Raw genomic sequence first — 144,179 nt, 5'->3', positions numbered from 1 at the left:
AGGTTTGCAAAGAGTGATTCAAGTTTAGGGGGGCAGGTGTCTTGGAAGCTCACGCCCTGATGGCCAGGAACAGGAGAAGGGGCTTAAACAAAGGGCAGCACTCCAGGGCTGGTTTCCAACGTCAATAAGGTTATCTTTCCCCCCTAACCAGACCTTTAATTCCCTTCTGAAATCCCAAGCCTTCTGCCCCCGATGATCTCTTACACTACTTGGTTGACAAATTTGAAACCAAGATTTGTGAGTTCACCAGTCTCCCCATCTTCTCTCCAACTCCCTCCCTCCCTCAAAACCCCTCTCATCCTTCCTGGCCATCTCTCAAGAAGAGATCCTGCCTTAAAAATCTATCCCTTCTACCTGTCTCTGACACCGCCACCGTCTAATACACTTGTGCCCGCTCTTCTCTCCCTGACTGCCATCTTCTTTTGTTGTTTTTTTGTTTGGTTTTTAGTAGTATTTGTTAAATGCTTACAATGTGCCGGACACTATACTAAGCAGTGAAGTAGATACAAGATAATCAGGTTGGACACAGTCCCTGTCACATATGGGGCTCACACTCTCAGTCCCCATTTTACAGATCAGTTAACAGAGGCCCAGACAAGTGAAGTGACTTGCCCAAGGTCACACAGAAGACACGTGGCGGAGTCGGAACTAGAACCCAGGTCCTTCAGCCTCCTGGTCCCAGGTTCTATCCACCAGGCCACGCTGTCATCTTCAGCTGCTCTTACTCTTCCTTCCCCTCTGCCTTCAAACACAACCACATCAATAAGTACTATTGATTGACTGAATGAAATTTTCCCATCAGCAGCATCATCTTAGAACCACAGGACAACTCCAATGACAGTCCTTAGACATGAAGTACATTTGGTTCCTGAAAACTGACACGAGTCAAAACTCCAAGTCAGAACCAATTTTTTCATAAGAACTAATGTCATAAGTTGGGGATTTGTTCCTGAAGCCAGGCCGAGTACCCAATTTCAAAAATAAAATTAACGAGAACTGTGGACTCGATCCATTAAAGATGAGTGCTCCAGCTACATTCATTTCATATTTCCAGTAGCAGTTGTTACCATTGTTACAAATTGAAGCAGTGTGGCTTAACGGATGGAGGACCGGCCTGGGACTCAGGTGGTCATGGGTTCTAATCCCAGCTCCGCCACATGTCTGCTGTGTGACCTTGGGCAAGTCACTTCACCTCTCTGGGCCTGTTACCTCATCTGTAAAATGGGGATTTATGATGATGATAGAATTTGTTAAGCCTTTACTATGTGCCAAGCGCACTGTTCTAAGCGCTGGGGTAGATACAAGGTAATCAGTTTGTCCCACATGGGGCTCGCAGTTTTAATCCCTATTTTCCAGATGAGGTAACTGAGGCCCAGGGAAGTTAAGTGACTTGCCCAAGGTCACACAGCAGACAAGTGGCAGAGCCAGGATTAGAACCCATGTCCTCTGACTCCAGTGTGAGCCCTATATGAAACAGGGACTGTGCCCAACCTAACTTGTAACTACCTCAGCACTTAGAAAAGTACTTGGCACATAGTAAGCGCTTAATGAGTACCATAATTATTACTATGTTATAAAAGTCCAAAACAAAGTATATTGTTTGAAATTTGACCTGTGGAAAAAGTGCAGTAACTTGTTTGGCTCCCCATTGGCTTCTGGTCCTTTCCGTGCACCCTAAGCTTGGCTCTCTGTCTCCCAGCCTCCCCGCACCTGACCACCCCCGCCCCTCAAATACTTTCTTTTTCACTTTTTTAACAGCAGAGTATTTGGTCGCCCTCTCCCCACCGAGCTTATAAAGCACAGGTCTGGCAGTCAAAAGGACCTGAGTCCTAATTCTGACTCTTCCACTTGTCTGCTGTGTGACCACTTCTCCATGCTTCATTTTCCTCATCGATAAAGTGGGGAGTAAATCCCTTCCCCCTCACCCCTTCTATTTGGACTATGAGCCCCTGTAGGACAGGGACTGTTTCCAATATGATTTTCCTGAATCTACCCCAGCATTTAGCACAGTGCTTGGCACCTAATAAGCACGTAACAAAAACTACAATTATTATTCCCGTCGTACAGAGTATCTGCAGCTCTTGAGCTGATGATGTTGCCTTCACCAACCGAGGGAGGGGTCTATGCGTTTGGTGTCAGGGTGGGGAGGAAGAAGAGGACAGAAAGGGGCTTCAGGACCATCTGATCTACCTGTAGTTGTTATTATTAGGCCCTTCCCCCTCCCTGCCTAGTCCTGTCCTGGCCCATGGGAATCTGTGGCCCCGGGGGGCTTGGGGGGGGGGGGGTCATGGGCCAAAGATGGGGACTGGAAACAACATTGAGCTGAGGGAACAGGCTGCAGAGATCATGAAAGCAATCAGGTTCAGGCGATTACGGCACATGCACTTCACAAGCCTTCCGCCCTAAAGTCAAGTTCCAGATCGTATGCCTGAAAAGCAGCGGAAATTCAGAAATGCCGGAAGTGCTCACCTCCCGAATTCCCGAAGTGGAGGTCTGCCCATATTCTGGAAGGAAAGGTCACCTGGTTTGTGCCTTGGGCTCTGTTGCCAATGCCCTGACAATCTCCAGAATTGGATAGAGCTGGCCGGGGAGCCCATGATAGAAGTGTCAGGGTCAAAGGGAATTTAGTGAATGTCGGTATTTTGGCACAGTTCAAAGCATAATGTCCCTTTCCCTATAACCAGCAAGTCGTGGTCCAGGATGAAGTAGTCGGATGACTTCAGCTTCTTTTTGATTTATCTAGGTTTATGTTCTCCCCACAATTCCTTAGGTAATTCAGGGGTCATGTCGATTCAGAGAAGCGTCCAAAACCCAAATTAAAGGGCTGTTCTTGTCTCATCAATTGGATGATGAAAGCCGTCACTACTCTATTGTCTTTCCACCTTAAGTATCCCATATGTTTCTGCATTAAGCAGGGAAGGGTACGCAAGCAAATTCCTCATTCTCACCGTTGGGTCTTAGCAGTTCACGACTGCAGTAGCTAGGTGCTAAATACAAGAACTCCAAGTCCCGAATCTACCGGTTGGGTGCCTTTCCCCAGCGTGACTCCGCTTCCAAGTCTGTACCCCATTCTGTTTGACTCCAAGAATCTCTCTGCGCCACTTCTGTGCCTGAAGAATATCAGTTACAACTGTACACATAGCTTTGAGGATGTCTCACCACTCCTCAGAAATCCTCCAACCTTGCCCATTCCCCTCCAGATCAAGCAGAAAATCCTGATCATTGACTTTAAAGCATTCAGTCAGCTCTCTCCCACCTAGCTAGCCTCAATCCTCTCCCACTACAACAAAGCCCACACACTTCACTCTCCTACTCCCAACTTTGCTGTGCTTTGTTCTATTCTTTCTCAAGCTCTCACTCCTTCCTGGAAGTCTCTCCAATATCCTGGTCGTGATATAGCCCCAAATTTCCAGAAGTTGCAACACGTTGACAGATTGACAGAGAGCAGAGAGGTATTTTTTATAGTCATTATTATCATATTTGTTAAGTGCTTACTATGTGTCAAGCACTGTTCTAAGCCACGGAGTTGATACAAGTTAATCAGGTAGGACAAAGTTCTGTCCCACATGAGGCTCACAGTCTAAGTAAGGGGAAGACCAATTACTTCATTAAGCCACATTGCTTCCTTGCAGCATGGAATGGAAACAATATAAAAATGTTTCTTTTCTGCTCAGTCTCAGAGCTGAATATTTCACCGTTATTTTATCTGCTGACCATTAACTCCTGGTTAGGATGGGACTGTCTGCTCAAAGACTATCCTCTAGCAACTTTACTAAAGGGGAGGAAAACTGGCTTCCACCACAGCAAAAAGAGATTTTTTTTAACTCCACCCCCCCCCCCCGCCAATCACAATTTATCTCACCACCTCCTCCAGTATAAAAATCAGACTGGGGCAGGGGAAGAGAAGAACAAAGGGAGGATGGAAGAGAAAAGGAGAGGGGGGAATAGAGGGTGGGGGGGGAGAATAATTATTAATAATAATAATTATGGCTTTTTTTTATGTGTTAAGCACTGTTCCAAGAGCTGGGGTAGATACATGATAATCAGATTGGGCACAGTCCATGTTCCACAGGAGGCTCACAATCTAAGTAGGAGGGCAAATAGGTATTTAATGCCCGTTTTACAGATGAGGAAACGGAGGCACAGAGAAGCTAAGTGACTTGCCCAATGTCTCACAGCGGCAATTGGGGGATTCGGAATTTGAACCCAGGTCCTCTGGCTCCCAGACCCGAACTCTTCCCACTAAGCCACACTGATTCTCAAGGACGTAGAAACGAGCAAAAACTAATCACAATATACAAATGCTTCTTTGCTATTTCCAGAAGCCTAAAAAAATTAAACGGATGAATTGGAGTGCTTGGCAGCCAGCGCAAACCTCGATATAATTGGCCTCCCTGAGACTGAGTGGAAGAATTGAAAACCAATGATATGCAGTGCAGCCGGGCTATAAACTTGATGGGGAAGCCAGGATGGGAGGACCGGGGAGAGATTTTGTGACATGGTACATGAGGGACAACAGACACGGTAATAACCTAAAAATCTTACTAGACAAACGCAACCTGGGAGTCCCGCGGGTGGAGATTTCTCACTTGTATGATCAAATCGTGTAGTCAGGCTGGGCTCCTGAGGGTCTGAGCGGGCTGAGCCAAGAGCGCAGAAGTGTCAGGTGAGACTGGAGATGCTGGAAAATTAGGTCCAGCAGTCATGTGAGAGGTTTCAATTATCCTTGCGTGCACTGGCTGAATAACGCATCGGGATGAGAAGCCGAGATGAGATGTTTAGATGGGATACAGGACTATTTTTTCGAGAGACTAACACGAGAACCCCCAAGGAAAGTTAGCTCCTTCTGGGCAGGGAATATGTCTACCAGCTCTGTTTATATTACACTCTTGCAAGTGCTTAGTACACACAGTAAGTGCTCAATGAATACCATTGACTGATTGGATCAAAATCTGAATAGCTACAAGACCTGGTGCTGGAGAGATGGGTGGGGAGGGGGAGGTGGGGGGCTTTACAGAAGTGGTACAGTTAAGTTGTTTTCCTCAGTTCCTTCTAGACTGTGAGCCCGTTGTTGGGTAGGGACCTTCTCTATATATTGCTGACTTGTACTTCCCAAGCGCTTAGTAATAATAATAATAATAATGATGGCATTTGTTAAGTGCTATGTGCCAAGCACTGTTCTAAGCACTGGGGGGATACAAGGTAATCAGGTTGTCCCACATGGGGCTCACAGTCTTCATCCCCATTTTACAGATGAGTTAACTGAGGCCCAGAGAAGTGAAGTGACTTGCCCAAAGTAACACAGCTGACAAGTGGCAGAGCCGGGATTAGAACCCATGACCTCTAACTCCCAAGCCCAGGCTCTTTCCACTGAGCCATGCTGCTGCCATGCTAGTACAGTGCTCTGCACACAGTAAGTGCTCCAAAAATACGATTGATTGAATGAATGAATGAATTTGAGGGGAAGCTCTTTTTATGGTATTTGTTAAGCACGTACTATGTGTCAAACACTGTTCCAAGTTGAAGCAGCGTGGCTCAGTGGAAAGAGCATGGGCTTTGGAGTCAGGTCATGGGTTCAAACCCCAGCTCCGCCAATTGTCAGCTGTGTGACCTTGGGCAAGTCACTTCACTTCTCTGTGCCTCAGTTCCCTTATCTGTAAAATGGGAATGAAGGCTGTGAGCCCCCTGTGGGACAACCTGATCACCTTGTTACCTCCCCAGCACTTAGAACAGTGCTTTGCACATAGTAAGTGCTTAATAAATGCCATCATTATTCCCAGACTGAGCCCTCCTCTCAGGGCTCTCCCAAACACTTAGTACAGTGCACAAAGTTTGTACTCAAATACCATTGACCAATTGGTTGATTGGAGGAATTCCATGGAGGGAGAGAAGTCAGGTCAACCGTTCTGAGCATTTGCTGGGCATTGGGCATTTGCCAATTTGTACTTCCCAAGCGCTTAGTACAGTGCTCTGCACATAGTAAGCGCTCAATAAATACGATTGATGATGATGATGATGATGATTAGGATAGGCCACTGTAAAAGGCTGATGGGATGTTAGGGTCCTAAGAGAGCTGAGGTAAAACCGTTCTCTTCCTCTATGGGCCAGGCATTCCTGTTCTTAGGTTCCTTGGCCCGACCTAAGCCTGCCTATCATCCATTCCTCAGACCCCCTCCCTCTCTTCCCGGGTGTCCTGCTTTTAATTAGAGTTTCAGAAGAAATTTCCTAATAGAGCACGTGCCTGGGAGTCAGAAGTCCCTGGGTTCTAATCCCAGCTCTGTCACTTGTATGCTGTACGACCTTGGGCAAGATGCTTCACTTCTCTGTGCTTCAGTTACCTCATTTGTACAATGAGGATTAAGACCGTGATCCCCATATGGGCCAGGGACTGTGTCCAACCTGATTTTCTTGTATCCACTCCAGGGCTTAGTACAGTGCCTGGCACATAAGCACTTACCACCACAAAAAACTAGAATGAATTCAGAGGGCAGTACAGTGCTTCCTGATTCCTACCCCACATCCAGATTTTAATCTCAAAATGGTTGATTATTTGGTACTTGTAGAGTATAAAGATCCAATCTAAGAAACAAGAAATGGGAGAATAATGCCTTTTTCTGTTCTTCAGATCACCCGGCATTTCATGCTTCTCATTTAATTTAGTCTCAATAGCCTTGTGAAATGACAGGGCTGATCCTTTCCAAGCACAGAGGGAGAAACTGAGACCCAGAGAGGTAAAGTGGCTTGCCTAAAGTTAAGAGCATGGGTTTGGGAGTCAAAAGGATGTGAGTTCTAATCCCGACTCCACCACTTGTCACCTGTGTGACTTTGGGCTAGTCACTTAACTTCTCTGGGCCTCAGTTCCCTCATCTGTAAAATGGGGATTAAGACTGTAAACGTGGGGCAACCTGATCACTGTTGTATTCCCCCTTAGTGCTTAGAACAGTGCTTGGCACATAATAAGTGCTCAACAAATGCCATTATTATTATTATTATTATTATTATTATTATTATTATTATAACCTCAGACATGGGTGTCTACAAGCAGGACTTTCTCTGCTCAGACTCATTCTTTCCCAGAATGGCTTTTCCCCTCCAGCCATCGGAGACAGCCTTGCCTATTCTTATCCCAGGCCTGAAGATTAGATCGAGTGTAACCAGAGGGACTGGTGGCCCAGGAGGCCAATCAATCAATCAATCAATCGTATTTATTGAGCACTTACTGTGTGCAGAGCACTGTACTTGGGAAATACAAATTGGCAACATATAGAGACGGTCCCTACCCAACAGTGGGCTCACAGTCTAGAAGGGGGAGACAGAGAACAAAACAAAAACAAAAATGCCACCCCCCAAAAACCTCTCCCCAGAGGCAGAGCTTGGGGGAAACCATCTTTGTTGGCAATTTGGGGTGGCCAGAACAGCTAGGGAGGAGAGCACAAGCCTACCATTCTTCAGATGCTCATTCATCCATTTGTACTTGAGCGCTTACTGTGTGCACAGCGCTGTACTAAGTGCTTGGGTGAATACAATACAATAAACAGTTATATTCCCTGCCCGCATCGAGAGAACGGGAGACAGACATCAATACAAATAAATAAAATGACAGATATATACATAAGTGCTGTGGTACTGGAGGTGTGGAGGAAGATCAAAGGGAACAAGTCAAGGTGATGCAGAAGGAAGTGGGAGATGAGGAAAAGTGGGGCTTAGTCTGGGAAGGCCTCTTGGAGGAGATGGGCCTTCAACAGGGCTTTGAAGAGGGGGGAGAGTGTCAGATTTGTTTCTAGACTGTGAGCCCACTGTTGGGTAGGGACCATCTCTATATGTTGCCAACTTGTACTTCCCAAGCGCTTAGTACAGTGCTCTGCACACAGTAAGTGCTCAATAAATATGATTGATTGATTGATTGAGGATGCTCGTTGGAGATCGACTTTAATTATCCTAATTTCCCAGGTTGTGATCGGTGTACAGGAGAGGCTCACTGAGCTGCGTAAGATGGCAGCTCACACAAGAGGAAGAAGCAGATCTTCTTCCCCGTCATTAGCCACCCTGGGGGCAATTACAATTTTATACTCCAGGACTGCTGGCATCAGGGGGCACTCAGTAGACAGGGATCATATCTAGGCACTATCGTCCACCTGACCGAGAAATCGTGAGGCCCCGCTGGAGGGTCTGTTCGGCCAGAAGCAAGAAAATGAAATGAGGACATTAAAAGTCATTTAGAAAGGTAACCATAGTGATAAGGACAAGGGTCTGGGGTAATGAAGATTAACGAGGTTAAAAAAAACAACAACAACAACCAGGTACCCAACTCAGAATCTGACATTAGTGTAGGAAAACAAATCGCTCCTTAAAACCTTCCTCAACTGGCCTTGGGCTGGAACCAAGGAACAAGGGACCCAGAGAAGACACGTGGCCTAATGGATTGAGCATGGGCTTGGGAGTCAGAGGACATGGGTTCTAATCTTTGTCTGCTGTGTGACCTCAGGCAATCCACTTCACTTCTCTGTGCCTTAGTTACCTCATCTGTAAAATGGGGATTAAAACCGTGAGTCCCACGTGGGACAACCTGATTACCTTGAATCTACCCCAGTGCTTAAAACAGTTCTTGGGACAAAGTAGTCGCTTAACAAATACCATAATTATTATTATTGAACACGGGTCTGGGAGACAGAATAACCTGGATACTAACCCCAGCTCCTCTACTTGACCTTGGGCAAGTCACCTCACTTCTCTGAACTTCAGTTACCTCATCGGAAAATGGGGATTAAGATCGAGAGCCCCATGTGGGACACAGATGGTGTCCAACCTGATTTGCTTGTATCTACCCCAGCGCTTAGTTCAGTGCCTGGCAGATAATAGGCGAATAACAAATACCACAATTACTGTTATATCCTTTTACTCTGCCGTTTCCCCTATCGGTAATCTATCTAATATCTGTCTTTCCCTGTACACCATAAGTTCCTTGCCAGCAGGGACCATGTCTTCCAACTCTATTGTATTTTACTCTCCCAAGCGCGTAGGTACAGAGTTCTGCACACAGTCAGCACTCAAGAAATAGTGTTGATGGATGGAATGATCTCCACTAGGCGTTCAGCCCATCCCAGCCCCATCCTACCTCATCTCACTGATATCCTACTACAGCCCAGTTCGCACATTCCACTCCTCTAGTGCCAGGTTACTCGCTGGGCCCCGATCTCATCTATCTCACGGTCAATCCCTTTCCCGCATCCTCCCCCTCCATATTTGCCAGATCACCATTCTCTCCACCTTCAAAGCATTATTAAGGTCACATCTTCTCCAAGAGGCCTTCCCCAATTAAGCCCTCTTTTCCCCGGCTCGCTTCCCCTTCTGCGTCGTCTTTGCACTTTCGTCTGTGACCTTTGATATTCACCGCTGGACCCCACAGCACTTATATACATATTTTTAAATAATTTATTATAAATTATTCATATTAATGTCTGTATCTCCTTCTAGATTGTGAGCTCGTTATGGGCAGATAATGTGTCTCCTAATTCTGTTGTACTGTAATCTCCCACACGCTTAGTCCAATGCTCTGCACAGAGTAAGCACTCGGTAAAACCCACGGATTGATTGATTGATTGGGTGACATCTGCAGACTGGAAATTCTCCATGAGGCTTTGCTTCACTCTTCCTCCACTGAGGAGCCGTTTCCCTTCTCTCCATAAATTCGTTACGAATTTTTATTAGAGTTCCTCACAGATCCTTCCTTCCCCCAATATGTAATAATTCCCAGTGGACTGACCACCCTGGTGATATAACAGGGGCCCAGAGGACCAAACAGGACCTGAAGATCCCCAAAGGACATTTGGGCCTTAACAAGGTGGCCAACTTTCTCTAACTTTCAGCCACCCAGTTGGGAAGCAGCGTGGCCCAGTGAATACAGCATGGGCCTGGAACTCATAAAGTCATGGGTCCTAATCCAGGCTCTGCCACTTATCTGCTCTGCGATCTTGGGCAAGTCACTTAACTTCTCTGTGCCTCAGTTGCCTCATCTATCAAAAACAGATTCAATACCTGTTCTCCCAACTACTTACAATTTGATCCGTGATTGTCTTGCATTTATCCACTGCTTAATAGAGCACTTGGCACGTAGTAAGCACTTAAATACCACAATTATTATTACTACCATTCTCTACCCTACCCCTCCTTTCCCCTTGTGATATGCCAAAGTCCCATTTCAATAAAAGCCACAACTGAGTTTATTCTTTTATCTCTACTCCCTGTGCCTCAGTTTCCTCATCTGGAAAATGGGAAGTCAATCCTCCTCCCACCTACCTAACCATCAGCCCATGTGGGACAGGGACTGTGTCCAACCTTATAACCTTGTATCTTCCTCCAGCGCCTACAACAGTGCTTGGCACCTAGTAAGTGCTTCACAAATACCGTGATTATTATTATTACTCTCACTTGGTTTTCACTAGAGTAAATTTGCCCAGCTGCTTCTAACATTTGTCCCGTCTGCCTTTCCCTTTAGCCTAGAAATTTCTCTAGGGCAGGGATCCTGTTAAATCATAATAATAATTATGATATGCCTTAGACAATTACTATGTGTCTTTCCTGAACAGGTCTTCTTTTCCCTGATTCCCTCTCCCTCCTACATCACCTATGCATTTGGTAATTAATAATAATTGTGGTATTTATTAAGCACTTACTATGTGCCAAGCACTGTTCTAAATACCAGAGTAGATAGAAGATAATCAGGTTGGACTCAGCCCCTGTCCCACACGGGGCTCATAGTCTTAATCCCCATTTTACAGATGAGGTAACTGAGGAATAAAGAAGTTACATCAATCGTATTTATTGAGCGCTTACTGTGTGCAGAGCACTGTACTAAGCGCTTGGGAAGTACAAGTTGGCAACATATAGAGACAGTCCCTACCCAACAGTGGGCTCACAGTCTAAAAATGACTTGTCCAAGATCACAGAGCAGACATGAGGCAGAGTGGAGATTAGAACCCGGGTCCTCTGACTCCCACTGGGCCATGCTGCTTCTTATATTCACCTACCCTCAGCCCCACAGCATTTATGGACATATCTGTAATTTACTTCTTTATATCAATTTCTGACTCCTCTCATGATGGCATTTATTAAGCGCTTACTATGTGCAAAGCACTATTCTAAACGCTAGGGAGGTTACAAGGTGATCAGGTTGTCCCACAGGGGGCTCACAGTCTTCATCCCCATTTTACAGATGAGGTAACAGGCACAGAGAAGTGAAGTTACTTGCCCAGAGTCACACAGCTGACAATTGGCAGAGCCGGGATTTGAACCCAATCAATCAATCAATCGTATTTATTGAGCGCTTACTGTGTGCAGAGCACTGTACTAAGCACTTGGGAAGTACAAGTTGGCAACATAACCCAAGACCTCTGACTCCAAAGCCCATGCTCCTTCCACTGAGCCACGCTGCTTCCCTGGACTGTAAGCTCCTTGTGGGCAGGGACTGGGTCTACCAACTCTGTTGCATTGTACTCCCAAGCGCTTAGCACACAGTGAGTGTTCAAATACCATTGATGGATTGACTGATTGGCAAGCACTGTGCTAAGCACTGCGGTAGACGCAATACAGATGGGATTGGGTCTCAGTCCCGCCTGGGGCTCATTTCTGCACGGTGACGAAGCCTTAAGTTTCCTACACACTGTAAGCTCTCAGACAATGATCAGGATGATAATGAAGAAGAAATAATAGCTCAACATCATCTTATTACCCCAATCTGCTGGAATTGGGGGATCCGAAGGCAAGGATCCCGTTATATCAGCGCTGCAGCTGAGCGAATGGCTCAGAGGGCATCAGGTAGCGGAATGTGGAGGTGAAGAGAGATGCATTTCCATCTCAGTCTGATCCCATTTGTGCCAAAAGTCCCCAAAGGACAGAGACTTGTCTGGAAAGTTAAAACAGATGTCACTTCATCTGCCATATGCCTCGAAAGAGAAAGGACTTCTGCTGACAGAGGAAGCATCATCAAAATGAAATCCTCGCCGGTGCTATATAATGGAAGATGTCAGCTTCCCTAGATTACCATGTAGAGCTACCAGAAACAGGAAACCTCGCTCTCCAAATCGCTCAAGGCCAATCTTTGCAGAGACCTGAATTTCCACTCAAAGAGGAGGGGAAGTGGCTGTGGTGTTGGAAGTACTTTTCCCCCCTCTGTGTCTGGCTGGAAAGCCATCTCAACCAGGCTCTTCAATGAACCTGTCTGTTTGTTGTTATACTGTACTCTCCCAAGCGCTTTGTACAGTGTTCTATTCTATTTATTTTATTTTGTTAGTATGTTTGGTTTTGTTCTCTGTCTCCCCCTTTTAGACTGTGATTCCACTGTTGGGTAGGGACTGTCTCTATATGCTGCCAAATTGTACTTCCCAAGCGCTTAGTACAGTGCTCTGCACACAGTAAGCGCTCAATAAATACGATTGATGATGATGATGATGTCCTGCACACAGTAAGCTCTCAAAAAATGATTGAATGAAATACGATTTGAATGAAATGCTCTCTGACATCACAATAATTCATTCAATTGTATTTAATGAGCATTTACTGTGAGCAGAGCACTGTACTAAGGGCTCAGGGGAGAACAGTGGAAAGTGCACGGGCTTTGGAGTCAGAGGTCATGGGTTCAAATCCCACCTCTGCCACTTGTCAGCTGTGTGACTTTGGGCAAGTCACTTCACTTCTCTGGGCCTCAGTTCCCTCATCTGTAAAATGGGGATTAAGACTGTGAGCCCCCTGATCACCTTGTAACCTCCCCAGCACTTAGAACAGTGCTTTGCACATAGTAAGCACTTAATAAGTGCCATTAGTATTATTATTATTATTAATATAACAACCTAAAAGACACAGTTCCCTGCCCACAGCAAACTTACAGTCTAGAGGGGAGACAGACATTAACATAAAGAAATAAGTTACAAATATGGACATAAGTGCTATGGGGCTGAGAAGGGGGATGAATAAAGGGAGCAAGTCAAGGCAAAGCAGAAGGGAGTGGGAGAAGAGGAAAGGAGGGTTTAGTCAGGGAAGATCTCTTGAAGGAGAAGTGCCTTCAATAAGGCTTTGAAGGCAGGGAGAATAACTGTCTTTCAGATATGAGGAGGGAGGGAGTTTCTGACTGCCATGACATTTCCAAGTCAAAGTTTACAAAGTTCCCCAGCTTCACGGGAGGGGAACAGGGGCCCAGCGAAGACATTTATGCAGAGAGTCCTTAGGCAAGCACGACTCTCTAAGTGTGTGCATTGAATGCGAAGGCTGCGTTCTATCCCTCATCTCATTGTGGGCAGAGTATGTGCCTGTTGTTGTATTGTACTCTCCTAAAGTGCTCAGCACAGAGCACTGCATGCAGTAAGCACTCACTAAATATGATTGACTGACTGATTTTCTCTTGCCTCCGCAATATCCCGCCGGCACCTGAAACTCAACATGTCTGAAACAGAACGCCTCATCTTTCCCATCTCAGGGAATAAGACTCCTTTCCTCCCTGTCCCAGAAGCCTCCAATCTCAGTATCCTCCTCAACTCAACTCAAACTTCTTTGTTCCTCAGTTACATCATCTGTAAAATCGGGATTAAGACTATGAGCCCCGTGTGGGACAGGGACTGAGTCCAACCTGATTATCTTGTATCTACCCCAGTACTTAGAACAGTGTAAGCATGTAGTATTAAGTATTAAGCACATAGTACATGCTTAATAAATACCATCATTATTATTAATTATCAAGTGCTCAGTAGAGTGCCTGGCACATAGTAAGCGCTTAAATGCCATTTAAAAATAATCAGTTTATTCTCAAATGAAGGCAGACTGGGATGGCCCTCTCCAGAGAGGATTCAGAATTTCCTTCTATGGATGTCTGGCCTCCCAGGGATTGTGGATGTGCCACACGGAGATAAAATTCCATCCTCCACCCACCTCTATAGGCTAAAACAGGCTTTCTCTGGTATTCCAGGGTGTGCCAGGGCGGGTCCGCCCGCCATCACACCGCGAGACGCCCGGGACTCCGTTCCCGAGAGGCCCGCCCGCCATCACACCGCGAGGCCTTGCTGCTCCGGGAAGGATCCTCTCCTCAGAGCGCTGCCATAGACGCCCGGGACTCCGTTCCCGAGAGGCCCGCCCGCCTGCCCGCCATCACACCGCGAGGCCTTGCTGCTCCCGGAAGGATCCTCTCCTCAGAGTGCCGCCATAGACGCCCAGGACTCCGTTCCCGAGAGGCCCGCCCGCCATCACACCGCGAGGCCTTGCTGCTCCCGGAAGGATCCTCTCCTCAGAGCGCCGCCATAGACGCCCGGGACTCCGTTCCCGAGAGGCCCGCCCGCCATCACACCGCGAGGCCTTGCTGCTCCCGGAAGGATCCTCTCCTCAGAGCGCCGCCATAGACGCCCGGGACTCCGTTCCCGAGAGGCCCGCCCGCCCGCCATCACACCGCGAGACGCCCGGGACTCCGTTCCCGAGAGGCCCGCCCGCCATCATACCGCGCGGCCTTGCTGCTCCCGGAAGGCTCCTCTCCTCAGAGCGCCGCCATTGACGCCCGGGACTCCGTTCCCGAGAGGCCCGGCCGCCCACCCTCCCGCCATCTCAGCGCCCCCACGGACGCCCCCCCTGCTTCCACCCCCCCACTTAGGAGGCCTTCCGTAAAGTGCCCCTCATCCCCCCCCCCCTTCCCGGTCCGGTCCTGACTGACTCTCCCCCCGCCCGCCCCCAGGTAAAAAGCCCTTGTTAGCACCATGTTAGCACCATGTTACATGTTACATTAACGACAACCTCATTCACACCTCCTCAGCCCTCCCATGCTAGTTGACTGTTGGCTCCCCTCCCCAGGTATCTCTGCTCCCTGACCCCCCTTAACTGGCCCACCCTACTCCAGCTCTTAATAGTTTGTATCTGCTCTCTGTGGCATCATTGTCTGCCAATTCTATTATTGCCATAGCATATTGATTGCTCAACTACACCCTGTGATGCCATCGCCTACTTTTATCATTGCTACTGTTTTATTGCTTCTGCATCTCAATTGTTAACCCCCCGCGGTACTGTCACTCGCCCTGCTGTCCTCACCATGAACTTTCAGTTCCCTTGCTCCCAACTGCCATTCCCATTCCTCACCTTCCCCTTCCCCTCTCCCACCCAGCTGTTTCCCTCCCTCTCACCCACCAAGACCGCTCCCCCTCAACCCCTACCAAGGATTCCTCTGTACCAGCGCAGGTCCTCCGCTTCTCCCTCCCGGCCCCCCTCCTCCCCTTCTCCCCGCCCCCACCCCATCCCAGTTCTCCTTTCCCATCGCCACCCCCCTTCCCACTCTCCCCGCCCAGGCCCCCGCCAACTCATCCCAATCCAAACCCTCCCCACCCCTCGCACTCTTCCCCCTCCCTCCCCACCCTCGACAGCTGATGCCAAGTGTGGCCTCTGGAACCCCCGCTCCGTTTTAAGTAAGATCCCTTTCATCCTGGACCTTTTCCTTTCCAGTTCTCTACTCCTCCTCGCCCTAACTGAAACATGGCTGTCGCCGGACGACACGGTCTCTTCTGCTGCTCTCTGCAGTGCAGGCCTCTTCTTCTCCCACTCCCCCAGACTCACCGGAAAAGGAGGAGGTGTCGGTTTCCTTCTCGCCCCCCAATGTCGCTTTCACACTATCCCTCCTCCCCCCTCCCTTTCCTTCCCTTCCTTTGAAGCCCACATTATTCGCCTCTACCACCCCCTCCAGATTCTTGTAGCCGTCATCTACCGCCCTCCAGGCCCCACTTCCAACTTCTTTAACGACTTCGACCCCTTCCTCACATTCCTTCTCTCCTTCTCCATGCCCACTCTGATCCTCAGAGACTTCAATATCCACATAGATGTCCCTAACGACTCCTCTGCCGCCCGCCTTCTATCTCTCCTTGACGCTGCCAACCTCTTCCTCCACCCCACCTCACCCACTCACCAACTTGGTCATATCCTCGACCTCATCATCTCCTACCGCTGCACTGTGTCCACCCTCACCAACTCTGTGATCCCTCTCTCTGATCATAATCTTCTCACCTGCCTCCTCACTCACACTCCTTTCCCCTGTAAATCCGTATTACTCCCTCACAGAGATCTCCGCTCTCTGAACCCCACCCATCTTTCGGAGCGCCTCACACCCCACCTCGCCGCCCTCTCCTCTCTACCCAGTCTTGATGATCAGATTACTGCTCTCAACTCTACCCTTTCTACTCAGCTAGACTCGCTCGCTCCCCTTTCCCTTCGCCGCTCTCGCACCACTAACCCACAGCCCTGGATCACTGCCACTGTCCGCCTCCTTCGCTCTTATGCTCGAGCTGCCGAACGCTGCTGGCGAAAGTCTAAACACCATGCCAACCTCGTTCACTTCAAGTTTATCCTTTCCTGCCTTAACTCAGCCCTCTCTTCTGCCAGACAAAACTATTTCTCCTCCCTTATTGACACCCATGCCCATCACCCCCGCCAGCTCTTCCGTACATTCAACTCCCTTCTCAGGCCCCCGGTTCCTCCCCCTCCTCCTTCCCTCACCCCCAACGATCTGGCCTCCTACTTCATTAACAAAATTAAATCCATCAGGTCCGACCTCCCCAAAGTCTCTTCCCCCCTTTCTCCAACCCCCCGGCTCTCAACACTCTCTGCTACTCTCCCATCCTTCCCAGCGGTATCCTCAGAGGAACTCTCCTCCCTCTTCTCAAGTGCTACTCCGGCCACCTGTGCTTCTGACCCCATTCCCTCTCATCTTATGAAATCTCTCGCTCCATTCCTTCTCCCCTCCTTAACTTCCATCTTCAACCGCTCACTCTCCACTGGTTCCTTCCCCTCTGCCTTCAAACATGCCCGTGTCTCTCCCATCCTAAAAAAACCCTCTCTTGACCCCACCTCACCTTCTAGTTATCGTCCCATATCCCTCCTACCATTCCTTTCCAAACTCCTTGAACGAATTGTCTACACGCGCTGCCTAGAATTCCTCAACAACAACTCTCTCCTCGACCCCCTCCAGTCTGGCTTCCGTCCCCTTCATTCCACGGAAACTGCGCTCTCAAAGGTCACCAATGACCTCCTGCTTGCCAAATCCAACGGCTCATACTCTGTCCTAATCCTCCTCGACCTCTCAGCTGCCTTTGACACTGTGGACCACCCCCTTCTCCTCAACACGTTATCTGACCTTGGCTTCACAGACTCCGTCCTCTCCTGGTTCTCCTCTTATCTCTCCGGTTGTTCTTTCTCAGTCTCTTTTGCAGGCTCCTCCTCCCCCTCCCATCCTCTTACTGTGGGGGTTCCCCAAGGTTCAATGCTTGGTCCCCTTCTGTTCTCAATCTACACTCACTCCCTTGGTGACCTCATTCGCTCCCACGGCTTCAACTATCATCTCTACGCTGATGACACCCAGATCTACATCTCTGCCCCTGCTCTCTCCCCCTCCCTCCAGGCTCGCAGCTCCTCCTGCCTTCAGGACATCTCCATCTGGATGTCCGCCCGCCACCTAAAGCTCAACATGTCGAAGACTGAGCTCCTTGTCTTCCCTCCCAAACCTTGTCCTCTCCCTGACTTTCCCATCTCTGTTGACGGCACTACCATCCTTCCCGTCTCACAAGCCCGCAACCTTGGTGTCATCCTCGACTCTGCTCTCTCATTCACCCCTCACATCCAAGCCGTCACCAAAACCTGCCGGTCTCAGCTCTGCAACATTGCCAAGATCCGCCCTTTCCTCTCCATCCAAACCGCTACCCTGCTCATTCAAGCTCTCATCCTATCCCGTCTGGACTACTGCACTAGCCTTCTCTCTGATCTCCCATCCTCGTGTCTCTCTCCACTTCAATCCATACTTCATGCTGCTGCCCGGATTATCTTTGTCCAGAAACGCTCTGGACATATTACTCCCCTCCTCAAAAACCTCCAATGGCTACCGATCAATCTGCGCATCAGGCAGAAACTCCTCACCCTGGGCTTCAAGGCTGTCCATCACCTCGCCCCCTCCTACCTCACCTCCCTTCTCTCCTTCTACTGCCCAGCCCGGACCCTCCGCTCCTCCACCGCTAATCTCCTCACTGTACCTCGCTCTCGCCTGTCCCGCCATCGACCCCCGGCCCACGTCATCCCCCGGGCCTGGAATGCCCTCCCTCTGCCCATCCGCCAAGCTAGCTCTCTTCCTCCCTTCAAGGCCCTGCTGAGAGCTCACCTCCTCCAGGAGGCCTTCCCAGACTGAGCCCCTTCTTTCCTCTCCCCCTCGTCCCCCTCTCCATCCCCCCGTCTTACCTCCTTCCCTTCCCCACAGCACCTGTATATATGTATATATGGTTGTACATATTTATTACTCTATTTATTTATTTATTTATTTTACTTATACATTTCTATCCTACTTATTTTATTTTGTTGGTATGTTTGGTTCTGTTCTCTGTCTCCCCCTTTTAGACTGTGAGCCCACTGTTGGGTAGGGACTGTCTCTATGTGATGCCAATTTGTACTTCCCAAGCGCTTAGTACAGTGCTCTGCACATAGTAAGCGCTCAATAAATACGATTGATTGATTGATTATTGGTAAATCCGACCTGCACTGAGTATTGTACTCTCCCAACTGCTTAGTGCAGTGCTTGGCACACAGTCAACACTCAAAAAATATCATCGACTGATTAAACAAGTCAGCCAAGCATTTGAAAGAGGGGTATTTGGTCCCGTAGAGAAGAAGTGTGACTTAGTGGCTAGAGTCTGGGCCTGGGAGACAGGAGGACCTGACTGGGTTCTAATCCCAATTCTGTCACATGTCTGCTATGTGACCTTGGGTAAATCACAACTTCCCCAACACAACCAGGCCTCAGTTAACTCATCTGTAAAATGATTAAGACTGTGAGCTCCATTACCAGTGCTTGGCACTAGTAAGTCCTTAAATAATCCAATCATTATTATTACTTCCCTGGGGGAGTTCTCACCTTAACAGAACTATTTCAATTTGGAGGTCCTCTTTGCTCTAGCAAACTGTACTCTGATTTATCACTGATATTCTGAGTCAGGGAAAAGTTCATTACCTTTGCAAAAAGCTGCTTTGGAACAGAAAGGTGGTTCGCTAGGACGCTGGGAAGCTTGAAGATAAATCTTTCGGCTGCAGCAAAAATTGGGGCTGTATTTGATGATCTTTTTGGATCAGAGCCCAGGATGCCGACGTTAGGCTTGCATTGCTGTGATTAGGTCGCAACAGATCCTAAGCAAATCTGGGAATGATTTAATAAAGCTTCCGTTAGGCCACCTGAGAGAGCCACTGAAGGGAGTGGGAGAAGAGGAAAGAAGAGCTTAGTCAGGGAAGGTCTCTTGGAGGAGAAGTGCCTTCAGTAAGTCTTTGAAGGCAGGGAGAGTAACTGTCTACTGGTCTTTGTTAAGCGCTTACTATGTGTCAAGCACTGTTCTAAGCGCTGTGGTAGCTACAAGCTAATCAGGTTGGACACAGATCCTGTCCCATGTAGGACTCACAGTCTTAATCCCCATTTTACAGATGAGGGAACTGAGGCACAGAGAAGTGAAGTGACTTGCCGGAGCAGGGGAGGGTGGAGAGGAAGCAGAATGTGGAGGAAGCAGGGAAGGGATGGGGGAGCAGGGAAGGGATGGGGGAGCAGGGAAGGGATGGGGGAGCAGGGAAGGGATGGGGGAGCAGGGAAGGGATGGGGGAGCAGGGAAGGGATGGGGGAGCAGGGAAGGGATGGGGGAGCAGGCAGGACCACCTTCAGTGGATAAGCGGAGGCAGCTACCTCCAGGACACCAAAGACTGCCCAACCTGATTAGCGTGAATTACCCCAGTGCTTAGTACAGTGTCTGGCACATAGTAAGTGCTTAACAGATACCACAGTAATTATCAATATTATTATCATCATTATCACACTCCTACAGACTACCAGGAGACTGGTATTCTGAGAACTCACTCCAGAAGTCTGGAAGTATCTCCCCCACCTCTCAGCCAAGGGCCCGAAAGTGAATCATGCTATTTCATTCATTTAGGAAGTCAATAGGCATGTGACAGTTACAAGTCTCCTCATGAACTCAGGATTGTGTTGTCTGAAAGCAAAGGTGATTTGTTGCCGGGTTGTACGTGTGTATTTATAGAAATCAATGGAAGGGGTAGGCTAACCAGAGGATTTCTTGGCAGGTTCTCATCAATTTAATTGCCGCACAACCCAGGAGTGGGGAAAAATGGTTCTGGCCCAGGGTTTGGGGATAATTTTCCTTTGATTCCTCCCCATCTTAACAAAGCATGACCACCCCCAATAGGCTATAAGCTCTTTGAGGACAGGGGTCACTTCTACAATCCTACTGCATTGGGCTCTGCCAAACACCCATGACACTGATCTACACAATGTAAGCATTCAATAAATACCGTTAATTGACTGATTCCACCTCCATCATGTGCAATCTCTGCCTTATGTTAAGAGTAACAGAATTTGGGAAGGAAGTTTTGAAGCCAACCACAAACATTAAGATTGATAGCTGGGTCAGCAGGGGCCTAGTAGAAAGAGCACAGGCTTGGGGGTGAGAGGACCTAGGTTCTAATCCCAGCCCTGCCACTTGCCTGCTGGGTGACCTTGGGTAAGTTATTTCACTTCTCTGGGCCTCAATTTCCTCATTTGTAAAGTAGGGATTCAATTCCTGTTCTCTCATCCTCCTAGACTTTGAGTGCCTTATGAGGGCTTTATGTTGATCATTTACTACTCACCAAGCACTGTACTGAACAAATATTATTATTGTTACTATTATTATTATTATTAACAACACCTCTTAGAAGGGAGCCAGAGGTTAGAGAAGCAGCGTGGCTCAGTGGAAAGAGCACGAGCTTTGGAGTCAGAGGTCGTGGGTTCAAACCCCGGCTCCGCCAGTTGTCAGCTGTGTGACTTTGGGGAAGTCACTTCACTTCTCTGTGCCTCAGTCACCTCATCTGTAAAATGGAGATTAAGACTGTGAGACCCCTGTGGGACAACCTGATCACCTTGTAACCTCCCCAGCGCTTAGAACAGTGCTTTGCACATAGTAAGCGCTTAATAAATACCATCATTATTATTATTATTAACCTGAGACAAACTGGAGATGACAGGCAGACTGAGTGAAATGCAGACATTTTTGAGAGTTAGGAAATTTGGGCTCTGGTTTACCACTTCCTTGCCAGGTGAACTTGGGGTGGAGGAAAACGAACTCGGGATAGGTAGGGCCCCAAAGAAATCGGGCTGGAGCTAAAAGAAAGCAGTCGGTGGGCAGAAAGGGAATGATAAGGCCACATGTAATAACGGGACCACTCCGGGATCTGTTTGGCCCAAGATTCAGTCTGCAACAAGGGCACTAGGACTTTGAAACTGTCATGCTCTATTTATTTTATATCTATTCTATTCATTTTATTTTGTTAGTATGTTTGGTTTTGTTCTCTGTCTCCCCCTTTTAGACTGTGAGCCTACTGTTGGGTAGGGACTTTATATGTTGCCAACTTGTACTTCCCAAGCGCTTAGTACAGTGCTCTGCACACAGTAAGCGCTCAATAAATACGATTGATGATGATGATGATGGATGTACAAACTCTTGGGGAGAGATGGATCGTCCAGGCCTAGTGGCTACAGCCCAGGAGTCAAAAGGACCTGGGCTCTGATCCCGGCTCCGCCACTTGTCTGCTGTGTGGCCTTGGGCAAGTCACTTGACTTCTCTGTGCCTCAGTTCCCTTCTCTGTACAAGGGGGATTAAGACTGTTAGCCCCATGTGGGACAGGGACTGTGTCCAACCAGCTAAGTTTGTACCTACCCCAGCGCTTAGTACAGTGCCTGGCACATAGAAAGTGGTTAATACCATTAAAAACCAAAAAAAAAAAAAACCCCAAAAACTCCACAGCCAAATTTCTAACTCTCCCCTCTGCACCCCAATATTAAACTCTCATCTTCCCCTTCTCCTCTGTGTCACTTAGACACTTAATCTGTATCCCCTAAGCACTTTGATATTCACCCAACCCATGGCATTTACATACTTATCTTAATACTCTGGTGCATTGTTTACTTTTAGTTAATTTCAGTGTCCATCTCCATAGTTAGGTGGCAAACTCCTTGTGGTCAGAGATCATGCTGACCAACTGCACCGTACAGTGCTCCGCACAAAGTAAGTGCTCAAACCATATGCTGATGGAAGGATTGATGCCTAAATTTCTTTATTGTGTGACTCATTATCGACCCCGTTGTTATGAATTAATGCAAGCCCCTTTTGACCCTGCACATCAACCCTGCTGGGTGGAGTAGGTGTTTCCTTTTGTTGAATTTGAACCTGCCTCCCTCTGGCTTCAACAGGTGCTCCCTAGCTGTTGTGGACATTGAAACAACGCCCTGAGTGACCAAGACACCTGGGTTCTAATGCCAGCTTGCTGTGTGACCTTGGGCACGTTCCCAACTTCTCTATGACTCAGTTTCTTCACCTGTAAAATGGAAATTCTAAAAGCCCTTTGGGTTTTTTTTAAATGGTATTTGTTCAGCGCTTATAAAATTTCAGGCAATGTACGAAGCACTGGGGTATAATAATAATAATAGTGGCACTTGTTAAGCGCTTACTATGTGCAAAGCACTGTTCTAAGCGCTGGGGAGGGGAAACAAGGTAATGAGGTTGTCCCATGTGGGGCTCAAAGTCTTAATCCCCATTTTACAGATGAGGTAACTGAGGCTCAGAGAAGTTAAGTGACTTACCCAAGGTCACACAGCAGACATGTGGCAGAGCCGGGATTCGAACCTATGATCTCTGATCCAAAGCCCTTATCAGGTTGGAGACTATGTCCCACATGAGGTTCACAGTCTTAATCCCCATTTTAAAGATGAGGTAACAAAGGCCCAGAGAAGTGAAGTGACTAGCCCAAGGTTATTCATTCAATCGAATCTGAGTGCCTACTGTGTGGAAAGCACTGTATTAAGCGCTTGGAGAGTACAATTCAGCAACAACGAGAGACCATCCCTCACCACAACGGGCTCCTAACCTAGAAGGTGAGAGATAGGGTCGAAACAAGTAAACAGGCATCAATAGCATCAATAATTAGAATAAGAAATACACACACGTAAACATGCATTAATATAAATAAATAGAATTATAGATATGTACATATATACACACACAAGTGCTGTGGGACGGGGGTAGAGCAAAGGGAGCAAGTTGGGATGAGATGTGGAGGGGGGAGGGAGAGCTGAGGAAAAGTGGGGGGGCTTAGCCTGGGTCTCACAGCAGATGAGAAGCAGCGTGGTTCAGTGGAAAGAGCACAGGCTTTGGAGTCAGAGGTCACGGGTTCGAATTCCGGCTCTGCCACATGTCTTCTGTGTGACCTTGGGCAAGTCACTTAACTTCTCTGAGCCTCAGTTCCCTCATTTGTAAAATGGGGATGAAGACTGTGAGCCCCACGTGGGACAACCTGATCACCTTGTATCCCCCCAGTGCTTAGAACAGTGCTTTGCACATAGTACGCGCTTAATAAATGCCATGATTATTATTATTATTATTATCTACCTTAACAGTCTTTAGACAAACAGGAGTTGAAGCTCCATTTTCACCTTGTTAGTTACACCATGCTCTCTTGGGCCCTCTTTAAAAGTATTTCACGCAGAGAGGTTCTGTGAGAAACAGGGAGACTGGATTGACTAAAATAACCCTGCTCCCTTACACCCTTCAGCTCCCTCTGAGCCATGAGCGCTTAGAACAGTGCCTTGCACATAGTAAGCACTTAACAAATGCCATTATTATTATTATTATTATTAGGAGGAGGAGGAACAAATGCTCCCAGCATTCACCCATAGACTACAAGCTCCTTGAGGTCAGGGATTGTGTCTACCAACTCTCTCAACCACATAGTACAGTGCTCTGCACACAGGGAGTACTCAATAAATACCATTAATTGACTGAATGATACCCAGGCTTCTTTCAAGGCGGGCTTGCCTCTATCATACCAAAGTTTCTGGCCCAGAAATCTTCTCCAGGGTCTCTGAGAAGGTTTCATTATTTTTAAAGTATAATAATCTACAATGATATTAAAATACAATTGATTGTAAATTACCCACAATAATCTCTGTGCCTCAGTTCCCTCAGCTGTAAAATGGTGATTGAGACCATGAGCCCCATGTGGGATAGGGACTGTGACCAACCTGATTATCAATCGTATTTATTGAGCACTTACTGTGTGCAGAGCTCTGTACTAAGCACTTGGGAAGTACAAGTTGGCAACATAATTAGCTTGTATAATAATAATAATGGCACTTATTAAGCACTTACTATGTGCAAAGCACTGTTCTAAGTGCTGGGAGGTTACAAGGTGATCAGGTTGTCCCACAGGGAACTCACAGTCTTAATTTCCATTTTACAGAGGAGGTAACTGAGGCACAGAGAAGTGAAGTGACTTGCCCAGAGTCACACAGCTGACAATTGGCGGAACGGGGATTTGACTCCAAAGCCGGGGCTTTTTCCACTGAGCCACGCTGCTTCTCTTTGTATGTACCCCAGCATTCCTTATAGTGCCTAACACATAGTAAGCCACCCCAATGAAGAGCACCTGGCTTCCTTCACACCCATTATGCATTCATTCAATCGTATTTATTGAGTGTTTACTGTGTGCAGAGTATTGTACTAAGCGCTTTGGAAGTAGAAGTCGGCAACATATAGAGACGGTCCCTACCCAACAACGGGCTCACAGCCTAAAAGGGGGAGGCAGACAACAAAACATGTTGTCAGGTGTCAAAACCATTAGCATACACAGAATTATAGCTATATCCCATACATCATCAATCGTATTTATTGAGCGCTTACTGTGTGCAGAGCACTGTACTAAGCGCTTGTAGTATATATACACAATAGTATATATTGTACTAATAGTACAATACTGTACAATAGTACAATAGTACTAGTAATAGTAATAGTACAATTAGTACAATAGTACTATAGTACTAATAGTATATATTGTACTAATATATACCCATTATCCCTATCCCCCACTGCTTAATTGACCTGTAGACCCGGAATTCTCCACCTGGCTTTAAAAGAACGCTCCTTCCACCCGTCAGGGTGGTCAGAGTGAAGCAAATTCAAGAGATAATAATTTTGGTATTTGTTAAGCACTTACTATGTGCCAGGCACTGTACTAAGCACTGGGGGGGACAGAACAAAATCAGGTTGGTGTCGCAAGCCCCTCTTTCATACCAAGCAGGACCTCCATGGACAGGGGGAGCCTCAGTGACACTTAATAAAAGTCAGGGTTACTGGGGAAAGTTTCTTTGCTTAGTTTTACCGGCGTGCAAGGGAGTGACACAAACACACACAACTTACTCCACCAAGGGTCCAATACCAGTCTGTGGTCAAAGGGGCCCAGTCTGCTGATGCTTCTTCTCTCTGGTTCCCAGCGTGGCCCTCCTGCAGGCCTCCATGCTGCCTCCATATGCGCCCCTCACAATTAAAAAAAACCCACCTTTTATCAAACCCACCTTTTATCTGCCTCACACATGGCCGCTGAGGTTCAGGTGCAATCATTAATTGGTGCAGGCCTGTTTCCCGGTGGAACAGGGAGAGAAAGCCAAGCCTCCGCCCATGCCCCGCCCCTACAAGCCTGCAATCACCTGCCTCAAATAAAGCGCCTCAGGCCCTCTCCCCATTCTTCCTTCTTTTTTTTTTATCTTTTTATTTTAAATCGTATTTATTGAGCGCTTACTGTGTGCAGAGCACTGTACTAAGCGCTTGGGAAGCACAAGTTGGCAACATATAGAGGCAGTCCCTACCCAACAGTGGGCTCACGGTCCAAAAGACTGTTCACGGGCTTATAAACAGGCACTAAAAAGGCAGCTTGTTGCGGACTCGTTGGCAACATATAGAGACAGTCCCTACCCAACAGTGGGCTCACAGTCTAAAAGAGTGGGCTCACAGTCTAAAAAGACTGTTCACGGGCTCACAAACAGGCACTAAAAAGGCAGCTTGTTGTGGAATCAATCAATCAATTGTATTTATTGAGAGCTTACTGTGTGCAGAGCACTGTACTAAGCGCTTGGGAAGTACAAGTTGGCACCATATAGAGACAGTCCCTACCCAACAGTGGGCTCACAGTCTAAAAGACTCACCACAGTTTTTTTAAATGGCATTTATTAAGCACTTACTATGTGCAGAGCACTGTTCTAAGCACCAGGGAGGTTACAAGGTGATTAGGTTGTCCCACGGGGGGCTCACGGTCTTAATCCCCGTTTCACAGATGAGGTAACTGAGGCCCAGAGAAGTGAAGTGACTTGCCCAAAGTCACACACCTGACAAGCGGTGGAGTTGGCATTTGAACCCATGACCTCTGACTCTAAAGCCCAGGCTCTTTCCACTGAGTCACGCTGCTTCTCAGCGTTGGACACAACCCTTGTCTCACGTGGGGATCCCCGTCTTAATCCCCATTTTACAGATGAGGTAACTGAGGCACAGAGAAGCGAACCAAAGTCTGTATGACTTTGGGCAAACCACTTCACTTCTCTGTGCTTCAGTTACCTCATCTGTAAAATGGGGATTAAGACTGTGAGCCCCATGTGGGACAACCTAATTACCTTGTATTTACCCCAGCGCTTAGAACAGTGCTTGGCACATAGTAAGTGCTTAACAAATACCAGCATTATTATTATTAAGTGGCAGAGGCGGGATTAGAACCCACGACCTCTGACTCCCAAACCAGTGCTCTTTCCACTAAGCCACGCTACTTCTCAGGTAACTGAGGCCCAGAAAAGTAAAAGGACTCACCCAAGGTCCCACAGCACACAAGTGGCGGAGTGGACATTAGACCCCACGACCTTCTCACTGCACAAAGTAAGTGTTCAAAACAATCGATTATTTGATTGATTAGGACAAAGACTTCTCTGAGGGTCAGAACTGAGGGAGGATCAGTTTACCCTTTGCTCTGTTACTTTAGTCTGGCTGAGGAGATTTACCAAGGATCCGGTCGTTAGTAACCCTGTCACACTTCCTGGGTTCAATGGACCAACTCCCTCTTCATTAAGCGCTCAGTACAGTACACAGTAAGCACTCAATAAATACGACTGAATGAATGAATTAATAATAATAATGATGGTATTTGTTAAGCGCTTACTACGCACCAAGCACTATTTTACGCACTGGGGTAGATACAAGGTCACCAGGTTGTCCCATGTGGGGCTCGCAGTCTTAATCCCCATTTTACAGGTGAGGTAACTGAGGCACAGAGAAGTTAAGTGGCCTGCCCAAGGTCACACAGCTAAGTGGCAGAGGGGAGATTCGAACCCACGACCTCTGACTCCCACGCCCCTGCTCTTTATTACTACATGCAGAGCACTGTACTAAGCGCTTGGGAGAGTATAATCCAACGATAAGCGTGGCTAAGAGAAGCAGCATGGCTCAGTGGAAAGAACACGGGCTTTGGAGTCAGAGGTCATGGGTTCAAATCCCTGCTTCGCCAAATGTCAGCTGTGTGACCTTGGGCAAGTCACTTAACTTCTCTGTGCCTTAGTTACCTCATCTGTAAAATGGGGATTAAGACTGTGAGCCCCCCGTGGGACAACCTGATCACCTTGCAACCTCCCCATGCTTAGAACAGTGCTTTGCACATAGTAAGCACTTAACAAATGCCATCATTATTATTATTATAATAGACACATTCCCTGCCCATAGAAATAAATCAATGACAGATATAGACATAAGTGCTATCCTGACTACAGATATTTTTTATTACCAGCTTTGAGTATCCACTAATAATAATTATAGTATTTGTTAAGCATTTACTATGTGCTAGGCACTTTTCTAAGCACTGGGCTAGGGGGACGGATAGAAGGAGTTTGGAACACAATCCCTGCCCACAAGAAAATATACAACCTGTATATATGTATATACCTGTATATATGTTTGTACATATTTATTACTCTATTTATTTTACTTGTACATATCTATTCTATTTATTTTATTTTGTTAGTATGTTTGGTTTTGTTCTCTGTCTCCCCCTTTTAGACTGTGGGCCCACTATTGGGTAGGGACTGTCTCTATATGTTGCCAACTTGTACTTCCCAAGTGCTTAGTCCAGTGCTCTGCACACAGTAAGCACTCAATAAATACGATTGATGATAATAACCTAACAGGGAAAGCAAGCAACAGAAACTGATCAGCCCAAGCCGAGGAGAAATAATAAAAATACAAGTTGAAAAAAAAATCAATCACATGCCGCCCCGCACCCAAACCAGTGCTCCGCACACCAGCAGGGCTCGATGAATACTGAGAAATGAAAAACCATAAGAATTTAGAAAACGGATCAGTGAATGGGAGTAATGGAGTGGCTGATGGAAGAGTATGAGGAATGGAGGGGGAAATTCACCAGGGAAGGCTTCCTGAAAGTGGCGGCTATTTAGGAGGGATATGATTGGGCAAAGTTGTGGTGGACAGTGTTGTGGATGGAGCCTTGAAGTCAGAAGGTCATGGGTTCTAATCCCTGCTCTGCCACTTGTCCGCTGTGTGACCTTGGGCAAGTCACTTCACTTCTCTGGGCCTTCAGGTCCCTCATCTGTAAAATGGGGATGGAGGCTGTGAGCCCCACCTGGGACGGGGACTGTGTCCACCTCAGTGCTTAGTACAGCGCCTGCCGCATAGTAAGCGCTTAACAGATACCACATTTATTATTATTATAAGAGAAAAGTCACAAGCAACAAATTGGGAGTGGGGAAAATTGAAGAACAGGATTACCAACCCACCCACCCTGACCCTTTCGACGGTGCTTCTTTACTCACTACCTCTAGATAGAGGCCAAAGAGCAGCTGACCTGACTGTAAATGCACCCCGAATAAGAATCATAATCAACTCTGCTTGTCTAAAGCAATTTCATACTTCTTATTTCATTCTACTGTCACAGTGCCAGAGTAACAGCGTGGTCTAATGGAAAGAGCCCAGGCCTGGGAGCAGAGGACCTGGGTTCTACTTCTGGCTCCTCCACTTGTCCGTGTGACCTTGGCCTAGTCTGTGCCTCATCTGTAAATGGGGATTAAATCCTACTCCCTCATTCATTCATTCATTCAATCGCATTTATTGAGCGCTTACTGTGTGCAGAGCACTGTACTAAGCGCTTGGGAAGTACAAGTTGGCAACATATAGAGATGGTCCCTACCCAACAACAGGCTCACAGTCTAGAAGTCACAGTCTAAATTAATGTCTGTATGGGGTAAACCACATCAGATTGGAAAATATTTTTGCAGAACCCACGTTTTTTAAACAGTCCTTTGTGAGCCAACTAACAAAAAGGATATTTGTAACCACCTGGAGAATTTATTACATGGGATTGGCATTTTCAGGGCTTCAAAGGTATTAATATACCTGTATTACCTGTATATATGTATATATGTTTGTACATATTTATTACTCTATTTATTTATTTTACTTGTACATATCTATTCTATTTATTTTATTTTGTTAGTATGTTTGGTTTTGTTCTCTGTCTCCCCCTTTTAGACTGTGAGCCCACTGTTGGGTAGGGACTGTATCTATATATTGCCAATTTGTACTTCCCAAGCGCTTAGTACAGTGCTCTGCACATAGTAAGCGCTCAATAAATACGATTGATTGATTGATTGATTAGAAGGGGGAAACAGACAACAAAACAAAACATGTGGACAGGTGTCAAGTCATCAGAAGAAATAGAAATGAAGCTAGATGCATAGACTGTCCAATTTAGACTGTGGCAGAGGGTCTGTCCAACTTGGTTATCTTGCATCTACCCCAGCGCTTAGTTCAATGCCTGGCTTATAGTAAATGCTTAACAAGTACCATCAGAAAAAAAAAAAGTTCCCCGTGAGATAGGGAAAGGACGATAGCATTATTCCCATTTTACAGATGGTAAAACCGAGTTTGAGGGGAGTTGTTTAAAATCACACGGCGGGGTCAGTGGCGGAGCCGGGAATAGAAACCAGGTCGCCTGACGCCCCAGCCTGTGCCCTTTCCATCAGACCAAACGGACTCAAAATAGATTCTGAATTTGCATTTCTCTTCCCCCGGTCCCCTCACCCAAATGTGGCAAGCGCAAATAGGAGCCGGCACTTCATGTTTCGGCTCACGTAGCCGGCTGCCTGCATGAAAAACCTTCTTTACGACCTTCCGTGTCTGTCGGGAGCTTGAGCTGGCAATGCCACGCTCATTGTCCCATAATTCACTTATGTAAGAGTTAAAACAAAGCACCTGGAGGAGAAAAACCCATCGCCGCTGTGGGACCAACAGCAGCCGGGACTGAAACGCCTGCTGATGGAGAATACGGTCGGATCGAAAATAACCGGCAGATCCCAGAGGGACATCCCATCGCTTATTACATTGCTCCGCACACAGGAAGCCCTTAATAAATAGTACTGCTACCACTTCCTTCCCCTGACTTGCTTTCCCCGGGAGAATAATAATAATAATAATTGTGACATTTGTTAAGTGCTTACTGTGCCGGGGTGGATACAAGCATATCAGGTTGGACACAGTCCCTGTCCCACGGGGGGCTCAGAGTCTCAATCCCCATTTTACAGGTGAGGAAACTGAGGCACAGAGATGTTACAGGCACCGGCTGGATTAGAACCCAAGACCTTCTGACCGGTCTCCATCCATTAAGCTGTCCACGGCAAGTCCCCGGTTCCAAGTATAATCCCACCTTGACCGTTTGAATGTGAGAAGCAGTGGGGGCCTAGTGGCTTGTCAGTCAATCCATCAGTCAGTTGTATTTATTGAGCACTTTCTGTGTGTACAGCTGTATTAAATGCTTTGGAGAGTAAAATATAACAATATAATAGACATATTCCCTGCCCACAATGAATTTATAGATTATAGGGGACTTGAAGCGTGGGCCTGGGAATCAGAGGACCTGGGTTCTAATCCCAGCTCTGCCGCTGGTCTGCAGTGTGACCTTGGGCAAGTCACTTCACTTCTCTGGGCCTCATTCATTCATTCAGTCGTATTTATTGAGCGCTTATTGTGTGCAGAGCACTGTACTAAGCGCTTGTACTGAGCCTCATGTGGGACATGGACTGTGTATAACCTGATTAGCTTTTATCTACTCCAGCACTTAGTACAGTGCCTGGCACATACTGAGCCCTTAACAAATACCATAATAATAATGATAATAAAAAGGCTTGCTTGCTCAGAAGCAGAGTTGGTTGGAGCTCAGTGTGAGGACTGGATGGGACATCAATCCATCAATAGCATTTGCTGAGGGCTCACTTTAACCAGAGCACTATATTAAGTGGTTGGACAGTACGATAGAATTAGTAGATGAGATCCTTGTCTATTCGCACTCCAGAGCCTGGTGAGCCTGGCCCACCTCAGCGTGCCCCTGCTGACCATACTAGTGTTGGGAGAACCAATCAATTGGGGCAGAAATTCTAGCCTAAGCACAGTAGGGGTTTTTTTTAAATGGCATTTGTTAAGCATTTACTATGTTCTAGGCACTGTACTAAGCACTGGTGTAGATGATAATAATGGTATTTGTTAAGCGCTATGTGGCACTGTACTAAGCGCCGGGGTTAGACACAGCCCCTGTCCCACATGGGACTCAGTCTTAATCCCCATTTTACAGATGAGGTAACTGAGGCCCAGAGAAGTGAACTGACTTGCCCAAGCTCACACAGCAGACAAGAGTGGATCCTGAAGCCTCAGTTCCTTCGTTTGTAAAATGGGGATTAAGATTGTCAGCCCCGCTGGGGATAGGAACTGTGTCCAACCTGATCATCTTGTATCCATCTCAGTGCTTAGAGCAATGCTTGGCTCATAGTACGCACTTAAACAAATACTGTAATCATCATCATCATCTTCTAATCCCACCTCCACCACTTGTCTGCTGTGTGACCTTGGGCAAGTCATTTCACTTCTCTGTGCTTCAGTTACCTCATCTGCGACATGGGGATGTGGGACAGGGACTGTGTCCAACCTGACTAGCTTGTATCTACCCCAGCGCTTAGTACAGTGCCCGGCATATAGTAAAAGCTTAGCAAATAGTCTCTATATGTTGCCAAGCGCTTAGTACAGTGCTCTGCACACAGTAAGCACTAAATAAATACGACTGAATGAATGAATACCACACACAAAAAAATGGAAAAAAAAAAGAGCTGAGAATCTGATCTTCCCAAAGCAGCAGTGTGGCCTGGTGGGATTATTTTGGGAGGCAGGAGATCCAGCTTGGCCAGTGACCTGCTGGACAACCAGTCCCTCAACCTCTCTGGGCCTCAGTTTCCTCATCTGTAAAATGGGGATGATGCCTTCTCCGTACCTCATACAGTGAGGGCAAAATCAGGCTCCCCTGGAGGAAATGTGAGGATTTCCTCAGTGGCCTCTGGGCTAATCTGCACTTTTTCTCTAAACGGAAAAAGAGGGAGAAGGGGAAGAAGAGAAGGAAGAGAAGGGGAGAGCCTCAGAGGCCCTGTGTGAGGGCTATATCACTTCTCAGGCTAAGTTTCCTCATCTGTAAAATGGGGATGATGCCTTCTCTCTACAGTGAGCCCGTTGAGGGACAGGAGCTGTGACCAATCTGATGACCTTATACCTAGCTCAGGACTTGGCACAGGATAAGTGCTGAATTAATGCCCTAAATATTATATTTTTCACTTGGCTTCAGGATTGAAGAAAAGATGCATCAGGGGAGCGTCTGCTTGCGGAAGACAATTGGACGATTGCCCTCTAGACTGTAAGCTCGTCCTCTAGACTATAAGCTTGCTGTGGGCAGGGACTGTGTCTATTATTATATTGTACTCTTCCAATGCTCTGCACAGAGTAAGCATTCCATAAATATAACTAAGTGAATTGATTGAATTCTCTGTGCCTCAGTTACCTCATCTGTCAAATGGGGATTAAGACTGTGAGCCCCCCTGGGACAACCTGATCACCTTGTTACCTCCCCAGCACTTAGAACAGTGCTTTGCACATAGTAAGCGCTTAATCAATGCCATTTAAAAGAAAATGGGGCTTAATACAGCAAGCTCCATGTGGGACAGGGACTGTGTCCAACCTTATTAGCTCGCATCTATGCCAGCGCTTAGTACAGTGCCTGGCACATAGTAAGCACTTAGCAAATACCATTTTAAAAAAAGCTTTCACCTTTCTGTTCTCTCAGTGCTCTCTCGCTTTCTCTTTTTCTCGGGTCTCCCCCAAACACGAGCTTAAAGGTCCTGTGCTAGACGTTGGTTAGACCTGGCTATTTTCGACCCTGCCTCTCTCAGCAGTGAGAAACTCACACGAGCAATGCAGGATTCTGAAATGCTGAGGCAGCTGCTGCAGGTTTTGGATCCCGGTTCTCCCAGTCCCACAACAACAGCAGGAAACTAAATTAAGTATGTAGAAGGGAGACGGAGAGCTAGCCTTCGCTTTGGTCCCTGCAGACGCTACTTCCAGAAGCCGCCCCTTGTCCCGTGCCTCCTAATAATAATAATTGTGGTATTTGTTAAGTGCTTCCTGGGTGCCAGGCAGGCACTGTACTGAGACCTGGGGTGGATCCAAACAAATCGGGTTGGACACGGTCCCTGTCCCACATTAGGCTCACAGTCTCGATCCCCATTTTACAGAGGAGGGCACTGAGGCCCAGAGAAGTGAAGTGACTTGCTCATGCTTACAAAGCTGGCAAGTGGCAGAGGAGGAATTAGAACCCATGACCTTCTGACTCCGAGGCCTGTGCTCTATCCACTATGCCATGCTGCTCTCTCTCCCCACACCAAAACTCACTGTCTCCTCCTACCTCACCTCGCCGTTCTCCTACAACCACCCAGTCCACACACTTGACTCCCGTAATGCCAACCTTCTCCCTTTGCCTCCATCTCGCCTTTCTTGCCGCCAGCCCCTCGCCCACGTCCTGCCTTGGGCCTGGAGTGCCCTCCATTCATCCATATTTATCGAGCGCTTACTGTGTGCAAAACACCGTACTAAGTACTTGGGAGAGTACCATATAAAGTGCTTAGTACAGTGCTCTGCACATAGTAAGCGCTCAATAAATACGATTGATGATGATGATGATGAAAACAGACACATTCCCTGTCCAAAGCGAGCTCACATTTTAGAGACAAGCCCACATTCTAGTCTCCCTCCCCAAATCCATCAGACAATTATTCTCCCCCGACTTTAAAGCCTTACTAAAGGCCCATCTCCTCCGGGAGGCCTTCCCTGACTAAGCCCTCCTTTCCTCATTCAATCAATCAATCAATCGTATTTATTGAGCACTTACTGTGTGCAGAGCACTGTACTAAGCTCCTGGGAAGTACAAGTTGGTAACATTCCTCTTCTCCCACTCCTTTCTGCGTTGCCCTGACTTGCTCTCTTCGTTCATCCCCCCCTCCCAGCCCCACAGCACTTATGTCCATATGTGTTATTTATTTCTTTATATTAATGCTTGTCTCCCCTCCTCTAGACTGTAAGCTCATTGCGGGCAGGGAATGTGTCTGTTTGTTGTTGTATTGTGCTCTCCCAAGTGCTTTGTACGGTGTTCTTAACACAGTAAATATGACTGAACGAATGGAAACCTCCCAGATAAGGATAATTCTGCAGCTTTCCCAGTCTGGGGAACCAGGGCACGAGCACCTGATGGTCTATTTTTATTCCGTGATCATCAGCCGAGCTCCCCCCGAACCCCCCGGGAGCCCGGCCCGCTTTACTGAAGACCATGCAGTGTCATCTTTACACTTTGAGCCACCGAGCACACAGCTAACTGTTCACACACAGCAAAGACCCAGAATTTAATCCCGGGGAAGACTTGCCCCTCAAGAGCCCCATGTCCTTGACCTTTCAATCGATCGCTCGACGGTATTTATTCAGTGCTTATTATGTGAGAAGCAGCGGGGCCTAGTGGAAAGAGCGTAAGCCCGGGAGTCAGAAGGATCTGGGTTCTAATTCCATCTCTGCCGTGTGTGTGTGTGTGTGCATGCGTGTGTGTGTGTGTGGTATTTGTTAAGCACTTACTATGTGCCAGGCACTGAACTAAGCACTGGGGTGGATACAAGCCAATCGGATTGGACACCGTCCCTGTTCCATGTGGGACTCACAATCTTAATCTGCTGTGTGACCTTAGGCAAGTCATTTCACTTATCCGGGCCTCAGTTCCCTCATGTGAAAAATGGGGATTAAGACTGTGTGAGCCCCATGCAGGACAGGGACTGTGTCCAACCTGACAAATTTGTATCTACTTCAGAAGTTAATACAGTACCTGGCGCATAGTAAGTGCTTAATAAATATCAAAATTATTATGTGCAGAGCACTGTGCGAAACCCTTAGGAGGGTACAAACACATTCCCTATTCCTGTCGAGCAGAACTGGAGATGGACTGTCCCAAAGGTGGGAATTGAGGGTAGAGAGAATGTGGTGGTCTTAGAAACTCTGGTATTTGTTTAGCGCTCACTACATCCCAAGCACTCTCCTAAACCCTTAAGCAGATATGCTTAGAACAGTGCTTGGCACATGGTAAGCGCTTAACAAATGCCATTCATTCATTCAATCAAATTTATTGAGCGCTTACTGTGTGCAGATCACTGTACTAAGTGCTTGGAAAGTACAAGTTGGCAACACGTAGAGACGGTCCCTACCCAACAGTGGGCTCACAGTCTAGAAGGGGGAGACAGACAACAAGACAAAACATATTAACAAAATAAAATAAATAGAATAAATATGTACAAATAAAATAAATGCATAGAGTAATAAATACATACAAACATATATACATATATACAGGTGGTGTGGGGAGGGGAAGGAGGTAAGGCAGGGGTGATGGGGAGAGGGAGAGGAAAGAGGGAGCTCAGTCTGGGAAGGCCTCCTGGAGGAGGTGAGCTCTCAGTAGGGCTTTGAAGGGAGGAAGAGAGCTAGCTTGGTGGATGCCATCATTATTATTATTATTATTATTATTATTAAAATGCCATCATTATTATTATTATTGTTACAAGATAATCAGGTTAGACACAGTCCCTGTCCCATGTGAGGCACCCAGTCTACTAGGAAAGGGAGAACAGGGATTAAATCCCGATTTTGCACATGAGGAAACAGGCACAGAGACTTTGTGTAACTTATCCAAGGTCACACAGCAGGCAAAGCAGCAGATCTGGGATGAGAACTTGTCTCTACCCCAGGACTTAGAACAGTACTTGACATACAATAAGCCCTTAACAAATACCATGATAATAATTATAAGTATGCGCAATTCCTATTTATTGACTACACTCAGTTCTCCTCTAAAATGGCTTTATGTTCCTGATGAATGTCGTGTTAAGAAAACCTGGATTTTTTTATGATATTTAAGTACTAGCTATGTGCCAGGCACTATTCTAAGCCCTGGGGTTGATACAAGCTGATCAGGTTGGACACAGTCCGTGCCCCACATGGGACTCACAGTCTTCATCCCCCATTTTACGGATGAGGGAACTGAGGCACAGAGGAAGTGACTTGCCCAAGGTCACAGCAGACAAGTGACAGAGGCGGGATTAGCACCCGGGTCCCTTCTGACTCCGGGGCTCGTGCGCTATCCACTAGGCTACACTGCTTCTCTATTAAGCGCTTAGTACAGTGCTCCGCACACAGTAAGCGCTCAACAAATACGACTGAATGAATTAAATGAATGAATATTAGTATTAATATTAGTACATTAGCTTTGACTGACACTGCATGAGAAGCAGCATGGCTCCGTGAAAACAGCTCGGGCTTGGGAGTCAGAGGTCATGGGTTCTGATCCCAGCTCCGCCGCCTGTCAGCTGTGTGACCCTGGGCAAGTCACTTGGCTTCTCTGTGCCTCAGTGACCTCATCTGCAATATGGGGATTGAGACTGTGAGCCCCAAGTGGGACAACCTGATCATCTTGTATCCTTCCCAGCGCTTAGAACAGTGCTTTGCACCCAATAAGAGCTTAATAAATGCCATCATTATTATTATGTGTGAACAAGGGCTTCCTGGAACAACATTTTGTGTCTTATCCGACACCAACTATTGTCAGAAAAAAGCAGTCCCGAATTCCCAAACAGCATCCTATCCAAACATCTAGTGAAAATGTACTTGGCCCGGCCTGGTGGAAAGAGCACAAAAAAAGCAAGTTGGGAGCCCGAGATTCTACTACCAGCCTCTCCCCTTGTCTGCCCTGCAACCTTGGGCAAGTCATTTCACTGCTCTGTGCCTCAGTTTCCTCATCTGTAGAATTGGGGTTCACGGTCTGTGACCCCTCCGCTGAGACTGTCAGCCCCTCTATAGGCTATGGACTGTTTCATTCATTCACTCATTCATTCAATCGTATTTATTGAGCGCTTACTGTGTGCAGAGCACTGTACTAAGCGCTTGGGAAGTACAAGTTGGCAACATATAGAGACGGTCCCTACCCAACAGCGGGCTCACAGTCTAGAAGGGGGAGACGGACAACAAAACAAAATATATTAACAAAATAAAATAAATAGAATAAATATGTACAAATAAAATAGAGTAATGAATACGTACAAACATATATACATATATACAGGTGCTGTGGGGAGGGGAAGGAGGTAAGGCGGGGGGGATGGGGAGGGGGAGGAGGGGGAGGAGGGGGAGAGGAAGCGCTTACTATGTGCCAAGCACTGTTCTGAGCGCTGGGTTGTCCCACGTGGGGCTCACAGTCTTGAGCCCGTTGGTGGGTAGGGACCGTCTCTATATAATCATAATAATAATGATGCTATTTGTTAATTCACTCATTCATTCATTCAATTGTATTTATTGAGCGCTTACTGTGTGCAGAGCACTGTACTAAACGCTTGGGAAGTACAAGTTGGCAACATTCTGATCTAACTGTATGGTATAGACACAGTGCTTGCCTGGCACATAGTAGGTGCTGAACAAATACCACAATTAGGATAATAATTATTATTATATATAATATACACATATATATTATAGCGTGGCTCAGTGGAAAAGAGCACGGGCTTTGGAGTCAAAGGTCATGGGTTCAAACCCCGGCTCTGCCAATTGTCAGCTGTGTGACTTTGGGCAAGTCACTTCACTTCTCTGTGCCTCAGTTACCTCATCTGTAAAATGGGGATGAAGACTGTGAGCCCCACGTGGGACAACCTGATCACCTTGTAACCTCCCCAGCGCTTAGAACAGTGCTTTGCACATAGTAAGCGCTTAATAAATGCCATTATTATTATTATTAGTATTATTATATTATTATTATAGTGAGGGGGTATAGCATGCTTGGTTCTTCATGTGACATCTGCCCCCTTGTGGCGTGGAGAAGTGAAACACTGTTCAAGGAAACCAGCTCGGGAGCCTGCGTCCATCATTCGTTAATAATAATAACAATAATGGCATTTATTAAGCTTTTACTATGTGCAAAGCACTGTTCTAAACGCTGGGGAGGTTACAAGGAGATCAGGTTGTCCCACAGGGTCTCACAGTCTAAATCCCCATGTTACAGATGAGGGAACTGAGGCCCAGAGAAGTGAAGTGACTTGCCCAAAGTCACCCAGCTGACAGTTGGCAGAGCCGGGATTCGAACCCCTGACCTCTGACTCCGAAGCCCGTGATCTTTCCACTGAGCCACGCTGCTTCCCCATTCATTCAGTTGTATTTATTGAGCACTTACTGCGTGCAAATCACTGTTCTAAGCACTTGGAAGAGTACACTATAACAATAAAGACACATTCCCTTCCCACAGGGAGCTTACTTTCAGCCTTTTGGAATTTTTTTTTGGTCTTTTCTTTTTATGGTTGGCATTTGTTAAGCCCCTGCAACGTGGCAGGCACTGTACTAGCAATGCGGTTGATAATAATAATAATAATAATAATAGCATTTATTAAGGGCTTATATGTGCAAAGCACTGTTCTAAGTGCTAGGGAGGTTACAAGGTGATCAGATTGTCCCACAGGGGGCTCACAGTCTTCATCCCCATTTTACAGATGAGCTAACTGAGGCACAGAGAAGTGACTTGCCCAAAGTCACACAGCTGACAATTGGCAGAGCCGGGATTTGAACCCATGACTTACGACTCCAACGCCTGTGCTCTTTCCACGGAGCCATGCTGCGGCTCTAATAGAAGATACGAGATACAAGATAATCAGGGTTGGATACAGTCCCTGATCCACGTGGGGCTCACGGTCTTAATCCCCATTTTACAGATGAGGTAACTGAGGCCCAGAGAAGTGAAGTGACTCCCCCAAGGTGACATAGCAGACAAGAGGCGGAGCCGGGATTAGAAGTTTAGGCCCTACTGAGAGCTCACCTCCTCCAGGAGGCCTTCCCAGACTGAGCCCCTTCTTTCCTCTCCCCCTCGTCCCCCTCTCCATTCCCCTCATCTTACCTCCTTCCCTTCCCCATGGCACCTGTATATACGTATATATGTCTGTACATATTTATTACTCTATTTATTTATTTATTTTACTTGTACATATCTATTCTATTTCTTTGATTTTGTTAGTATGTTTGGTTCTGTTCTCTGTCTCCCCCTTTTAGACTGTGAGCCCACTGGTGGGTAGGGACTGTCTCTATATGTTGCCAACTTGTACTTCCCAAGCGCTTAGTACAGTGGTCTGCACACAGTAAGCGCTCAATAAATGATTGATTGATTGATTGATTGATTTTGACTCCCAGGCCTGTGTTCTACTCCCTCCTACTCCCTCATTCATTCATTCAATCGCATTTATTGAGTGCTTACTGTGTGCAGAGCACTGTACTAAGCGCTTGGGAAGTACAAGTTGGCAACATATAGAGACGGTCCCTACCCAACAACAGGCTCACAGTCTAGAAGGGGGAAACAGACAACAAAACAAAACGTGGACAGGTGTCAAGTCATCAGAAGAAATAGAAATAAAGCTAGATGCATAGACTGTCCAATTTAGACTGTGGCAGAGGGTCTGTCCAACTTGGTTATCTTGCATCTACCCCAGCGCTTAGTTCAGTGCCTGGCTTATAGTAAATGCTTAACAAGTACCATTAGAAAAAAAAAAAGAGTTCCCCGTGAGATAGGGAAAGGACGATAGCATTATTCCCATTTTACAGATGGTAAAACCGAGTCTGAGAGGAGTTGTTTAAAGTCACACGGGTCTCTATATGTTGCCAACTTGTACTTCCCAAGTGCTTAGTACAGTGCTCTGCACACAGTAAGCGCTCAATAAATACGATTGATTGATTGATTGATTTTGACTCCCAGGCCTGTGTTCTAACCACTAGACCACACTGCTTCTCTTTGTTCTCTCCTTCCCTCTCTATTCTGGGAAGCACTTACTTTGTGCAGAGCACTGCACTGAGCAGCTGGGAGTGTACAATACAACAATAAACAGACACGTTCCCTGCCCACAGCAAGCTTACCGTCTAGAGGGCTCCTTTTCCTTCTGAAAAGGCTCTGGAGAATGTTCCTCGCGTTGCAGTCGGGCCCTGAGAGGCAGAGGGGCTTCCTCTGTAGGATTTCACTCATTCAAACTTATTTACTGAGTGCTTACTGTGTGCAGAGCACTGTACTAAGGACTTGGGAAAGTACAACACAACAAAAAACGGTGACAATCCCAGAAGTCACCTGTAGCACCAAACCAACCTCAATCCCAGCATCGTTCGATTGTAAACTCAAAGACAGGGATGCCAATCAATCCTCTCCCAAGCACTTAGCACAGTGCTGTGCACACAGCCAGCATTCGATAAATACCATTGTTTAACCTTCTGATTACCACCAGGGGCCAGGAATAATAATAATAATGGCATTTATTAAGTTCTTACTATGTGCCAAGAACTGTTCTAAGCGCTGGGGAGGTTACAAGGTAATCAGGTTGTCCCACGGGGGGCTCACAGTCTTAATCCCCATTTTACAGATGAGGTCTCTGAGGCACAGAGAAATTAAGTGACTTGCCCAAAGTCACACAGCTGACAATTGGCAGAGCAGGGATTTGAACCCATGACCTCTGACTCAAAAGCCCATGCTACCCCAGCACTTAGAACAGTACTTAGTTGCGAGCCCCATGTGTGACAGGGATTGTGTCCAATCCAATCACCTTTAATCTACCCCAGCACTTAGTACAGTGCCTGGCACATAGTGCTTAATAATAATAATAATAATGGTATTTGTTAAGTGCCTACTAAGTGCCAAGCACTGTTCTAAGCACTGGAGTAGATAGAAAATAAACAAGTTGTCCCACGTGGGGCTCACAGTCTTAATCCCCATTTTACAGATGAGGTCAGAGAAGTTAAGTGACTTGCCCAAGGTCACACAGCAGACATGTGGCGGAGCCAGGATTAGAACCCGTGACCTCTGACTCCCAAGCCCGGGCTCTTTCCACTGAGCCACGCTGCTTCTCTGTGCTGTGGGGTTGGGAGGGAGGGATGAATAAAGGGAGCACGTCAGGACAATGAGGAGGGAGTAGGAAAAGAGGAAAGGAGGGCTTAGTCAGGAAGGCCTCTTGGAGGAGACCTGGAATGCCCTCCATCTGCCCATCCGCCAAGCTAGCTCTCTTCCTCCCTTCAAGGCCCTACTGAGAGCTCACCTCCTCCAGGAGGCCTTCCCACACTGAGCCCCCTCCTTCCTCTCCCCCTCGCCCCCGTCCATCCCCCCATCTTACCTCCTTCCCTTCCCCACAGCACCTGTATATGTGTATATGTTTGTACATATTTATTACTCTATTTATTTTACTTGTACATATCTATTCTATTTATTTTATTTTGTTAGTATGTTTGGTTTTGTTCTCTCTCTCCCCCTTTTAGACTGTGAGCCCACTGTTGGGTAGGGACTGTCTCTATATGTTGCCAACTTGTATTTCCCAAGCGCTTAGCACCGTGCTCTGCACACAGTAAGCGCTCAATATGACTGATGATGATGATGTTGAGTAGGGACTGTCTCTATATGTTGCCAACTTGTACTTCCCAATCGCTTAGTACAGTGCTCTGCACACAGTAAGCGCTCAATATGATCGATTGATTGATTGATTGATTGACACGTGCCTTCATTAAGGTTTTGAAAGTGGGAAGCGAGATTGTCTGTTGGAATGAGGAGGGAGGGCGTTCCAGGCCAGAGGCAGGATGTGAGTGAGAGGTTGGCGGGGAGATAGATGAGGTTGAGGTAAAGTGATTAGGTTTGCATTAGAGGAGCAAAGTGGGCGGGCTGGGTTGGAGTAGGAGAGCAGCCAGGTGAGGAAGAAGGGGGTGAGGCGATTGCCTTCAAGCCAATGGCAAGGAGTTTCTGCTTGATGTGGAAAAAGCAGATGATATCCCAAGAGGCTTCCCAGAATTATCCCCTACTCACTCTCCAAAACGCCATCTACTACTCACCCTCCCTCAATTCATTCTTAGGGACTTCTGACTCTAGGTTTGCATTAGAGGAGCAAAGTGTGCGGGCTGGGTTGGAGTAGGAGAGCAGCCAGGTGAGGAAGAAGGGGGCGAGGCGATCGACTGCTTTCAAGCCAATGGCAAGGAGTTTCTGCTTGATGTGGAAAAAGCAGATGATATCCCAAGGGGCTTTCCAGAATTATCCCCTACTCACTCTCCAAAACGCCATCTACTACCCACCCTCCCTCAATTCATTCTTAGGGACTTCTGACTCATCTCTCAGACCGTGAGCTCCTCAAAGACAGAAGCCGAACCAATCCTATCATCTTGGATACACCTGTATATATGTTTGTATATATTTATTACTCTATTTTACTTGCACATATCTATTCTATTCATTTTATTTTGTTAGTATGTTTGTTTTTGTTCTCCGCCTCCCCCTTTTAGACTGTGAGCCCACTGTTGGGTAGGGACCGTCTCTATATGTTGCCAACTTGGACTTCCCAAGCGCTTAGTACAGTGCTCTGCACACAGTAAGCGCTCAATAAATATGATTGATTGATTGATTAGACTGTGAGCTCCTTAAAGACAGAAGCCGAACCAATCCTATCATCTTGGACTCAAGTGCTAGGATGTGGAAGAAATCTCTCTGGGCAGTCAGTAAAGGCTGGTGACCAGATCACGCTTACTGGAAAGCAATCCTGTAGTGGATCACCCTGGGTTGATAATAATAATAAATAATAATAATAATAATAATAATAATTGTGGTGTTTATGAGGAACTTACCATGTGCCTTGCATTGCTCTTGGATAGAGCAAGACAATCAGATCCCACATGGGTCACATTCTAAGTAGGGGGGAGAACAGCTATTGAATCCCCATATTGCAGAAGAGGAAACTGAGGCCCCCAAGAAGTTAAATGACTTGCTCAAGATCACGCGGCAGGTCCTCCGTCTCCCAAGAGCCTGCTATTTCTACCAGGCCACGCTGCTAGCTGACCTGTTGTGCTCTTGGTTAGCGCTTTTTAGATTAGGGGATGGGTTTGAGCTATGACCAAGGTAACCAAGAGGTGGCTGTTTTATTTAGCTTTTGAGCTGCATTCTTTCCTCATTCCCCTCGCCTCGGGTGGAGTCACTTAAGGGTCCGAGCTCTCTGCGAACACGGCAGGGTTGCTGACAAATAATGGAGAAGAGGAGTAGAAAGGGAAGGAGGGGGAAGCTCACCACCGCCAATTAGCTTTTTAGAGCGCTCTTGGAAGCGCCCAAGGATCATCTTGTTTCTTTCTGTTCTGTACTGGATCATTTCTAACACGCTCTCTGTGAGTCACTCCAGTCCAACGCTGAATTGGCTGTGACAGGATCCCTCATAAAAGTTATTAAATCATCCCTCAGAGATGAGCCTGACATTTAAATCAGACTCTCTGCTTTGCTTCCAAGTTGCAAATCCAATTGGTTTCCCTTTCCTTAGATTCAGTGCTTAATTGTGTTGTCTTAAGGGCCGTGGTTAGGTTATTGTATGAGCCTAGTCCACCCCAAATAGAGTCTTCGGTTCAAAGCAGCAGCATAGCCTAGTGGATAGAGCACAGGCCTGGGAGTTGGAAGGACCTGGGTTCTAATCCCGGCTCGGCCACTTGTCTGCTGGGTGACCTCAGGCAAGTCACTTCACTTCTCTGCGCCTCAGTTACCCCATCTGTAAAATGGGGATTAAGACTGTGAGCTCCACGTGGGATATGGACTGTGTCCAACCTGATTAGCTTGTATCTAACCCAGCACTTAGTTTAGTACCTGGCCCAGAGTAAGTAATACCATTAAAATAATAATAATAACGGCGGTACTTAGAGAAGCAGCGTGGCTCAGTGGAAAGAGCACGGGCTTTGGAGTCAGAGGTCGTGGGTTCAAACCCCGACTCCACCAATTGTCAGCTGTGTGGCTTTGGGCACATTACTTAACTTCTCTGTGCCTCAGTTAAGAGCTTATAACAAATAACATTTTTTAAAAAAAGGCAGAGGCCTGAGGCCAGCCTGCATATGGGGGTATTTGGGAGAATTGAGTTTTTCAATTGTACTGAAATGAGATTCTGGGTGATTTTATTTATGAGGGGAGTATGTCTGTGTGTGTATGTGTGTGTGCACGTGCGTGCGTGCTAGTGACAATGAAATTAGTAATAACCTGTATATATGTATATATGTTTGTACATATTTATTACTGTCTATTTTACTTGTATATAGTGTGTTTGTGTGTGTGTGCATGCGTATGTGCTAGTAACAATGAAATTAGTAATAACCTGTATATATGTATATATGTTTGTACACATTTATTACTCTATTTATTTATCTATTTATTGTACTTGTACATATCTATTCTATTTATTTTATTTTGTTAGTATGTTTGGGTTTTGTTCTCTGTCTCCCCCTTTTAGACTGTGAACCCACTGTTGGGTAGGGACTGTCTCTATGTGTTGCCAACTTGTACTTCCCAAGCGTTTAGTACAGTGCTCTGCACACAGTAAGCGCTCAATAAATACGATTGATGATGATCTGTAAAATGGGGATGAAAACTGTGAGCCCCCCATGGGACAACCTGATCACCTTGTAACCTCCCCAGCGCTTAGAACAGTGCTTTGCCCATAGTAAGCGCTTAATAAATGCCATCATTATTATTATTATTACTACTTGTAAAGCACTTCCTGTGTTCCCAGCACTAGGGAGAAATACAAGCTACTCAGATTGGACAGTCCCTGCCTCATATGGGGCCTCACAGTCTAAGTAGAATATAACAATGATGGTATTTGTTAAGCGCTTACTATGTGCCAGGCACTGTATCAAGTGCTGGGGTGGATACAAGCAAATCGGTTCGGACATACTCCCTGCCCCCCGTGGGGCTCACAGTCTTAATCCCCATTTTCCAGATGAGGTCACTGCGGCACAGAGAAGTGAGGTGACTTGCCCAGGGTCACACAGCAGACAAGTGGTGGAGCCAGGATTAGAAACCATGACCTTCTGACTCCCAGGATGGTGCTCTATCCACTATGCCGTGCTGTTTCTCATGGTAGAAACAGGTTTTGAATCCCCATTTTACAGATGAGGAAACTGAGGCACAGATTGAAGACTTTCCCAAGGCCTCGCAGCAAGCAATTGCTGAGTCCCAGATCTAGATTCTTTCCACTAGACACTGCCAAGGTCTCTATCCTCCTTCTCTAGAACTTTTTTCCCTTTTCCCTTCCTCCCTCCTACTTTAAAGAGATGAGAATGAAGGTTTCACTAAGAACTAACTAACTGGGAAGCAGGATGGTCTAGTGGAAAGAGCCTGGACCTGGGAATTATTGGTAATCTGGATTTACTTCTAATCTTGGTTCTGCCACTTGTCTGCTGTGTGACCTTGGGCCAGTCACTGCGCTAGGCCTCAGTTTCCTCATCTGTAAAACGGGGATTAAATATCTGTTTTCTCTCCCTCTTAGAATGCAAACCCCATGTGGGCCATGAACTGCGTCCACCCTGATTGATTATGTGTTGCCAATTTGTATTTCCCAAGCGCTTAGTACAGTGCTCTGCACATAGTAAGCGCTCAATAAATACGATTGATGATGATGATGATGATTTGTACTTACCTCAGTGCTTAGTACAGTACTTTTTCCTTTTCCTTTCTCCTCTCCTCCTCCCCATCCCTACCTCCTTTCCCTTCCCACAGCACTTGCATATATTTGTAAAGATTTTTTTTAATGGCATTTATTAAGCATTTACTATGTGCAAAGCACTGTTCTAAGCGCTGAGGAGGTTACGAGGTGATCAGGTTGTCCGACGGGGGGGGCTCACAGTCTTAATCCCCATTTTCCAGATGAGGGAACTGAGGCCCAGAGAAGTGAAGTGACTTGCTCAAAGTCACACAGCTGATAAATGGCAGAGCCGGGATTTGAATCCATGACCTCTAACTCCAAAGCCCGTGCTCTTTCCACTGAGTCATGCTACTCTATTTATTTTATTTGTAAATATTTACTATTCTATTTATTTTGTTAAGGTTGTGCGTATACCTATAATTCTGTTTGTTCTGACGATTTTGACACTTGTCCACATGTTTTGTTCTGTTGTATGTCTCCCCCTTCTAGACTGTGAGCCCGTTGTTGAGAACAGACCATCTCTTTATGTTGCCGACTTGTACTTCCCAAGTGCTTAGTACAGTGCTCTGCACACAGTAAGCACTCAATAAATATGATTCAATGAATGAATGTGTGATACATAGTAAGTGCTCGACAAATAATAATAATAATATAATTACTATTATTATATGATCATTATTATTACCTTCTAGACTATAAGGTCGTTCTGGGCAGGGAACACAATTGTTGTATATTCTCCCAAGCGCTTAGTACAGTGCTCTGCACACAATAAGCGCTCAGCAAATGGCGACTGAACGCATTGAATGAAGGAGGAAGAGGTCAAAGAGCTGGCGTGGCTCGGTGGAAAGAGCACGGGCTTTGGAGTCAGAGGTCATGGGTTCAAATCCCGACTGTCAGCTGTGTGACTTTGGGCAAGTCACTCAACTTCTCTGTGCCTCGGTTACCTCATCTGTAAAATGTGGATTGAGACTGTGAGACCCCCCCGTGGGACAACCTGATCACCTTGTAACCTCCCCAGCGCTTAGAACAGTGCTTTGCACATAGTAAGCACTTAATAAAATACCATTATTAATATTGTTATTATTATAATACGGCCTGACTACAGCGCCCCCGTGTGGCGAATCAAAATATAAGCAACTGTAGCCCAGTGCCAGGGGAAATTCTCCTTTTTCCTACTGAGAAGTTGGAAGAAAAGGCCTAGAAATTTTAAATTACAGTCAGGTAGTTTACTCACCAGCTGTTGGACCTCTTCCTGATTCATTCAAGTCATTCAGTCGTATTCGCTGAGCGCTTACTATATGCAGAGCACCATTCTAAATGATTGAGAGAGTAATAATAATAATAATGACGGCACTTGTTAAGCGTTTACTATGTGCGAGGCACTGTTTTAAGCACTGGGGGGATACAAGGTGATCGCGTTGTCCCACAAGGCGCTCACAGTCTTAATCCCCATTTTACAGATGAGGTAACTGAGGCTCAGAGAAGTTAAGTAAGTTGTCCATGGCGCACAGCAGACATGTGGCAGAGCTGGGATTAGAACCCATGACCTCTGACTCCCAAGCCTGGGCTCTTTCCACTGAGCCACGCTGCTTCCCTAATCTAAAGTACAACTTTGAGATTTAGATTGAGATTGAAAAATACAATCTGTGGAGAAGCAGCGTGGCTCAACGAAAAGAGCCCAGGCTTGGGGGCCAGAGGTCATGGGTTCTAATCCCTGCTCCACCACTTGTCAGCTGTGTGACTTTGGGCAAGTCACTTCTCTGTGCCTCAATTCCCTCATCTGTAAAATGGGGATGAAGACTGTGAGCCCCACGTGGGGCAACCTGATTACCTTGTATCTCCCCCAGCGCTTAGAAAAGTGCTTGACACATAATAAGCGCTTAACAAATGCCATCATTATTACTATTATTACAACAGAATTAGCAGACATCTTCCCTGCACAGCCTTACAGCGTAGGGGATCATAATGATGATAATGATGGTATTTGTAAAGCGCTTACTATGTGCCAAGCACTGTTCTAAGCACTGGGGTAGATACAAGGTAGTGAGGTTGTCCCACGTGGGGCTCAGTCTTAGTCCCATAACGTGGCTTAGAGGAAAGAGTCCGTGCTTGGGAGTCAGAGGTCCTGGGTTCGAATCCCGGCTCTGCCACTTCGCTGTGTGGCTTTGGGCAGGTCACTTAACTTCTCTGTGCCTCAGTGACCTCATCTGTAAAATGGGGACTAAGACTGTGAGCCCCACTTGGGGCAACCTGATTACCTTGTATCTACCCTAGCGCTTGGCACATAGCAAGCGCTTAACAAATACCTTTATTATTATTCAGTGCTTAGAACAGGGAATATTTTCCACCAACTCCACTGTGTGGTACTATCCTACAATGCTCTGCGCGCAGAAATCGATCGTATCGTATTTGACTATCTATTCCAGAGCTTAATACAGTGCCTGGCATATAGTAAGTACTTACTAAATACCACAATCGTTAGCATTCATTCATTCAGTTGTGTTTATTGAGCGCTTACTGTACTAAGTGCTCGGAGAGTACAATAATGATAATAACGGCGTTTATTAAGCGCTTACTATGTGCAAAGCACTGTTCTAAGCACTGGGGAGGTTACAAGGTGATCAGCTTGTCCCACGTGGGGCTCAGTCTTCATCCCCATTTTACAGATGAGAAGTGACTTGCCCAAAGTCACCCAGCTGACGAGTGGCGGAGCCGGGATTTGAACCCATGACCTCTGACTCCAAAGCCCGGGCTCTTTCCACCGAGCCACGCTGCTTCTCATGCAATGAGTATGAGGGGCCATTGGGACATTCATGTCATCAGTGTCGTCCCATGCCTCTCCTGCTTCCAGACGGGTGGGGTGACGGGGGGTCCCGCGGATGTGGAGGAGCGGGCACAGGAAGGGCGATACCCGGAGGCCCTGGAAACGAGTCTGCCCGTGTGCCAGGCCGAACGGACTCGGGTGACTCCTCGGGCACGGAGGCCAGGGGCCACTGGTATCAGGAGCCAACCATGATTCCCCAGCCGGGAGGCCCCGGACTCTTCAACTCTACCTCATCCGTCACCGGGAGCCTGCAGAGGAGGGAGAAGTTGAGGCACGCGAGGCAGCTATGACCCAACCTCACCCAAATTCCACTACCAAAGCAGTCCCAAGCGCCTTCCTTGTACGCGGCCTCTAATTCCCAAGGGCGATCCTTAGGAAAAACCCGGCAAGATACGAGAAATTGAAATCCCTGGGTTCGGGAAAGGGGTGATTTTGGCTATAAAATCCAACCCCATCACCGTTTTCCTCTCTCTGCTATCCAACAGTGCGATCGGGCACTCAAATCCGCCGCAGATTTCGCTCTGCGTGTGCGTGCGTATGTGTACACACGACGAAGGGTAGAAGTTTTTCTTTTTTTGCCCTTTGGGTCTCTGTTTGCAAGTGCCTCAGCATCTGCAGTGGATTAGAGAGAAGCCTCTTATCCTGACCCCTTGAACAGGATGTCACGCCTATTTCCCGCTGGACTGTGTTTTTTTTTTCCCCAAGAAATGGCATTCCCAGACCTTCCAGCTAGAAACTGACTCCACGCAGCTCAATCAAGCGATCTTTAAATAACTCCGGAAATTCTTCGGTGCAAGGGGGGAAAAAAAAAGGAGAGCAAGCAGGCTGACTTCCATCTTTTAGACTGTGAGCCCACTGTTGGGTAGGGACCGTCTCTAAATGTTGCCAACTTGTACTTCCCAAGCGCTTAGTATAGTGCTCTGCACACAGTAAGCGCTCAATAAATACGATTGATTGATTGATTCCAGACTTGATTATGCAAATGGAGCCAGGAAGTCATTTCAAGGGCAGATGCAAACCCTGGAGTCAAGTGGACAGAAAAGATGTACCCGCTCCGAGAAGAGAAGCTCTTTCCGTGGAAAGAGCCCGGGCTTTGGAGTCAGAGGTCAGGGGTTCAAATCCCGGCTCCGCCACTTGTGAGCTGTGTGACTTTAGGCAAGTCACTTAACTTCTCTGTGCCTCAGTTACCTCATTTGTAAAATGGGGATTAAAACTGTGAGCCCCATGTGGGACAACCTGTTCACCTTGTGAACTCCCCAGAGCTTAGAACAGTGCTGGGCACATAGCGCTTAATAAATGCTATTTTAAAAAAAAAGGTAGTGTAGCCTAGTTTATTTGACTTGTACATATCAATTCTATTTATTTTATTTTGTTAATATGTTTTGTTTTGTTCTCTGTCTCCCCCTTCTAGACTGTGAGCCCACTGTTGGGTAGGGACTGTCTCTATATGTTCCCAGCTTGTACTTCCCAAGCGCTTAGTACAGTGCTCTGCACACAGTAAGCGCTCAATAAATACGATTGATTGATTGATAATCCTGCTCCGCCTCTTTTTATGGTATTTATTAAGCACTTACTATGTGCCAGGCACTGTTCTAAGCACTGGAGTTGGTCCAGGGCAATCAGGTTGGACGCAGTCCCTGTCCCACACACAGTCTCCATCCCTATTTTAAGGACGAGGAAACTGAGGCCCAGAGAAGTGACGTGACTTGCCCAAGGTCATACAGCAGACAAGTGGTGGAGCCAGGATTAGAACCCACATCCTTTTGACTTCTAGGCCCGCGCTCTATCCACTAGGCCACACTGCTTGCCTGCTGGGTGAATCCAGGCCAGCCATTTCACCGCTTTGGGGCTCAATTTCCTCAACTGTGAAAAGAGACTCGATACCTCCCTCCCCCTGAGCCTTGTGTGGGGCAGTGACTGTGTCAGATCTGATTGTCTTATTTATTTTAAATCGTATTTATTGAGCGCTTACTGTGTGCAGAGCACTGTACTGAGCGCTTGGGAAGTCCAAGTTGGCAACATATAGAGACAGTCCCTACCCACAGTGGGCTCACAGTCTAAAAGAGTGGGCTCACAGTCTAAAAGACTGTTCACGGGCTCACAAACAGGCACTAAAAAGGCAGCTTGTTGTGGACTCAATCAATCAATCAATCAATCGTATTTATTGAGCGCTTACTGTGTGCAGAGCACTGTACTAAGCGCTTGGGAAGTACAAATTGGCAACACATAGAGACAGTCCCTACCCAACAGTGGGCTCACAGTCTAAAAGACTCACCACAGTTTTTTTAAATGGCATTTATTAAGCGCTTACTATGTGCAGAGCACTGCTCTAAGCGCCAGGGAGGTTACAAGGCCCCCACGGGGGGCTCGCGGTCTTAATCCCCATTTTACAGATGAGGTCACTGAGGCCCAGAGAAGTGAAGTGACTTGCCCAAAGTCACACACCTGACAAGCGGCGGAGTCGGCATTTAGAACCCATGACCTCTGACTCTAAAGCCCAGGCTCTTTCCACCGAGTCACGCTGCTTCTCAGCGTTGGACACAACCCTTGTGGCTGGCGGTCTTAATCCCCATTTTACAGATGAGGCAACTGAGGCACAGGGAAGTGAACCAAAGTCTGTGTGACTTTGGGCAAACCACTTCACTTCTCTGTGCCTCAGTTACCTCATCTGCAAAATGGGGATTAACACTGAGCGCTCCATGTGGGACAATGTCTCCAGTGCAGGGCACATAGAAAGAACTTAACACCTACCCCAATTATTAATTATTATCCGGTCCCGTCGGTCCACCTCCCTCTGGCCCCAGCCGCGACCTCTCCACTCGGCCTCATCCGAGTGGTCAGCCTCTTGCTGGAGGTCAGAGGGCGGAAGGGGCTGCCCCATGTGAGCCCATTGTTGGGTAGGGACCGTATGAGGATTAAAATTGTGATTCCCACGTGGGACAACCTGATCACCTTGTATCCTCCCCAGTGCTTAGAACAGTGCTTTGCACATAGTAAGTGCTTAAGAAATGCCGTCATTATTATTGTTGCCAACTTGTACTTCCCAAGCGCTTGGTACAGTGCTCTGCACACAGTAAGTGCTCAATAAATGCGAATGAATGAATGAATGTACCCACTTCTCCTGTGGCCTCTGGAGTCCTTGCCATCTGTGCCACCCCTTGCCTCTCCTGCGTCCAACTGGTCGCCGTCAAGCCCCGGATGGGTGGCATGGTGGTGGTCATGAAGATATGGAGATACCCCCCGGGGTCCCTGGAAACGAGTCCGCCTGTGTGCCAGGCTGAACGTCCTTGGGGGGACCCCTCCGGCACAGTGGGCAGGGGCTACTGGAGCCAGAAGCCAACGAAGATTCCCCAGCTGGGCAGCCCTGGACTCTTCCCTTTAATGCCTCATGGCAGACACCACCTAATATCCCCCTCGATGATGATAACAACAACAACAACTTTGGCATTTGTTAAGCACTTACTATGTGTCAGGCATTGTACTAAGTGCGGTAATGATGATAATAATAATTATGGTATTTGTCAAGCGCTTACTGTGTGCTAGGCAAGCAGTGTGGCGTTGTGGATACAGCACAGGCCTCAGAGTCAAAAGGACCTAGAGAAGCAGCGTGGCTCAGTGGAAAGAGCCCGGGCTTTGGAGGCCGAGGTCACGGGTTCAAATCCTGGCTCTGCCAAATGTCAGCTGTGTGGCTTTGGGCAAGTCACTTCACTAGCGCTTAGAACAGTGCTTCAGTGCTTAGAACAGTGCTTTGCACACAGTAAGTGCTTTTAGACTGTGAGCCCACTGTTGGGTAGGGACTGTCTCTATATGTTGCCAACTTGTACTTCCCAAGCGCTTAGTACAGTGCTGTGCACACAGTAAGCGCTCAATAAATACGATTGATGATGACAATTGATGATGATAAATGCCATCATTATTATTACTATTATTATTCCCTGTGCCTCAGTTACCTCGTCTGTCAAATGGGGATTAAGACTTTGATCCCCCCTTGGGACAACCTGATCAGCTTGTAACCTCCCCAGTGCTTAGAACAGTGCTTTGCACATAGTAAGCGCTTAATAAATGCCATCATTATTATTTATTATTATTTCTAATCCCGGTTCCACCACTTGACTGCTTGGGTAACTTCTCTGTGACTCAGTTACCTCAACTGTAAAATAGAGGTTTAATCCTACTCCTTTGCTCTTACACTGTGAGCTCTACGTGGGACAGGGGTTGTATCCAACCTGAAATACGTATATGTACCCCAGCGCTTAGACTAGTGCTTGACACATAGTAAGCTCTTAACAAATATAATACCAATAATAACACTAAATACCACTGATTGTTTGACACTAAAACCTCAACATGCCTAACACGAAGAAGCAGCGTGGCTCAGTGGAAAGAGCATGGGCTTTGGAGTCAGAGGTCATGGGTTCAAATCCCGGCTCTGCCAATTGTCAGCTGTGTGACTTTGGGCGAGTCACTTAACTTCTCTGGGCCTCAGTTCCCTCATCTGTAAAATGGGGATTAAGACTGTGAGCCCCCCGTGGGACAACCTGATCACCTTGTAACCTCCCCAGCCCTTAGAACAGTGCTTTGCACATAGTAAGCGCTTAATAAATGCCTTCATTATTATTATTATTATTTAAACCCTAAAGCGGCTCTAGGTCGACCCCAGACCAAGCGCTTAGTACAGTGCTCTGCTCACAGTAAGTGCTCAATAAAAACGTTTGACTGATTGAATTGTTAAGTGACCAATGGAAACAAAGCACTTTATTTGGGGGGGGGGGGGGTCCTACATTTACAGACTAAAGCTCTCCATATTCCTTTTTAAAACATGGTATTCGTTAAACGCTATGTGTCAGGCATCACCATACTAACCACTGGGATAGACACAACTAATCTGGCTGGACACCCCCATGTCCCACATGGGGCTCCCGGGCTTAATCCCCATTTTACAGATGAGGTAACTGAGGCACAGAGAAGAAAATGGCTTGCCCAGGGTCATCCGGCAGACAAGTGGCAGAGCTGGGATTAGAACCAAGGTCAATCAATCAATCAATCACATTTATTGAGCGCTTACTGTGTGCAGAGCACTGTACTAAGCGCTTGGGAAGTACAAGCTGGCAACATATAGGTCCTTTTAACTCCCAGGGCCATGCTCTACCCACTGGGCGGTGCTGCTTTAATATTTCACTTTGTGGCCAGACAATCATTGTGTAGACAGGTGCCAAAGAGTGAATTCACACCCGCTTTCTCAAAAGCGCTTTGGCATTACACAGGAAAGGGCCTGTCTTTCCAAGAGGGGACACCGTGGAATTGGTACCTAGGAAACATCTGTAAAACTGTGAAAACATTTTAAAAAGCCAACATGTGATAGAGAAAAAAAACCCGTAACACCAAGATTCACAATTTAAAAAACAGGAGCTTTTATGGCTAACGACACACGATGATATAATTTACAAAACATTTAGTGGAGAGTTCCACGCTTTCGGGATTAAAGCTGCCACATTTTATGAGATTTTTTTTTGAGGGGGGTGGGGAGCCCTTTTAAAGAAGACGGTTTAACCCCTCATTCTTGTAGTCACCAAACAGTTTTAACAACAGTAGCCCATCACAACAACCACAACAACATTGGCAACAGGACCTGGTTTCTGTGGCAAGCGGTGGTTAACATGCTGAAGTCCCAGGAGGCGTAATCTGGGGGATACCAAGTTTAGGATGCACCCCCAAACCCCTAGACAACCCCTGCCACAGAACTGCCTCCTCAGCTCTACCCCACACATCGCTATTCCAGCTCGAATAAAACGAGCAAGTGTCTGCCGGGCACCGCCCCGGAGCTCAGACTTGGAGAATGTAGTGTGCACAGATAGGCCGAGATCAAACCCCCTACTTTCGGCGTTGACGCAAAGTTTACAAAAGGGGACCCCTGTTTGTTTCAGGAAAAAAAAAACGATATCCATTTAAAAATCTTGTTAAAAAATTTAAAAAAAACACAGCATCCATTTTCTACAAAAACTTTATCCGGGACCACAATCCCATCTTTTAGCCCTTAGTTTAGTGTCCTGCACCGTTAAGTGCTCGATAAATACTGTTGGTTTGAGATGGATGGTGTCATCTGGGCAGATGGTTCTGTGGTGGTACTTCCTAATAACTGTGGCATTTCCTGTGCTAAGCACTGCACTTGGCACTGGGGGTGGCAGGAGGGCAGTGGCAGACACAAGCTAATCAGTTTGGACGCGGTCCCTGTCCCACATGGGACTCCTGGTCTAAACAGTAGGGACAATGGGGATTTCTGTGAAAAGAAAAAATGGAATGTGGATGTGCTTAGTACAGTGCTCTGCACACAGTAAGCGCTCGATAAATACGAGTGAATGAATGAATGTGCTCTCCTGAAATCTGCAGCTCTCTCCTTTTAATAGCAGAGTTTTGAAGTAATAAAGAAAAAAAAAAACTCAGTCTGAAGGGCCTTTGGAACCAAGATCACTGCGACGTTACAAGCTACGCTGTGGTCTGAGGCCCCGGTCAGAGTTGTGGAAAGAACATACACACTATCACCCCTGCCATTCCTAGCTGTTTGAAGGAGGCAGACTTTGGGGTGGGGGGGTCCCCCAAAATACAGTCGTCGGTGCAATCAATAGCATTTGCCTTTTACTGGGGAACTAGCGAAAGGAGCTAGATTCCGCAAATCACCCAGCAGAGATGAGAACAAACTGGGTTTCTGGCAGCGGGGGCAGGGTACTTGCCTGGTGGGGTGAAGGGAACCCCCATGAGGAATATAGGGGGCAGGAAATTACAGGCCCCAGAAAGCCTGGGGGGCTGGTGGGACCCTCACTTAAAAAATCGCTGTTCCGACAGATGTGCCTTATTGCAGATACATCACCTCCCAAAGGCCTTCCCTGACCAAGCCCTCCTTTCCTCCTCTCCCACTCTCTTCTGTGTCGCCCTGACTTGCTCCCTTTCTTCATTCCCCCCTTCCAGCCCCACACCACTTATGTCCGTATCTGTCATTTATTTATATTAACATCTGTCTTCCCCCTCTAGACTGTGAGCTCGTCGTGGGCAGGGAATGTGTCCGTTTACCGTTATATTGTACTCTCCCAAGCGCCCAGTATCTTGCTTTGTACACGGCAGCCGCTCAATAAACACCGCTGACTGACTGGCTGACCGACAGGATTCAGAATGAGATCTGGCTTCCGCCTTGGGTCCGACCTCTGGCCCAACTGGGGATGGTCTATAAGTGCCCAGAAAAACCTGCCGACGGACTAAACTGGCTAACGTGAAGCTTAAGGGACGCTGTTGAGGGGAGTTGGGGGTGAGGGACTTCAGCTGCAGGGCATCCCGTCACCCCTGGCCGTGGCTACCAGAAACAGTCGGGGGCCGGGGCCTCCAGCCATGTTGGGGGAAATCAAAACCACACGTCAGGCCAACGATCCCTCCCCTGGCTTCTCACAGCCGCCAACGTTTCAGACGCTTGGCGGTCTCCAGCCCGAGCCCCCGGCCTCAAGCTCGGATAAGAGGGATCCTCCACCCCAGCTGACACCCCGGGTGAACCCAAGCCACGAGGGGCCTGTGTTCCCCTGTTCCCCGAACAAAGAGGGGCCACCAGAAAAACCCTTCGGTGGCAGCAATAAGTCCTAAGACATGAGGTGGGTCCTGTGTCACACTCAACAACTGGAAGCAATATATTAATTATCCAACATATAAATTACTCCAAAGTCAATAAGCGAATCGGAATCTCTCGGAACTGGAGGCTCAGCCGCCGCCGCCGCCTTCCTCGACCTCTCTCTGGCAGAAGGAAGAGCCATCTGAGGTTGGGGGGAAAGGTTGCTAGACCCCAAAGTGAAGGGGATCCTCAAATGCTTCCTACCTGGGGCTGGTGGTCTTAGGGAACCGGGAGTGAGGCCTTCTCCACCTCTAAGAACCCCCCCATTTCCAGAATCCCAGAATCCCAGAATCTAAATCACCCGTTCTGGAAAGAAGCACCTCCCCAACGCCACTGCCTCCATCTCCCTCTCTCCCAGCTACGCATCACAAACTGCCTTCATTAAGTACTACGGTTTGGGGTTTGTTTTTTTGTTCGTTGTCCATAAAAAAAAACAAAACAGTTGGTAAAATATTGAAATTGAAAATAAAAATTTAGTGCATTTAAGACATCAGTTTATATCCAGACGTTACCAGTTCCAGTATTTTAAAAAAAAAAAATTCCCAAGAGTAGAGTTTTGAGCTTGTTCTAGCTAACCTGTGTTTTGAGGCACTCTATATGTCAGCTCGGAGTGGAGATCCTTTATTACTTGAGTACTACGTTGCTCCAATAAAATGTCCCTTAAAAAAAAAAAAGAAAAGGTAAAAAAAGGTCCTGGGTTCAGCCTTTCAAATGAGATACTCCACCATTTCCGCATCAGTCAGGTCCTGTCCTAGGGTCTGAGTGGGTGGTTTTCTTTCGAGAGTGCTGGAATGGAAAACGGGGCCATCTACGAGGAAGCAAAGGAGAGAAACACGGACCCGAAGTCAAATTCCAGCTTCTGCTCCTTCCCTTGAGGTCTGTTCTTGCACTGCGGAACCCCAAAGCCCCGAGGAGAGAGAGCCCCCCTACCCCGCACCCCATTCTCAGCTGCCTCCTCCAGGCATAACTCGCTCCCCTCTTCCCCCGTTTTTTTTTCAGCTTGGCAGCTGAAAAATCGTTTACTCTCAATTATCCACTCTGCAGATTATCCTTGGCAGCTCTTGGCAGCTGGGGAAGGGTGCCCTTTGCCCATCTCTCATTTTCGGGGCTCTCTCTGTCTGAAAGAGGGGCCCTCCCCCCTAGGGCTCAACGCCCCCCTGGGTTTTCATATCATCTGTAGCTCAGTATGATCTGCACCATTTCTCCTGTCTGGGATCAATCAATCAATCAATCAATCACATTTATTGAGCGCTTACTGTGTGCAGAGCACTGTACTAAGCGCTTGGGAAGTACAAGATGGCAACATATAGAGACAGTCCCTACCCAACAGTGGGCTCACAGTCTAGAAGGGGGAGACAGAGAACAAAACCAAACATATTAACAAAATCAATCAATCGCATTTATTGAGCGCTTATTGTGTGCAGAGCACTGTACTACGCGCTTGGGAAGTACAAGATGGCAATGTATAGAGACAGTCCCTACCCAACAGTGGGCTCACAGTCTAGAAGGGGGAGACAGAGAACAAAACCAAATATATACACAAAATAAAATAAATAGAATAGATATGTACAAGTAAAATAAATAAATAGAGTACTGTCTCCACCTCCCGGCTCTGTGTTGTGTCCCCCAAAGCAGAGGGGCGTAGAGGATAGAACGTGACAGGAGTCAGAGAGGAGCTGTGTTCTAATCCTGGCACCGCCACTCACCTGCTGTGTGACCTTGGGCAAGTCACTTCACTGCTCTGAGCCTCAGTTACCTCATCTGCAAAATGGGGATTCAATACTTTTTCTCCCTCCTACTTAGACTGTGAGCCCCGGGTGGGACCTGATGATTCTGTCTCTACCCCACAGTCAAGTGCTTAACAAATGCCACGATTATTTTATTACTATTATTATTATTATTTTTCTGGGGGTCCTAAGCGCCTCAGACGCTTTGCTCTCACCAAGCCCACCAGCCGGCTACCCCAGGCCTAAATGCAGGCGGAACCTCCATGACCACTCAGCTGCTTAACCCTGGGCACGTCATTCTGCTTTTCTGTGCCTCAGTTCCCTCACCTGTAAAATGGGGATTAGGACCTTACATGGGACAGGGACTGTGTTCAACCCAATCACCTTGTATCTACCCCAGCACTTAGTAGTATGCCGTAGTAGACAGATCATAGGCCTGAGACTCAGAAGGTCATGGGCTCTAATCCCGGCTCCCCCACTTTTCTGCCGTGTGACCTCGGGCAAGCCACTTCACTTCTCCGTACTTCAGTTCCTTCATCTGGAAAATGGGGATTAGGACTGTGAGCCCCACATGGGACAGGGACTATGTCTGACTTGATTCGCTTAAACCCACCCCAGCGCTTAGTACAGTGCTTGGCACACAGTAAGCACTTAAAAAATACCACGATTATTATTATTATTATTACTGTGCCTGGCACATAGCAAGCGCTCAACAAATACCACAGTTATTATCATTATTAACATATTCTGGGCTGGACGCCGAAGGTTACCTACCTGCCTTGTCGGGGCTGAAGGCCAAACTCGGGGTGGGTAAGCGGCCGGGCCCAGAGGGAGCCGGGGCGGGGACGGCGGCGGGGGGGACGGCGGCGGCCTTGTTCTGTTCGGCGCCCCGCTCGGTCTGGGTGCCGCAGTCCCGACTGCCCGTCTTGGAGTGGGTGGACAGGAGCGGAGTGGAGGGGAGGACGGGCGAGGGCGTGGACGGGATGGACTCCGAGCGGTATTCGGTGCCCAGCAGGACGCCTGTGGAGGGACGGGGGAGGAGCTGGCCGGCCATCGGACGCTACAAGCCGACCGGAGCGAGCCGAAATCTCGGGGGGCAGGACACCCCCCACCCCGGCTTTCCGCCTCCCCCGCTCCCACAGGGGCCAACTGGCTCCCCTCCCAGCCACGGACAATCCCCGGCAGCCGACTCTCCTCACCCAAACTGCCCTTCCAGCTCTTGTCCTCCCGCTTCTCCTCCAGGATGGGGGTGCTGCTGAGTGGGGAGGCGTGGGCCAGAGGGCCCGACCCGGCGTTGGAGATGGACATGAGGGACTTGGCCGGCCTCATGGATGCCAGCTGGTCCGTCTTGCTGGTCTCCTTCCTGGAGCGCTGCTGGAGGACTTTGATCATGGCATCTTTCTCGATGATCTGGGCATGGAGCGTCTTGATCCTGGGGTCCGGGACGGAGGGACCCCAGTGAGGATCCAATGGGGCAACCCAGGCTGACTCTGGGGCTGCCCTGCCCGCCCGCGTCCTCGTCCTGGGCTCGGGTTGGGGTGGGAATTGAGGGAAAGGGGGAAGCGGCGAGGCCTAGTGGAAATAGCCCGGGCCTGGGTGTCAAAGAACTTGGGTTCTAATCCTGGCTCTACCTACTGCCTGCTGTATGACCTTGGGCAAGTCGTTTGACTTCTCTATGCCTCAGTTTCCTCATCTGTAAATTGGGGATTCAATACGTATTCTCCCTCCTAAGACTGTGAGTCCCATTTGGGCCGGGGACTCTAACCAATCTCATTAACTTCACTCAATCATATTTACTGAGAGCTTACTGTGTGCGGAGCACTATATTAAGCACTTAGAGTACAATAAAACAATATAACAGACACATTCCCTCCCACAGTGAGCTTACAGTCTAGAGGGGGAGATAGCCACTAATATAAATAAATAAATTACAGACCTACACACAAGCATTGTGGCGCTGGGAGGGGAGATGAACAAATGGAGCAAGTCAGGGCAACGCAGGAGGGAGTGGGAGAAAAGGAAAGGGGAGCTTAGTCGGGGAAGGCCTCTTTGAGGAGATGTGCCCTCAATTAGGCTTTGAAGCGGGGAAGAGGAATTGTCTGATGCATTTGAGGAAGGAGGGTGATCCAGGCCAGAAGCAGAACGTGGGTGAGAGGTCAGTGGCGAGATAGGCGAGATGTGAGGCACAGTGAGAAGGTTGGCGTTAGAGAAACCAAGTGTGAGGGCTGGGCTGTAGCTGAGAGTAGCGAGCTGAGGTAAGAGGGGACAAGGTGATGGACTGCTTTAAAGCCGATGGTGAGGAGTTTTTGCCTGATGCGGAGGTGGATGGGCAAACTCTTAGAACAGTGCTTGACATAAAATATGCGTTTAACAAATACAATAATAATAATGATGACGGTAATAAGGATCTGCCCCGTTAACAACCTGGGGAAGTGGATGGAAAACGAAGCAGCCTGGCATTTCGGACCTGGAAATCAGAGGACCTGGGTTCTAATCCCAGATCCACCACCTGTCTCCCGTGTTGACCTTCCCCGGGCCTGTTACCTCACCTATAAAATGAGGATTAAATCCTTCTTCCTATTTAGACTGAGAGCCCCATGTGGGACAGGGACTCTGCGCAACCTGATTCTCTGGTATCCAGCACTTAGAAGAGTGCCTGACACATAGTTAAGAGCTTAACAAATACCATTAAAATTTTTTTAAAAAGGTCAAGGCAGAACCTGGTCGCTAGTTAAAATCCATGGTTCACCTGGACCAAGACTCTTGTTTGCAGGCTGGGCCTAAAACCAAGTTGGAGAAGCAACAGACTTGGCCACCCTGGTGAGCGGAGGGGTGGATAGATTGAAAAGCTTGCCTTGACTTTTGATGTCAAGTCATTTCCGACCCATAGCGACTCCACGGACACATCTCTCCCAGAATATCCTACCTTCATCTGCCAAGATCTTTCCAGTAATGTATCCTTTGATTTTTCTTGGTAAAAATACGGAAGTGGTTTACCATTACCTTCTTCCGTGCAGTCAACTTGAGTCTCTGCCCTCGACTCTCTCCCGTGCTGCTGCTGCCCAGCACAGGTGAATTTTGACTTGTAGCTGAATGCCTTCCACTCACTAGTCACTGCCCAAGCTAGGAATGGAATGGGTAGGCCTCTGCTTGACTCTCCCTCCCGTAGCCGAGACTGGTGGAGGACTGGAAACTCTCCAGTTGCGATCCTGAGAGGGGCTTGGGAGAGACTGAAAAGCTTCGGTCTCTTCAAAGGAGCAGGAAGATAGAGGACCCAAATAAATTGGGCAAATTCATGGAGGGAGGGGACAGGGTGCCATTCATTCCCCCAATTCCTCAGCAGCAACAGGACCAAGAGCCCCATTATTATTATTATTACATTATTATCATCATCATCATATGTTAATCATTTACTGTGTGTCAAGCTCTGTTCTAAGTCCTGAGGTAGATACATATTTATCAGAATGGACACAGTTCCTGTCTCAAAAAGGGGCTCACAGTCTAAGAGGGAGGGAGAACAGACAGTTAATCTCCACTTTTACGGATGAGGAAACTGAGACCCAGAGATGTTAAGTGACTTTCCCAAGATCACGTTGCAAGCAAGTGGTGGAGTCGGGGTTAGAATCCTGGTCATCTGTCTCCCAGCCCCACGCTCTTTCCATAAGTCACGCCGCTTCCTGCATTGAAGCTGGAAGATTGAAGATTGGTTCAAAACCAACAAAGAGAAACAGTTCTTCACCCAGCACAGGGAAGAGGTTGGGGGCGGGCACATGGAATTAGTTAGCACGGGATTCTGGGCAGGAAAAAAGTCAGGAGATTCAAGAGGGTTTGGGTAAATTTGTGATTGAGAGGTCCCCGTGGCGGGACTTAGAATGAGGAATTAAGAATGTTGGCTGGTTCGTCCCAATCGACCATGAAGGCGCCTCTCCTTCAGGTGTCCTGCTGCCGCTCTCAGAGAAGAGGACTGCCCTATTAATGGTGCCGCCCGCGGTCTCATCAGCGATGGAAGAGCTGCCCCTTCTAGAAGACCCTCGGACCACCCTGAGGGCAGCTACCTGAACAGCCACGGAAGACGACTCGGCCTCAGCAGGGAAGCGTGGGGAAAGACAGGAGGGTGAAACCGTCCCTAGCAACTGTAGATAAAAATGAAATTTTCCCACAAGAAGTCAGTGGCTGAACCATGACAACAACAGTCAGGGAGCTCAAGACCTTTCCTCATTCGGTCCTCCAAACTGACCAGCCGGCCCAAGCTCCTAGGAGACACTGGTGGACCCCTGGGATCCGGCGCTTTTCACTGAGAGGCAATCCCTAAGGCTGGAGAAGATGGTAGGGATGCTGAGGAAGGCTGGGAGGGGCCAGGCACTGGTTAAAGGGTTCAGGAGACCCACCCACTGGTCCGGGGCCCTGACGCTGACAAGGACAACTTCTCTGCCTCGATCCCTGCGGTGGGGTGGGCGGTCCCCTAAACTCGGGCAGAGAGCAGGAGGTCGAGGAGTTGGGGAGACTGGTCTTGAAACCGTCCAGCCCACAGGGTCGGCGAGGAACCCCAGCCCACCCTCTGGACGCTGGGCAGAGTCAAGGAGGGAGAGGAACGAGATCAAGGGGGAACGCCCCTCCCCACCGACACCCCCTTGCTCTTTACCTGCCCTCCATGTCCAGGCACCTCCGGTTGGCCAGCAGGATCTCCTCCTCCTCCTTCTGGATCCGCGCCTCCAGGGACGTGGAATAGCTGGCGCTCGGGGAGTGGCTGATGGCCGTCGTGTCCCTGAGGGAGGCCAGAGGCCGGTAAGTGAGGCCAACGTGAGAGAGACGAGGTCAGCAACCCGGCCTCCCCCACTGAGCAAGCGTTTCCAAGACCCTGATGCTGCTGGCTTGGCACCCCCTGCTCTCTGACCTCAGTTCAATCAATCAATCAATCAATTGTATTTATTGAGCGCCTACTGTGTGCAGAGCACTGTACTAAGTGCTTGGGAAGTACAAGTTGGCAACATATAGAGATGTCCCTACCCAACAGTGGGCTCACAGTCTAGACGGGGGAGACAGAGACCAAAACAAAACATATTAACAAAATAAAATAAATAGAATAGATATGTACAAGTAAAATAAATAAATAGAGGAATAAATACGTACAAACATATATACATATACACAGGTTCATGGGCTGCTTTGCTTTTATTATTAGTAACAATAATAATAATATTCTCTGGGCCTCAGTTATCTCATCTGGAAAATAGGGATTAACAACTGTGGTACTTGTTTAGTGCTTATGCTATTATGCCAAGCACCGTTCTAAGCGCAGGGGTAGATACAAGCTAATCAGGTTGGACACAGTCTCTGCTCCACATGGGGCTCACAGTCTTAATCCCCATTTTACAGATGAGGTCACTGAGGCCCAGAGAAGTGAAGTCACACAGCAGACACGTGGCGGAGCTGGGATTAGAACCCAGGTTCTTCTGACTCCCAGGACTGTGCTCTATCCACTAAGCCACGCTGCTTTCTCCCACCAAAAAAATGGGGGCAAGGCTACCTTGAAGATGGTGGCTGAGCCTGGAAATTTTCCTTATTGCTGTTCTCAATCTTTTTTTTTTGTATTTATTAAATGCTTAACAAATACCTTAAAAAAAATTAAAAAGCAATTACAATGTGTCAGGCACCATACTAGACGCAAGATGATAAGGCTGACCAGCCCCTGTCCCACATGGGACACGTAGTCTTAATCAGGGAAACAGCATGGCCTAGTGGCACGGGCGCAGGCTTGAGTCTCAGAAGGATTTGGATTCTAATCCGGCTCTGCCACTTGTCTGCTGTGTGACCCTGGACAATTCACTTCATTGTGCCTCAGTTTCCTCATCTGTAAAATGGGGATTAAGATTGGGAGCCCCACATGGGACCGGGACTGTGTCCAACCCAATTGGCACATAGTAAGCACTTGATTAATGAATAAATAAATAAACAAAACTGACTCTGGGCTCCAGGCCTATCATCCAAGCACTTAGTACAGTGCTCTGTACACAGTAAGCGCTCAATAAATACGACTGATGATGATGATGATCTCCATCCACCCGAGCCCCCGTTTCCCACAGAGTGGAGGGTCTAAGGGCCTTGTCGTTCACAGGCCTGCCCGGTTCCTCCTGGCCCTGCCCACCTAACTTTCAGGGGACGTCCAGCTGAACCACGGTTCGTTTTGGCCATGGGACCCCGGGAAACCCATCTCTCCAGACGTTTTGGCCCAGAGAAGCAGCGTGGGCTAGTGAACAGAGCCCAGGCTTGGGAGTCGGAAGGACTTGGTTCTAATCCAGGCTCTGCCATCATCATCATCATCAATCATATTTATTGAGCGCTTACTGTGTGCAGAGCACTGTACTAAGCGCTTGGGAAGTACAAGTTGGCAACACATAGAGACAGTCCCTACCCAACAGTGGGCTCATCTGCTGTGGGACTTCGGGCAAGTCACTTCACTTCTCTGGGCCCCAGCTCCCTCACCTGTAGAATGGGGATTAAGACTGTGAGCCCCACGTGGGACAGAGATTGTATCCGACCTGATTAGCCTGCATCTACCCTGGATCTTAGAACAGTGCTTGATGCATAGTAAGACCTTAACAAATACAATCATTATTATTAATATCACCCCAATCATCACGGAAGCCGACTCCAGCTCTGGCAGGAGGGAGACTTCTCTCCCGCCAGGTTGGGTCTCCTGACCCGCAGAGCTCCGGGAGCCCCACATGAAATTGAACAGGGCAACTTCCAGAATCCTTCTGGGTGGAGCCTCCTTCTCAGCCCTCAGCTGAAAAACAGACCCCAAGGGGCAAGGGAGGGACAGGCAAGACACACTTCACCGAGGCCCTGCATCCCGTCGCCGTCCCCGACTCGGCGCCGGGAGGCATTCGCGCCGACAGCCTCACCTCTGAGCGGCCACGGTGGCCGCGGCGTCCAGGGCGAACTGCCGCATCACGCTCTCCTCCAGGTACTTCTGCTCCCACTTGGTCATGTCGGCCTCCAGAGCCAGGATCCTCTCCTCCTTCTCCCGCAGCAGCTCCATGAGGGCCGTGGCGTTGGATTCGGAGACGCTGGCCGGCTGGGAGACACCCTGCCGCTGGAGTTGGGGGGAGGCGGAAGCAGGGTCTAAGTAGGCCCGGGGACACCCCTTCGACCTAGACTGCGGTCCTGGGGGGCTCAACAGACAATAAGCCCCACATCCAACATTGTCTTGTCCTCACAAAACTACCTCCCGCGGTTCAATTATCTCCTAGGGGGCACCTAGGAGAAGCCATGTGGCCTAGTGGAAAGAGCATTGAGCTGGGAGTCCCGAGACCTGGGTTCTAATATTCCTCTATTTATTTATTATTACTCTATTTATTTATTTATGTTACTTGTACATAGCTATTCTATTTATTTTATTTTGTTAATGTGTTTTGTTTTGTTCTCTGTCTCCCCCCTTCTAGACTGTGAGCCCACTGTTGGGTAGGGACCATCTCTATATCAATCAACCAATCGTATGTATTGAGCGCTTACTGTGTGCACTGTACTGTCTCTATATGTTGCCAACTTGTACTTCCCAAGCGCTTAGTACAGTGCTCTGCACACAGTAAGCACTCAATAAATACGATTGATTGATTGATTGATTGTACTAAGCGCTTGGGAAGTACAAGTTGGCAACATATAGAGACAGTCCCTACCCAACAGTGGGCTCACAATCTAGAAGGGGGAGACAGAGGACAAAACCAAACATATTAACAAAATAAAATAAATAGAATAGATATGTACAAGTAAAATAAATAAATAAATAGAGTAATAAATATGTACAAACATATATACATATGCAGGTGCTGTGGGGAAGGGAAGGAGGTAAGAAGGGGGGATGGAGAGGGGAACGAGGGGGAGAGGAAGGAGGGGGCTCAGTCTGGGAAGGCCTCCTGTTGTACTTCCCAAGCGCTTAGTACAGTGCTCTGCACACAGTAAGCGCTCAATAAATACGATTGACTGATTGATTCTAATCCTGGCTCCAACACTTGTCCTTTCTGGGCCTCGGTTCCTTCATCTGAGAAATGGGGGTGAGGCGGCTGTTCTCCCTCCTCTTTAGACTGTGAACCTCATATGGCGTAGGGACTGTGTCCTATCTGTACTCACCCAAGCCCTTAGGACAGTGTTTTGCACATAATAAGTGCACAATAAATGCGACTGAACTGAATTGATTATCCTGCATCTACCCCGGCACTTAGCACATAGTAAGTGCTTAAACAATACCACAATTATTATGAAACTAATCATTAGGGTAGGGAGAAGTGGTGAGGAAGAAAACACTGTATCTAACATAAAACTATTGGCTTGGACCCCCACTGAGCAGGGGAGATAGTCTGAGATGGGCCTGGGTCTGGATAGAGAAGTAGCGTGGCCTAGTGGAAAAAGCATGGGGCTGAGAGTCAGAGGGAACTGGGTTCTAATCCAGCCTCCGCCACTTATCTGCTGGGTGACCTTGGACATGTCATGTCAGTTCTCTGGGCCTCGGTGACCTCATCTGTAAAATGGCGATTAAGACTGTGAGCCCCATGTGGGGCAGGGATTGCGTCGGACTCAATTTGCTTATATCCACTCCAGCGCTTGGTACAGTGTCTGGCACATAGTAGGCGCCTAACAAATACCACAGTTCCTATTAGTAGTAGCAGGGGAGAGGCAGGCTTGGATCAGTGGATTGTAGGGCCTGAGGGATGGGAGAAGGTCGAGCGCAGAAATCTGTGGAGGAGATGCCCCTCAGGGAGTTCTTTCTTCTGCAGATACTTAGAGCTGACTGCCCTCTTAGGTTGAATAAAGTTTCAAAATTCCCCTGTAGCTTGCTAGCTCAGAGAATGGGACCCTCACCTCATAAACAGCTTTCCCTGGTAATCCCCTAGGGTGGCATCTAATAACTGGGCATCTAAGAACAGTGTTCTGTCCACAGTAAGCACTTCATTCATTCATTCATTCAATCGTATTTATTGAGCGCTTACTGTGTGCAGAGCACCGTACTAAGCGCTTGGGAAGTACAATTTGGCAACATACAGAGACGGTCCCTACCCAACAGTGGGCTCCCAGTCTTAATAAATACGACAATGAATGAATGAACTGTGGTAATTGTTAAGCACTTCCTGTTCTAAGCACTGGGGTAGACACAAAGTAATCAGGTTAGACACGATCCATGTCCCACATGGGGCTCACGGTCTTAATCCCCATTTTGCAGATGAGGTCACCGAGGCCCAGAAAAGCGATGTGATTTGCCCACAGTTATACAGCCAACAAGTGGCAGAGCCGCGATTAGAAACCAGGTCCTTCTGACTCCCAAGCCTGTGAGGCAATCCACTACGCCACACGGCTGCCATGCTGCATCTCTACTTTCCGGGCATCCCCCGGGGCCTGGACTCGGGCTTCCTGGCAGTTCACGGCCAAGATGAACCCAGATCTGGCTTGGGCCAGTGAGAAGCAGCGTGGCTCAGTGGAACGAGCCCGGGCTTTGGAGTCAGAGGTCACGGGTTCAAATCCCGACTCCGCCAATTGTCAGCTGTGCGGCTCTGGGCAAGTCAGTTAACTTCCCTGTGCCTCCGTTACCTCGTCTGTCAAATGGGGATTATGATGGTGAGCCCCCCCACCGTGGGACAACCTCATCACCTTGTAACCTCCCCAGCGCTTAGAACAGTGCTTTGCACATAGTAAGCGCTTAATAAATGCCATTATTATCATTACTCTGAGGAAGAGTTGAACCCAGGTCTCCTGACCTCTCAGCCCTCGGGTTAAGCCACCCTGCACTGGCGTGCGATTGTGGGTTGGCGTGTGTGTGTCTTACTGACCACAGAGACGGGTGGGGGGCAAGGGGGTGTCCACACCTGCTGCATGCGCAGAGACTCCAGTTCCCTCTCCAGGCGCGTCCGGAGCCGATGCTCCAGCTGTTCCCGTTTCTCACAGGCGGCCTGCAACTGCACCAGCGCCTGTTGCATCTTCTCCACCTTCTCCACGTACACCTGCTTCTTCTTCAGCTGAGAAAAGCAGAGACGTCAGTCGGGGAGGCAGGGTGGAAAGAGCCCGGGCCTGGGATTCGGAGGGACTGGGTCCTAATCCCAGCTCTGCCGCTGCGTGACCTGGAATTGAATCGATTATCCCCAGCCCTTGGTTCCCGGTACGCTGCCCATCTCGGCTACGGGAGGGAGAGTCAGGCAGAGGCCCACCCATTCCATTCCTAGCTCGGGCAGTGGCTAGCGAGTGGAAGGCCATCTGCTAAAAGTCAAAACTCACCCGTGCTGGGCAGCGACAGCACGGGAGAGAGTCGAGGGAGGAGACTCAAGTTGACTGCACGGAAGAAGGCAACGGTAAACCACTTCGGGATTTTTGACCAAGAAAACTCTGTGGACACACCACCAGAACGACTGCGGATGGAGGTGGGGCGTCCTGGGAAAGATGTGGCTATGGAGTCTCTGTGGGTCGGAGATGACTCGACGGCGTGAGACAAGATCCCAGCACTTAGCACGTAGTAAGTGCGTAACAAATACCATCATCATCAATCGTATTTATTGAGCGCTTACTGTGTGCAGAGCACTGTACTAAGCGCTTGGGAAGTACAAGTTGGCAACATATAGAGACAGTCCCTACCCAATAGTGGGCTCACAGTCTAAAAGGGGGAGACAGAGAACAAAACCAAACATACTAACAAAATAAAATAAATAGAATAGATAGGTACAAGTAAAATAAACAGAGTAATAAATATGTACAAACATATATACATATATCCAGGTGCTGTGGGGAAGGGAAGGAGGTAAAATGGGGGGGATGGAGAGGGGGACGAGGGGGAGAGGGAGGAAGTGGCTCAGTCTGGGAAGGCCTCCTGGAGGAGGTGAGCTCTCAGTAGGGCCTTGAAGGGAGGAAGAGGGCCTTGAAGGGAGGAAGGGGGCCTTGAAGGGAGGAATAATATATATATATAATAATAATATATGTACAAGTAAAATAGATAGAGTGATAAATATGTACAAACATATATACATATATACAGGTGCTGTGGGGAGGGGAAGGAGGTAAGGCGGGGGGATGGAGAGGGGTAGGAGGGGGAACATAGAGACAACAAAACAAAGCATATTAACAGAACAAAGTAAATAGAATAAATATGTACAAGTAAAATAAATAGAGTAATAAATGCGTACAAACATTTTCATGTTGGGTAGGGACCGTCTCTATATGTTGCCAACTTGGACTTCCCAAGAGCTTAGTCCAGTGCTCTGCACACAGTAAGCGCCCAATAAATACGACTGAACGAAGGTAGGATGACTGTGATGATTACGGTAAGTAAGAACAAAACCGTATCTAGCATGAAACGGAGGCGTTGGCTTGGACTCCGGCTGAGCAGGGGAGACAGGCTCTTTGGGATGGGTCCGGGTAGAGAGGCGGCATCGCCCAGTGGAAAGAGACCACGCCTGGAAGTCAAGAGTTCCAATCCCGGCTCCACCGCGTGTCTGTTTCGTGACCTTGGCCAAGTCCCTTCGCTTCTCTGGGCCTCGGTTTCCTCATCCGTAAAACTGGGATTCAAGTCCTATTCTTTTTTTGTGTGTTGTTTTTTTAATGGTATTTGATAAGCGCTTACTATGTGCCAGGCACTGTTCTAAGCGCTGGGGTAGATGGAAAGTAATTGGGTTGGCTACGGTCCGGGTCTCACATGGGGCTCAGTCTTAATCCCCATTTTACAGATGAGGGAACTGAGGCACTGAGAAGTGATTTGCCCAAGGTCAGAGAGCAGATGACTGGCTGAGTCAAGATTAGAACCCAGGTCCTTGAGACTTCCAGGCCTGTGTTCTATCCATTAGGCCACACTGCTTCTCACCTGTTGTCCTTCATTCTTTCATTCATGAGTGTGAGCCATGATCATCATCAGTCAATTGTATTTATTGAGCGCTTACTACGTGTAGAGCATTGTACTTAGCACTTGGGAGAGTACAATACAGCAACAAACAGACACATTCCCTGCCCACAACAAGCTTACAGTCTAGAGGGGGATCATTATTTATTCATTTATTTTGCTTGTACATATCTATTCTATTTATTTTACTTGTACATATCTATTCTATTTATTTTATTTTGTTAGTATGTTTGGTTTTGTTCTCTGTCTCCCCCTTTTAGACTGTGAGCCCACTGTTGGGTAGGGACCGTCTCTAGATGTTGCCAACTTGTACTTCCCAAGCGCTTAGTACAGTGCTCTGCACACAGTAAGTGCTCAATAAATACGATTGATTGATTGACTGATTGATCATGTATCTACCTGTATTTTTTTTCAGCGTTTGGTACATAATGAGCGCTTAACCAATGCCATGATTAGATCCCGGGGACGGCCTCTACCAGAACCTCAAACTTCCTGCAATGGAATGACAAGTGGGACCAGCAAGAATTTGGAGGCTAAAGTGAGTAAGAATAATGATAATAATGGCATTTGTTAAGCACTTACTATGTACTTGGGCACTGTACTAGGTGCTGGGGTAGACCAATCAATCAATCGTATTTATTGAGCGCTTACTGTGTGCAGAGCACGGCACTAATCAATCAATCAATCATATTTATTGAGCGCTTACTGTGTGCAGAGCACTGTACTAAGCGCTTGGGAAGTACAAGTTGGCAACATAGAGAGACAGTCCTTACCCAACAGTGGGCTCACAGTCTAGAAGGGGGAGAAAGAGAACCAAACCAAACATATTAACAAGATAAAATAAATAGACTAGATATGTACAAGTAAAATAAATAAATAGAGTAATAAATATGTACAAACATATATACATTTATACTGGTGCTGTGGGGAAGGGAACTTTCTGCTAATAATAATAATAATGGTATTTGTTAAGCACTTACTATATCAATCAATCAATCAATTGTATTTATTGAACGCTTACTGTGTGCAGAGCACTGTACTAAGCGCTTGGGAAGTACACGTTGGCAACATAGAGAGACAGTCCCTATCCAACAGTGGGCTCACAGTCTAAAAGGGGGAGACAGAGAACGAAACCAAACATACTAACAAAATAAAATAAATAGAATAGATATGTACAAGTAAAATAAATAAATAGAGTAATAAATATGTACAAACATATATACATATATACTGGTGCTGTGGGGAAGGGAACCTTCTACTACTAATAATAATGGTATTTGTTAAGCACTTACTATATCAATCAATCAATCGTATTTATTGAGTGCTTACTGTGTGCAGAGCACTGTACAAAGCGCTTGGGAAGTACACGTTGGCAACATATAGAGACGGTCCCTACCCAATAGTGGGCTCACAGTCTAAAAGGGGGAGACAGAGAACAAAACCAAACATACTAACAAAATAAAATAAATAGAATAGATATGCACAAATAAATAAATAAATAGAGTAATAAATATGTACAAACATATATACAGGTACTGTGGGGAAGGGAAGGAGGTAAGATGGGGGGGATGGAGAGGGGGATGAGGGGCAGCTAACCAAACCAAACATATTAACAAGATAAAATAAATACATATGTACAAGTAAAATAAATAAATAAATAAATAAATAGAGTAATAAATATGTACAAACATATATACAGGTATACAAGTTAGAGTAATAAATATGTACAAACATATATACATATATACAGGTATACAAGTTAATTAGGTTGGACCCAGTCCCTGTCCCACATGAGGCTCGCGGTCTCAATCCCCATTTTTCAGATGAAGGAACTGAGGCCCAGGGAAGTAAAATGACTTGCCCAAGGTCACAGAGCAGACCGGTGGCGGAGTCGGGATGAGAACCCCTGACCTTCTGACTCACAGGCCTGTGCTCTATCTACTAAGCGGTCTCTGAATGCCCAGCTGTGAGCAGAGGCCCCGGGCCTTGGGCTAGCGTGAGGAGAGGCCGCCCCTCCTTTCCTGGCGGATGTCCCCCTCCCACATTAGACTAGACTGTGAGCCCATTGCTGGGTAGGGACCGTTTCTATCTATATGTTGCCCATTTGTACTTCCCAAGCGCTTAGTACAGTGCTCTGCACACAGTAAGCGCTCAAAAAATACGACTGACTGACGTTACCCCCTGAAGCGGGAATCTCACCCAGGCCCAGCCCACCACCTGCGGGACTCCCAAGCCGGCCAGCAAGGGAGCAAGCCCACCAGTGGCGCTTTCCACAGAGCAGGGGAGGCTGGGGGGCGGCCTGACAATTTAACCCGAAACAGGCAACCACCACTGACCACCGGCCCTCCCTGGCCCTACGACTGTAGGGGCAGAGTAGCCCCCCAAGCTGGTCCAGCTAACGGTGGCTGCATCGTCCCCCTGTTCCTGGCTAACGAGGCCTCTAGGGTAAGCTCCTCGGGCGGTCAATCATATTTATTGAGCACTTACCATGCGCAGAACACTGTAGTAAGCGCTTGGGAGAGTATAACAGAACAGTCACATTCCCTCCTCTCTGCTAGCCTGAACCCGGGCTGGACGTATGGAGCCTAGACTGCCCAGTAGGGTCCCCCCGCGGGGCTGCGGCCAACGACTCTCAATCAGTCAGTCATTCAATCGTATTTATCGAGTGCTTACTGTGTGCAGAGCACTGTACTAAGCGCTTGGGAGAGTACAACAAAACAGATCCATTCCCTGCCCACAAAGAGCTCACAGTCTAGAGGGGTGATAATCGTGGTATTTGTTAAGTTCAATCATTCATTCAATTGTATTTTTTGAGTGCTTGCTGTGTGCACAGTACTGTACTAAGCGCTTGGAAAGTACAATTCGGAAACAGACAGAAACAATCCCTACCCAACAACGGGCTCACCGTCTAGAAAGTGCTTACTATGTGCCAGGCACCGTACTAAGCGCTGGGGTGGATACAAGCAAATCAGGTTGGACACAGTCCCCGTCCCAAATGGGGCTCACAGTCTCGATCCCCATTTTACAGATAAAGGAACTGGGGCCTAGAGAAGTGAAACGACTTGTCCAAGGTCACACAGTGAAGTGTGAGCCCATTGTTGGGTAGGGACCGTCTCTATATGTTGCCAACTTGTACTTCCCAAGCGCTTAGTCCAGTGCTCTGCACACAGTAAGCGCTCAATAAATACGATCGATTGAATGAATGAATGAAGTGGCGGAGCCAGGATTAGAATCCACGACCTTCAGACTCCCAGCTCCACACTCTACCTACAATCAATCAAATTTATTGAGCGCTTACTGTGTGCAGAGCACTGTACTAAGCGCTTGGGAAGTACAAGTTGTCAACACATAGAGACGGTCCCTACCCAACAGTGGGCTCACAATCTAGAAGGGGGAGACAGAGAACAAAACATATTAACAAAACAAAATAAATAGAATAGATATGTACAAGTAAAATTTGGTTTTGTTCTCTGTCTCCCCCTTTTTAGACTGTGAGCCCACTGCTGGGTAGGGACTGTCTCTATATGTTGCCAACTTGTACTTCCCAAGCGCTTAGTACAGTGCTCTGCACACAACAAGCGCTCAATAAATACAATTGATTGATTGATTAAAATAAATAAACACCACCACAACACCACACAACTTCTCCTGTACAAACCACGGTCACACCTAGATATTCTTCAGAGCCACAGTCCTCCTCTTAGTCTCATCAGACTCCATCACCACCACACAAACACCCCCCCACACACAACTGTTCCTGTCCCCACGGCCAACTGGGTCCCTTCTCTCATTCGCGAGAGCGTCCAGCCCAGCCCCCGGTGTCCTTTCATTCAATCGTATTTATTGAGCGCTTACTGTGTGCAGAGCACTGTACTAAGCGCTTGGGAAGCACAAGTTGGCAATATATAGAGACGGTCCCTACCCAACAGTGGGCTCAGTCTAGAAGGGGGAGACAGAGAACAGAACAAAACATATCAACAAAATAAAATAAATAGAATAAATATGTACAAATGAAATTAATAAATAATAAATAATAAACATATTTTTATACGTTTACGTATTTCCTGACCCCAAGACCCCCGGGGCCTGCTGGCTCCCGATCGGCCCAGAAGCTCCACGATTCTGCCTCTTCTGGGGCATCTTCCCGGAGGATGTGGGGGTTCCCCAATATCCCCGATGTTCACCTCACCTCCCCACGGCACCATACACTCAGATGAGGGGAGACGCCATCCCCCAAGAAGACCCCTCCGCCCGTGTTCTGATCCAATTTCTAGACTGTAAACTCGTGGATGGGGGATGTTTCTGTTAGATTTGTTACGCTGTACTCTCCCAGGAGAGGATAGTACAGCGCTCTGCACACAGTAAGCACTGAATATATACGGTGGGATGAACCGAATGAATGAACGAATCCAGCTGCAGCCAGAATCCCCCTCGGGTCTCTTCTCTGGGGTCCGTGCTGAAGCAATTTGGTAACTTTATCCCCCTATTAGCAAGCTGGGCTTGATGCCGGAGCCCATTAAGATGAAGCCCCTCCCCACTGGCTCCGGTGGGGAGAAGGCAGGAATCCGTCCTTCGCCGCTAGAAAATTACTAACAGACGGGAACCCCAGGAAGACTCGGCCGGAAAGAGCAGCAGCAGCCGAGGCCGAAGGAAATGGAGGAGGAGCAGGGGTGAGGAGACGGAGAAGGAGGAGGAGGGGAAGAGGGAAGAGAATCAATCAATCAATTATTGAGCGCTTATTGTGTGCAGAGCACTGTACTAAGCGTTGGGAAGTACAAGTTGGCAACATATAGAGACAGTCCCTACCCAACAGTGGGCTCACAGTCTAGAAGGGGGAGACAGAGAACAAAACCAACCATACTAACAAAATAAAATAAATAGAATAGATAGGTACAAGTAAAATAAATGAATAGAGTAATAAATATGGACAAACATATACAGGAAAAGGAGGGAGAAGATGGCGAGAGAGGAGGGGAGGAGAGAAAGGAGAGGGAGGGGGAAGAGGCTGTCAGCTCTGCCAGGACAGCATTTGTGTCTACCCGTTTTATTGCTGCATTCTCCCAGTGGTGAGATTTATGATTTATACTGATTTATACTGTGGGCACGGCACTGTACTAAGCGCTGGGAAAGAACTGTCTTGTCTTATGCTGTCGAATGGTCTCCGAGCGGTAGCGACTCCATGGACACATCTTTCCCAGAACGTCCCGCTTCCATCTGCAATCGTTCTGGTAGCGTATCCACCGAGTTTTCTTGGTAAAAATCCAGAAGTGGTTTACCATTCCCTCCTACACCTGAGTCTCCGCCCTCGACTCTCTCCCGTGCCGCCGCACGGGTGAGTTTTGACTTGGAGCAGATTGTCTTCCGCTCGCTAGCCACCTGTCAGGCTAGGGATGGAATGGGTGACTCTCCCTCCCGTAGCCGAGACTGGCAGAGTACGGGAAACTCTCCAGGTGCCAACCTGGGAGGGATGGGAAAGAATAGCCGGGTGGGAATAGGGTTGGTCCCTGTCCCTTGGGGGTCCGGGACCAACAGTGCTCTGCACACAGTAAGCGCTCAATAAATACGATTGACTGATCCGGGGGATCATCTGAGAATATAAGCGGGGAGAGGGGGCTGACGACAGACCCAGAAGAAGAGTCCTGCACATGGTAACCGCTCAATAAATACCACCAATTGATTGACTGAAAAAGGAAGCAGTAAAGCCTAGGGGACAGAGCCCGGGCCTGGGCATCAGAAGGCCCTGCGTTTTAATCCCGACCTTGCCACTTGTCTGCATGGGGCCTTGAGCAAGTCTCTGTGCCTCAGTTCCCTCGTCTTTAAAATGGGAATTCAGACTGTGAGCCTCATGAGGGACAGGGACTGGATCCAACCTGATGACCTTGTAGCTTCCCCCACACTTAGAACAGTGCTTGACGCACAGTAAGCGCTTAACAAATTCCATCATTTTGATTATTCTTATTACCATTATTATTCAGCCAAGCAGGAGCCCACCCTGTCAGGGAAACCCGTGGGGACCTCCACCCACGACCCACAGCTCCCAGGCCGGCCGGCCCCATCGCCCACTGTTGGGTAGGGACCGGCTCTATTTGTTGTCAACTTGTACTTCCCAAGAGCTTAGTACAGTGCTCTGCACACAGTAAGCGCTCAATAAATATGATTGATTGATTGATTGATCCAGGCGCCACCCACCGCTGGCCAAGGCCCTACCCGTTACCTCTTCCTCCAGCTTCACCACCTTGGCCTGGGCGTTGTTCAGGGCCTGGTCTCGGATCTCGATGTGCCGCCGCTGGTCCTCGGTGGTGGAGCGGATGGCCGCCAGCTCAATCTCCAGCTTCTCCTTCTCCCGCTGGGTCTCTTTGTCTGCCGGGGACGGAGGGAGGGAGGAAAAGGGGGGCGGGGGAGACCTTCACTCGGACCGGACCGGCCACGGGGGCTCCAAGTCCACACGACCGCTTTATGGGCCAACAGGTGCTCATTGTGGACAGGGAATGCGCCTGATCTCCTAAGCACTTAGTACAGTGCTCTGCACACAGTAAGCATTCAATAAATACGACTGGGTGAATGAATGCCTGTTTATTGTTATACTGTACTTTCCCAAGTGCTTAGTACAGTACTTTGCACACAGTAAGCAGTCAGTAAATTCGACTGAATGGATGAATGCCTGTTTGTTGTTCTAGTATAGTCTCCCAAGTGCTTAGTACAGTGCTTTGCATACAGTAAGCGCTCAATAAATAAGACTGAATGAAAGAATGTCTGTTATTGTTATATTGTACTCTACCAAGTGCTTAGTACAGTGCTTTGCATGCAGAAAGTGCTCAATAAAAACGACTGAATGAATGAATGTGTTTATTGTTATACTGGACTTTCCCAAGTGCTTAGTTCAGTGCTTTGCACACAGTAAGCATTCAATAAATTCAACTGAATGAATGCTTGAATGCCTGTTTGTTGTTATAGTATATTCTCCCAAGTGCTTAGTACAGTGCTTTGCACACAGTAAGCGCTCAATAAATAAGACTGAATGAAAGAATGTCTGTTATTGTTATATTGTACTCTCCCAAGTGCTTAGTACAGTGCTTTGCATGCAGAAAGTGCTCAATAAAAACAACTGAAGGAATGAATGTCTGTTTATTGTTATATTGTACTTTCCCAAGTGCTTAGTACAGTGCTTTGCACACAGTAAGCATTCAATAAATTCGACTGAGTGAATGAATGCCTGTTTGTTGGTATAGTATATTCTCCCAAGTGCTTAGTACAGCGCTTTGCACACAGCAAGCATTCAATAAATTCGACTGAATGAATGAATGCACAGTAAGAGCTCAATAAATACGATTGATTGATTGATTGAATGCCTGTTTGTTATAGTATATTCTCCCAAGTGCTTAGTACAGTGCTTTGCACACAGTAAGCCCTCAATAAATAAGACTGAATGAAAGAATGTTTGTTATCATTATATTGTACTCTCCCAAGTGCTTAGTACAGTGCTTTGCATGCAGAAAGTGCTCAATAAAAACGACTGAATGAGTGCATGTGTTTATTGTTATACTGTACTTTCCCAAGTGCTTAGTTCAGTGCTTTGCACACAGTAAGCACTCAATAAATTTGACTGAATGAATGAATGAATGCCTGATTGTTGTTATAGTATATTCTCCCAAGTGCTTAGTACAGTGCTTTGCACACAGTAAGAGCTCATTAATAAGACTGAATGAAAGAATGTCTGTTATTGTTTTATTGTACTCTCCCAAGTGCTTAGTACAGTGCTTTGCATACAGAAAGCCCTCAATAAAAACGACTGAATGAATGAATGAATGTCTGTTTATTGTTATATTGTACTTTCCCAAGTGCTTAGTATAGTGCTTTGCACACAGTAAGGGCTCAATAAATATGACTGAATGAATGAATATATGAAGGGCGTATATGCACACCCCCTGATGTGACTTAGGGGACAGAGCCCAGGCCTTGGAGTCAGAGGACCTGGGTTCTAATTCCAGCTCTGCTAAGTGACATTGAGCAGGTCACTTCACTTATCTGGGCCTCAGTTTCTCCATTTGGCAAACGGGGATCCAATACCTGTTCTCCCTCCTACTTATCCTGTGAGTCCCAGTTGGGACAGGGACTGGGTCCAAAACTACCCGGGCGCTTACTGCAGTGCTTGGCACCTAGTATTTAACAAAACACACACACACACACCTCTGTGTGCCCACCCAGGGATACCTCTGTAAAGAGACAAGGGGCAGCGTGAGCCCCTCTGAGTTGTCTTCAAATGAAGACCAGCAGAGAACGGGGGTGGAACACAAACTTGAAGGCCGGTGCTTAGTACGGCGCTCTGCACACGGTAAGCACTCAATAAATACGATTGAATGAATGAATGAAAGTCCCCCTTTTAGACTGTGAGCCCACTGTTGGGTAGGGACCGTCTCTATATGTTGCCAATTTGTACTTCCCAAGCACTTAGTACAGTGCTCTGCACATAGTAAGCGCTCAATAAATACGACTGATGATGATGATTGATGATGAATGATGGGGCTTTAGGTCTTGGAACTCCAGGCCAGGTTAGGACCTCTGGAGGACGTCACTTTCCTCTCCGCTCCTCAGACCCTGACTCCATCTCCCCTCACAACCCCTTCGGGCACAACTTCCAACCCTCAAGACCTTCAGGGGAGGCCCAGAGAACTGCCCACAAGGTCCGATCATCATCATCATCAACATCAATCGTATTTATTGAGCGCTTACTGTGTGCAGAGCACTGGACTAAGCGCTTGGGAAGTACAAGTTGGCAACGATCCCCTCCCTTCCCCTCTCCTCCTTTGTTTCCTTGGCTTGTTCCTCCTCTTGGAGATTCCCGCGGTCCGAGGCAGAACCGGGAAGCAGCGCCCAAGCTCATTCCTCGGGAAAGGGGCCAGATGCTGAGCAGAGCGAGCCGGACACCGGAATATAGCCCGGCTGAACTTAGTCCAGACGGCTCTGAATCTAAGGGGGGAGGAGGAAGAGGAGGAGCAGGATGGAGGGAGGAAGAGGAGGAGGGAAAAGGAGGGAGGAGAAGGAGGAGCAGGAGAAGCAGCCAAGCAGAGAGCAGGTGGGAAGGGAATTTGGCTCCCAGCAAGCCCCCATGCAGTAAAATGGGCCCAACATAGCGTAGTGCACAGGCCAGAGAGTCAAAAGGTCATGGGTTCTAATCCCACTTGTCCGCTGTGTGGCCTTGAGCAAGTCACTTCCCTTCTCTGGGCCTCAGTTACCTCATCTGTAAAATGCAGGTTGAGACTCTGAGCCCCTTGCGGGGCAGGGACGGCGTCCAACCTGATTTGCTTGTATCCACGGCAGTCTTGTATCCACAGTCTTTTCGACTGTGAGCCCACTGTTGGGTAGGGACTGTCTCTATAGGTTGCCAACTTGTACTTCCCAAGCGCTTAGTCCAGTGCTCTGCACACAGTAAGGGCTCAATAAATACGATTGATTGATTGATGGCTGGCATCTTTTCCAGCTCTCCACCCCCCCCCCCACCCCACCCCCAGCCTCGGTGCTTTATGGCTGGGTTTTATGACCGCAGTGGGAGAGAATTAGGCATTGTCTAGCTGGGTGGAGTTTGTTAGCAACCATCAAGAGGATTAATTCACTTCAGGGACAATGAGAACTCTCTTTAAGGGGAGCGCCCACCAATCCCCCTCCCCCGACACCAGCTTCACTGCACCTGCTCTTTGACCCTTTGCAACATCCTAAATGGCCCGGGCTGTCAATCACCCCCTCACACTGGCCCGGGGCTCTTAATCACCTCCTTACCAGCCACAGGGGCGATGGGAGGAAGGGAATCAATCAATCAATCAATCAATCGTATTTATTGAGCGCTTACTGTGTGCAGAGCACTGGACTAAGCGCTTGGGAAGTACAAGTTGGCAACATATAGAGCCAGTCCCTACCTAACAGTCGGCTCACAGTCTAAAAGGGAATGATCTAAGCTCATTCATTCATTCAATCGTATTTATTAAGCGCTTACTGTGTGCAGAGCACTGGACTAAGCACTTGGGAAGTCCAAGTTGGCAACATTTAGAGACAGTCCCTACCCAACAGTGGTTTCACAGTCTAGAAGGGAATGGTCTAAGCTCATTCATTCATTCAATCGTATTGATTGAGCGCTTACTGTGTGCAGAGCACTGGACTAAGCGTTTGGGAAGTCCAAGTTGGCAACATATAGAGACAGTCCCTACCCAACAGTGGGCTCACAGTCTAAAAGGGAATGATCTAAGTTCATTCATTCATTCAATCGTATTTATTGAGCGCTTACTGTGTGCAGAGCACTGGACTAAGCGCTTGGGCATTAGACTGTGAGCTAATGACAAGCCACTTAACTTCTCTGTGCCTCAGTTACCTCCTCATCTGTAAAATGGGGATTAAGACTGTGAGCCCCACGTGGGACAACCTGATCACCTTGTATCCCCCAAGTGCTTAGTGCAGTGCTCTGCACACAGTAAGCGCTCAATAAATACACTTGATTGATTAAGTACTAAGCTCCCAATTCCTTACTCCTTACTCTGCCACTTAGCTGTGTAGACCTTGGACAAGCCACTTAACTTCTCTGTGCCTCAGTTACCTCCTCTGCAAAATGGGGATTAAGACTGTGAGCCCCACGTGGGACAACCTGAGCACCTTGTATCCCCCAAGTGCTTACTACAGTGCTCTGCACACAGTAAGCGCTCAATAAGTACGATTGATTGATTAAGTACTAAGCTCCCAATTCCTTACTCCTTACTCTGCCACTTAGCTGTGTAGACCTTGGACAAGCCACTTAACTTCTCTGTGCCTCAGTTACCTCCTCTGTAAAATGGGGATTAAGACTGTGAGCCCCACGTGGGACAACCTGATCACCTTGTATCCCCCAAGCGCTTAAAACAGTGCTTTGCACATAGTAAGTGCTTAACAAATACCATCATTATTATTATTATTACTCATGAGACCAATCTCCCTTGGGCTGGAAGAGCCTCAAGCCTTCTTAGAGCAGCTTTACCAGCCCAGACAGGGTGAGGGGTTTACCTGGGGTCGCCCAGGATGAGGGCGGAAGAGGTAGGATGTGGAGGAAGCCCAGATTTGGTGCCCGGGGGGTGGGGGGACCGGGCCTCAAGCGGGACAACTGAATGAAAATGAATGTTCGTGTGTGTTTAGGCTTGTATAATCTTGTATCAACCAGTGGTGTTTATTGAGTTCTTTACTGTGTGCAGAGCACTGTACTAAGTGCTTGGAAGAGTACAATACACGGCCTAATGGCAGGAGCACGGGCTTGGGAGTCAGAGGACATGAGTTCTAATCCCAACTCTGCCACTTGTCTGCTGGGTGACCTTGGGCAAGTCGCTTAACTTCTCTGTTGCTTCAATTACCTCCTCTGTAAAATGGGAATGAAGACTGTGAGCCTCAGGTGGGACAACCTGATTACCTTGTATCTACCCCAGCGCTTAGAACAGTGCCTTGCACATAGTAAGCGCTTAATAAGTGCCATTAAAAAAAAAAAAGACTGTGAGCCTCATGTGGGACAACCTCATTACCTTGTATCTACCCCAGTGCTTAGAACAGTGCTTGGCACGTAGTCAGCGCTTAATAAATACCATAATAATAATAATAATAATAATGATAAATGCCACCCCGCCCTGTGAACGGAAGCCCGCATCAGGTGGCGCACGGCGACTCACTCTGGGCGAAGAGCTGAGAAATGGTCTTGCGGTTGTCCTGACAGCCCTCCGAGTCCTTCTCCGCCAGCTGTTTGTTGGCCGTCTCCATACGCTCTGTGGATGGTGAGGGGAAGGAGGAGACGTCAGCACGGGGATACCCCACCATTCCCAAGCCAAGCTGCCTGGCCAGGGGCGCCCCCCACAACCCTCACCGCCTCCTCCCAGCAGCCTGCTCTGATTCCCCCGGGGACCACTCTGCCCCTACGCTGTCCTGCTCCCACGCAAATTCGTGAAGCGTTCCATATCATCATCATCATCAATCGTATTTATTGAGTGCTTACTGTGTGCAGAGCACTGGACTAAGCGCTTGGGAAGTACAAGTTGGCAACATATAGAGACAGTCCCTACCCAACAGTGGGCTCACAGTCTAAAGGTCCATATCTTAGCTTTATTTGTTCTGACGACTTGACACCTGTCCACATGTTTTGTTGTCCGTCTCCCCCTTCTAGACTGTGAGCCCGCTGTTGGGTAGAGACCGTCTCTATATGTTGCCGACTTGTACTTCCCAAGTGCTTAGTACAGTGCTCTGCGCACAGTAAGCGCTCAATAAATACGATTGAATGAATGAATGAATGCCCCCCCGACTCTGCACCATCATCATCAATGGTATTTACTGAACTGGCCTGCCCCCTCCAAGCCTCTCCATCCCTGCTTCCCCGAGGACCGTCATCATCATAATAATAATAATGGTGGCATTTATTAAGCGCTTACTATGTGCAAAGCACTGTTCTAAGAGCTGGGGAGGTTACAAGATGATCAGGTTGTCCTACGGAGGGGCTCACAGTCTTAATCCCCATTTTACAGACGAGGTAACTGAGGCACAGAGAAGTTAAGTGACTTGCCCAATGTCACACAACAGACGTGTGGCGAAGCCGGGATACGAACCCATGACCTCTGACTCCAAAGCCCGGGCTCTTTCCACTGAGCCACGCTGCTTCTCCTCATCAGGAGCAGCGTGCAGCAGCGTGCAGCAGTGTGGCTCAGTGGAAAGAGTCCGGGCTTTGGAGTCGGAGGTCATGGGTTCGAATCCTGGCTCTGTCACATGTCTGCTGTGTGACCTTGGGCAAGTCACTTAACTTGTCTGAGCCTCAGTTACCTCATCTGTAAAATGAGGATTACGACTGTGAGCCCCACATGGGACAACTTGATCCCATTGTATCCCCCCAGTGCTTAGAACAGTGCTTTGCACATAGTAAGCGCTTAACAAATGCCACCATTATTATTATTAATATTATTATTATTATTATTATCAGTGGTATTTACTGAGCGCTTACTGTATGCACAGCACTCTACCAAGTGCTTGGGAGAGCTCAATACAACAGATTTGTTAAACCATCTTACCGCCCAGCCGGCTGTTCCGCTTCCCCCAGGGACAATAGCCAGCCTACTCTGATAATAATAATAATGAGGATGGTATTTGTTAAGCGCTATGTGCCAAACATTCTGGGGTAGATACAGGGTAATCAGGTTGTCCCACATGGGGCTCACAGTCTTAATCAATCATCAATCAATCATATTTATTGAGCGCTTACTGTGTGCAGAGCACTGTACTAAGCGCTTGGGAAGTACAAGTCGGCAACATATAGAGACAGTCCCATAATGACATACAGTGACATACAGGAGAGCTCTATAAAATGAATAGATATGTATAAGTAAAATAAATGGAGTAATAAATATGTACAAACATATATACATATATACAGGTGCTGTGGGGAAGGGAAGGAGGTAAGGCGGTGGGGGGGGGATGGAGAGGGGGAGAGTCCCGGTATCCCTCATTTTATAGATGAGGAAACTGAGGCACAGAGACCACCCTCCCCACAGCCGTCTGGCTTGAGCCCCCACTTCTCCGGCCCCCCGCAAGGCCGCCATCCGCGGTCACCTCTGAGGTCCCGGTTGAAATCGTGCAGCCTCCGGATCTCCCCCTCCAGCTTGTTCCTCATGGCCTTCTCAAGGGCCTCCCGCTTGGACGACGACTTCACCAGGTGCTCGTAGGCCTCGGACACCCGCTGGATCTCCGTCTCCAACTGGAAGGGATCGGGGCACGTGAGCAATGGTATTCCTTATTTATTTATGTTCGCGTCGGTCTCCCACTCTAGACTGTAAGCTCACTGTGGGCAGGGAACCTGTCTGCCAACTCTGCTTTATTGGGCTCTCCCCAGGGCTTAGTACGGTGCTCTGCACATAGTAAGTGCTCAATAATTATAATGATGGTCTTTGTTAAGCACTCCCCTTATCCATTATTCATTCATTCAATCGTATTTATTGAGCGCTTACTGTGTGCAGAGCACTGTACTAAGCGTTGTTGTACCACTGTTGGGTAGGGACCGTCTCTATATGTTGCCAACTTGTACTTCCCAAGCGCTTAGTACAGTGCTCTGCACACAGTAAGCACTCGGTAAATACGATTGAATGAATTGAATGAATGTTTGTACATATTTATTACTCTATTTTACTTGTACATATTTACTATTCCATTTATTTTATTTTGTTAATATGATTTGTTTTGTTGTCTGTCTACCCCTTTTAGACTGTGAGGCCGTTGTTGGGTAGGGACCGTCTCTATATGTTGCCAACTTGTACTTCCCAAGCGCTTAGTACAGTGCTCTGCACACAGTAAGCGTTCAGTAAATACGATTGAATGAATGTTTGTCCACATTTATTACTCTATTTTACTTGTACATATTTACTATTCCATTTATTTTATTTTGTTAATATGGTTTGTTTTGTTGTCTGTCTCCCCCTTTTAGACTGTGAGGCCGTTGTTGGGTAGGGACCGTTTCTATATGTTGCCAACTTGTACTTCCCAAGCGCTTAGTACAGTGCTCTGCACACAGTAAGCGCTCGGTAAATACAACTGAATGAACTGAATGAATGTTTGTACATATTTATTATTCTATTTTACTTGTACGTATTTACTATTCCATTTATTTTATTTTGTTAATATGTTTTGTTGTCTGTCTCCCCCTTCTAGACTGTACGCCCACTGTTGGGTAGGGACCGTCTCTATATGTTGCCAACTTGTACTTCCCAAGAGCTTAGTACAGTGCTCTGCACAAAGGAAGTGCTCGGTAAATACAATTGAATGAATTGAATGAATGTTTGTCCACATTTATTACTCTATTTTACTTGTACATATTTACTATTCCATTTATTTTATTTTGTTAATATGGTTTGTTTTGTTGTCTGTCTCCCCCTTTTAGACTGTGAGGCCGTTGTTGGGTAGGGACCGTTTCTATATGTTGCCAATTTGTACTTCCCAAGCGCTTAGTACAGTGCTCTGCACACAGTAACCGCTCAGTAAATACGATTGAATGAATGTTTGTCCATATTTATTACTCTATTTTACTTGTACATATTTACTATTCCATTTATTTTATTTTGTTAATATGTTTTGTTTTGTTGTCTGTCTCCCCCTTTTAGACTGTGAGGCCGTTGATGGGTAGGGACCGTCTCTACATGTTGCCAACTTGTACTTCCCAAGCGCTTAGTACAGTGCTCTGCACACAGTAAGCGCTCAATAAATATGAATGAATGAATGAATACTATGTTCCAGGCGCTGTACTAAGTGCTGGGGCGCATATAAGCGAATTGGGTTCAACACAGTCCCTGTCCCATGTGGGGCTCACATCTCGATCCCTGTTTTACAGATGAGGTAACTGAGGCACAGAGGAAGTGACTTGCCCAAGTTCACCCAGTAGACAAGTGGTGGAGCTGAGATTAGAACCCATGACCTCCTGACTTCTATTTCCTTCTACAGACTTGTATCTCCTTCTCCAGCCCAGCCCGCAACCTCCACGCCTCTGCCGCTCACCTCCTCACTGGGCCTCGTTCTCGCCTGTCCCATGGTCGACCCCCGGCCCACGTCATCCCCCTGGCCCGGAATGCCCTCCTTCCGCCCATCCGCCAAGCTAGCTCTCTTCCTCCCTTCAAAGCCCTACTGAGAGCTCACCTCCTCCAGGAGGCCTTCCCACACTGAGCCCCTCCTTTTTACTCTCCTCCTCCTCCCCATTGCCCCCCCCGCCCTCCCCCCTTCCCCTCCCCACAGCACTTGTATATATCTGAATATATTTATTACCCTGTTTATTTTATTTGTACATATTTACTATATTTATTTTATTAATGATGTGTGTATGGCTATAATTCTATTAATTCTGATGGTATTGACACCTATCTGTTTTGTTTTGTTGTCTGCCTCCCCCTTCTAAACTGTGAGCCCGTTGCTGGGTAGGGACCTTCTCTATATGCTGCCGATTTGTAGCTCCCGAGCGCTTAGTACAGTGCTCTGCACACAGTAAGCGCTCAATAAATACGACTGAATCAATGAATGAATTCCAGGCCTGTGCTCTATCCTCTACGCCAAGCTCAATAAATACCACGATGACAGAGGGGGCTTTCTCCGTCCAGCCCCATGCCGGCGTCTTGGAGCCGGAGCGGTGACTGTGAGACCCTCTTCCTCTCCCCACCGGCCCCTATAATAATAATAATGGCATTTATTAAGCGCTGACTATGTGCAAAGCACTGTTCTAAGCGCTGGGGAGGTACAAGGCCCCTCCTCACAGTTCTCCAGGCCGCTGCCCTGCTCTGAGCCAAGCCGACCACTCTGATCAAAGAACAGGAGAAGCAGCGTGGCTCAGTGGAAAGAGCCCGGGCTTTGGAGTCAGAGGTCACAGTTTCAAACCCCGGCTCTGCCAGCTGTCAGCTGTGTGACTTTGGCCAAGTCGCTTCACTTCTCTGGGCCTCAACTCCCTCAGTTGTAAAATAGGGATTAAGACTGTGAGCCCCCCGTGGTACAACCCTATCACCTTGTAACCTCCCCAGCACTTACAACGGTGCTTTGCACATAGTAAGCGCATAATAAATGCCATCATTATTAAATCAAAGCTGGATAGGGGAGGGGAGGGGAGAAAGGGAGGTAAAGATGGAGGTGGCCTGGTGACCCTTCCCTAGGGGATGTGAAGATCATCATCATCATCATCATCAATCGTATTTATTGAGCGCTTACTGTGTGCAGAGCACTGTATTAAGCGCTTGGGAAGTACAAGTTGGCAACATATAGAGACGGTCCCTACCTAATAGTGGGCTCACAGTCTAAAAGGGGGAGACAGAGAACAAAACCAAACACACTAACAAAATAAAATAAATAGAATAGATATGTACAAGTAAAATAAATAGAGTAATAAATATGTACAAACATATATACATATATACAGGTGCTGTGGGGAAGGGAAGGAGGTAAGATGGGGGGGATGGAGAGGGAGACGAGGGGGAGAGGAAGGAAGGGGCTCAGTCTGGGAAGGCCTCCTGGAGGAGGAAGATGGGTGGGCTCCTGGCCGAATCTGAACCAAAGGCACCCTTGGCCCCTGGAATTCGGGAAGCTGAGGGTCACAGATCAGCCCAGGGGATGGTGGAGGGATTGCTAGCCCAGGAGCAGCAGGAGGAAGCCGGGCTCCAGGCCCCAGACCAGCTGGACCGTGGGAAGCCAAGATTTCCTCGATTTCCTCGCAGCTCTGTGACGGGAGGGGCCCCGGCAACGGATGAGGCACCGGGAGGGAGGGAGTGGGGTGGACCGGGGAGGAGAAACTCCCATCCGGACCCTTCTTCCCGGAACAGCCGGATAAAGGCAGCGCGCGGGGCCCGGCCTTCCTGCGGGAACCGGATCCGGAGGGGGAGAACTCAGGCCCCTGGAATTTCCATCGCGGAGTCTCCTAAGGACACCGGGCGGCTGCTGCGGCTTCCGGAGGACAAACAACCAGTCGCCGTCAGAGCTGTGTCCCCGAGGTGGGGCTGGCAATCCTGCACCCCACCCTGGCCGCTTGCTCTGCCTCTCGGGGCAGTGCCCAACTCTCCAATACCCCTATGGGATGGAGACCCAAGGGGTCGTTCATCTGCAGGGGAGACTGACACCACCATAAGTTTCCTTCCATTCTCTCTCCAGGTGCCTGCAGGAAAGGGGCACATGTGGCTGGAGAGAAAGGAAGCAGGGCTGGGGGGAGAGGGAATAAATGATTCCAGAGGCAGGAAGAGGCCGGCTGGGTTTGCTAGCGTGCGTGGGCTGGTGGGTAAGAGGAAAATGCAGCCTGAGGGCCGGGTGGGGGGAGTGGGGGCCGCACATTTCCACCTCGGAGGAATTGTATTGTCCCAAGTGCTTAGTACAGTGCTCTTCACACTGTAAGCACTCAATAATGCTCTAATGCTAACCTTCTCACTGTACCTCCATCCCGCCTGTCTCGCCGCCGACCTCTCGTCCACATCCTACCCCTGGCCTGGAACGCCCTCCCTCCTCGTATCAGACAGATAATTGCTCTCCCCCACTTCAAAACCTTACTGAAGACACCTCCAAGAAGCCTTCCCTGACTAAACCCTCCTCTCCTCCCACTCCTTTCTGCGCCGCTCTTACTTGCTCCTTCATTCATCCTCCCACCCAGCCCCGCAGCACAAATATATAGTGTATATATATATATATATATGTATATATATATATATATATACCTGTAATTTATCTGTAATTTATCTATTTATTTATATTAATGTCTTTCTCCCCCTCTAGACTGTGCCCTTGTTGTGGGCACAAATGTGTCTGTTTGTTGTTCTACTGTACTCTCCCAAGCACTCAGTACAGTGCTTTGTACACGGTAAGTGCTCAATAAGTATGATTGAATGAATGAATTGATAAATACCACTGATGGATTGACCGACTGATTGAATTGGAGGTCTTTCCTATGCCAGTCAGGCCCACTTCTAATACGGGCATGGTGTATTTCCCCAAGCGCTTAGTACAGTGCTCTGCACACAGTAAGCACTCAATAAAGACAACTGAAATATGATTGAACGAATGAGGCCAGCAGGCACGCGGTCCGGGCTATCCTCAAAGACGAGTCAGCCTGGTCCAAAGCTGGTGTTTGAGAAGCAACAGGGCATAGCGGGAAAAGCCCGGGCCTGGGGAGTTAGAAGGACTTGGGTTCTAATTCCGGCTCCGCCACGTCTGCTGTGTGACCTTGGGCAAGTCACTTCACTTTGCTGGGCCTCAGTTCCCTCATCGGTAAACTGGGGATTAAGAGTGGGAGCCCCACGTGGGACAGGGACTCTGTCCAACCTGATTAACCTGTATCTGCCCCAGTGCTTAGAACAGTGCTTGGCATATAGCAAGCGCTTAACGATCAATCAATCAATCAATCGCATTTATTGAGCGCTTACTATGTGCAGAGCACTGTACTAAGCACTTGGGAAGTACAAGTTGGTAACATATAGAGACGGTCCCTACCCAACAGTGGGCTCACAGTCTAGAAGGGGTAGACAGAGAACAAAACCAAACATATTAACAAAATAAAATAAATAGAATAGGTATGTACAAGTAAAATAGAGTAATAAATATGTACAAACATATATACATATATACAGGTGCTGTGGGGAAGGGAAGGAGGCAAGATGGGGGGATGGAGAGGGGGACGAGGGGGAGAGGAAGGAGGGGGCTCAATCTGGGAAGGCCTCCTGGAGGAGGTGAGCTCTCAGTAGGGCCCTGAAGGGAGGCAGAGAGCTAGCTTGGTGGATGGGCAGAGGGAGGGCATTCCAGGCCAGGGGGATGAGACAAATGGCAGCAAACCTTGTGACTCCCTGGTCCGTGCCCTAACACTATGCAGCAGACAAATGGCAGCAAACCTTGTGACTCCCAGGCCCGTGCCCTATCCCTATGCAATCAACAATCAATCGTATTTATTGAGCGCTTACTGTGTGCAGAGCACTGTACTAAGCGCTTGGGAAGTACAAGTTGGCAACATATAGAGACTGTCCCTACCCAACAGTGGGCTCACTGTCTAGAAGGGGTAGACAGAGAACAAAACCAAACATATTAACAAAATAAAATAAATAGATAGGTACAAGTAAAATAAATAGAGTAATAAATATGTACAAACATATATACATGTATACAGGTGCTGTAGGGAAGGAGGCAAGACGGGGGGATGGAGAGGAGGACGAGGGGGAGAGGAAGGACGGGGCTCAGTCTGGGAAGGCCTCCTGAAGGAGGTGAGCTCTCAGTAGGGCCCCGAAGGGAGGAAGAGAGCTAGCTTGGTGGATGGGCAGAGGGAGGGCATTCCAGGCCAGGGGGATGAGACAAATGGCAGCAAACCTTGTGATTCCCTGGCCCGTGCCCTAACCCTATGCAGCAGACAAATGGTAGCAAACCTTGTGACTCCCAGGCCTGTGCCCTAACCCTATGCAATCAATCAATCAATCATATTTATTGAGCGCTTACTGTGTGCAGAGCACTGTGCTAAGCGCTTGGGAAGTACAAGTTGGGAAAGTATAGAGACCGTCCCTACCCAACAGTGGGCTCACAGTCTAGAAGGGGTAGACAGAGAACAAAACCAAACATATTAACAAAACAAAATAGAATAGATATGTACAAGTAAAATAGAGTAATAAATATGTACAAACATATATACAAATATACAGGTGCTGTGGGGAAGGGAAGGAGGTAAGATGAGGGGATGGAGAGGGGGACAAGAGGGAGAGGAAGGAGGGGGCTCAATCGGGGAAGGCCTCCTGGAGGAGGTGAGCTCCCAGTAGGGTCCTGAAGGGAGGCAGAGAGCTATAGAGGGAGGGCATTCCAGGCCAGGGGGATGAGACAAATGGCAGCAAACCTTGTGACTCCCTGGCCCATGCCCTAACCCTATGCAACAGACAAATGGTAGCAAACCTTGTGACTCCCTGGTCCATGTCCTAACCCTATGCAGCAGACAAATGGCAGCAAACCTTCAGACTCCCAGGCCCGTGCCCTAACCCTATGCAATCAATCAATCGTATTTATTGATCGCTTACTGTGTGCAGAGCACTGTACTAAGCGCTTGGGATATACCCGTTGGCAACATATAGAGACAGTCCCTATCCAACAGTGAGCTCACAGTCTAGAAGGGGTAGACAGAGAACAAAACCAAACATATTAACAAAATACAATAAATAGAATAGATATGTACAAGTAAAATAAATAGAGTAATAAATATGTACAAAAATATATACATGCATACAGGTGCTGTGGGGAAGGGAAGGAGGCAAGACGGGGGGATGGAGAGGGGGACGAGGGGGAGAGGAAGGAGGGGGCTCCATCTGGGAAGGCCTCCTGGAGGAGGTGAGCTCTCAGTAGGGCCCCGATGGGAGGAAGAGAGCTAGCTTCGTGGATGGGCAAAGGGAGGGCATTCCAGGCCAGGGGGATGAGACAAATGGCAGCAAACCTTGTGACTCCCTGGCCCGTGCTCTAACCCTATGCAACAGACAAATGGTAGCAAACCTTGTGACTCCCTGGCCCATGCCCTAACCCTATGCAGCAGACAAATGGCAGCAAACCTTCAGACTCCCAGGCCCGTGCCCTAACCCTATGCAATCAATCAATCAATCAAATCGTATTTATTGAGCGCTTACTGTGTGCAGAGCACTGTACTAAGTGCTTGGGAAGTACAAGTTGGCAACATATACAGACCGTCCCTACCCAACAGTGGGCTCACAGTCTAGAAGGGGTAGACAGAGAACAAAACCAAACATATTAACAAAATAAAATAAATAGAATAGACATGTACAAGTAAAATAAATAGAGTAATAAATATGTACAAACATATACACATATATACAGGTGCTGGGGAAGGGATGGAGGCAAATTGGGGGGGATGGAGAGGGGGATGAGAGGGAGAGGAAGGAGGGGGCTCAATCCGGGAAGGCCTCCTGGAGCAGGTGAGCTCTCAGTAGGGCCCTGAAGGGAGGAAGAGAGCTAGCTTGGCGGATGGGCAGAGGGAGGGCATTCCAGGCCAGGGGGATGAGACAAATGGCAGCAAACCTTGTAACTCCCTGGCCCGTGCCCTAACCCTATGCAGCAGACAAATGGCAGCAAACCTTGTGACTCCCTGGCCCATGCCCTAACCCTATGCAGCAGACAAATGGCAGCAAACCTTGTGAATCCCAGGCCCGTGCCCTAACCCTATGCAGCAGACACATGGCAGCAAACCTTGTGACTCCCTGGCCCGTGCTCTAACCCTATGCAACAGACAAATGGTAGCAAACCTTGTGACTCCCAGGCCCATGCCCTAACCCTATGCAGCAGACAAATGGCAGCAAACCTTGTGACTCCCAGGCCTGTGCCCTAACCCTATGCAATCAATCAATCAATCATATTTATTGAGCGCTTACTGTGTGCAGAGCACTGTGCTAAGCGCTTGGGAAGTACAAGTTGGCAAAATATAGAGACCGTCCCTACCCAACAGTGGGCTCACAGTCTAGAAGGGGTAGACAGAGAACAAAACCAAACATATTAACAAAATAAAATAAATAGAATAGATATGTGCAAGTAAAATAGAGTAATAAATATGTACAAACATATATACATATATACAGGTGCTGTGGGGAAGGGAAGGAGGCAAGATCGGGGGATGGAGAGGGGGACAAGGGGGAGAGGAAGGAGGGGGCTCAGTCTGGGAAGGCCTCCTGGAGGAGGTGAGCTCTCAGCCCCGAAGGGAGGAAGAGAGCTAGCTTGGTGGATGGGCAGAGGGAGGGCATTCCAGGCCAGGGGGATGAGACAAATGGCAGCAAACCTTGTGACTCCCTGGCCCGTGCCCTAACCCTATGCAGCAGACAAATGGTAGCAAACCTTGTGACTCCCTGGTCCGTGCCCTAACCCTACGCAGCAGACATATGGCAGCAAACCTTCTGACTCCCAGGCCCGTGCCCTAACCCTATGCAATCAATCAATCAATCAATCATATTTATTGAGTGCTTACTGTGTGCAGAGCACTGTACTAAGCGCTTGGGAAGTACAAGTTGGCAACATATAGAGATCGTCCCTACCCAACAGTGGGCTCACAGTCTAGAAGGGGTAGACAGAGAACAAAACCAAACATATTAACAAAATAAAATAAATAGAATAGATATATACAAGAAAAATAAATAGAGTAATAAATATGTACAAACATATATACATATATACAGATGCTGTGGGGAAGGGAAGGAGGCAAGACGGGGGAACGGAGAGGGGGGCGAGGGGGAGAGGAAGGAGGGGGCTCCGTCTGGGAAGGCCTCCTGGAGGAGGTGAGCTCTCAGTAGGGCCCCGAAGGGAGGAAGAGAGCTAGCTTGGTGGATGGGCAGAGGGAGGGCATTCCAGGCCAGGGGGATGAGACAAATGGCAGCAAACCTTGTGACTCCCTGGTCCGTGCCCTAACCCTATGCAGCAGACAAATGGCAGCAAACCTTGTGACTCCCTGGTCCGTGCCCTAACCCTATGCAGCAGACAAATGGCAGCAAACCTTGTGACTCCCAGGCCCGTGCCCTACCCCTATGCAATCAATCAATCAATCGTATCTATTGAGCGCTTACTGTGTGCCGAGCACTGTACTAAGCGCTTGGGATATACCCACTGGCAACATATAGAGACAGTCCCTACCCAACAGTGGGCTCACAGTCTAGAAGGGGTAGACAGAGAACAAAACCAAACATATTAACAAAATACAATAAATAGAATAGATATGTACAAGTAAAATAAATAGAGTAATAAATATGTACAAAAATATACACATGTATACAGGTGCTGTGGGGAAGGGAAGGAGGCAAGACGGGGGGATGGAGAGTGGGGTGAGGGGGAGAGGAAGGAGGGGGCTCCGTCTGGGAAGGCCTCCTGGAGGAGGTGAGCTCTCAGTAGGGCCCCGATGGGAGGAAGAGAGCTAGCTTGGTGGATGGGCAAAGAGAGGGCATTCCAGGCCAGGGGGATGAGACAAATTGAAGCAAACCTTGTGACTCCCTGGCCCGTGCCCTAACCCTACGCAGCAGACAAATGGCAGCAAACCTTGTGACTCCCAGGCCCGTGCCCCAACCCTATGCAATCAGTCAGTCAATCAAATCGTATTTATTGAGCGCTTACTGTGTGCAGAGCACTGTACTAAGTGCTTGGGAAGTACAAGTTGGCAACATATACAGACCGTCCCTACCCAACAATGGGCTCACAGTCTAGAAGGGGTAGACAGAGAACAAAACCAAACATATTAACAAAATACAATAAATAGAATAGATATGTACAAGTAAAATAGAGTAATAAATATGTACAAAAATATACACATGTATACAGGTGCTGTGGGGAAGGGAAGGAGGCAAGACGGGGGGATGGAGAGGGGGGCGAGGGGGAGAGGAAGGAGGGGGCTCAGTCTGGGAAGGCCTCCTGGAGGAGGTGAGCTCTCAGTAGGGCCCCGATGGGAGGAAGAGAGCTAGCTTGGTGGATGGGCAAAGAGAGGGCATTCCAGGCCAGGGGGATGAGACAAATGGCAGCAAACCTTGTAACTCCCTGGCCCGTGCCCTAACCCTATGCAGCAGACAAATGGCAGCAAACCTTGTGAATCCCAGGCCCGTGCCCTAACCCTATGCAACAGACAAATGGTAGCAAACCTTGTGACTCCCTGGCCCATGCCCTAACCCTATGCAGCAGACAAATGGCAGCAAACCTTGTGACTCTCAGGCCCGTGCCCTAACCCTATGCAGTAGACAAATGGCAGCAAACCTTCTGACTCCCTGGCCCGTGCCCTAACCCTATGCAGCAGACAAATGGCAGCAAACCTTGTGACTCCCTGGCCCGTGCCCTAACCCTATGCAGCAGACAAATGGCAGCAAACCTTGTGACTCCCAGGCCAGTGCCCTACCCCTATGCAATCAATCAATCAATCGTATTTATTGAGCGCTTACTATGTGCCGAGCACTGCACTAAGTGCTTGGGAAGTACAAGTTGGTAACATATAGAGACAGTCCCTACCCAACAGTGGGCTCACAGTCTAGAAGGGGTAGACAGAGAACAAAACCAAACATATTAACAAAATAAAATAAATAGAATAGATATGTGCAAGTAAAATAGAGTAATAAATATGTACAAACATATATACATATATACAGGTGCTGTGGGGAAGGGAAGGAGGCAAGATGGGGGGATGGAGAGGGGGACGAGGGGGAGAGGAAGGAGGGGGCTCAATCTGGGAAGGCCTCCTGGAGGAGGTGAGCTCTCAGTAGGGCCCTGAAGGGAGGAAGAGAGCTAGCTTGGTGGATGGGCAGAGGGAGGGCATTCCAGGCCAGGGGGATGAGACAAATGGCAGCAAACCTTGTAACTCCCTGGCCCGTGCCCTAACCCTATGCAGCAGACAAATGGCAGCCAACCTTGTGAATCCCTGGCCCGTGCCCTAACCCTATGCAGCAGACACATGGCAGCAAACCTTGTGACTCCCAGGCCTGTGCTCTAACCCTATGCAATCAATCAATCATATTTATTGAGTGCTTACTGTGTGCAGAGCACTGTGCTAAGCGCTTGGGAAGTACAAGTTGGCAAAATATAGAGACTGTCCCTACCCAACAGTGGGCTCACAGTCTGGAAGGGGTAGACAGAGAACAAAACCAAACATATTAACAAAATAAAATAAATAAAATAGATATGTACAAGTAAAATAAATAGAGTAATAAATATGTACAAACATATATACATATATACAGATGCTGTGGGGAAGGGAAGGAGGCAAGACGGGGGAATGCAGAGGGGGAGAGGAAGGAGGGGGCTCAGTCTGGGAAGGCCTCCTGGAGGAGGTGAGCTCTCAGTAGGGCCCTGAAGAGAGGAAGAGAGCTAGCTTGGTGGATGAGCAGAGGGAGGGCATTCCAGGCCAGGGGGATGAGACAAATGGCAGCAAACCTTGTAACTCCCTGGCCTGTGCCCTAACCCTATGCAGCAGACAAATGGTAGCAAACCTTGTGACTCCCAGGCCCGTGCCCTAACCCTATGCAGCAGACACATGGCAGCAAACCTTCTGACTCCCTGGCCCGTGCCCTAACCCTATGCAACAGACAAATGGTAGCAAACCTTGTGACTCCCTGGCCCATGCCCTAACCCTATGCAGCAGACAAATGGCAGCAAACCTTGTGACTCCCAGGCCCGTGCCCTACCCCTATGCAATCAATCAGTCGTATTTATTGAGCGCTTACTGTGTGCCGAGCACTGTACTAAGCGCTTGGGAAGTACAAGTTGGTAACATATAGAGACAGTCCCTACCCAACAGTGGGCTCACAGTCTAGAAGGGGTAGACAGAGAACAAAACCAAACATATTAACAAAATAAAATAAATAGAATAGATATGTACAAATAAAATAGAGTAATAAATATGTACAAACATATATACATATATACAGGTGCTGTGGGGAAGGGAAGGAGGCAAGATGGAGGGATGGAGATGGGACAAGGGGGAGAGGAAGGAGGGGGTTCAGTCTGGGAAGGCCTCCTGGAGGAGGTGAGCTCTCAGTAGGGCCCTGAAGGGAGGAAGAGAGCTAGCTTGGTGGATGGGCAGAGGGAGGGCATTCCAGGCCAGGGGGATGAGACAAATGGCAGCAAACCTTGTGACTCCCTGGCCCGTGCCCTAACCCTATGCAGCAGACAAATGGTAGCAAACCTTGTGAATCCCTGGCCCGTGCCCTAACCCTATGCAGCAGACAAATGGCAGCAAACCTTGTGACTCCCAGGCCTGTGCTCTAACCCTATGCAATCGATCAATCAATCAATCATATTTATTGAGCGCTTACTGTGTGCAGAGCACTGTGCTAAGCGCTTGGGAAGTACAAGTTGGCAAAATACAGAGACCGTCCCTACCCAACAGTGGGCTCACAGTCTGGAAGGGGTAGACAGAGAACAAAACCAAACATATTAACAAAATAAAATAAATAAAATAGATATGTACAAGTAAAATAAATAGAGTAATAAATATGTACAAACATATATACAGATGCTGTGGGGAAGGGAAGGAGGCAAGATGGGGGAATGGAGAGGGGGGCGAGGGGGAGAGGAAGGAGGGGGCTCAGTCTGGGAAGGCCTCCTGGAGGAGGTGAGCTCTCAGTAGGGCCCTGAAGGGAGGAAGAGAGCTAGCTTGGTGGATGGGCAGAGGGAGGGCATTCCAGGCCAGGGGGATGAGACAAATGGTAGCAAACCTTGTGACTCCCTGGCCCATGCCCTAACCCTATGCAGCAGACAAATGGCAGCAAACCTTGTGAATCCCAGGCCCGTGCCCTAACCCTATGCAGCAGACAAATGGCAGCAAACCTTGTGAATCCCAGGCCCGTGCCCTAACCCTATGCAGCAGACACATGGCAGCAAACCTTGTGACTCCCTGGCCCATGCCCTAACCCTATGCAGCAGACAAATGGCAGCAAACTTTGTGACTCCCAGGCCCATGCCCTACCCCTATGCAATCAATCAATCAATCGTATTTACTGAGCGCTTACTGTGTGCCGAGCACTGTACTAAGCGCATGGGAAGTACAAGTTGGTAACATATAGACACAGTCCCTACCCAACAGTGGGCTCACAGTCTAGAAGGGGTAGACAGAGAACAAAACCAAACATATTAACAAAATAAAATAAATAGAATAGGTATGTACAAGTAAAATAGAGTAATAAATATGTACAAACATATATACATATATACAGGTGCTGTGGGGAAGGGAAGGAGGCAAGATGGGGGGATGGAGAGGGGGACAAGAGGGAGAGGAAGGAGGGGGCTCAATCGGGGAAGGCCTCCTGGAGGAGGTGGGCTCCCAGTAGGGCACTGAAGGGAGGCAGAGAGCTATAGAGGGAGGGCATTCCAGGCCAGGGGGATGAGACAAATGGCAGCAAACCTTGTGACTCCCTGGCCCACGCCCTAACCCTATGCAGCAGACAAATGGCAGCAAACCTTGTGACTCCCTGGCCCGTGGCCTAACCCTATGCAATCAATCAATCAATCGTATTTATTGAGTGCTTACTGTGTGCAGAGCACTGTACTAAGCGCTTGGGAAGTACCCGTTGGCAACATATAGAGACAGTCCCTATCCAACAGTGAGCTCACAGTCTAGAAGGGGTAGACAGAGAACAAAACCATACATATTAATAAAATAAAATAAATAGAATAGATATGTACAAGTAAAATAAATAGAGTAATAAATATGTACAAAAATATATACATGCATACAGGTGCTGTGGGGAAGGGAAGGAGGCAAGACGGGGGGAATGGAGGGGGGAGGAGGGGGAGAGGAAGGAGGTGGCTCCGTCTGGGAAGGCCTCCTGGAGGAGGCGAGCTCTCAGTAGGGCCCCGAAGGGAGGAAGAGAGCTAGCTTGGTGGATGGGCAGAGGGAGGGCATTCCAGGCCAGGGGGATGAGACAAATGGCAGCAAACCTTGTGACTCCCTGGCCCATGCCCTAACCCTATGCAGCAGACAAATGGCAGCAAACCTTGTGAATCCCAGGCCCGTGCCCTAACCCTATGCAGCAGACACATGGCAGCAAACCTTGTGACTCCCTGGCCCGTGCCCTAACCCTATGCAACAGACAAATGGTAGCAAACCTTGTGACTTCCTGGCCCCTGCCCTAACCCTACGCAGCAGACAAATGGCAGCAAACCTTGTGACTCCCAGGCCCGTGCCCTACCCCTATGCAATCAATCAATCAATTGATCGTATTTATTGAGCGCTTACTGTGTGCCGAGCACTGTACTAAGCGCTTGGGAAGTACAAGTTGGCAAAATATAGAGACCGTCCCTACCCAACAGTGGGCTCACAGTCTAGAAGGGGTAGAAAGAGAACAAAACCAAACATATTAACAAAATAAAATAAATAGAATAGATATGTACAAGTAAAATAGAGTAATAAATATGTACAAACATATATACATATATACAGATGCTGTGGGGAAGGGAAGGAGGCAAGACGGGGGGATGGAGAGGGGGGCGAGGGGGAGAGGAAGGAGGGGGCTCAGTCTGGGAAGGCCTCCTGGAGGAGGTGAGCTCTCAGTAGGGCCCCGAAGGGAGGAAGAGAGCTAGCTTGGTGGATGGGCAGAGGGAGGGCATTCCAGGCCAGGGGGACGAGACAAATGGCAGCAAACCTTGTGACTCCCTGGTCCGTGCCCTAACCCTATGCAGCAGACAAATGGCAGCAAACCTTGTGACTCCCAGGCCCGTGCCCTATCCCTATGCAATCAACAATCAATCGTATTTATTGAGCGCTTACTGTGTGCAGAGCACTGTACTAAGCACTTGGGAAGTACAAGTTGGCAACATATAGAGACAGTCCCTACCCAACAGTGGGCTCACAGTCTAGAAGGGGTAGACAGAGAACAAAACCAAACATATTAACAAAATAAAATAAATAGATATGTACAAGTAAAATAAATAGAGTAATAAATATGTACAAACATATACACATATATACAGGTGCTGTGGGGAAGGGACGGAGGCAAGACGGGGGGGATGGAGACGGGGACGAGGGGGAGAGGAAGGAGGGGGCTCAATCTGGGAAGGCCTCCTGGAGGAGGTGAGCTTTCAGTAGGGCCCCGAAGGGAGGAAGAGAGTTAGCTTGGTGGATGGGCAAAGGGAGGGCATTCCAGGCCAGGGGGATGAGACAAATGGCAGCAAACCTTGTGACTCCCTGGCCCGTGCTCTAACCCTATGCAACAGACAAATGGTAGCAAACCTTGTGACTCCCTGGCCCATGCCCTAACCCTATGCAGCAGACAAATGGCAGCAAACCTTCAGACTCCCAGGCCCGTGCCCTAACCCTATGCAATCAATCAATCAATCAAATCGTATTTATTGAGCGCTTACTGTGTGCAGAGCACTGTACTAAGTGCTTGGGAAGTACAAGTTGGCAACATATACAGACCGTCCCTACCCAACAGTGGGCTCAGAGTCTAGAAGGGGTAGACAGAGAACAAAACCAAACATATTAACAAAATAAAATAAATAGAATAGATATGTACAAGTAAAATAAATAGAGTAATAAATATGTACAAACATATACACATATATACAGGTGCTGGGGAAGGGATGGAGGCAAGATGGGGGGGATGGAGAGGGGGACGAGAGGGAGAGGAAGGAGGGGGCTCAATCTGGGAATGCCTCCTGGAGGAGGTGAGCTCTCAGTAGGGCCCTGAAGGGAGGAAGAGAGCTAGCTTGGTGGATGGGCAGAGGGAGGGCATTCCAGGCCAGGAGGATGAGACAAATGGCAGCAAACCTTGTAACTCCCTGGCCCGTGCCCTAACCCTATGCAGCAGACAAATGGCAGCAAACCTTGTGAATCCCAGGCCCGTGCCCTAACCCTATGCAGCAGACACATGGCAGCAAGCCTTGTGACTCCCTGGCCCGTGCTCTAACCCTATGCAACAGACAAATGGTAGCAAACCTTGTGACTCCCAGGCCCATGCCCTAACCCTATGCAGCAGACAAATGGCAGCAAACCTTGTGACTCCCAGGCCTGTGCCCTAACCCTATGCAATCAATCAAGCAATCTTATTTATTGAGCGCTTACTGTGTGCAGAGCACTGTGCTAAGCGCTTGGGAAGTACAAGTTGGCAAAATATAGAGACCGTCCCTACCCAACAGTGGGCTCACAGTCTAGAAGGGGTAGACAGAGAACAAAACCAAACATATTAACAAAATAAAATAAATAGAATAGATATGTGCAAGTAAAATAGAGTAATAAATATGTACAAACATATATGCATATATACAGGTGCTGTGGGGAAGGGAAGGAGGCAAGATCGGGGGATGGAGGGGGGACCAGAGGGAGAGGAAGGAGGGGGCTCAGTCTGGGAAGGCCTCCTGGAGGAGGTGAGCTCTCAGCCCCGAAGGGAGGAAGAGAGCTAGCTTGGTGGATGGGCAGAGGGAGGGCATTCCAGGCCAGGGGGATGAGACAAATGGCAGCAAACCTTGTGACTCCCTGGTCCGTGCCCTAACCCTATGCAGCAGACAAATGGCAGCAAACCTTGTGACTCCCTGGTCCGTGCCCTAACCCTATGCAGCAGACAAATGGCAGCAAACCTTCAGACTCCCAGGCCCGTGCCCTACCCCTATGCAATCAATCAATCAATCGTACCTATTGAGCGCTTACTGTGTGCCGAGCACTGTACTAAGCGCTTGGGATATACCCGTTGGCAACATATAGAGACAGTCCCTACCCAACAGTGGGCTCACAGTCTAGAAGGGGTAGACAGAGAACAAAACCAAACATATTAACAAAATACAATAAATAGAATAGATATGTACAAGTAAAATAAATAGAGTAATAAATGTGTACAAAAGTATACACATGTATACAGGTGCACTGGGGAAGGGAAGGAGGCAAGACGGGGGGAATGGAGGGGGGAGGAGGGGGAGAGGAAGGAGGGGGCTCCGTCTGGGAAGGCCTCCTGGAGGAGGTGAGCTCTCAGTAGGGCCCCGATGGGAGGAAGAGAGCTAGCTTGGTGGATGGGCAAAGGGAGGGCATTCCAGGCCAGGGGGATGAGACAAATGGCAGCAAACCTTGTGACTCCCTGGCCCATGCCCTAACCCTATGCAACAGACAAATGGTGGCAAACCTTGTGACTCCCTGGCCCATGTCCTAACCCTATGCAGCAGACAAATGGCAGCAAACCTTCAGACTCCCAGGCCCGTGCCCTAACCCTATGCAATCAATCAATCAATCAATCGTATTTATTGAGCGCATACTGTGTGCAGAGCACTGTATGAAGCGCTTGGGATGTACACGTTGGCAACATATAGAGACAGTCCCTATCCAACAGTGGGCTTACAGTCTAGAAGGGGTAGACAGAGAACAAAACCAAACATATTAACAAAATAAAATAAATAGAATAGATATGTACAAGTAAAATAAATAGAGTAATAAATATGTACAAAAATATACACATGTATACAGGTGCTGTGGGGAAGGGAAGGAGGCAAGACAGGGGGATGGAGAGGGGGGGCGAGGGGGAGAGGAAGGAGGGGGCTCCGTCTGGGAAGGCCTCCTGGAGGAGGTGAGCTCTCAGTAGGGCCCCGATGGGAGGAAGAGAGCTAGCTTCGTGGATGGGCAAAGGGAGGGCATTCCAGGCCAGGGGGATGAGACAAATGGCAGCAAACCTTGTGACTCCCTGGCCCGTGCCCTAACCCTATGCAGCAGACAAATGGCAGCAAACCTTCAGACTCCCAGGCCCGTGCCCTAACCCTATGCAATCAATCAATCAATCAATCGTATTTATTGAGCGCTTACTGTGTGCAGAGCACTGTACTAAGCGCTTGGGATGCACACGTTGGCAACATATAGAGACAGTCCCTATCCAACAGTGGGCTCACAGTCTAGAAGGGGTAGACAGAGAACAAAACCAAACATATTAACAAAATAAAATAAATAGAATAGATATTTACAAGTAAAATAAATAGAGTAATAAATATGTACAAAAATATACACATGTATACAGGTGCTGTGGGGAAGGGAAGGAGGCAAGACGGGGGGATGGAGAGGGGGGCGAGGGGGAGAGGGAGGAGGGGGCTCCGTCTGGGAAGGCCTCCTGGAGGAGGTGAGCTCTCAGTAGGGCCCCGAAGGGAGGAAGAGAGCTAGCTTGGTGGATGGGCAGAGGGAGGGCATTCCAGGCCAGGGGGATGAGACAAATGGCAGCAAACCTTGTGACTCCCTGGTCCGTGCCCTAACCTTATGCAGCAGACAAATGGCAGCAAACCTTGTGACTCCCAGGCCCGTGCCCTATCCCTATGCAATCAACAATCAATCGTATTTATTGAGCGCTTACTGTGTGCAGAGCACTGTACTAAGCGCTTGGGAAGGACAAGTTGGCAACATATAGAGACAGTCCCTACCCAACAGTGGGCTCACAGTCTAGAAGGGGTAGACAGAGAACAAAACCAAACATATTAACAAAATAAAATAAATACATATGTACAAATAAAATAGAGTAATAAATATGTACAAACATATATACATGTATACAGGTGCTGTAGGGAAGGAGGCAAGACAGGGGGATGGAGAGGAGGACGAGGGGGAGAGGAAGGAGGGGGCTCAATCCTGGAAGGCCTCCTGGAGGAGGTGAGCTCTCAGCAGGGCCCTGAAGGGAGGAAGAGAGCTAGCTTGGTGGATGGGCAGAGGGAGGGCATTCCAGGCCAGGGGGATGAGACAAATGGCAGCAAACCTTGTGACTCCCTGGCCCATGCCCTAACCCTATGCAGCAGACAAATGGCAGCAAACCTTCAGACTCCCAGGCCCATGCCCTAACCCTATGCAATCAATCAATCAATCGTATTTATTGAGTGCTTACTGTGTGCAGAGCACTGTACTAAGCGCTTGGGAAGTACAAGTTGGCAACATATAGAGACCGTCCCCACCCAACAGTGGGCTCACAGTCTAGAAGGGGTAGACAGAGAACAAGCGCCCCTTCGCCTACCAGATGCCTTTCCATTACGACTCTCCACTTGTTGAGCGCGGACTCAGTAGTCTTAACCTTCGAGTGTACGGTCTCAAGTGTCTACATGCTATCTACTTCCAGGAAGCACCCAGCCCAGCTCCCCCTTCCTTCCTCTCCCCCTCGTCCCCCTCTCCATCCCCCCATCTTACCTCCTTCCCTTCCCCACAGCACCTGCATATATGTATATATGCTTGTACATATTTATTACTCTATTTATTTTACGTGTACATATCTATTCTATTTATTTTATTTTGTTAGCATGTTTGGTTTTGTTCTCCGTCTCCCCCTTTTAGACTGTGAGCCCACTGTTGGGTAGGGACTGTCTCTATATGTTGCCAACTTGTCCTTCCCAAGCGCTTAGTACAGTGCTCTGCACACAGTAAGCGCTCAATAAATACGATTGATTGATTGATTGATTGACAGGGACTCTGTCCAATCTGATTAACTTGTTTCTGCCCCAGTGCTTAGAACAGTGCTTAGCATATAGCAAGCGCTCAACAAGCGCCCCTTCACCTACCAGTTGCCTTTCCATTACAACTCTCCACTTGTTGAGCGCGGACTCAGTACTCTTAACCTTCGCGTGTACGGTCTCAAGTGTCTACATGCTATCTACTTCCAGGAAGCACCCAGCCCAGCTCCCCCTTCCTTCCTCTCCCCCTCGCCCCCCTCTCCATCCCCCTCATCTTACCTCCTTCCCTTCCCCACAGCTCCTGTATATATGTTCGTACATATTTATTACTCAATTTATTTTACATGTACATATCTATTTTATTTATTTTATTTTGTTAGCATGTTTGGTTTTGTTCTCCGTCTCCCCCTTTTAGACTGTGAGCCCACTGTTGGGTAGGGACTGTCTCTAGATGTTGCCAACTTGGACTTCCCAAGGGCTTAGTACAGTGCTCTGTATACAGTAAGCGCTCAATAAATACGATTGATTGATTGATTTGCACCCAGTAGGCACCCAGCCTAGCGCTTTCCACACTGAAGATGCTCAGCGCACAGCAGGTGCCCAGCACAGCGCTCTGTACACCATGTGAGCCCCACGTGGGGCGGGGATTGGGTCCAACCCGATTTGCCTCTACCCATCCCGACGTCTGGCACACGGGAAGTGCTTAAATACTACAGTTACTATTACCAGGGGCTCAACGCAGCACTGGGCACACGGAAGGCCCTCAGTAAACCCTGACGAGGGGAGGAAGCCGAAGCCGGCGGAAGGGACGACGGCCGCCCAGAACCCGCCCGCCCTCCTCCTCACCTTCTGCAGTCTGGCCACCTTCTCGTAGCAGCCGTCCAGCTCCTGTCGGATGGCCCGGTTCTCCTCTGACAGGATCTCCACCATCTGCTGGGCCCTGGCCACGATGGCGAACGGGTCCGCCGGGAATGGCTGGTAGGGGCCCGGAGGCTGGCCCCGGGGCCCGGGCGGGTACGGCTCCAAGGGGGGCAGGGTCGGCTGGCCCAGGCGGTAGGGGTCCCCCGGGTGGAGGGGCTGCGGGGCCCTGGGCAGGAGCGGGCCCAGGTCGCCCGGGCTGGGGGTCAGGGGCGGCGGCAGCGGCTGGCACGGGGAGAGCCTGGACGGCGGCGGCGGGGACTGCAGCATGGTCAACGAGCCCAGGGACGTGAGCGAGGAGGTGGGGCTGTGATGGTGGGGGGGCCTCTGCAGAACCGCATCCTGGCCCGGCCTGCCGGACGAGAGGGGAGTGAGCGGCCGGTGGTGGTCGAAAGCCGCCGACAAGGGTGGTGTCTGCGACAGGAGCCACGCTAAGGTGGCTCGAATGCAACCTGAACGGAGCCAGCCCCGACCCATCGGGGAGGCAGGGATTTCATCCCCGCCCTGACGGGAGGGGAACCCGAGAAGCCAGCCCCGACCCACCCGGGAGGCGGGGATTTCATCCCAAGTGCTTAGGACAGTGCTCTGCACACAGTAAGCGCTCAATAAATACGACTGAATGAATCCCCACTCGGACGGGCGAGGAACCCGAGAAATCAAGCGACTTGCCCAAGGTCGCTCGGCAGCCGAGAGGTTCCCGCTTCCAGATCCGGGCTCTTTCCGTCGGGCCACGTTGCTTCTTGGGCAAGCGCCCAGTCGGTCAATTGCATTTATTATTATTAAATAATAATAATAACGGCGTTTATTGAGCGCTTGCTAAGTGGCCAGGCACTGTACTAAGCGCTGGGGTGGGCACAAGCGTCCCACGTGAGGCTCACAGTCTCAATGCCCATTTTACAGATGAGGGGACAGAGAAGTGAAGTGACTTGCCAAAGGTCACACAGCACATAAGTGGCGGAGCCAGGACTAGATCCCATGACCTTCTGGCTCCCAGCCCGTGCTCTAACCACTACATCATCTGTGTTTTATTGAGCGCTTACTGTGCGCAGAGCACTTGGGAGAGTACAATATAACAATCTAACCAGACACACGTCCTACCTGCAAAGCCTAGAGCCTACAAACTCCTTTTATGCTGGATGCTTCTAGCACTTCGGCTCTAGAACTGAGTGCACGTTAGTGTGCGAGAGTATGCGTGTGTGTGTGTGCGAGTGAGAGATTACACGTATGTGCACTCATGACAGTCTGTGTGCATGTGCATGACAGTCTGTGTGTGTGTGCAAGTGAGTACATGTGCGCATGCGTGAGTGTGTGTGTGTGCTAGCATGCATCTGTCTAGTCTCCCCACCAGTAGTAGTAGAAATGGTATAATAATAATAATAATGGCATTTATTAAGTGCTTACTATGTGCAAAGCACTGTTCTAAGCGCTGGGGATGCTGATGGTATTTGTTAAGCGCTTATTATGTGCAAAGCACTGTTCTAAGCGCTGGAGAGGTTACAAGGTGATCAGGTTGTCCCACGGGGGGCTCACATTAGTCCCCATTTTCCAGATGAGGGAACTGAGGCCCAGAGAAGTGAAGTGACCTGCCCAAAGTCACACAGCTGACGGTTGGCGGAGCCTGGATTTGAACCCACGACCTGTGACTCCAAAGCCCGGGCTCTTTCCACTGAGCCATGCTGCTTCTCTGGCTGACCCGGGCCCACGGCGAGCCCCCCTCTCTCCTCCCTCCAGCCCCCGCACACACTAGGTTACTAGGGATGTTACTAGGTGATCAGGTTGTCCCACGGAGGGCTCAAAGTCTTCATCCCCATTTTACAGTTGAGATAATTGAGGCCCAGAGAAGTTAAGTGACTTGCCCAAAGTCACACAGCTGACAATTGGCAGAGCTGGGATTTGAACCCATGAGCTCTGACTCCAAAGCCCAGGCTCTTTCCACTGAGCCACACTGCCTCTGTATGCTGTATGTACTGAGCACCCCTGGGTGCCAGCCACTGTGCTAAGCGCTTGTGAAGGCACAGAAGGATGAAGGTGATCTGGGTCCCGCTGATGCTCCAGATGGGGAATCCGAAATGGAAACGTTTTCCCAGCGGAGCGACCGGGGTCATCGGACGCCGAAGGCCGGACACCGAGGGCCTGCTTTTAGACTGTGAGCCCACTGTTGGGTAGGGACTGTCTCTATATGTTGCCAATTTGTACTTCCCAAGCGCTTAGTACAGTGCTCTGCACATAGTAAGCGCTCAATAAATACGATTGATGATGATGCTGGTCCTGGGGGCTGGCCGCCGGGAGAGTCCAACACAACGGGATCGCTAGAGACGTACCCTGCACACGATGAGCAGCGTGGCTCGGTGGAAAGAGCCCGGGCTTTGGAGTCAGAGGTCGTGGGTTCAAATCCCAGTTCTGCCACTTGTCAGCTGGGTGACTTTGGGCAAGTCATTTCACTTCTCTGGGCCTCAGTTCCCTCATCTGAAAAATGGGGATTAAGACTGTGAGTCCCCTGAGAGACAACCTGATCACCTTGTAGCCTCTCCAGCACTTAGAACAGTGCTTTGCACGTAGTAAGGGCTTAAAAAATGCCGTTAACAAAAAAAGAAGCTCTGCACAGTAAGCGCTCAATAAATACGACTGAGTGAATGAAAGATAAGAAACACCCCTCTAAAGAGCAAGCACCCTGCGGGTAGGAATCACGTCTATCTATTCAATTGGACTGGACCCTCCCAAGTGTTCAGTACAGTGCTCTGCACACAGTAGGTGCTCAACAGAGGCCATGAAATGATTCAGTAATAACAGGCCACCACAAGAAACTGAGGCATCTCCAACCCTGGGGTATTTTTAAAGAAAGAATAACCACTCCTCTGTCCTGACGTGGGTGACCCTGGGCTTGTCATTTCATTTCTCCGGGCCTCAGTTTCCTCATCTGCAATTCAGGACAATATACCTGTTCTCCTTCCCTCAGAATATGAGCTACGAATGGGGCTGGGGCTGTTTCTGACCTGATTGTTTTGTATCAACCCCAGGGCTTCGTGTAATAATAATAATGATGATGGTATTTGTCCAGAGCTTAGAATTGTGCTTGGCACATAGTAAGCACTTAACAAATACCAAAATTATTATTATTATTATTATTAAGTGCTTATTAAGTGCCAAGCACTGTTCTAAGCCCTGAGATAATAATAATAATAATAATAATGGCATTTATTAAGCGCTTACTATGTGCAAAGCACTGTTCAGGTTACAAAGTGATCAGGTTGTCCCATGGGGGGGCTCACAGTCTTAATCCCCATTTTACAGATGAGGTAACTAAGGCCCAGAGAAGTTAAGTGACTTGCCCAAAGTCACACAGCTGACAACTGGCGGAGCCGGGATTTGAACCCATGACCTCTGGCTCCAAAGCCCGTGCTCTTTCCACTGAGCCACGCTGCTTCTCTACCTCATGAGTTTACCTCATCTGTAAACTGGGGATGAAGACTGTGAGCCCCACGTAGGACAGGGACCGCGTTCACCGTGATTTGCTTGTATCTAGCCCAGTGCTTGATACAGTGACTGGCACATAGGAAGCGCCTAACAAAGACCATTATTTTTATTATTATTATTATTATTACCCCCTTGTAACAATGCCTGTGTCAGGGAGAGGCAGAGGATTCCCAGCAGCAGCTAAAGGGTTACCTTCCCCACATCCTCCTTCATCCTGGGGCGAGTCAGCGGGCTGGCTGGGCAACCTCGGAGCAGACCCCCTGCATTGTTTGAGAGAGGAAATGACCCCTAGGCTACTCACTGACACAGGCTTAGCCAGGGCTTTCAGCAGCTTCAAATTCCACCCTGACATTTCTTTGGGCCAAAGCTTTGCATGTAGTAAGCGCTTAATAAATGCCACCATTATTATTATTATTATTATTCCCTGCAATGCCCCTCCCCACTTCTTCCTCCTTTAATCCAGTTTTTCCCCTCCGTAAGAACTCTACCAAAAGTCCACCATGAAGCACCATGGCACAGTAAATGGAGCACAGGCCCGGGAGTCAGGAGACCTGGGTTTTTGTTGTTTTTTTTTTGATGGCATCTGTTAAGCTCTTACTATGTGCAGAGCACTGTTCAAAGCGCTGGGGGGGATACATGGTGATCAAATTGTCCCACGTGGGGCTCACAGTCTTAATCCCCATTGTACAGACGAGGTAACTGAGGCTCGGAGAAGTTAAGTGACTTGCCCAAGGTCACCCAGCAGACATGGGGCAGAGTCGGGATTCGAACCCATGACCTCTGGCTCCAAAGCCCGTGCTCTTTCCACTGAGCCGCGCTGCTTCTAATCCTGGCTCTTCCACAAGCTAGCCAGTCAGTGAATCGTACTTCCTGAGTGCTTACTGTGCGCAGAGCATTGTACTAAATGCTTGGAACAGTACAATATTTCAATAATCAGACATGTTCCCCGCCCACAGAGAGCTTACTGTCTAGAGGGGGAGATGGACGTTAATGTAAAGAAATAAATTACAAAAAGGGACATAAGTGCTGTGGGGCTGAGCGGGGGGTGATGAATGAAGGGGGCGAGTCAGGGTGACACAGAAGGGAGTGGGAGAAAAGGAAAGGAGGGCTTAGTCAGGGAAGGCCTCTTGGAGGAGGTCAGCGCTTAGTACAGTGTACAGCACACAGTAAGCGCTCAATAAATATGACTGAATGAATGAATGAATGTGCCTTCAATGAGGCTTTGAATAGTAGGGGGAGATAATAATAATTATGGTTATTTGTAAAGTGCTTAGTATGGGCCAGGCACTGTACTAAGCACTGGAGTCAATACAAGCAAATCGGACTGGACGCAGTCCCTGTCCCACGTGGGGCTCATGGTCTCAATCCCCATTTTACAGATGAGGTAAATGAGGCCCAGAGAAGTGAAGTCACTTGCCCAAGGTCACAGAGCAGACAAGTGGCGCAGGCGGCATTAGAACCCAAGCTCTTCTGACTTGCCGGGCCCTTACTCTATCCACTACGACACGGCCGGGAGGCTGGACTTGCCTCTGTCGGTCTCTTCCCTCCCAGCGGCCCCAGGCCCTAGGGCTTAGCAGGGCACTCAAACTGGCAGATTTTAGCGATGTTGTGAAGGTGGGACCGACGGGCTTTAGCGATGGTTTGAATATGTGGGTTGAATGAGAGACGGGAGGCGAGGATAACGCCAAGGTGTCGGGAAGGGTGGTGGTGCCGTCTACAGTGATGAGAAAGCCAAGCGGAGGACAGGGTTTGGGTGAGAAGATAAGGAGTTCTGTTTTGGACATGGTAAGCTTGAGGTGATGGAAGGACTTTCAAAAATAGAGATGTCCTGAAGGCAAGCTTTGCCTGCCTAGGCCTCTGAGAGGAAGATGGAGAGCGCTATCATCACCCAAACCTCGTCCCAGGGAGAAAGTGGGATGGGGGGTGATGGGCGGGAAGGGGGCAGCAGGGGAGAAAGCCACCCTTCCTGAACTTCTCTGTAACCACCACCACCTCCTCTCTTTCCCAGACTGACCCAATCAATCAATCATATTTATTGAGCGCTTACTGTGTGCAGAGCACTGTACTAAGCGCTTGGGAAGTACAAGTTGGCAACATAAGGAGGAAGAGGCTACCGGAAACGGGCCCGGTCGAACTCTCCAAGCCTGGTCACGCCCTTGAGTCCCCTCCCCACCATTGGGAGTGTTGCAGCATGGCCGAGTGAAAAGAGCACAGGGTTGGGAATCAGGAGGCTCCGTCGCTTGTCTGCACTGTGATCTTGGCCACGTCACTGAACGTGTCTGGACCTCATTTTCCTCCCCTGGAAAATAGTGATGAATTCCTCCCCCTTGAACTACGAGCCCTGTGTGGGACAGGAACTGGGTCAGATCTGAGCGTAACGGATCTGCCTCAGCGCTTAGCCTAGTGCTCAGTACCTAGTAAGCTCTTCGCAAATACCACAATTCTTATTAGGCAGTCAAACAGTCAAAGGTACAGGAGGCCCGAAGTGGAGAATCGGGCAGCCCGACCATATCATCCCCGAGCACCCCCTAAGAGCAAGACAGGCCAGGGATGACCACAAGTGACGGCCCCCACTTCATTCCCCTATTATCCTTCCCACCCACCCCTGCTCTTCCTGTGGGGGCTTCCAAATATCTGGGCTTCTGAAATAACAGTGGGACTGAAAAAGAAGCCGAAGGAGAGGATTCCCCCACTCCGGACTATTAGCTTGCTGTAGGCAGGGAACGTGCCTGTGAATTTTACTCTCCCAAGCTCTTAGTACGGTGTTCTGCACACGGTAGGCGCTCAGTAAATACGACTGACTGACTGCCTGAGGGCACGGGGTCTCCGGCAGGAGCTTACCACGGAAGCGAGGAGAGTCTCAGCCTTCCCCGAGCCCTGGGGAAACCAGAGGATTCCCATCCACCTTGCGGGTAGAAGCGGCCCCGCTCAGCTCTCCTGCTCGGGCACGGAGAGACGGGCGAGGGGGTTGAGAGTCTGAGATGACCACCAGAAATCCAAGACGGTGGCCGGTTCTCCTCATCACCCATCCGTCCGCCCTTCCCCGCCAACGTTCCCCAAAACCAACCCACCTCCCTCTTCCCTCCGCCCCTGTGGGAGAGCAGCAGGGGGCCGGAGATGGAGGAATCGGGGGGAAGGGTCTCGGCTTACCTCATGGCCCCATACTCGGGCGGGTGCTGGTACCTCACGACCGGCCCCTCGGCTCTCCCCGGCTGGCTCAGGCGATGGTCGCCATAGAAGTGGGCCACCTCCTTGCCCGGGGCGGGCACGCTCTTGTACGGGTACTCCGGTGGCGGTCCCCTGGGCTCCACGCCCTTCAGGCCGGCCGGCCCCGGGGGCTTGTAGAAGTCGCCCGAGCCGCCGGGGGCCTGGTAGAGGTCGCCAGGCTGCGGCGGTGAGAGCGGGGCGCTGGTGACGGGCGCGTGGGCCTTGACCCCGCTGGTGGCCAGCGACAGCTGCATCAGCCGCTCGCTGAGGGAGCGGACGTGGCCCCGCTTGAGGTCCCGGAGCCCCTCGTCCTGGTGAACCTTGCCCGGGTTGACCCGCTGGACGGCCGGCCGGCCCTCGGTGCGCATCTTCTGGTTGGTCACGCCCGTGACGTAGAAGGCGGCCCCGACGCTGGCGTGCTGCTGACCCCGGAAATACTGCGACTGGACCTTGGCCTCCTCGTAGGTCGGGAGGTCCTCGCCGGCCGCCAGCCTCGGCAGCAGCTGCTTCTCCATGACGCTGCTGTCCACCTGGATCTCCTGGCCCTGGGGCTCCTGCCGGGCCGCGTGGGCCCCGCCCAGCTGGGCCGGGTGCTCCTGGGGGCTCAGGCCCTCCCCCTGGGCGCCCGGCCCGCCACCCCCGCTGGGGAAGGGGGCCACATTCCCCGTGGCTTGTTGGTGCAGGGCCAACAGGCCGCGGTTCTCATTGGAGTTGCCGTAGCGCAGCTGCTCTTGCAGAAGACGCTGTAACACCGTGGTGGCCGCTTGCTCGTCGGAATTCCTCATCGCCGACGACGGGGCCTGGCGGGGCCGTGGCGGGAAGGGGCGCCCGGGATGCCCCTGGCCTGGGAAAGACAGGAGGGACGGGGGGTGCCCAGGTGAGCAGCCCACGGCGGGTTCTGGGATCTAGTCCCGGCTCCCTAGCTTCTCTGCTGGGTGACCTCGTTTCACTTCTCTGGGCCTCTGTTCCCTCATCTGGAAAACGGGGACTGAGACTGTGAGTCCCATGTGGGACGGGGACCACGTCCAACCTGATCTGCTTATAATAATGACAGTATTTGTTAAGCGCTTTCTATGTGCCAGGCACTGTTCTAAGCGCTGTGGTAGATACAAGGGTCATCAGACTGTCCCACATGGGGCTCACGGGCTTCATCCCCATGGGGAACTGAGGCACAGAGAAGTGGCTTGCTCAAGGTCACACAAGTGGCAGAGGCGGGATTAGAACCCACGTCCTCTGACTCCCAAGCCCGGGCTCTTTCCACTGAGCCACGCTGCTTCTTCGCCTGGCACGTAGTAAGCGCTCAGCAAATACCACAATTATTATTATTATTGCTCTCCCAGGGGGTGGCGGGGCGTGTCAAAGGGGCTCCTCGGTCCCACCAGGCCAATGAGGTGGGAGGGTGATGAGGAGGCCACTGGGCAGGGAGGGTAGCAGTGGGGAATCTTTATAAATCAAATTATAAATATATTCATTTATGGGGAATATTTATAAATAAAATTATAAATATATTCATATATACTAGGCAGGGAGGCGGGAGAATAAAGGGAGTGGGAGAAGCAGCATGGCTCAATGTATATATGTATATACTTCCCAGAATGAGCCCCCTCCTTCCTCTCCCCCTCCTTCCCCTCCCCACAGCACCTGTATATATGTATATATGTTGTACACATTTATTACTCTATTTTACTTGTACATATTTATTCTATTTTATTTTGTTAATATGTTTGGTTTTGTTGTCTGTCTCCCCCTTCTAGACTGTGAACCCGCTGTTGGGTAGGGACCGTCTCTATATGTTGTCAACTTGGACTTCCCAAGCGCTTAGTACAGTGCTGTGCACACAGTAAGTGCTCAATAAATACAACTGAATGAATGAATGCATCGTCCAAGAAGGGTTCCCTTCTTTCACTTTGGTCCCTGGGCACCTGGGCTGGTAAAGTCTCCCTCCCTCTCTGCAAGGCTGAGTTAAAAACAGCCCACTCGGGTTACTGGAGGAAAGAGTTCATTCATTCATTCATTCAATTGTATTTATTGAGCGCTTACTGTGTGCAGAGCACTGTACTAAGCGCTTGGGAAGTACAAGAGTTCCAGAAGTCAGTGGAGCAGAACCCAGGCTTGGGTGTCAGGACTTCCTGGGCCTTAATTCTCCTTTCTTGATGCAAGACGTGGAGGGGTGGGGCACATCAATCAGTGGATGGTGTTTAATGAGCGCAGAGCACTGTACTAAGCACTAGGGAGGGAAACAGCATGGCCTAGTGGATAGAGCACAGGACAAGGAGTCAGAAGGACGTGGGTTCTAATTCGGGCTCTGCCACTTGTCAGCTGTGTGACCTCAGGCAAGTCACTTCACGTCTCTGGCCCTCAGTTAAGTCCTCTGTAAAAATGGGGATTAAGAGTGTGAGCCCCATGTGGGATTGTGTCCAACCTGATTAACCTGTATCTACCCCAGTCCTTAGACCATCATCATCATCAATCGTATTTATTGAGCGCTTACTGTGTGCAGAGCACTGTACTAAGCGCTTGGGAGGTACAAATTTGGCAACATATAGAGACAGTCCCTACCCAACAGTGGGCTCACAGTCTAAAAGGGGGAGACAGAGAACAAAACCAAACATACTAACAAAATAAAATAAATAGAATAGATATGTACAAGTAAAATAAATAGAGTAATAAATATGTACAAACATATATACATATATACAGGTGCTGTGGGGAAGGGAAGGACCAGTGCTCGGCACAAAGGAAGTGCTTAACAAGTACCACAATTACTATTATTTATGATTATGAATACAGTGGGGTGGGCACAATCCCACCCCTCGAAGAGTTTACAATCCAGTGGGCATAGCTCGTGCCCTACTCCTCCTGCCCTGAGGGTGAGGATGCTGACGGGCAGCCAGGCAGAGCGAGCCCTTCCAGGATGCCAGGCCCTGGCCAAGGATGCATCCAGGACTCCGAGATGGAAAGGGATTAAGCAACAATAATTGGGGTGTTGGTTCAGTGCCTACTCTGTGCCAAGCACTGTCCTAAATGCTGGGGTAGATATAAGATTATCAGGGCAGATGCAGCCCCAGTCCCACATGACTTTGGGCAATGTCATTTCACTTCTCTGGGCCTCAGTTCCCTCATCTGTAAAATGGGGATTAAGACTGTGAGCCCCACATGGGACAACCTGATCCCCTTGTATCCCCCCAGCGCTTAGAACAGTGCTTTGCACATAGTAAGCGCTCAATAAATACGAATGAATGAATGAATGGGGCTCCCAATCTAAATTGCAGGGAGAGCGGGAATCCATGAATTGGAAAGGGACCGGGCTGACTCCCTGTCTCTGTCCCAGGAGGCTGCCACTAGTAATAATAATAACAACAATAGTGGCATTTGGTAAGCGCTTACTGTGTGCCAGGCACTGTACTGAGCACTGGAGTGGAATCAAGGAAATCGGGTTGGACACAGTCCCTGTCCCCAGTCTCAATCCCCAATTTCCAGATGAGGTAACTGAGGCCCAGAGAAGTGAAATGACTTGCCAAGGACACACAGAAGACAAGTGGCAGAGTCGGGATTAGAACCCATGACCTTCTGGACTTTCAGGCCCACGCTCTAGCCACTATGCCATGCTGCTGCTTCTCCTTATGGGTGAAGACCTGAAAATCCAGAAAATCCAAGCCCAGGTAGAAACCCCTGTTTATCACTACGTGGATCGAGAAGGGGCTTAGTGCCAGAGGTCATTTAATAAAAATCCATCTGAGGACTGGGACAGCAGAAAGCTTCATCGGACAGAACCTGCGGCCCTAAAAGCCTTTTTTCCGGTCGTGAGCTCTAATAATAATAACGAACAACGTTTGCTAAGCGCTTACTGTACGTCAGGCACTGTACGTCTCTAGATGTTGCCAACTTGTACTTCCCAAGCACTTAGTCCAGTGCTCTGCACACAGTAAGCGCTCAATAAATATGATTGAATGGATACAAGCCAACTGGGCTGGACGCAGTCCATGCTCCACGTGGGGCTCACTGTCTCGATTCTCATTTTAACAGAGGAAGGAACTGAGGCCCAGAGAAGTGAAGTGAGTTGCCCAAGGACACACAGAGAACAAGCGGCAGAGTCAGAATTAGAACCCATGATCTCTAGACTCCCAGGCTCTATGCACTGCTCCATGGAGATCTGTGAGATAACTACTGTAAGCTCCTTAAGGGTGAGGCTCATATATACTGATTCTATTGTGTTGTAATCTCCTCAGCGCTTAGCACAGTGCTCTGAATACAATAAGCGCTCATTAAATACGATTTTCAAAGCCTTACTGAAGGCACATTTCCTCCAAGAAGCCTTCCCTGGATAAGCCCTCATTTTCTCTCCTCTCGCTCCCTTCTGCATTGCCCTTGTACTTGGATTTTGCTCCCTTCATTCATCCCTCCCTCAGCACCTCAGCACTTAATTCACTCATTCATTCATTCAATCATACATATTGAGCACTTACTAATCACAATAATAATAATAATGTTGGTATTTGTTAAACGCTTATGATGTGCCAAGTGCCGTTCTAAGCGCTGGGGTAGTAGATATGAGGTAATCAGGTTGTCCCCTGTGGGGCTCAATCAATCAATCAATCAATCATATTTATTGAGCGCTTACTGTGTGCCGAGCACTGTACTAAGCGCTTGGGAAGTACAAGTTGGCAAGATATCAAGTTGGCTCACAGTCTTCATCCCCATTCTACAGATGAGGTAACTGAGGCACGGAGAAGCTAAGTGGCTTGCCCAAGGTCACACAGCTGACAAGTGGCGGAGCCAGGATTAGAACCCACAACCTCTGACTTCCAAGCCTGTGCTCTTTCCACTATAATAATAATAATAATGATGGCATTTATTAAGCGCTTAAAGCACTGTTCTAAGCACTGGGGAGGTTACAAGGTTGTCCCACAGGGGGCTCACAGTCTTAATCCCCATTTTACAGATGAGGTGACTGAGGCCCAGAGAAGTGAAGTGACTTGCCCAAAGTCACACAGCTGACAAGTGGTGGAGCCAGGATTAGAACCCACAACCTCTGACTTCCAAGCCTGTGCTCTTTCCACAATAATAATAATAACGATGGCATTTATTAAGCGCTTAAAGCACTGTTCTAAGCGCTGGGGAGGTTACAAGGTGATCAGGTTGTCCCACAGGGGGCTCACAGTCTTAATCCCCATTGTGCAGATGAGGTGACTGAGGCCCAGAGAAGTGAAGTGATTTGCCCAAAGTCACCCAGCTGACAATTGGCGGAACCGCGGCTTGAACCCATGACCTCTGACTCCAAAGCCCGGGCTCTTTCCACTGAGCAACGCTGCTTCTCTAGCCATGCTGCTTCGTACTGAGCGCTTGGAAGGGTACTATCCAACAAAAAACAGTGACATTTCCTGCCCACAATGAGCTGCGACTTCACTACTCCCTCTCCAACGCCCCAAAGCAGCCTGCTTCAATGGCAGGGATCCCAAAAGGAGAATCAATCAATCAATCAATCGTATTTATTGAGCGCTTACTGTGTGCAGAGCACTGTACTAAGCGCTTGGGAAGTCCAAGTTGGCAACATATAGAGACAGTCCCTACCCAACAGTGGGCTCACAGTCTAAAAGGGGAGAGAAGCAGCGTGGCTCAGTGGAAAGAGCCCGGGCTTTGGAGTCAGAGGTCGCGGGTTCAAAGCCCGGCTCTGCCAATTGTCAGCTGTGTGACTTTGGGCAAGTCACTTCACTTCTCTGTGCCCTCATCTGGAAAATGGGGATGAAGACTGTGAGCCTCCCGCGGGACAACCTGATCACCTTGCAACCTCCCCAGCGCTTAGAACAGTGCTTGGCACATAGTAAGCGCTTAATAAATACCATCAATCAATCTATACAACAAAAAACAGTGACATTTTCTGCCCACAGTGAGCTGCGACTTCACTATTCCCTCTCCACTGCCCCAAAGCAGCCTGGGCCAGATGTTCTGCTTCAATGGCAGGGATCCCAAAAGGAGAATCAATCAATCAATCGTATTTATTGAGCGCTTACTGTGTGCAGAGCACTGTACTAAGCGTTTGAGAAGTACAAGTTGGAAACATATAGAGACAGTCCCTACCCAACGGTGGGCTCACAGTCTAGAAGGGGGAGACCATCATTATTATTATTATTATTATTTAATCCCAGGGGACCTATCTAGTTGCCTCTCTAGAGAAGCCTCTCTTGCTGCCCTGGGGCGCCTTCCCCAGTCCCGCAACATCAGCCTAGACACCTCCATCCATACCGATTTCTGCTGCCCCTCAGGCGGGCCTCCTCGGGCAGGGGCTGGGCTCTCTGCTCATGCTCCACCGCCAACGGCACGACGCTGCAACGACTCTCCGGTCACCCCTGCCTCGACCTGTGGAGAGAATGAAGGCGTTCAAACAGTGTGGCCCTCCCCAGCTCCTTCACCCCCTCCCCCCTCCCCCAAGTTCTCATTCCTGGAGGGAACCAGCTGGGAATTCCGTCTCCTCACGGTCCACCGGCCAAGTGCCAGGAAGCTGTCTTAGTGGGCCTGGCCCGGATCTTTTCTTTCTTTTTTAAGTGGTATTTGGTAAGCGCTTACTAGGTTCCCGTCACCGTAATAAGCGCTGAGATGGACAAGCGGCGGAGGCAGGATTGGAACCCATGACTTGACTCCCAAGCCCATTCTCTATCCACTACGTCTACCCACTACATTCACTATCCACTACCTCCTTCCCCTCCCCACATCACCTGTATATACGTACATATGTTTGTACGTATTTATTACTCTATTTTATTTGTACATATTTATTCTATTTATTTTATTTTGTTAATATGTTTTGTTTTGTTGTCTGTCTCCCCCTTCTAGACTGTGAGCCGGCTGTTGGGTAGGGATCGTCTCTATATGTTGCCAACTTGTACTTCCCAAGCGCCTAGTACAGTGCTCTGCACACAGGAAGCGCTCAATAAATATGATTGAATGAATGAATGAATATATGCTAAGCAGGTCGGACACAATCCTTGTCCCACATAGGGCTCACAGCCTTAACCCCCATTTTACGGATGGGGGCATTTATTAAGCACTTACTAGGTGCCACGCACTGTTCTAAGCACTGGGGAGGTTACAAAGTGATCAGGTTGTCCCATGGGGGGCTCACAGTCTTCATCCCCACTTTACAGACGAGGGAACTGAGGCACAGAGAAGTGACTTGCCCTGAGTCACACAGCTGACAAGTGGCGGAGCCGGGATTTGAACCCACGACCACTGACTCCAAAGCCCGGGCTCTTTCCACTGAGCCACGCTGCTTCTCTAAATGAGCTGAAGTGACTTGCCCAAAGTAATCAGGTTGGACACAGTGCGTGTGCCAAATAGGGCTCACAGCCTCAATTCCCATTTTTACGGATGAGGTAACTGAGGCCCAGAGAAGTGAAGAGACTTGTCCAAGATCGCACAGCAGACAAGTGGCAGAGCCAGATTAGAACCCGGGTCTTTCTAACTTCCAGGCCCGCCCGGGCTCTATCACCTAGGCCACGCTGGATCAGGGCAGAATCCTCCACCGGAGGGTTGGGGTGGAGAGACCCCCTCTCCCCATTCATTCCTACTTTTTGAGCGCTTACTGTGTGCAGAGCACTGTACTAAGTGACACACTCCCTTCCCACAACGAGCTCACAGCTGGGTAGAAATGGGGAACGGGCAAGGGCTGCCCCTCTCTTGGGTCCAGAAGCTTCAGTGGGGCCTGGACCCACAAATTCAATCAATCAATTGCATTTATTGAGCACTTAGTGCGTGCAGAGCAATGTACAGAGACAGTCCCTACCCAACAGTGGGCCCAGCCCTCTATACATTGCCAATTTGTACTTCCCAAGCGCTTAGTACAGTGCTCTGCACATAGTAAACGCTCAATAAATACGATTGATGACGATGATGATAAAGGGAGCAAGTCAGGGTGACGCAGAAGGGAGTGGGAGACGAGGAAAAGTCAATTGCATAGACAGTGCTGTGTGCAGAGCACTGTACTAAGCGCTCGGGAGAGTACAATAGAACAGCTACATTCCCTTCCTGCAATGATCTTACAGTCTAGAGGGGGAGACGGACATTCATAGAAATAAATAAAATTAAGAAGGGCTAGCTGGGCTTTCCCTCTCACCAACGTGGGCTACCAAGGAGGGGTGGAGGAAATTTGGGAAGTCAAGGAAACTTGATTCTCTGATGAAGTTTAGTCTGCTTATTCCAGACGATTCTATCGCCAGGAAAATAGAAAGAGGCCAGGGAAAAAAGCTCCCTTTAACTCGGCTTGACCCGTTGAACTCCTCCGATGTGCCTATTAACTCTGTTATAGTGTAATAATAATTATTATTATTATTTATTAAGCGCTTACTACGTGCCAAGTACTGCTCTAAGCGCTGGAGTAGATACAAGGTAATCAGGTTGCCCCACATGAGGCTCACCGTCTTCATTCCCATTTTACAGAGGAGGTAATTGAGGCAACAGAGAAGTCACCCAGCAGACAAGTGGCGGAGTTGGGATTAGAACTCATGTCCTCTGACTCCCAAGCCCGTGCTCCTGCCATTAGGCCACGTATTGTACTCTTCCAAGCGCTTAGTACAGTGCTCTGCACACAGGAAAGAACTCAATAAATACCACTGATTGATACAAGATTATACAAGCCTAAACACACACAAACATTCATTTTCATTCAGTTGTATTTATTGAGTGCTTACCGTGCGCAGAGCACTGTACTCAGTGCCGTGTATTATACTCTTCCAAGCGCTTAGTACAGTGCTTTGCACACAGTAAAGAACTTGATAAATACCACTGATTGATACAAGATTACACAAGCCTAAACACACACAAACATTCATTTTCATTCAGTTGTATTTACTGAGTGCTTACTGTGCGCAGAGCACTGTACTCAGTGCCGTGTATTATAGTCTTCCAAGCGCTTAGTACAGTGCTCTGCACACAGTACTCAATAAATACCACTGATTGATACAAGATTATACAAGCCTAAACACACACAAACATTCATTTTCATTCAGTTGTATTTATTGAGTGCTTACTGCGCGCAGAGCACTGTACTCGGTGCTTGGGTGAGTACAAAATAACAACTAGACAAATTCCCTTCCCACAACAAGCTTAATAATAATAATAACAATAATGACGGTATTTGTTAAGCGTTCACTACACGCCAAGCGCTGTTCTAAGCGCTGGGGGGGATACAAGGTAATCAGGTTGTCCCACGTGGGGCTCACAGTCTTCATCCCCATTTTACTGAGGCACAGAGAAGTGAAGTGACTGGCCCAGAGTCACCCAGCTGACAAGTGGCGGCGCCGGGATTAGAACCCACGACCTCTGACTCCCAAGCCCGGGATCCGCTTACAGGCTCACACACTCGGCACCAACTGGGGCACGTCCTGAACTTCAGGATCCCCGCGTAGACGATCTTCCCTAAGGGGAAAGCACAATTTGGGCGACTCCGTTTCCTCGGCATCCTCCGTCCTTTACAACAAACTTGTCCGGAAAACCCCTCCTCGCGACAAACTCCTCTAGGCCCAAACCACCCCAGAGTGAGTTTCCTGGGAGTCATGACAACTTCCCAAGTTTTAACATATTTCCTAAATTCCAAGTCTCCCCACCCCGGCCTCCTTCCACTCTGTGACAAAGAAGATGGAGCTTCCCAGACAGGTCAGCGGGTGAACCTCGGACCTGAATCAATCAATCAATCAATCGTATTTATTGAGCGCTTACTGTGTGCAGAGCACTGGACTAAGCGCTTGGGAAGTCCAAGTCGGCAACGTATAGAGACAGTCCCTACCCAACAGCGGGCTCACAGTCTAGAAGGGGGAGACAGAGAACAAAACCAAACATACTAACAAAATAAAATAAATAGAATAGATATGAGAGGACTGAACAGAGGAGTTGATTCCAGTATCAGTGGCTGGCACTGCCCGCCCTCCCTCGCCTCTGCCTGGCATACCCCTGCGAGAACAGGGAGACCGTAAGCTCATTGGGGGGAGGGAATGTCTGCTTATTGTTCTATTGTACTCTCCCAGACGCTTAGTATAGTGCTCTGCACACAGTAAGCGCTCAATAAGTACGACTGAAGGAACAAATGAAGGGCACCGAGCCAGCAGGAGGGCAAGAGTGCTGCCAAGTGTGAGCAAAGCTTTTCGCTTTTGTGCCGGGCCCAAAATGACCATGACATGGGGCCACAGCTGCCCCGTAGCCCTGGTAGTCGCTGTGAACTTCACCAGTGTTGGGCCTTGTACTTCCCAAGCGCTTAGTATAGTGCTCTGCACACAGTAAGCGCTCAATAAATATGATTGAATGAATGAATGAATACTTGTACATATCTATTCTATTTTATTTTGTTAGTATGTTTGGTTTTGTTCTCTGTCTCCCCCTTTTAGACTGTGAGCCCGCCGTTGAGTAGGGGCCGTCTCTATATGTTGCCAATTTGTACTTCCCAAGCGCTTACTACAGTGCTCTGCACATAGTAAGCACTCAATAAATACGATTGATGTTGATGATGGGGAGCCGGGCCATTGCACAACAAAGAGGGCTTGCTCTGCCTCAGCTGCAGGGACCAGAGGAAAACTTGCTGAATGGAGCTAAGAGGGACCTGGGTTCTAATCCCAGCTCTGCCGCTTGCCTGCTGTGTGACCCTCGACGAGTTGCTTAACCTCTCTGCGCCTCAGTTTTCTCATCGGTAGGGAAAAATGGGGGTCAAACACCTTTTCTCCCTCCCACTTATATTGGGAGCCCTGTGGGAGATAGGGACTGTGTCTGATCTGGTTGTATTATAGCTACCCCAGCACAGCGCTTGACGTAGAATAAGTACCGAGCAAATACGGTACTTGTTCAGTGCTTATTATGTGCCAGGCACTGTATTAAGCGCAGGGTGGATACAAACAAATAAGGTTGGATCCAGTCCCTGTCCCACAAGGTGCTCACAGTCTCAATCCCCATGTTTTTAGACTGTGAGCCCACTGTTGGGTAGGGACTGTCTCTATATGTTGCCAATTTGTACTTCCCAAGCGCTTAGTACAGTGCTCTGCACATAGTAAGCGCTCAATAAATACGATTGATGATGTTAAAGATAAGGTCGCTGAGGCCCAGAGAAGTCAAGTGACTTGCCCAAGGTCCCACAGCAGACAAGTGGTGGAGCCGGGATTAGAACCCATGACCTCCTGACTCTCAGGCCTGTGCTCTATCAACTATGAGCGTGGCTCAGTGGGAGGAGCCCGGGCTTTGGAGTCAGAGGCCGCGGGTTCAAATCCCGGCCCCGCCACTTGTCGGCTGTGTGGCTTTGGGCAAGTCACTTCCACTTCCCTGGGCCTCAGTTCCCTCATCCGTAAACGGGATGAAGACCGTGAGCCCCTCGTGGGACAACCTGATTACCTTGTCTCTATGCCAGCGCTTAGAACAGTGCTTTGCACATAGTAAGCGCTTAACAAATACCAACATTATTATTATTACCGTAATTATGGAACAAGAGACGGAGGGGTGGCTTCGGCCACCAGCAGGGCCCTGTACCTTAGGGGCCGATTCTTTCGGGAACACCAATCCCCAAAAGGTTTTTTCTTTGCCGGGACCCCCGCAGCTTTGAAGGCTCGGGGTAGCCCCCTTCCCTGACCCCACAGGTGGCCAAGGATGCCGTTCTCTCCGCTCTCTCCGCGGCCCCCGCCTCATCCAGAGCAGTAAACCGGTCCCCTGGCTCTACTCCCAGGCTTGGCCGCCGTGGGTGGCCCCCCCTAACTCACCAGAGACACATTGGGGACAGCCATCTGCAGGTCCGCTTTCAGGGAAACAAGCAGGCTCTGTCCGCGGCCCGAGGAGAAGGGTCTCGCCCGGCCCCGGGCTCACCGCCCACCTCCCCGACGGGACCCGGCGATGCCAAGGCCAGACGGGACCACACCTGTGGAAAGCCAACTCTGTGCCCCCTGCCCACCGGACCAGGGGGTTGCCCAAGGAGGTTAGTCTCGCCGCCGGGCCACGCCGCGAGACCCCGGGTGGGACCCCACCTGGGGAAGGCCAACTCTGTAGCCCCACGCCCCCCAGATTTGGGTGGCGTCCCGGCTTGCGAAATGGCCCGTGGGACGCGGGCCCTCCCCGCCCGCGGGCTCTCGCCCTGGGTGGCTGCCCAGCTGGGGAGCTCAGGAGGCTGACTGCTGGGTGTGGGGGGGCCGCTGGTTCGCACTGGTGGCCACACTGGCCCGGGGGGCTCCTGGCTGGCCCACCTCCCCGGGATCCCTTTCTCCCACACCCGGTTCTTCGAGCCAGCCCAGTGGAGCTCAGGTGCAGCTGGAGCAGGTGCGTGGACAGGGGCCAGCGTTCCTTAGCTTCATTCCACAGAGCCCCAGTCACTGCCCAGAGGGGGAAGGGAGGAGGCAAGGAGGCAACCTCCCTCCCCACCCCTCCCTTCCCATACTGGCCGGGCCGCCCCGCCGACTGCCAACCCCGGGAACCCGTTGGGACGCTGCTGCCGTTGCATAACTAGACACGTTGCTTCCTTGCCTTTCCCAGGAAGGCAGGGGCCGAAACGGGAGGCAAAGCCCAGAGGAAAAATACCAACCCCGGAGAGTCTCACAGGGTTGCCTTGAGTCAGTCAATCGTACTTATCGAGCGCTTACTGTGTGCAGAGCACTGTACTAAGTGCTTGGGAGAGGACAATAATTCCCTGCCCACGGCAAGTTTACACTTTGGCGCGCCACTATCCCCGAGACGTTTGACTCTCCCATCTCCAAATCACTGCGTGAGCTAGCCTCTCACCCCTCTGCCTCCCAAACACCACAAACCCACTCTCCTCCTCCATGCAGTCTGCCTGGATTGACACCAGCTGACCGCCCCCCCCCAGTCACTCCACACTTGCAAATGAGGAGCGTGCGTACCTTTCTGTGGTTTGAATTCTGAGTCTTCGCTGGTCTTTGCCTCAGACTTCTGTACTTTATTTCTAGTCCTCACATCTCAGTCTGCCCAGTAATAACTGGGGTGCATGCTAACCACTTAATCCGTGCCAAGCACTGTACTAAGCACTGGGAGAGATGAGAGAAACCGTGTGCGTAGTGGGTGTACGAACAGTCTCCACCGTTCAATGACAAATCCTGAAGGCAAAGACAGCGAGAGAGAGCGAGAGGTGTTTATGGGAGTGTGTACGTGCCTTTCCTCTTCCATCAGACTGTCAGTTTATTGAAGGCTGCGACCCTATCTTCTCCTTGTTCTGCCCCCCTCCCCAGTGCTGAGACCCAAATTCTGCACTCTACACAGTTAACTCACTGACTCCAACCTCCCTCCAACCACACAATTGTGGTATTTGTTAAGCGCTTACTGTGTGCCAGGCACTGTACTGAGCACTGGGGTGGATACAAGCAAATCAGGTTGGACACAGTTTCTGCCCCACATGGGGCTCACGGTCTTAATCCCCATTTTACAGATGAGGTCACTGAGGCCCAGGGAAGTGAAGCGACTGGCACAAGTCCACCCGGCGGACGAGTGGCAGAGATGGGATTAGAACCCAGGTCCTCTGACTCCCGATCCCGGGTTGTATCCGCTAGGCTATGCTGCTTCTCTCCATCTTACACTTCCCCTCCCCAAACGCCCACATCTCAACCCAACCGCCCATTCTAGAAGTCTCCTTATCTTTAATCAAATGTCCTGGGCCTCCTCGCCCTTCTGCCTGTCAAAGGCACATCCCTTCTCTGTACATATTTATTCTATTTATTTTATTTTGTTAATATGCTTTGTTTTGTTCTCTGTCTCCCCCTTCTAGACCGTGAGCCCGCTGTTAGGTAGGGACCGTCTCTGTCTGTTGCCAACGTGTATTTCCCAAGCGCTTAGTACAGTGCTCTGCACACAGGAAGCGCTCAATAAATACGATTGAAGGAACGAATGAATCTCGCCTCCCTAAATGGATGCCCACAGAAACTGCTCCCTTCGCTAACCTGAGCCCTTCACCCCGCGACGGAACAAGAGGGAGGGGGCTTCCCACGGCAAGAAAGACACGACGTCCCAAAGGCCAGGGGACTCTCTCCTTGCCCACGAGACGGAGGCCGACCTCTCCCATCCATCAATCAATCACCTGATTGGAACCATCGAGTCACTGGGGCAGGACGGTGGGGTGGAGGGCTGGAACAAATCTTAAGATTACTACACTGGTTCAAAATTCATCCCCCGCCACAGCTTTTCCCCACCACGTGGGAAGTTCCGACCTGGTAGCAAAGGTAGGGATGGACTAGGGCTGAGGCCCTGCATCCCTTCCCTCTCTACAGGGTGGAAGAGATTTAAAGCACCGTCCTGGGAGTCAGAAGGTCATGGGTTCCGCCATTTGTCTGCTGTGTGACCTCGGGCAAGACACTTGACTTCTCTGGGCCTCTGTGACCTCATCCTAAAACGGGGATTGAGACGGTGAGCCCCACGTGGGTCAGGGACCGTGTCCAACCTAATTTGCTTGTATCCACCCCAACACTTTGTACAGAGCCTGGCATATACTAAGTGCTTAACAAATACCACAGTTATTATTATTACTTTCAACCTCCTGGGACTGGTCGGCTCAGGCCGGGGTGGCGGGTTGGGAAACAAAGGGAGAGGGGCTGCTGAAGTCCACATTTGTCCACCAACAGCATGAATCCTAAGTACACTAACCCCTACTCAGCCCCCTACTCCGCCCCTGGAATAATAATAATTGAAGTTTTTTGTTAAAAGATTACTATGTGCCAAGCACTAAACTAAGCTCTGGGACAGATTCAAGGTAATTATGTTCATTCATTCATTCAATCGTATTTATTGAGCGCTTACTGTGTGCAGAGCACTGTACTAAGTGCTCGGGAGGTACAAATCGGCAATGTACAGAGACGGTCCCTACCCAACAACGGGGTCACAGTCTAGAAGGGGGAGACCGACAAAAAAAAACCAAAACGAGTAGACAGGTGTCAATACCATCAGAATAAATAGAATTATGGCTGTATATACATCATTAATAAAATAGAGTAATAAATATGTACAAATATACAGAAGTGAGTGGGGAGGGGAAGGGGGGCGATGGGGAGAGGAGGGAGGGAGGGGGGCGATGGGGACGGGAGGAGGAGAGGAAAAAGGGGGGCTCAGTCTGGGAAGGCCTCCTGGAGGAGGCGAGCTCTCAGTAGGGCTTTGAAGGGAGGAAGAGAGCTAGTTTGGTGGATGTGAGGAGGGAGGGCATTCCAGGCCAGAGGTAGGACGTGGGCCGGGGGTCAACGGCGGGACGGGCGAGAACGAGGTACAGTGAGGAGGTGAGCAGCAGAGGAGCAGAGTGTGTGGGGTGGGCTGGAGAAGGAGAGAAGGGAGGCGAGGTAGGAGGGGGCGAGGTGATGGACAGCCTTGAAGCCGAGAGTGAGGAGTTTTTCCTTGATTCGTAGGTTGACAGGCAGCCACTGGAGATTTTTGAGGAGAGGAGTGACATGCCCAGAGCGTTTCTGTACAGAGATGATCCGGGCAGCAGAGTGAAGTGTAGACTGAAGCGAGTAGAGACAGGATGGGAGATCAGAAAAGTTGGACCCAGGCCTTGCCCAACACAGTCTAAGTAGGACGGAGAGCAGGAACTGGATTCCCCACTGTAAAGACCAGGAAACCGAGGTGCAGAAAAACTGGGTCACTTGCCCAAGGTCACCCAGCAGCCAGGTGGCAGAGCCAGAATTAGGTCTTCTTACTCCCAGACCTGTGTTTTTTCCTCTAGGAAAAAACTTTTCTTCCACTTTTTCTTCAAAGTCGGGTTTGGCCCCACAAGTGGTCGCCCTTTGAGAACGGGGTCCCCACATTTTAACTCTCAAGGGGCCTCTCAACGGCAGATCTGAGCTGGTCACCCCAAAAGCCGGAAAGAGAATTTGGCTATCCACAATGGACTGACCCGGCCGGAAGAGAACATGGAAATGCGAGAAGGAGGTCGAGACATTCCTCTAAAAGACGCTCACCGCAGTAATTTCCCCGTCCCAGACCCTGCTGTCTGCAATTTATATCTCAGAAGAAATGTCATTAATGAGACGAAAATTCATACCCCAGAAAAAAAAGTCACCCAAATGAGGATATGATGCTCTAATTAACGGGCTAATGAGAAGATTTTAATTGAACTATTCCTATCAACTTGCGCTCAAGTTTCTAGAGCAGTTTTGTTAAATGTATGTCAAGCCTGCCTGGATTTTTCATTCTTTTTCTCCGATTTAAAGGCGCACACACACGCACACACATCTTTTTTCCTCTCCTCACCCCCACCTCCCAGCTCCATTCCCCTTATTGCTACTTGCCACGGACACTGTCTGATGTCAGCAATCCCCCCGGCCGCAACTATGCCAGGCATGCATCCTCCGCCATCCTCCCTTTCAATCCCGCGGTCTCTCCGCTAACCCTTCCCGATGGAAGCCACGGGCCCCTCGGATAATGAGAAGCATGTGCAGGGGAAAACGCACTCTCGGAAAAAGACAAAAGCCGGCTTCGTCCTCTCGGCGAGGGCCGGGCAGAATGTTTACGGCGGGACAGTGGGTCCGGATTGGCGGCTGGGCTCGGACCGGGAGGCTGAGGGAAAAACAAAAGGGAGTGGGATCTGTGCCCTGGCTGAGGGGAAGCGGCGCATTGGAAGAACTCACAAAATCCTGAAATCCCCTCCCTCCTCCTGCTCTTCCGCCTCCGAGGGACGTTCACCCTTCCCGCTTTTCATCCCGCTTTTCGGGTACTTGGGCTCTGACGTGCCTGAAGAAGACCGGAGAAGGTCCCGGTGTGGCGAAATACTCCGTCATTAATAATAATAATAATAATAATGATGGCATTTGTTAAGCGCTTACTATGTGCAAAGCACTGTTCTAAGCGCTGAGCACTGTTCTAAGCGCTGGTACTGTTCTAAGCGCTGGATTAATTGGACTAATGGAATCCAATGTGTCGAAAACTCTAATGGCCCAGATTCACTCACTGGCTATAATCAGTGTGTGTCACAAAGCGAAAATGACTCAAGCCTCGGGAGGAAAAGGAAGGTTTCATTTGCTTAGGCCTCTCTCTCTTTCCCTTTTCCCTCTCTTTAATCTCTCACGGAATGTTGGAAGGCTTTGAAGGAGTCCTCGCCCTTTCTCTGGTTCATGCAAATTGATAAACGTTTTCGAAACGATTCTTCCTCAGCAGAGCGGCACCTTTTGAGCCGCTGGGAAAACTCTTCCGAATTTCGGTTTATCAGAGCATCCAGGGGGTTAAAAAAAACTAGGGGGGAGGGAAGGCATGGAAGTCACGCAACGGAAAAACCGATAGTGGAAACGGGGAAGACTCAATTTTACTCTCCCAGTCAGTTCGGCCCTCGCTCGATCGCCAAAGGGAGAGTGAATAGCAAAGCTTATTAAAAATAAACACTTGCTCTGGACTCTGTAGTAATCGCACCTTCCCGGCCAAAAAGCACCTTTCATCCAACGCTCTCTTCCAGGGGTAAAGCTAGCTTCGACACTTCTCCAAAGACTCACAGGCCCATTTCTCAGACAGGTAGACTGACGCCCAAACTCTTCTTGATCACCCTGTCTGGCAGTTCGGGGATCAGAAAGGACCCCAGAAGGCCTACTTCCAGCCTGCTCAGTGACAAGGCCTCTCGACTGAAGTCAATCAACAGCATTTATCAAGGATAAACTCTGGGCGGGCACTGTACTAGGCGCCCGCAAGAGAACAATGGAGTTAATCCTTAGGATTCCTGCCCAAGAATAAGCGTCCAATCTAGTAGAGGGGAGAAGATAGGCACTAGAATTAGAGAAGCAGCACGGCTCAGTGGAAAGAGCCCGGGCTTTGGAGTCAGAGGTCGTGGGTTCAAATCCCGGCTCCGCCAACTGTCAGCTGGGTGACTTTGGGCAAGTCACTTCACTTCTCTGGGCCTCAGTTCCCTCATCTGTAAAATGGGGATGAAGACTGTGAGCCCCCCGTGGGACAACCTGATCACCTTGTAACCCCCCAGCGCTTAGAACAGTGCTTTGCACATAGTAAGCGCTTAATAAATGCTATCATTATTATTATTATTATAAGCATGGGGGGAAATAACAGAGTTGAAAGTTCTGTACTCAAGGGCTATGGCAGGGAGAAGCGGCGTGGCTCAGTGGAAAGAGCCTGGGCTTTGGAGTCAAAGGTCATGGGTTCAAATCCCAGCTCCGCCAACTGTCAGCTGTGCGGCTTTGGGCAAGTTACTTAACTTCTCTGTGCCTCAGTCCCCTCATCTGTAAAATGGGGATTAAAACTGTGAGACAACCTGATCACCTTGTAACCTCCTCAGCGCTTAGAACAGTGCTTTGCACATAGTAAGTGCTTAATAAATACCGTCATTATTATTATTATAAAATCTTGGGAAAGAACCGGCTCAGACCCTCAGGGAGCTGAGACAAACTAGGGGAGAGGAAACAGAATCTCTGCTGTTCATTCTAGGCTGCTGGTGTCCTGAATCAATCAATTGTATTTATTGAGCGCTTACTGTGTGCAGAGCACTGTACTAAGCGCTTGGGAAGTACAAGGCGGCAACACATAGAGACAGTCCCTACCCCACAGCAGGCTCACAGTCTAGAAGGGGGAGACAAAGAACAAAACCAAACATACCAACAAAATAAAATATATAGAATAGATATGTACAAGATAAATAAATAAATAGATAAATAAATAAATAGAGTAATAAATAAATAAATAGAGAAATAGAGTAATAAATAAATAAATAGAGTAATAAATAAATAAATAAATAGAGTGATAAATAAATAAATAGAGTAATACCAGTTCCTGGAATACTAGTTCCAGGATTTGAGCCCCTGAGGCTCCCATTTAAAACAACAACAACAACAAAAAGAACTTGAGTCCTAGAAACTATAATAATTGTGGTATGTTAAGCTCTTACTATGTGCCAAGCACTATACGTAGCGCTGGGATCGAGACAAGGTAATTAGGTTGAACAGTCCCTGCTCCCCATAATTGTGGTATTTGTTAAGCTTTTACTCTGCACCAGGCACTGTACTAAGCACTGGGGTGGATACAAGCAGGTCAGGTTGGACAGCCGAGGGGGCTCGCAGTCTTAATCCCCATTTTACAGATGAGGTCACTGAGGTCCGGAGAAGTGAAGTGACTTGCCCAAGGTCACACAGCGGACAAGTGGCGGAGTCGGGATGAGAACCCCTGACCTATTGACACGAAGGCCTGTGCTCTATCTGCTACACCCCTGGGGTTACTGGGCTGGGAGGAGAGGGGCTGGTGAAATGTCCAAGAGGCGACTAATCAATCAATCAATCAATCGTATTTATTGAGCGCTTACTGTGTGCAGAGCACTGTACTAAACGCTTGGAAGTACAAGTTGGCAACATATAGAGACAGTCCCTACCCAACAGTGGGCTCACAGTCTAAAAGGGGGAGACAGAGAACAAAACCAAACATATTAACAAAATAAAATAAATAGGATAGATATGTACAAGTAAAATAAACATATATACATATATACAGGTTATTACTAATTTCACTGTCACTAGCACACATGCACGCGCACACACACAAACACACACACACAGACATACTCCCCTCATAAATAAAATCACCCAGAATCTCATTTCACTACAATTGAAAAACTCAATTCTCCCAAATACCCCCGTATCCAGGCTGGCCTCAGGCCTCTGCCTTTTTTAAAAAAAATGTTATTCGTTATAATAATAATAATAACGGAATTTGTTAAGCGCTTACTATGTGCAGAGCACTGTTCTAAGCGCTGGGGGGGGGGTACAAGGTGATTAAGTCGTCCCACCTAGGGCTTACAGTCTTAATCCCCATTTTCCAGATGAGGTAACTGAGGCTCAGAGAAGTGAAGTGACTTGCCTAAGGTCACACAGCAGACATGCGGCGGAGCCGGGATTCGAACCCATGACCTCTGACTCCAAAGCCCTTACTTATAAGCTCTTACCAAATGCCCGGCACTGGGGTAGACACAGGCTATAATCAGGTTGGATACAATCCCCGTCCCACGTGGGATTCACGGCCTGAATCCCCATTTGGCAGATGAGGTAACTGTGGCCCGGACAAGTGAAATGACTTGTCCAAGGTCACCCGGCAGAGAGAGGGAATTCCAACTCCCACGGCCGTGCTTATCAACTAGGCCAAGCTGCATTCCGGTGCTCAGTACAGTGGTCTGCACGCTGTAGGTGCTCAATAAATACGACTGACTGACTGATTGTGAATCACTGCGTCTCTACAGTACCGTACCAGAGAGACACCACAAAGAGCTGGCCCTAAAGTGCCACCCCAGCCTGCCATCATCATCGTCACTGGCATTGATTGAGCGCTTACTATGCGCTGAGCACCGTACTAAGCGCTTGGGAGAGTACAGCGGAATTGTGTGGGCCCTTGGGCAAATCACTTCGCTTGTCTGTGCCTCAGTTACTGCATCTGTACAATGGGGATTGAGACTGTGAGCCCCTTGGGGGGACAAGGACTGTGTCCAGCCTGATGACCTTGTATCTCCCCCAGCGCTCAGAACAGTGCTTGGCACATAGTAAGTGCTTAACAAACACCATATTTAAAGACATGTTTTAAGCCCATAATGAGCTCGTTCATTCACTCAATTGAATTTATTGAGCGCTTATTTTGTGCAGAGCACTGTACTGAGAAGGAGCTTGGCTCAGTGGATGGTCATGGGTTCTAATCCTGGCTCCGCCTCTTGTCAGCTGTGTGACCCTGGGCAAGTCACTTCACTTCTCTGGTCCTCAATTCTCTCATCTGTCTCCATCCCCCCCCATCTTACCTCCTTCCCTTCCCCACAACACCTGCATATAGGTATATATGTTTGTACATATTTATTACTCTATTTATTTTTATTTTACTTGTACATATCTATTCTATTTATTTTATTTTGTTAGTATGTTTGGTTTTGTTCTCTGTCTTCCCCCAAGACAGCTTGGAGAAACTATCCTTCCTCCGCTCTGAGCCGGTCTGTGGACTTCCTCAGCCTCTTGGCTTGGTGGAAAGAGCCCGGGCTTCGGAGTCGGAGGTCGTGGGTTCAAATCCTGACTGTCACTTAATAATAATAATAATAATGATGGCGTTTATTAAGCGCTTACTATGTGCAAAGCACTGTTCTAACCGCTGGGGAGGTTGCAAGGTGATCAGGTTGTCCCACGGAGGGCTCACAGTCCTGATCCCCATTTTACAGATGAGGTAACTGAGGCCCAGAGAAGTGAAGTGACTTGCCCAAAGTCACACAGCTGACAATTGGCGGAGCCGGGATTTGAACCCACGACCTCTGACTCCAAAGCCCGGGCTCTTTTCCACTGAGCCATGCTGCTTCTCACTTGTCAGCTGTGTGACTTTAGGCAAGTCACTTAAATTCTCTGGGCCTTAGTTCCCTCACCTGTAAAATGGGGATGAAGACTGTGAGTCCCACGTGGAACAACCTCATCACCTTGGACCTACCTCTAGCGCTTAGAACAGTGCTGGGCACATAGTAAGCATTAACAATTACCATCATTAAGATGGGAAGCAGCGTGGCTCGGTGGAAAAGAGCCCGGGCTTTGCAGTCAGAGGTCGCGGGTTCAAATCCCAGCTCTGCCAATTGCCAGCTGTGTGACTTTGGGCAAGTCACTTCACTTCTCTGGGCCCCAGTTCCCTCATCTGTAAAATGGGGATGAAGACAGTGAGCCCCCCGTGGGACAACCTGATGACCTTGTGTCTACCCCAGCAATTAGAACGGTGCTTTGCACATAGTAAGCGCTTAACAAATACCATCATTATTATTAAGACCCCCTCGCCCCCCCATCCCCCGTCTTACCTCCTTCCCTTCCCCACAGCACCTATATATACGTATATATGTTTGTACATATTTATTACTCTATTTATTTATTTTACTTGTACATATCTATTCTATTTATTTTATCTTGTTAATAAGTTCGGTTTTGTTCTCTGTCTCCCCCTTCTAGACTGTGAGCCCACTGTTGGGTAGGGACTGTCTCTATATGTTGCCAACTTGGACTTCCCAAGCGCTTAGTCCTGTGCTCTGCACACAGTAAGCGCTCAATAAATGTGATTGATTGATTGATTGATTGATTGATAGAAGCTTCCCTCTGCAGTAGAATACAAGGCCGATCAGTCCGTGGAATAGTCTGGGTGACAACCTCCGACGGTCAGGGTCTCAGACCTTCCACTGGAGCCAGGCCCCGACTTACGGGATCTATTGATTGGGTGTTTATTTGTGCTGAAGCACTCTGCTAAGCACTGGGGTAGGCACAAGATAATCAAATTGGACAGAGTCTCTGTCCCGCACGGAACTCACACTCTAAAGGTAGGGAGAAGAAGTCTTGTATCGCCATTTCGCCGACGGGGAAGCACAGGGAGGTTAAGTGACTCGCCCAAGGCTTCCCACAGGCCGGTGGCCAAAGTGGGACTAGAAGCCCAGATTTCCAGAAGCCCTTTTAGACTGTGAGCCCACTGTTGGGTAGGGACTGTCTCTATATGTTGCCAACTTGGACTTCCCAAGCGCTTAGTACAGTGCTCTGCACACAGTAAGTGCTCAATAAATACGATTGATGATGACTGTCTCTATATGTTGCCAACTTGTACTTCCCAAGCGCTTAGTACAGTGCTCTGCACACAGTAAGCGCTCAATAAATACGATTGATTGATTGATTGATTTCTGACTCGTCGCCCCAAGCTCTTTCCGCTACAGGCTGGGCAGAGAGTGGAAAATGCAAGAGCTAACGACAACCACCACGGCAGCAAAAAAAAGGCTCACGCCAAAGCGGACGGTCCTGATCACCTTGTATCCCCCCCCAGCGCTTAGAACCAACGTTATTATTATTATTATTATTATTACTGTTGTTGTTGTTATTATTCCCCAGGCCTGGCCAGGAAGGGCCAGGGGGTGGTCTCTACTGTCCCCTTCCGAGCACTTACTACAGTGCTCTGCACGCAGGAAACGCTCTCAACAAATACCATCGATTAATAGTAATATTACTATAATAATAATGGCATTTATTAAGCGCTTACTCTGGGCAAAGCACTGTTCTAAGCGCTGGGGAGGTTACAAGGTGACCAAGTTGTCCCACGGGGGGCTCACAGTCCTAATCCCCATTTTACAGATCATCATCATCATCAATCGTATTTATTGAGCCCTTACTGTGTGCAGAGCACTGGACTAAGCGCTTGGGAAGTACAAATTGGCAACACATAGAGACAGTCCCTACCCAGCAGTGGGCTCACAGTCTAAAAGGGGGAGACAAAACCAAACATACTAACAAAATAAAATAAATATCATCATCATCCTCATCAATCGTATTTATTGAGTGCTTACTGTGTGCAGAGCACTGTACTAAGCTCTTGGGAAGTACAAATTGGCAACATATAGAGACAGTCCCTACCCAGCAGTGGGCTCACAGTCTAAAAGGGGGAGACAAAACCAAACATACTAACAAAATAAAATAAATATCATCATCATCATCATCAATCGTATTTATTGAGCGCTTACTGTGTGCAGAGCACTGTACTAAGCGCTTGGGAAGTACAAATTGGCAACATATAGAGACAGTCCCTACCCAGCAGTGGGCTCACAGTCTAAAAGGGGGAGACAAAACCAAACATACAAACAAAATGAAATAAATAGAATAGATGTGTACAAGTAAAATAAATAGAGTAATAAATATGTACAAACATATATACAGGTGCTGTGGGGATGAGGGAACTGAGGCACAGAGAAGTTGCCCGTTGGCAGGGGGTTGAACCGGATGACCTCTCGAGGTCGCTTCCCACTCGGGTTTTAGGGACTTGAATACCACAAGAGGAAGCAAAAAATGAGTAAAATGAAGGCGATGGCATCGAGGCACGTATCGAGGCCAAAGACAAAACACTCCTGGAAGCAGGAAATTGGGCAGCCAAGGGAATTCCACGCGCAGAGTCCGACGCAATTAGTTCTGGCTGGGTGGGGAAGCGGGCACCCTGAATCCTCCCCCAGATCCTCCCGTCCGCTGCCCAGTTCTCTGCCAAAGGGGTGAGGGGGTGGGGAGTGAAGACCCCCTCTCCCCACACCAAAAAGACCGCCTCTTCCCCCCCCAAAACACAAACTTCCCGTGAGACGGAACAGACGCTTCCTTTCCATGGACCGTCCCCAAGAATGCCTCTTTAAGTGCCATTCTTCCCAATGCCCAGTCGCCATGGAGGAGCCAACCTCGCGGCAAGCATTTCCCCCCAAGGAGACATTTCCTGCCCCTCTCCATCGCTGGGCTCTGCCCACCTCGACCCACCCCAAGAAGTCCAGGGGACAGCGAGGGGTGGGGAATGAGGCCAGAAGGGGAGGGGGAGGCCAGGGAGTGTGAGAACTGCCCTTGTTTCTCAAGGGGGGGGGTGGGAAGATTGCCTTTAAAATCTGGATCAAAGGACCCAAGGGGGATGGGAGAGGAGAGGGCTTCGTTATAAAGGCAGCCTTTAAGAGAGGAGTAGCCCCCTGCTTGGGTTGGGGTTGGTGCTCTGAAGTAATTCCGTCCAACTCATAACCACAGACGCCTCCGACCACCCAGCCCCTCAAGGTGCCAACCCTGCCCCCAGAAGATCCTTCCCTTAAACCGCTCTCAGCGCTCTCATTATTATAATAATAATAATGATGGCATTGATTAAGCGCTTACTACGTGCAAAGCACTGCTCTAAGCGCCGGGAAGGTTACAAGGCGATCAGGTTGTCCCACATGGGGCTCACAGTCTTCATCCCCATTTTACAGATGAGGTAGCTGAGGCCCAGAGAAGTGCCTTGCCCAAGTCACACAGCTGACAACGGGCAGAGCCGGGATTTGAACCCATGACCTCTGACTGCAAAGCCCGGGCTCTTTCCACTGAGCCATGCTGCTTCCCATCATTCTCAGATGTCTCCCGGGGGGGTCTCGCCTTCCACGGTTTACGCTTTTTTCAACATCAGAATCCGGGCTCGAGAGAAAAAAAAAATCCATTTTTTAATGGTATTTGTTAAACACTTACTACGTCCCAGGCAACAGTGCTTTGCACATAGCAAGCGCTTAACAAATGCCATCACTATTATTATTATTATTATTAGATACAACAGAATCAGTTCGGACACAGTCCACACAGGGTTCCTAGTTTTAACTCCCATTTTACAGATAATAATAATAATAATAATAATAATAATATATTATTAATATAATTAATAATATTAATTACAGTATTTGTTAAGGGCTTACTAAGTGTCAAACACTATTCTAAGCACTGGGGTTGTTAGGGGGCAATCAGGTTGTCCCACGTGGGGTTCACATTTTTAATCTCCATTTGACCGATGAGGTAACTGAGGCCCAGGGAAGTTAAGTGACTCACCCAAGGTCACGCAGCAGACGAGTGGCAGAGCCAGAATTAAAACCCATATCCCCCTCTTGTACTTCCCAAGCGCCAACTTGTACTTCCCAAGCGCGCAGTCCAGTGCTCTGCACCCAGTAAGCGCTCAATAAATACGATTGATTGATTGATCCCCCGACTCCCAAGCTCGTGCTCTTTCCATGAAGCGGGCCTGGAGGAGTGGAGTGACTGGCCCGAGTTCACCCAGCAGACAAGTGGCGGAGGCGGGATTAGAACCCAGGTCCTCCGGATCCCAGGTCCGTGCTCTAGCCACCAGGCCATGCTGCTTCTCAGTGAAATCCAGCGACGGATTTCTCGCCAAGTCCTCAAAAGAGGAGAGACCCTTCCCCTCGCCACCTCCCCAAAAAATGGTTCTCCACCACGGCGTGGGTTGGGTTGGATTCGAACTCGCACTCTACCTCTGGAGGGATAAAGCCATCCCTTTTAAAGCACCGCACTCCCGTCCGCCCAAAGGAAAAACTTTAAAAATCAACTCGGCTTCAGCCCCGGAAACCCAGGGGATCCGCGGAGCCGGAAGAGAGGCCTGGACCTGCCTTTTCGGCTGGAAATTGAGGAATCATTTTGGGAAAGGCACCTGGAAGTTAATCGGAATCCAAGGAATCCAACATCTTAATAATAATAATAATAATAATAATGTTGGCATTTGTTAAGCGCTTACTATGTGCAAAGCACTGTTCTAAGTGCTGGGGGGGGGGGTACAAAGTGATCAGGTTGTCCCACGTGGGGTTCACAGTCTTAATCCCCATTTTTACAGATGAGGTAACTGAGGCTCAGAGAAGTTAAGTGACTTGCCCAAGGTCACACAGCAGACATGTGGCGGAGCCAGGATTCGAACCCATGACCTCTGACTCCAAAGTCCGTGCTCTTTACCACTGAGCCACGCTGCTTCTCTGACCTGCCCCCTGCGCAGCCTCACCCCCACAGGGCCACCCCACCAAGCTCCCCCGAGAGGAAGAGATTTTGCCAAGAAAAATAATAATAATAAAGGCATTTATTAAGCGCTTACTACGTGCAAAGCACTGTTCTAAGCGCTGGGAAGGTTACAAGGTGATCAGGTTGCCCCACGGGGGGCTCACAGTCTTCATCCCCGTTTTCCAAATGAGGGAACTGAGGCCCAGAGAAGCGAAGTGACTTGCCCAAAGTCACCCAGCTGACAGTTGGCGGAGCCGGGATTCGAACCCATGACCTCTGACTCCAAAGCCAGGGCTCTTTCCACTGAGCCACGCTGCTTCTCGAAAAAAAGACCAAGAGCTTTGGGAAGACGGGTGGACAGCCCATCTTCTGGGGAGGGACAATGAATCCTGGAATGTGACCTCTCCTAACCCCCAAGGTGTTACCCGGAGCTGAATTAAAATTAAAAACCAAAAAAAAAAAAACCCACCATACACAAACCAGCTCCGACAGGGGATGGGACTGCTCACCTCATCTTCCTCCCTCACGCTGAAATCCCACCTGGATATTATCATTATTGCTATATTAGTAAAGTGCTCATTATGTGTCTTGCACTGTTCTAAGCGCCGAGATAGATACAAGTTAATCAGGATGGACACAGTACCTGTCGCGGATGGGGCTCACAGCCTTAAGTAGGTGGTGATAAGACTGAATCCCCATTTTACAGTTGAGGAAACTGAGGCACAGAGAAGCCCACTTGCCCAAGTCACCAAGCGAGGTCGGTTATTTTTATAATTAGGTTATGATTATTTTTGGTTGTGATTGACAAGAGGCTAGACACTGTCTTTCAACAGGGCTTGGGCCCACCGGGTGTGTGTGGGGGTCTAATCCACTCCCCTCCTCCCACCCACCCCCGGATCCCTGAGTTCCCCAAGCTCCCAGCTCCCTGGCATGGAAAGCCAAGCGGGCCAGTGGCAGGGCAGCCTTCCTGGACGGGCCCAGGGGTTCCGCCCGCCTCTATTCATTCATTCAATCGTATTTATTGAGCGCTTACTGTGTGCAGAGCACTGTACTAAGCGCTTGGGAAGTACAAGTTGGCAACATACAGAGACGGTCCCTACCCAACAGCAGGCTCACAGTCTATTCCCGGCCTAGGGGTCCCCCCACCCCTACTCCTGGCCTAGGGGTCCCCCCACACCTATTCCCAGGATAGGGGTCCCCCCACCTCTATTCCCAGACTGGAGATCCCCCCACCCCTTATTCCCTGCCTGGGGGTCCCCCCCACCCCTATTCCCAGGCTAGGGGTGCCCCCACCTCTATTCCCAGACTGGGGATCACCCCAACCCTTATTCCTGGCCTGGGGGGTCCCCGACCCCTATTCATTCATTCATTCAATCGTATTTATTGAGCGCTTACTGTGTGCAGAGCACTGTACTAAGCGCTTGGGAAGTACAAGTTGGCAACATATAGTTAGCAACATATTCCTGAGCTAAAGGTTCCCCACCCCTATTCTCGGGCTGGGGGGTCCCCCAACTTTTATTCCCAAGCTAGGGGTCCCCCCAACTCTTACTCCCAAGATAGGGGTCCCTCCAAATCTCATTCCCAAGATAGGGGTCCCCCCCAACCCTTTTTCCCAGACTAAGAGTCCTCCCCCACCCCTATTCCTGGCTTAGGAGTCCCCTCACCCCTACTCCCGGGCTGGGGTCCCCCCAACTCTTATTCCCAAGCTAGGGGTCCCCCCAACTCTTACTCCCAAGATAGGAGTCCCTCCAACTCATTCCCAAGCTAGGGGTTCCCCCAACCCTTTTTCCCCAGGCTAGGGGTCCCCCCTACCCCTATTCCTAGCCTAGGAGTCCCCTCACCCCTATTCCCAGGATGGGGTCCCCCCAACTCTTATTCCCAAGCTAGGGGTCCTCCCCAACCCTTTTTCCCAGGCTAGGACTTCCCCCCCTCACCCCTATTCCTGGCCTAGGAGTCCCCTCACCCCTACTCCCGGGCTGGGGGGTCCCCCCAACTCTTAATCCCAAGCTAGGGATCCCCCCAACCCTTTTTCTCCAGGCTAGGAGTCCCCCCACCACCCCTATTCCTGGCCTAGGAGTCCCCTCACCCCTACTCCCGGGCTGGGGGATCCCCCCAACTCTTATTCCCAAGCTAGGGATCCCCACAACTCTTATTCCCAAGCTAGGGATCCCCCCCCCCCACCCCTATTCCTGGCCTAGGAGTTCCCTCACCCCTACTCCCGGGCTGGGGGTCCCCCCAACTCTTATTCCCAAGATAGGGGTCCCACCCAACCCTTTTTCCCCAGTCTAGAAGTCCCCCCCCCCACCCCTATTCCTGGCCTAGGAGTCCCCTCCCCCCTACTCCCGGGCTGGGGGTGCCCCCAACTCTTATTCCCAAGCTAGGGGTCCCCCCCAACCCTTTTTCCCAGGCTGGGTCCCCCTCCCACCCCTCTCCCCAGCCTGGGGTTCCCCCCCACCCCTCTTTTCAAGCTGGGGAGGCCCGAGGGGCAGACAAGAGCCCGGCATCCCACCCGGGGACAATCAATCAATCAACCAATCGTATTTATTGATACAGGCCGGGACCCCCCCCCCCCCACTGGGCCCCCCACCCCCCTTCTGCTTACCTGCCGGGCCCCCTGGCTGGGGTGGGGGATGGGGGGGTGTCCCTCTTTTTGGGGTGGGGGGTCCCAGGGCGGCTGAGTCCGGCCGGGGGAGCGGGGGGAAAAGTTGGGAATAATTGCTGGTGGTTGGGGGAGGCTGCTTTGGCAAAGAGTGCAAAGAAAAAAATAAAAGAAAAGGAAATAAAAGAAAAACCAATCAATAAAGGGGGAAGGACCGGAGGAGGAAATATGCAGGAAGGAGCGGCCTCGGCCTCCTCCTCCTCCTCCTCCTCCTCCCCCCCTCCTTCCTCTGCCAAGCGACCCCCGCCCCCATCCCGGGCGGGCTACTTGGGAAACGCCCCCGCCCCGCCCCCTCCGGCCCCGGGCAACCCTCCCCGCCGCCGCCGCCAGGGGGCAGGAGGGAGCCCCCCGCCCTACGCCCGCCCCCCCCCGCGGCTACGAGGCACGCCATTGGACGGCCCGGACCGGAGCCCGCTTCCTATTGGCTGACGGCGCTGCCTGTCTGCGCCCCGGACAACCCTCCCCCCCCGCCGCCAGGGGGCAAGAGGGAGCCGCCAGCCCCCCGCCCGCCCCCCCGCGGCTACGAGGCACGCCATTGGACGGCCCAGACCGGAGCCCGCTTCCTATTGGCTGACGGCGCTGCCCCCTCCCCGCCGCCGCCAGGGGGCAGGAGGGAGCCACCGCCCCCCGCCCGCCCCCCCGCGGCTACGAGGCACGCTATTGGACGGCCCGGACCGGAGCCCGCTTCCTATTGGCTGACGGCGCTGCCTGTCTGCACCCCGGACAACCCTCCCCCCCTGGGCCAGGGGGCAGGAGGGAGCCCCCCCGCCCTACGCCCGCCCCCTTCGCGGCTCCGGGACACGCCATTGGACGACCGGGACCGCAGCCCGCTTCCTATTGGCTGACGGCGCTGCCTGTCTGCGCCCAGGAATAAAACCGGGAATAAAGCCAGCCCACCGGCTACTGTCTACGCTCCCCCCAAGGCCAGACCAGAACATTGCTCCTGCAGCCCCCAGGACACACACTCTTCTCCCTTCTTGTCAGCTGTGTGACCTTGGGCAAGTCACTTCACTTCTCTGGGCCTCAGTTCCCTCATCTGGAAAATGGGGATGAAGACTGTGAGCCCCATGTGAGACAACCTGATCACCCTGTATCCCCCCCAGCGCTTAGAACAGTGCTTCGCACATAGTAAGTGCTTAACAAATACCAACATTATTATTATTGTTATTATTATTATATGTTACCAACTTGTACTTCCCAAGCGCTTAGTACAGTGCTCTGCACACAGTAAGCGCTCAATAAATATGATTGATTGATTGTTATTATTATTCCCCAGGCCTGGCCAGGAAAGGCCAGGGGGTGGTCTCTACTGTCCCCTTCCGAGCACTTACTACAGTGCTCTGCACGCAGGAAATGCTCTCAACAAATACCATCGATTAATAGTAATATTACTATAATAATAATAATGGCATTATTAAGCGCTTGCTATGTGCAAAGCACTGTTCTAAGCGCTGGGGAGGTTACAAGGCGATCAAGTTGTCCCACGGGGGGCTCACAGTCCTAATCCCCATTTTACAGATGAGGGAACTGAGGCACAGAGAAGTTAAGTGCCCAAAGTCACACAGCTGACAATTGGCGGGGCCGAGGTTTGAACCCATGACCTCTGACTCCAAAGCCTGTGCTCTTTCCATTGAGCCACGCTGCTTATGATGATGATGAAATTTAAGCGCTTACTATGTGCAGAGCACTGTTCTGATATAAATAAATATATATAATAATAAATATATAATATAATAATATTATTATGGTACTTGTTAAGCACTTACTATGTGCCAAGCGCTATTCTAAGCGCTGGAAGATACAAGGTGATCAGGTTGTCCCACTTGGGGCTCACAGTCTCAATCCCCATTTTACAGATGAGGTCACTGAGGCCCAGAGAAGTTAAGTGACTTGCCCAAGGTCACACTGCAGACGAGTGGCGGAGCCGGGATTAGAACCCAGGACCTCTGACTCCCAAGCCCGGGCTCCCGTCACTAGGCCGTTCTGCTTCACATCTTAATCTTCCAGCAGGGTAAAGCGAGGCACCGAGCGTCACTGTCCTGAGTCATTGTAATAATAATAATAATACTGACAACAGTGATAATAATTACGGTACTCGTGAAGTGCTCACTATGTGCTAAGCACCAGGATGGGTTGGTTTATTCATTCAGTCCTATTTATTGAACGCTTACTGTATGCAGAGCACTGTTATAAGCGCATGGGAGAGCACAATGACACATGCCCTGCCCACAACGAGGTCACAGTCTAGAGGGGGAGACAGACATTAATAGACACAAATCAATAAATTACAGATATATACGTATGTGCTGCGGGGAAGGGAGGGAGGATGAGTAAGGAGCAAGTATTGAGTGCATACAAGCAAATCAGGCTGGACACAGTCCCTGTCCCACACAGTCTTCATCCCCATTTTACAGATGAGGTAACTGAGGCCCAGAGAAGTGAAGTGACTTGCCCAGGGTCTCACAGCAGACAAGCGGCAGAGCCAGGATCGGAACCCATGACCTTCTGACTCCCAGGACGGGCACTAGCCCAACCAGGCCAAGAGGCCAGGGACTGTGTCCAACCCAATTATCTTTTATCTACCCCAGGGCTTAGAACAGTGCCTGGCACATAGTAAGGGCTTAAAAAATACCAGAATTATTATTAGATGACTAAATCCACCCTGCAGATTGGAGGAAAGGCCTCCCCCACTACACCCACGCCTCCGGTTCTCCTCCAAGCCTCAAGAATAAGAATAATAATAGCATTTATTAAGCGCTTACTATGTGCAAAGCACTGTTCTAAGCGCTGGGGAGGTTACAAGGTGATCAGGCTGTCCCACGGGGGGCTCACAGTTTTCATCCCCATTTTGCAGATGAGGTAACTGAGGCCCAGGGAAGTGAATTTAGACTGTGAGCCCACTGTTGGGTAGGGACTGTCTCTATACGTTGCCAACTTGTACTTCCCAAGCGCTTAGTACAGTGCTCTGCACACAGTAAGCGCACAATAAATACGATTGATTGATTGATTGATTGAAGTGACTTGCCCAAAGTCACACAGCCGACAGTTGGCGGAGCCGGGATTTGAACCCATGACCCCTGACTCCAAAGCCCGTACCCTTTCCACTGAGCCACGCTGCTTCTCTGATAGCATTTATCAAGCGCTTACTCTGTGCAAAGCACTGTTCTAAGCGCTGGGGAGGTTACAAGGTGACCAGGTTGTCCCATGGGGGGCTCACAGCCTTAATCCCCATTTTGCAGATGAGGGAACTGAGGCCCAGGGAAGTGAAGCGACTTGCCCAAAGTCACACAGCCGGCAGCTGGCGGAGCCGGTATTTGAACCCATGACCCCTGACTCCGAAGCCCGTACCCTTTCCACTGAGCCACGCTGCTTCTCTGATAGCATTTATCAAGCGCTTACTCTGTGCAAAGCACTGTTCTAAGCGCTGGGGAGGTTACAAGGTGATCAGGTTGTCCCACGGGGGGCTCACAGCCTTAATCCCCATTTTGCAGATGAGGGAACTGAGGCCCAGGGAAGTGAAGCGACTTGCCCAAAGTCACACAGCTGACAGTTGGCGGAGCCGGGATTTGAACCCATGACCCCTGACTCCAAAGCCCGTACCCTTTCCACTGAGCCACGCTGCTTCTCTGATAGCATTTATCAAGCGCTTACTCTGTGCAAAGCACTGTTCTAAGCGCTGCGGAGGTTACAAGGTGACCAGGTTGTCCCACGGGGGGCTCACAGCCTTAATCCCCATTTTGCAGATGAGGGAACTGAGGCCCAGGGAAGTGAAGCGACTTGCCCAAAGTCACACAGCCGGCAGTTGGCGGAGTCGGGATTTGAACCCATGACCCCTGACTCCAAAGCCCGGGCTCTTTCCACTGAGCCACGCTGCTTCATTAGAACAGTATAACAGCCACATTCTCTGCCCACATTCTCTCCCCCTCTCCATCCCCCCATCTTACCTCCTTCCCTTCCCCACAGCACCTGTATATATGTATATATGTTTGTACATATTTATTACTCTATTTATTTATTTATTTTACTTGTACATATCTATTTTAATTTTATTTTGTTAGTATGTTTGGTTTTGTTCTCTGTCTCCCCCTTCTAGACTGTGAGCCCACTGTTGGGTAGGGACTGTCTCTAGATGTTGCCAACTTGGACTTCCCAAGCGCTTATACAGTGCTCTGCACACAGTAAGCGCTCAATAAATACGATTGATTGATAGATTGATTGCCCACAGTGAGCTTACAGATTAGAGGGGGAGATAGACATTAATATAAATGAATAAATTACAGACGAGCGGCAGAGCCGGGATCAGAAGCCAGGCACTTCTGACAACCCAGGCCTGTGCTCTAACTGCTAAGGAACAAACCAAGCGGCAGAAAAAACTCAAAATCCCGGTTCCTTCCGCAACCCTTCTCATTGCACTTAACTTGTACTTCCCAAGCGTTTAGTACAGTGCTCTGCACACAGTAAGCGCTCAATAAATACGA

At 49.0% G+C, this 144,179-nt stretch overlaps 1 protein-coding gene and 1 non-coding gene across 2 annotated transcripts; both read right to left on the bottom strand.

Annotated features, from left to right (window-relative positions):
* Nucleotides 1-56,718: 56,718 nt before the first annotated feature.
* AMOT (angiomotin) lies at nt 56,719-122,700 on the bottom strand. Its single transcript, XM_038748482.1, has 13 exons — nt 122,547-122,700; nt 117,064-117,177; nt 110,764-111,664; nt 104,068-104,491; nt 83,449-83,593; nt 81,531-81,623; nt 76,073-76,218; nt 67,844-67,993; nt 64,892-65,082; nt 62,629-62,751; nt 59,186-59,418; nt 58,761-59,006; nt 56,719-57,067 (listed from the first exon to the last, which is right to left on the bottom strand). The coding sequence occupies exons 3-13, from the start codon at nt 111,603-111,605 to the stop codon at nt 56,967-56,969; spliced, it is 2,694 nt and encodes an 897-aa protein (XP_038604410.1). The 5' UTR covers nt 111,606-111,664; nt 117,064-117,177; nt 122,547-122,700; the 3' UTR covers nt 56,719-56,966.
* LOC119930152 lies at nt 61,068-61,205 on the bottom strand. The gene has a single exon (XR_005451642.1). It is a non-coding gene; the product is annotated as a small nucleolar RNA SNORA7 (small nucleolar RNA).
* Nucleotides 122,701-144,179: the final 21,479 nt, after the last annotated feature.

This window comes from Tachyglossus aculeatus, chromosome 6 (genome assembly GCF_015852505.1).
Source record: "Tachyglossus aculeatus isolate mTacAcu1 chromosome 6, mTacAcu1.pri, whole genome shotgun sequence".
Lineage (NCBI taxonomy): Eukaryota > Metazoa > Chordata > Mammalia > Monotremata > Tachyglossidae > Tachyglossus > Tachyglossus aculeatus.
Note: the sequence above shows the minus strand (reverse complement) of the source record. Positions and strands in the feature narration are given on the sequence as shown.

Coding starts and splice junctions, on each gene's coding strand:
- AMOT (XM_038748482.1), bottom strand. CDS start 111,605: ATGAGGAATTCCGACGAGCAAGCGGCCACCACGGTGTTACAGCGTCTT. Junction 59,419..62,628: donor TGCCTGGACATGGAGGGCAG/GTAAAGAGCAAG, acceptor CCCGGACCCCAG/GATCAAGACGCTCCATGCCC. Junction 57,068..58,760: donor CTTCAGCCCCGACAAGGCAG/GTAGGTAACCTT, acceptor GCTTCCTCGTAG/ATGGCCCCGTTTTCCATTCC.